The following is a 144,179-nucleotide window of genomic DNA, read 5'->3' on the forward strand; positions in this document are numbered from 1 at the left end:
CATCACCCTCCCCACACCCTAACCCCAGCACCATCACCAACCCCACACCCTAACCTAAGCCCCATCACCCTTCCCACACCCTAACCCCAGCACCATCACCCACCCCACACCCTCACCCCAACACCATCACCCTCCCCACACCCTAACCCCAGCACCATCACCCACCCCATACCCTAACCCCAGCACCATCACCCACCCCACACCCCAGCCCCATCATCCTCCCCACACCCTCGCCCCAGCACCATCACCCTTCCCACACCCTAACCACAGCACCATCACCCACCCCACACCCCAGCCCCATCACCCTCCCTACACTTTAATCCCAGCACCATCACCCACCCCACACCCTAACCCCAGCACCATCACCCACCAAACACCCTAACCCCAGCACCATCACCCACCCCACACCCCAGCCCCATCATCCTCCCCACACCCTCACCCCAGCACCATCACCCTTCCCACACCCTAACCCCAGCCCCATCACCGTCCCCACACCCTCGCCCAAGCACCATCACCCTCCCCACACCCTAACCCTGCACCATCATCATCCCCACACCCTAACCACAGCCCCATCACCCTCCCCACACCCTAACCCCGGCACCATCACCCTCCCCACACCCTAACCCCAGCCCCATCACCCACCCCACACCCTAACCCCAGCACCATCACCCACCCCACACCCTAACCACAGCCCCATCACCCAAACCACACCCTCGCCCCAGCCCCCTCACCCACCCCACACCCTAACCATAGCCCCATCACCCACCCCACACCCTAACCCCAGCCCCATCACCCACCCCACACCCTTGCCACAGCAGCAACAACCACCCCACACCCTAACCCCAGACCCATCACCCTAACCCCAGCCCCATCACCCTCCCCACACCCTAACCCCAGCACCATCACCCTCCCCACACCCTAACCCCAGCCCCACACCCTAACCCCAGCCCCATCACCCACCCCACACCCTCACCACAGCAGCAACACCCACCCCACACCCTAACCCCAGCACCATCACCCTCCCCACACCCTAACCCCAGCCCCATCACCCACACCACACCCTAACCCCAGCACCATCACCCACCCCACACCCTTGCCACAGCAGCAACACCCACCCCACACCCCAAGCCAAGCACCACCACCCTACCCACACCCTAACCCCAGCCCCATCACCCTCCCCACACCCGAACCCCAGCACCATCACCCTCCCCACACCCTAACCTCAGCACCATCACCCTCCCCACATCCTAACCCCAGCCCCATCACCCACATCACACCCTATCCCCAGCCCCATCACCCTCCCCGCACCCTAACCCCAGCACCATCACCCATCCCACACCCCCACCCCCGCACCATCACCCACCAAACACCCTAACCCCAGCACCATCACCCTCCCCACACCCTATCCCCAGGACCATCACCCACCCCACACCCTAACCTCAGCCCCATCACCCTCCCCACACCCTACCCCCAGCCCCATCACCCTCCCCACACCCTAACCCCAGCCCCATCACCCTCCCCACACCCTAACCCCGGCACCATCACCCTCCCCACACCCTAACCCCAGCCCCATCACCCACCCCACACCCTCGCTGCAGCCCCATCACCCACCCCACACCCTAACCCCAGCACCATCACCCACACCCTCGCCCCAACACCATCACCCTCCCCACACCCTAACCCCAGCACCATCACCCACCCAATACCCTAACCCCAGCACCATCACCCACCCCACACCCCAGCCCCTTCACCCTCCCCACACCCTCGTCCCAGCACCATCACCCTTCCCACAGCCTAACCCCAGCACCATCACCCACCCCACACCCAGCCCCATCACTCTCCCTGCACTCTAATCCCAGCACCATCACCCACCCCACACCCTAACCCCAGCACCATCACCGACCAAACACCCTAACCCCAGCACCATCACCGTCCCCACACACTCACCCAAGCACCATCACCCTCCCCACACCCTATTCCTGCACCATCACCCACCCCACACCCTAACCTCAGCCCCATCACCCTCCCCACACCCTAACCCCAGCCCCATCACCCTCCCCACACCCTAACCCCAGCACCCTCCCCACACCCTAACCCCGGCACCATCACCATCCCCACACCCTAACCCCACCCCATCATCCAGCCCACACCCTCGCCGCAGCCCCATCACCCACCCCACACCCTAACCCCAGCACCATCACCCACCCCACACCCTCGACCCAAAACCATCACCCTCCCCTCACCCTAACCCCAGCACCATCACCCACCCCATACCCTAACCTCAGCACCATCACCCACCCCACACCCCAGCCCCATCACTCTCCCCACACCCTCGCCCCAGCACCATTACCCTTCCCACACCCTAACCCCAGCACCATAACCCACCCCACACCCCAGCCCCATCACCCTCCCCACACTCTAATCCCAGCCCCATCACCCTCCCCACACCTTAACCCCAGCCCCATCACCCACCCCACACCCTAACCCCAGCACCATCACCCTCCCCACACCCTAACCCCAGCACCATCACCCACCCCACACCCTAACCATAGCCCCATCACCCTCCCCACACCCTAACCCCAGCACCATCACCCACCCCACACCCTAACCCCCGCACCATCACCCTCCTCACACCCTCGCCCCAGCCCCATCACCCTCCCCACACCCTAACCCCAGCCCCATCACCCTCCCCACACCCTAACCCCAGCCCCATCACACTCCCCACACACTAACCCCAGCAAAAATCACCCTCCCCACACCCTAACCCAAGCCCCATCAACCACCCTAACCCCAGCCCCATCACCCTCCCCACACCCTAACCCCATCTCCATCACCCACCCCACACCCTAACCCCATCACCATCACCCTCCCCACACCCTAACCCCAGCACCATCACCCTTCCCACACCCTAACCCCAGCACCATCACCCTCCCCACACCCTAACCCCAGCACCATCACCCTCCCCACACCCTAACCCCAGCCCCATCACCCACCCCACACCCTAACCCCAGCCCCATCACCCACCCCACACCCTCGCCCCAGCCCCATCACCCACCCCACACCCTAACCCCAGCACCATCACCCACCTCACACCCTAACCCCAGCACCATCACCCTCCCCACACCCTCGTCCCAACACCATCACGCTCCCCATACCCTAACACCAGCCCCATCAACCACCCCACACCCCAGCCCCATCACCCTCCCCACACCCTAACCCCAGCACCATCACCCTCCCACACCCTCGCCCCAGCCCCATCACCCTCCCCACACCCTAACCCCAGCCCCATCACCCACCTCACACCCCAGCCCCATCACCCTCCCCACACCCTAACCCCAGCACCATCACCCTCCCACACCCTCGCCCCAGCCCCATCACCCTCCCCACACCCTAACCCCAGCCCCATCACCCACCTCACACCCTAATCCCAGCACCATCACCACCCCATACCCTAAGCCCAGCCCCATCACCCACCCCACACCCCAGCCCCATCACCCTCCCCACACCCTAACCCCAGCACCATCACCCTCCCACACCCTCGCCCCAGCCCCATCACCCTCCCCACACCCTAACCCCAGCCCCATCACCCACCTCACACCCTAATCCCAGCACCATCACCCACCCCACACCCTAAACCCAGCCCCATCACCCTCCACACACCATAACCGCGGCAACATCACCCTCCCCACACCCTAACCCCAGCCCCATCACCCACCCCACACCCTAACCCCAGCCCCATCACCCACCCCACACCTCGCCCCAGCCCCATCACCCACGCCACACCCTAACCATAGCCCCATCACCCACCCCACACCCTAACCCCAGCCACATCACCCACCCCACACCCTAACCCCAGCCCCATAACCATCCCCACACCCTAACCCCAGCCCCATCACCCACCCCACACCCTCGCCACAGCAGCAACACCCACCCCACACCCTAACCCCAGCACCATCATCTCCCCACACCCTATCCCCAGCCCCATCACCCACCCCACACCCTAACCCCAGCAGCAACACCCACCCGACACCCTAACCCCAGCCCCATCACCCTCCCCACACCCTAACCCCGGCACCATCACCCACCCCACACCGTCGCCCCAGCCCCATCACCCACCCCACACCCTAACCCCAGCACCAACACCCACCCCACACCCTCGCCCCAACACCATCACCCTCCCCACACCCTAACCCCAGCACCATCACCCACCCCATACCCTAACCCCAGCACCATCACCCACCCCACACCACAGCCCCATCACCCTCCCCACACCCTCGCCCAGCACCATCACCCTCCCCACACCCTAACCCCAGCACCATCACCCACCCCACACCCCATCCGCATCACCCTCCCCACACCCTCGCCCAGCACCATCACCCACCCCACACCCTAACCCCAGCCCCATCACCCTCCCACACCCTAACCATAGCCCCATCACCCACCCCACACCCTAACCCCAGCCCCATCACCCACCCCACACCCTAACCCCAGCCCCATCACCATCCCCACACCCGAACCCCAGCCCCATCACCCAACCCACACCCTCGCCACAGCAGCAACACCCACCCCACACCGTAACCCCAGCACCATCACCCTCCCCACACCCTAACCCCGGCCCCATCACCCACACCACACCCTAACCCCAGCACCATCACTCACACCACACCCTTGCCACAGCAGCAACACCCACCCCACACCCTAACCCCAGCACCATCACCCTCCCCACACCCTAACACCAGCCCCATCACCCTCCCCACACCCTAACCCCAGCACCATCACCCTCCCCACACCCTAACCCCAGCACCAGCACCCTCCCCACACCCTAACCCCAGCCCCATCATCCACACCACACCCTAACCTCAGCCCCATCACCCTCCCCACACCCTAACCCCAGCACCATCACCCACCAAACACCCTCACCCCAGCACCATCACCCACCAAACACCCTAACCCCAGCACCATCACCCTCCCCACACCCTCGCCCCAGCACCATCACACTCCCCACACCCTAACCCCAGCACCATCACCCACCCCACACCCTTGCCCCAACACCATCACCCTCCCCACACCCTAACCCCAGCACCATCACCCTCCCCATACCCTAACCTCAGCACCATCACCCACCCCACACCCCAGCCCCATCACCCTCCCCACACCCTCGCCCCAGCACCATCACCCTTCCCACACCCTAACCCCAGCACCATCACCCACCCCACACCCCAGCCCCATCACCCTCCCTACACTCTAATCCCAGCACAATCACCCACCCCACACCCTAACCCCAGCACCATCACCCACCAAACACCCTAACCCCAGCACCATCACCGACCCCACACCCTCGCCCAAGCACCATCACCCTCCCCACACCCTAACCCTGCACCATCACCATCCCCACACCCTAACCACAGCCCCATCATCCTCCCCACACCCTAACCCCGGCACCATCACCCTCCCCACACCCTAATCCCAGCCCCATCACCCACCCCACACCCTAACCCCAGCACCATCACCCACCCCACACCCTAACCACAGCCCCATCACCCACCCCACACTCTAACCCAAGCACCTGCATCCTCCCCACACCCCAGCACCAACACCCTCCCCACACCCCGGCAACAACACCCTCCCCACATGTGAGTTTCTCTGGTGGCAAGTTTCCTCTGCTCCACTGGGGTCCATGTGCAGCTGGGTAGGGTTCTCGTCAAAGACCCCTCATTAGAGGTAACGGCCTGCAAACTCCCCTGCACGCTTCCCCAGAGATGGTCCATGCTGAATTGAATGGGTCCTGACCATGGCTTCATGGGAGGATTGTTCTGCCAGCTCCTTCACCCTATGGCTCATCAGACACTGGCTGGCATTGCTGTGCACTGTGCTCCTGCATAGATGATCTATTGTTCTGGGTCTGTTGACCTGGACAGCCTCCGTGATGCCCCCTGTACCCAATGTCTGGGAATGTCCCAATTGTTCTTGCTCTATAACGCACAGCTCAGCCTGACTCTGCTCTATCCTGTCTAGCTGGTCCCAGGTGACCTGCAATGTGGGGCCCAGCACTGGCTGTGGTGAATGTCCACTTCCATGGACATCATGGTCACTGGTGTAACAGGGTCCCCCGCAACCTCCATGGTGTGGGTGGCCCCATACTGCCCATGCCCAGTTGGGGGGGGGGCAGTGACAGGAGGGGGCTGTGCAGGGCTTGCAGGGAGGCCCCCACATTTTGTGTTATGCTACTGATCATTGTGTGTTGAAAGGCGAGCAGGCTCGGCCTGCTCATTGAAGGAGGGCTCCTGTTCATACTGTAGAGCACTGCTGGATGACTGATGGGAAGGAGGTGAGTGCAGTGGGGAGAGGCTGCACAGGAGGGAGTATTCCGGGGGAAAATGGCAGATGGGGGATTGTGACTGGCTCGATGTGGGGGATGCAGACTCAGATACCACATCTGCAGTGCTTGCAGTGGCCTGCTACAGAGGCATTGCTAGAGGGGGGCTGAGGGGTCTAGAGCCCCAGGTCTCTTGTTTGTAGCCCCAGATAGAAGCTCAGGAGCTACAACCAAAAGGCTAGCTAGCCCTAAAACCCGACAGTCGGGACATTAGCGTAGCACTGGATCTTTTCCAGACCTAGCAACACCCCTGGCCTGCTGGCATTGTAGGCTCTCGTCCCCACTCTGGCTCACGTGTGAATCTACAGTTGCCCCAGCTGCTGTGGTGTTTGGTCCTGTTGATTGTGGAACAGCTTCCACGATTGGGTCCTGTGGAGGACTTGTGTCTGTGTCTTTCTCGACAGTGGTTGTGCCATAGACGGCACGCTTACATGGTGCCTTTTCTTCAGTGGCACACTCCTGCTCCCCAAACCTCTTTGGCCTGTCTGCTTGCTGACACTGGCTGATGCCACACAACATGACATTTGTTTCCTGGGTGTTTTGAGTTCCTGTTGAGAGACATTGAAATCTGCATTAGTATTTTCATGCTGAGGTGCATGGCGATTGAGCATTCACTGTCACGTGTACTATGTCATCATAGTATGTTGGTCCTCGTGGCGGGGCATGCATCATGTGTCAGGCAGTGTGTAAGCAGCATGCATTGAATCTGGGCAGCCATGTGCCAGATTTGGTGTGCCATGCTTGGTTTGGACTTGGGTGTCCTGTCCACATATGCATCGGGACTGTTGATGCTTGGCTTCTGGTTGTGCAGTCACGTGATTGCAGTGCATTTAGTTGTGTGTGAGTCAGGAGTGTTAGGTTGAAACCTGTGCAGTTCCCTCTGCGACCACTGCAAAAAGTTTAAGACTACAGGAGTTAGCAGTAACCCCAATTGGTAGCAGTCTGTACCACCCAGATTTACCTGGTAGCTGTGGCTGAGAAGTCAGACTTCTCTCGAGACGAGGTAGGCAGTATTTAGAGTATACAAAATAGGGCAATTTACACAGTAGAACAAGCAGACACTGATCAGAGCTTGGGTGTAAAGATATATAGGTATTTATTTATAACAACACATCTGTGAAAAACACTCTGGCACTAATACGGCAAACAACTTCAATTACAATTACTATAAGTATCTCAATCCTCTAACAATATGTAGACAAATCTAGGTTCAACGGCACCACTTGCAGACAGAGGTGAGTGCTTTAACCTAGATGGCACTCTAGTATTCGTTAGAAAGGGAGAGAAAAAGGCAGGGTATGAAACCAACTCAGTACGAACACTTTTACGAAGCAAATGCAAGGCAAGCAAGGCAGGGTCTACTGTAAATCACAAAGTTCAGAGGCCAGGCCCACTCGGAGAGAGGCAAGGCTGTATTTCCCAAAAGTACCACAGTGGAAATGCACTTCAAGACTTTGTAGCAAAATGTCACAGAAAGGTTGGACCAGTTTTAGAACAAAAGTTAAGAAGGTCTGGAGGCGACCCAATGGAAATTTAAGGATTTAAGACACCTCATGCTAACCGTTTCAAGGGAAGCCAGGCGGACACAGTACCTTGAAAGTGAAGAGACAGCTGTTGTTCCTGGTGGTGGATGCAAGTCGGGGCTTTGCCAGAAGATGAGATGATCTCGTCGTAGCGGAAAGTTGAAGATCGTTGCACCACCAGGGAAGAGACCAGCTGCGGAGTGCTCAGTCACAAGGCACCACCTTTTGGTTGCGGTACAGTGGTTAGTGGCTATCCGGTTGCCGGGATACTCAGCACGGGCAATTCGACCACTAGACGTCCTGGAAGCGAAGAAAAAGCAAGGGACTGGTTGTTCCCACCAGCAGGGAGATCTCCTCTGTCGTTGGGAAGTGGTGAGTTGGTTCAGCAGGGCTCCACCTGAGGTGTCGTCGTTGCAGGTCGGCTCAGCTTTACCCTCGTCGGATTCTTAGGTCCTGTGGCGACTTCTGAAGTTCCAGTCCCAAAAGCCCTGCTTTTATGCAGAAAACCCCCATTCATTCAGCCTAGCTGTCAATCAAACATGCTAAGTGGTGAGCGGGGCGGCTCACCACTTGGGCCAATCATACCAGAATGCGACTTGAGTTGGCAAGGCAACTCAGTCCAGGGTACCTAAACCCCCTCCCACACCCCCTGTGGTACCCAGACAGAATGGCACCACTCTGGAGGGCTTCTGTGCAGAAGCCCGCCTAAAGTGGAACTAAGGGTCAACCTTTGGTTTGGAGTTACAGAGGTGAACACATACGCCATTTTAAAAACTGAGTTCTGGTAGAAAATACCAACCGGTGAATTTATTTTAAGTCAATAAACCAGCGGTATGACCGAGGCTACATAGAAAAAGTATTAGCCTCGAATAATGGGAAAAATCCCAAAGGAATATATTTGCAGTCAAATATAAGAAATAGTATCCACTGCCACCAGCCAAAACTCGATGAGGGGGGACGGGACAGTGCCCCCTCGAACAACAGACCCAGGGGTAATCGAATTACCCCTACCAGTACATCCACCAGTACATCCACAGTACTCACTAGGTTAGGAAATTCAGCCTTATAAGAGAATTTTCCCTAACACTCGCCCCCCCTTGACTAAGGGACAGGAGGATTTAATCCACTCCTGGATGAATCTCATACCTCTAGTCGATGACATACATCCTAGAGAGACCATCAGCATTTTGGTGGTGACATCCTGACCTGTGCTCAATGGTGAAATCAAACCCTTGCAGGCAGATCGACCATCTCAATAGTTTTGGGTTTTCCCCTTTCATTTGCATTAACCATCTCAAGGGTTGGTGGTCAGTCTGAATGACAAAAGTAGAAACATACAAGTATGGCCTAAACTTCTTCAGAGCCCACACGATAGCAAAGCACTCTCTTTCGATTGTTGCCCACCTTGTTTCAGGATCCTTCAGCTTGCGGCTGATGAAGCAAACGGGGTACTCCCTACCTTTCCCATCCAGTTGACTGAGTACTGCACCTATTCCTACATTTGAAGCATCTGTCTGCACAATGAACGTTTGGCGGTAATCAGGAGCTCTGAGTACTGGGGCTTGGCAGGTTTTCAAAAGCCTCATTGCACTCCTCATTCCATCTAACCTTTTTACTAACAACAGGCATAAAGTTCAGAAAATCGACCTGGAAGGAAAAACACAGTGCAGCAAAATCACACATGGAGAAATTGCATTTGCTTAGTTTCACGGGTTAAAAATAGCAAAACGGCTCGGGAAATGGGTTCAACAGACAAAATCGGAATGTGGTTTTGATGCTAAGGTACAAAGTCACATTACAGGTATAATATGAAAGTGAAATGGTAACTCTGGGTGGATAACAGTATGAGATTCTTAAAGCGAAAGGAAACTCGGTTTTTAAAAGGGAACAATAACACGGGACAACTTGGTTTTGTTAGTAAAGTGATTTCTTTTACTGAAACTATGTTTTAGTGACTAAATTGTTTAAAAAAAGACATGGTATGTGAGGAGGTTACTTGTAATGGCAACCTATCCACGCCGCGTTCAGCTCTATATGGGAATTAAAGAAATTATTCAAAATAGTACTAAGGTCTTACACAAGGACTGAAATGAGTTGGAAAGAATGGCGCTAACGCTTGGAAATTAACTCAGATTTTCCTGCTGAGGACATGATACACAGGGGATTCTGATAGTTTTAAGGATTTACTGGGAGCCAGGGATTAAGTTTTTGGGTTACAGGAGAAGGTAATACTTACACCAAGCACTTGAATGGGGTAGTTGTCCAGTGAACTGGGATTCTGGACAGCGAAGCAAGATCTGGTCTCTGCGCAGCGGCGGGCTCTCCTAGAAGCAGACAGCTGGGCCTAGTCTCGTCACAGGGGACAGCGGGTGCATCAGCTGGGCAAGCATATAGCGGGCAAAGCTGATCTGGTCACAGGATAACCCCAAAAAGGGTATCACAGCCTTTCGCCTTCCTCCCTGAATTATAGGGATTTTAGTAGGGTTTTAATTCTGGATCAGTGGTTCTGCCTGGATAGGGTCAGCAAGCTCTGGCCTGGCTTCTGAATCTTGCAGGGTGAATGTGGTATGCCTGAATCTCTGGATGTTGATTTATGAATGCTGGATCTTCTTGAATGTCTGTCCTTCTGGAATCTGTCTGTCTCTGGAATCTGTCTCCACCATTATAGGCCCAATGACATTTTTACTTTGTAGGCTGAACTAAGCTAGACATACCTCTAAATCGGATAGGTCAGGCTGTAATGTTGCCTCCTCCTTGGAAGCAGATTTATTTTATTTAATTTATTTTTTTTACATTTATAAAGCGCTCACACAGCCCGCAGGCATCAAGGCGCTATTACAGGAATTGTTTGTTTTTTCTTAGTTGCGTAATTGTGTTGTTTTTATTTTTTTTTTGTCTTAGTTATGTATTTATAACGCGCTTAAACACCCAGAGGTTTCTAAGCGCGGACCCGGGGATCGAACCTGTTGTTGCTTCGTGTTGTCTTGCTTCCAAGACGCGCACGCAGCCGCTGAGCTATCCTCCCGGGACTGAAGGAGGTGACTCCGGTTTTAGGGTGGGTGTATTAGCATGTACATTTGTTTCACCAAGATACTTTTGCCAAAATAAGTTATGGACCAAAACACTTCTTTTTACACATGTCACCCTCAGGAAAATTAGATAGGCAGACTCCATATTTTACAAGAAGCATGCTGACCCAACTCCCAAGACGGTGCATCTTTCGCCATATCCCTGGAAAACATCCCACCTAAAATTCTACAATTGTGTACATATATACATATTATCACTGGGCATGTTATTAGAAGTGACATTTTCCTGATGTTTGCCTCCCCAACATGCTAGAAAAATCTACAATGGGCCTCATTACGAGTCCAGCGGTAGCCGTGCCAGAAAAACTGGCAGGCTGCCGCCGGACCCGTATTACCATTCCACCTCCGTGATTGCCGGAATCACCGGGGCATTACAACCCCGATGACCCGGATAATTCTGGAGGCATAATTTTATAAATCCCCATTCCCACAGAGTCCCATAGCCGGTGTTTCCATGTCTGCCTGCAGGCGGATGAGCGAAGAGATCAAGAAGGAAGATATTTAGGAAGAGAGAGTTGACAGTATTGATGGCCCAGGCCCCAGAAGGCCTTGTGGACAATGCAGAGGGTTTTCAATGGAATCCTCGCAGCCACTGGGAGCCAGTGCAGAGATTTCAGTTCTGGAGAGATACGATCCCAGGGCTTGAGGCCAAGAACAAGTCTCGCAGTCCTGTTCTGGATAAGGTGCAGAGGGCACAGAGTAGAAGCAGGCAGATTTAGAAAGAGGCTGATGCAATAGTCCAGCCTAGAGAGAACGAGAGCTCTAGAGACAGTGAGCTTCTGGGGGAAGGAGAGGAAAGGAAGAATACCTCTGAGGAGGTGCAGCTGGTGGTGTGCCTTCTTAGAGACATCAGGGATGTGAGGAAAGAAGGAGAGTGTGGAGTTGAAGATGACCCTGATGTTTTTAGCGACACAGGTGGGAGCAGGAAGATGGCCAAGAGAGGCCGGCTAGAGCGTGACAGGAAAGGAGGGAGCGGGAGAGCCGATGAGGAGAATTTCGGTCTTACTGGAATTAAGTCATAGATCATTGGCGGCACACCACTCCTGGATAGCAGACAAACAGTCAGAGATGATCAAAGTTGAAGAGGGGGTGGAAGGGAGCTTGAAAATGAGCTTGGTGTTATCCGCATAGCACTGAAAGTTGGAACAGAATGCAGCAATGCGAAGGGCAAGAAGTGAAAGGTATTGGTTGAACAACCAGGGAGAGAGGTTAGACCCCTAGGGAACACCACAGGTAGAGATAGAGCTAGAGGAGAGGAAGGACTAAAGTTGGACCTGGGAGGGTCGATCAGAGAGGAAAGAGGTCAGCCAAGCAAGGGCCTGATCGGTGATACCCAAGTTATCACAGAGACAGGATGGCATGGCATGGTTGACAGTGTCAAAGGTAGAAGGCTTAAGGTGGGGGGGACTAGTAGCAAAGCTGTTGACTGCCGAACCAGGAGATGGTAGTTCAAATCTTTGCTGAAAATGGGCACGCCTGGGAAAAATTCCCTCTACCTATATATCAAATGCAGGCCACAATCATGGAGCCGGATGCCACGTATGGATACAAGTGGATTCATAATGTAGTCATGATTCTGTGTGCTCACACCCATTGACCGTATAGTTCACATAGATTGCTTCCAGAGACTGTTTTTCTATGGAGTATGGAGTATTGAGTGGTATTATTTTCCATTTATTGTTTCTCATCCATTATTGTTGAATATTGTTGTAGGAAGGACTATGATAAACAAAAATAAAAGAGTTATTTTGAGTGTAATGTTAACCATAATTTTGGTGTTATATGCAAAATAATGTCAGAGTGAGCATCCAATGGATACAGGTAAAGGAAGCAATACCTTAAGAAGTATTCCAAAGGAATGCCACTAGAGGTAAAGTCCTGAGGAGGAAATTAGTTAAAGTTTGCCTATAAATAGCTCAACTCCAGAGCTGGAGATGCCCACTTTTTTGCATGAACATTCCTTAAATACAGTCAAAGAATAAGGTGCGTGAGTCCATTGAAAGGCAGTGACCTGATGACCGTTTGCATGTGTAAGGAAGGCGTGGTATCAACAGTAAGACAGACACAAGTGACCACAGTTCAAGGGTGTTTATCAAACTTGAAAAAGGGTATGATACTTGCCTATCTAATCGTAAATCGACAGATGGGAGCAAGTTACAGCCAACAAATCATAATATTGCAGTTCTAGTCCAAATAAAAGGGCCTATACTAATAAACCTATTGCCAATCGTTATCGTTATAATCCTTATTGTATAATTTTTCGCACAAACCCATATTGAATAAACGTTTCACTATTAACGTTTGTTGACAAACAGTAACATCATGTTCCTTTCCCAAGATGCGTGTCTCCTAATGTAGTGACTTCAAATGTCGAAGTGCAGCCTAGTGCCATCCTAGTTAAGAAAAACTAATATAGGACAGCAACTTAAACTCTTGCCCATATGCTTAGGAGCATATTATCTGATACACATTTCTTTTGATTAAAGCATTATTTGAGAGTCTATGGGCCTCATTACGACCCTGGCGGTACGGAGTGAACGGCACCGTAAAAGGTGCCGGCGCCATTCACTCCGTACCGCCGCATTACGAGTTCCCCTCGCGGGACACGGTAAGCACGCCTGGGAAAACCATGCGTGCTTACCGGGTCCCGCGAGGGGAAGAGGGAGAAAACAACGGGCCATCTCGTAATGGCCCGTTATTTGCTCCCTCTCCCATTCCCATTCAGCCCTATTCTGCCAATTCCTACAAATCGTATTGCGTCAAAACTTGCTTCTCCATGTTCCTTCTCCCAGTGGATTGCCAGTGGGTACTTGTCATCTCTGTTTGAAATTGCTCATATATGTTCCCCAATCCAGATTTTGAGTTTTCTCTTGGTGCTTTGAATATATGCATATGATAACATATACTGCATAGCAGTTTAGACAAGTCATGAATTGCTTTATCTTGATCCTATGGTTGTCGATGTCTAAATCCAAGATCTTATCTTTAGCATAGGCACGCAGTGTGCAGGATCCACCTTTATGAAAGATCTGTGTTTGTTGGTTGAGCTATGCCTTGGGTCTAGTACAGCTAACGTTTACGTGATTTGGTCTCACTCTGTTGTGTATTGTTGGTTCTTTCTTAAAAATCAATGTCACCCTAATATCTGTGTTTTGACTAGTCAATGGGGTTTTAGAAGAATTCAATATTTACTTAACTTTATCCTTATTGTGTAGTTATTGGAACATAATTGTGTCTGGCTTATTCTCAGCAGTAATGTTTTTCCCTGAATTTAGGTCCTGTTCCTTCAAGCTACTTTACTCACTGCGTGGGTAACCTCTTTGCCTGAATCCATTGATGGTGACATGCGTGGCTTTGTTGTAGTCTAAGGGGTTAGTACATACACGTTTGGCTCTGGTGAATTCTCCAGTTGGTGTATTGTTAACCACACATGTTTTTATTGCAGTTAGTGGCGTGTAAGATCGAGTTGACTTCTATTGGTTCCTTATAGAGATTTGTGTTTATATCGTTATTCTCTATTTAAATGTGTACACCAAGGAACACTATTTCATCTCTGTTGCTACATGTCAATTTTAGTCCAAAACTATTTGTGTTTAGATAAGATACAAAGTTGAGCAGTTATTTGTCTTCACCTCACCCACGATGTTATCTTTGTAGTGTCTATTAACTGACTGTTCATGGTGGTATTTTGCACCACTGCCACTCCACTATTGTGGTTATGCAATTGCCCATTAAACAAGAAGTAGTTGCTATTCAAAGTGAAGTCCAGCATTTCTAGTATCTCTCTAGTCTGCTGCAGATCTACTGCTTACTAGTTGTCTAAGAATTATTGAGCTTCTTCCAGTGCTAAGGAGTGTTGTATTGATGTATTTGATGCTCTTACATCTAAAGTTTCTGTCCAGGTTATGTTACTCAGTTTCTCCAGTGTATGGGTGGAGAATCTAATGCAATATTCTAATTAGATGGCTATTTGTTGTAGGTTCTGTTGAACAGCCATTTTCCAGTAACAATGGGGCAAACCTCTGGTATGATATCCAGTGCCTTGTGTAGTTTCAGTCGGAAATAAATGGTGGCAGTTCTGGGGTAGTTAACGTTAAGAAACATCCTTTCATCATCGTCAAAGATGTCTTCATGGTGTCACTTATTTATTAGGCTTTTGCCTTTGCCTCTGGCTTCATAGAGTTTTGTGAGAAGTTTCATGTGGTTCTATTGGGGAATATATCACCAACTATAAACTATATAAAAGCACGCTAGAATTCACAGGTAGAACCATAGCCTGGAAGCCTTTCCACTCTTTCTCATCAAATGTCAGACTTAAAAGAAAGAAATGCATGTTAAGAGATTGTAACTTTTCAGTTATGCAATTTCTGTTATATGTTGGTTGTCATTGCATGATTGTTGCCTTTTATCTATTATGATTTTGTTTATTATTTTTTTACCTCTTTTTCCATGCTTAAAACATGCCGGGGTTCTAATTTTGTGAATGACTACTGACGATTACATTACTTTCTTTGTTTTTTGGCTTCATGTTGTTTGCTGATTTTGTAACTACTCATCTTTCTTTAAAGATCTGTACAATAGAGAAGACTAATAGGTCCTGAGGAAGCTGTATGAGTGAAACACATGTAGGCCTATAATAATATGTTTCATGTATCCGGGTTTCATCTACTATAGCTGTACAAAAGAAGGAAATACATATTTTTCAAATATAATATCTTGATCAATCTATCCATAATACTTGCTCATAGGGAAACAACACATTTTCTAACAGGATTAATAATTAGGCAGTATGACAAGGAAAAGGGATGTGGGGGTAATATTAGGGATTACTATTGCAGTATTCTGACAAGGAAGAGTGAGGTGTGTACAGTGGGGGAGTGTGAGACGGTAGACTTAGATGGGATAGTGGGAGACTATGTCAAGGAAGAGTGAAGTGAGGTCGTTTTGGAATGTGATGAGGAAGAGTGACATGGGGGCGTAGAATATTGTAATGAGAATGAGTCATGTGGGTCTAAATGTAAGAATACTACTGATACTGTGATGGATAGGGAGACGTGTGTTAAAGGCAAGATATTCTTGAGTACTGGGTTGAGGACGAGGGATGTGATAATAATGGTAGGATTAATAATTAGGTACTGTGAAGAGGAAAGGGATGTGGGGGTAATACTAGTGATTACTCTTGTAGTATCACTAGTATTACTAGCAGATGGGGAGCAGGTGCAAGTGGATCTAGGTCACCTGGCCTAAGCCCCGCCCACCTGGTGCCTTCCTGCTTGCCACTCTTTTTCACCACTTAGCACCCCCGCCCACCTGGTGCCTTCCTGCTTGCCGCTCTTTTCCACCACTTAGCAAGCCACGCCCACCTGCTGCCTTCCTGCTTGCCGCTCTGTTTCCCTAATTAAGGAGCCCTCCAGCCTCTTTTCCTTTGCAGATGGGGAGCAGGTGCAAGTGGATCTAGGTCACCTGGCCTAAGCCCCGCCCACCTGGTGCCTTCCTGCTTCCCGCTTTTTCACCACTTAGCAAGCCACGGCCACCTGGTGCCTTCCTGCTTGACGCTCTGTTTCCCTACTTAAGGAGCCCTCCAGCCTCTTTTCCTTTGCAGATGGGGAGCAGGTGCAAGTGGATCTATGTCACCTGGCCTAAGCCCCGCCCACCTGGTGCCTTCCTGCCTGCCGCTCTTTTTCACCACTTAGCAAGCCCCGCCCACCTGGTGCCTTCCTGCTTCCCGCTCTTTTTCACCACTTAGCAAGCCACGCCCACCTGGTGCCTTCCTGCTTGCCGCTCTGTTTCCCTACTTAAGGAGCCCTCCAGCTTCTTTTCCTTTGCAGATGGGGAGCCGGTGCAAGTGGATCTAGGACACCTGGCCTAAGCCCCGCTCACCTGGTGCCTTGCTGTCTGCTGCTCTTTTTCACCACTTAGCAAGCCCCGCCCACCTGGTGCCTTCCTTCACCATCACCGTCTTGTGGCCAATGCTGAATTTGACTTTTATGGACTTCATTCATTCACGGTGCCTCACTCTTTCTCAACTCTCATGCTGGACTTCCTTTGCATCTTGTACACATGGTGGCCCTGAATCATGCTGTTCCCTTCTTCATCTTGTATCCTGGCTTGCAACATTATGTGTTACTACTGACTTCTGCAATTGTATTCGCTCTCCACTCTTGCTTCTCCACTCTTTTTGACTGCTTTGTTAGGGAGAATGCTCTGTTTAGGCTGAATTTCCTAACCTAGTGAGTCCCCCAGCAGCTTTGCTGGATTTCTGGAGTTTGTTTTTTTCCATCCTACCAAGAGTGAGACTCTTTTTCTCCCACTCTTGGACATGAATGTGGGTACTTCCTTTGAATGTCAATGTGTTCTATGGGCTATGGGGTCTTTTACTACATAGGGTCTCATATGTTTTGCTATGTGTGTTACACCGCACCCTCCGTGCCGTAACACAGGGGCGTCCTAGCGGACCTCCATCATAGACTCCATACTGTCTACTGACTGACTACTGTCTCCCCGGGCATGTAAAGTCACCATTGACTTTACTAGACCTAAATTTACTAACAGAACTAGTACAAACCATCCTATTGTGGACGTACTAGTAGTGGTAATTCGATTACTCCTAGGTCTGTTATTCGAGGGGGCACTGTCCCGTCCCCCCTCGCCGAGTTTTGGCTGGTGGCAGTGGAAACTACTTGTTATGTTCGACCCCAAATATAACCCTATGGGATTCTTCCCATTGTTGGAGATTGATACTGTTTCTCGTTAACCTCTAACATACCTCCGGTCTACTTATCTTAAATAAGTCTATCGGATGGTATTTTCGGCCAGGACTCAGCTTTTTAAAATGGCGTTTGTGTTCGTCTCTGTGACTCCTAAACCAAAGGTTGAGCCCTTTGTTCCACTTTTGGCAGGCTTCTGCACAGAAGCCCTCCAAAGTGGTGCCATTCTGTCTGGGTTACCATAGGGGTGCGGGAGGGGGTTTAGGCACCCTGGACTGAGTTGCCTTGCCAACTCCGGTCGCACTCTGGTGTGATTGGCCCAAGTGGTGAGCCTCCCCGCTCACCACTTAGCGTGTTTTGAGTGACAGCTAGGCTGAATGAATGAGGGTTTTCTGCATAAAAGCAGGGCTTTTGAGACTGGATCTTCAGAAGTCGCAACAGGACCTAAGAATCCGACGAGGGTAAAGCTGAGCCGACCTGCAACGACGACACCTCCGGTGGAGCCCTGCTGAACCGACTCACCACTTCCCGACGACAGAGGAGATCTCCCTGCCGGAGAGTCTCTTCCCCTGACTGGTGGGAACAACCAGTCCCCTTTTCTTTTTCCTCGCCTCAGGACGCAGTGGTTGAATTGCCCGTGCAGAGCACCTCGGCAACCGGATAGCCACTACCCCTGTACTGTGACCAAAAGGTGGTGCCTTGTGACAGAGCACTCCGCGGCTGGTCTCTTCCCTGGTGGTGCAACGATCTTCAACTTTCCTTCGACGGCGAGATCATCTCTTCTCTTGGCAAAGACCGGACGTGCATCCACCACCAGGAACAACTGCCCCCGCCGGAGCTGTCTCTCCACAATCAAGGTACTGTGTCCGCCTGGCTTCCCTTGTTGCCGGATAGAGTGAGGTGTCTTAATCCTCGCCTCTCAATAGGGTCGCCTCCAAGCTTTCTCTAGCGTGTTGTTCTGAACTGGTCCAATCTGCCGATAACAATTTGCTACAAAGACTCGAACGCATTTCCACTAAGATACTTTTTGGGACATATCGCCTTGCCTCTCTCCGAGTGGGCCTGGCCTCTGAACTTTATAATCTATTGTGGTTCTTGTCTTCTTGCCTTGCATTTGTCCGCAAAGTATTGGAACCGTGTTGATTTTGTAACCTGCTTATTTTTCTCTCCCGTCCTAACAAATACTAGAGTGCCATCCAGATTGAAGCATACACCTCTGTCTGCAAATAAGTGATGCTGGTAAACCTAGACTTGTCGAACTATTGTTAGGGGGATTGATCTTTTTCTTCGTAGAGTAATTGTAATTGAAGTGTTTGCCGTAATAGTGCCAGAGTGTTTTCTATAGATGTGTCGTTATAAATAAATACCTTTATATCTTTACACTGAAGCCTTGTTGCGTGTTTGCTTGTCTTACGGTGTAGAATTGCCCTATGTTGTATACTCCACATAGTGCCTAACTCTTCTTGAGGGAAGTCTGACTGCTCAGCCACAGCTACCAAGTGAATCTGTGTGGTACAGACTGCTACCAAGTGGGTTTACTGCGAAACACCTGTAGTCCTAAATCTTTTGCAGTGGTCCCAGAGGGAACTGCACAGGTTTCCGCCTAACATGCTTACTCTTATTTCCCTTCTCCCTTTTTCTATCTCCGCCCCTTACTTTCTTCTATGCACTTACTATCAGAATTGTCCCTGGACCTAATATGATAACAACCTCGTCTGTTTCCTCCACCATCCCATTACTGTTTTTTTCCTCCCCACAACCCCTCCAGCACTATCTGAAATGTCGTCAGGCCTAGTATGAAAGTCGCTTGTTTTGTTCCACCCCTCCCTTTCTGCACTCCTCTCCCTCACCTTTTGTTTTTCTCCGGCTCTACCAGAAATGTCGTCAGGCCTAGTACGGTAGCCGCCTGTCTGTTTCCATTTCCTTCCCACTCTCCCCCTCCCTTCCTTATCTATGTCTTAGCTCTTGCACTATCTGAAATGTCGTCAGGCCGAGTACGATAATTAATTTCACATCCTTACTGTTCATGGCCTGTAGGACTGTGGTTGTATTTTCCCTTGTTCCCTCCCTTGCCTTGAAGCGCTTTGAAACAAATTGTGTATAGGCGCTATATAAATAAACGATCATATCATATTCCGACAAGGAAGAGTTAGGTGTGTGCAGTAGGGGACTGTGATGAGGAAGAGTGAAGAGTGTACAGTGGGGGACTGTGATGAGGAAGAGCGAGGTGTGTACAGTGGGGGACTGTGATGAGGAAGAATGAGGTGTGTGCAGTAGGGGACTGTGATGAGGAAGAGTGAAGAGTGTACAGTGGGGGACTGTGATGAGGAAGGGTGAGGTTTGTACAGTGTGGGACTGTGTGAAGGAAGAGTGAGGTTTGTACAGTGGGGGACTATGATTGGGAAGAGTGAGTTGTGTACAGTGGGTGACTGTGATGAGGAAGAATGAGGTGTGTACAGTGGGGGACTGTGATGAGGAAGAATGAGGTGTTGTAGTAGGAGGCTGTGATGAGGAAGAGTGAGGTGTGTACAGTGGGGGGCTGTGGTGAGGAAGAGTGAGATGTGTACAGTTGGGGACTGTGATGAGGAACAGTGAGTGTGTACAGTGGGGGACTGTAATGAGGAAGAATGATGATTGATAAGTGGGGGACTGTGATGAGGAAGAGTGAGGTGTGTATAATGGGGGACTGTGATGAGGAAGAGTGAGGTGTGTACAGTGGGGGACTGTGATGAGGAAGAATGAGGTGTGTACAGTGGGGGACTGTGATGAGGAAGAGTGAGGTGTGTACAGTGGGGGACTGTGATGAGGAAGAATGAGGTGTGTACAGTGGGGGACTGTGATGAGGAAGAGTTAGGTGTGTGCAGTAGGGGACTGTGATGAGGAAGAGTGAAGAGTGTACAGTGGGGGACTGTGGTGAGGAAAAGTGAGGTGTCTACAGTGGGGGACTGTGATGAGGAAGGGTGAGGTTTGTACAGTGGGGGACTGTGTGAAGGAAGAGTGAGCTGTGTACAGTGGGGGACTATGATGGGGAAGAGTGAGTTGTGTACAGTGGGGGACTGTGATGAGGAAGAGTGAGGTGTGTACAGTGGGGGACTGTGATGAGGAAGAGTGAGGTGTGTACAGTGGGGGACTGTGATGAGGAAGAGTGAAGTGTGTACAGTGGGGGTCTGTGATGAGGAAGAATGAGGTGTGTACAGTGGGGGACTGTGATGAGGAAGAGTGAGGTGTGTACAGTGGGGGACTGTGATGAGGAAGAGTGAGGTGTGTACAGTGGGGGACTGTGATGAGGAAGAGTGAGGTGTCTACAGTGGGGGACTGTGATGAGGAAGGGTGAGGTTTGTACAGTGGGGGACTGTGTGAAGGAAGGGCGAGGTGTGTACAGTGGGGGACTGTGATGAGGAAGAATGAGGTGTGTACAGTGGGGGACTGTGATGAGGAAGAATGATGATTGATAAGTGGGGGACTGTGATGAGGAAGAGTGAGGTGTGTATAGTGGGGGACTGTGATGAGGAAGAGTGAGGTGTGTACAGTGGGGTTCTGTGATGAGGAAGAATGAGGTGTGTACAGTGGGGGACTGTGATGAGGAAGAGTGAAGTGTGTACAGTGGGGGACTGTGATGAGGAAGAGTGAGGTGTCTACAGTGGGGGACTGTGATGAGGAAGGGTGAGGTTTGTACAGTGGGGGACTGTGTGAAGGAAGAGCGAGGTGTGTACAGTGGGGGACTGTGATGAGGAAGAATGAGGTGTGTACAGTGGGGGACTGTGATGAGGAAGAGTGAAGAGTGTACAGTGGGGGACTGTGATGAGGAAGGGTGAGGTTTGTACAGTGTGGGACTGTGTGAAGGAAGAGTGAGGTTTGTACAGTGGGGGACTATGATTGGGAAGAGTGAGTTGTGTACAGTGGGTGACTGTGATGAGGAAGAATGAGGTGTGTACAGTGGGGGACTGTGATGAGGAAGAATGAGGTGTTGTAGTAGGAGGCTGTGATGAGGAAGAGTGAGGTGTGTACAGTGGGGGGCTGTGGTGAGGAAGAGTGAGATGTGTACAGTGGGGGACTGTGATGAGGAACAGTGAGTGTGTACAGTGGGGGACTGTAATGAGGAAGAATGATGATTGATAAGTGGGGGACTGTGATGAGGAAGAGTGAGGTGTGTATAGTGGGGGACTGTGATGAGGAAGAGTGAGGTGTGTACAGTGGGGGACTGTGATGAGGAAGAATGAGGTGTGTACAGTGGGGGACTGTGATGAGGAAGAGTGAGGTGTGTACAGTGGGGGACTGTGATGAGGAAGAATGAGGTGTGTACAGTGGGGGACTGTGATGAGGAAGAGTTAGGTGTGTGCAGTAGGGGACTGTGATGAGGAAGAGTGAAGAGTGTACAGTGGGGGACTGTGGTGAGGAAGAGTGAGGTGTCTACAGTGGGGGACTGTGATGAGGAAGGGTGAGGTTTGTACAGTGGGGGACTGTGTGAAGGAAGAGTGAGCTGTGTACAGTGGGGGACTATGATGGGGAAGAGTGAGTTGTGTACAGTGGGGGACTGTGATGAGGAAGAGTGAGGTGTGTACAGTGGGGGACTGTGATGAGGAAGAGTGAGGTGTGTACAGTGGGGGACTGTGATGAGGAAGAGTGAAGTGTGTACAGTGGGGGTCTGTGATGAGGAAGAATGAGGTGTGTACAGTGGGGGACTGTGATGAGGAAGAGTGAGGTGTGTACAGTGGGGGACTGTGATGAGGAAGAGTGAGGTGTGTACAGTGGGGGACTGTGATGAGGAAGAGTGAGGTGTCTACAGTGGGGGACTGTGATGAGGAAGGGTGAGGTTTGTACAGTGGGGGACTGTGTGAAGGAAGAGCGAGGTGTGTACAGTGGGGGACTGTGATGAGGAAGAATGAGGTGTGTACAGTGGGGGACTGTGATGAGGAAGAATGATGATTGATAAGTGGGGGACTGTGATGAGGAAGAGTGAGGTGTGTATAGTGGGGGACTGTGATGAGGAAGAGTGAGGTGTGTACAGTGGGGTTCTGTGATGAGGAAGAATGAGGTGTGTACAGTGGGGGACTGTGATGAGGAAGAGTGAAGTGTGTACAGTGGGGGACTGTGATGAGGAAGAGTGAGGTGTCTACAGTGGGGGACTGTGATGAGGAAGGGTGAGGTTTGTACAGTGGGGGACTGTGTGAAGGAAGAGCGAGGTGTGTACAGTGGGGGACTGTGATGAGGAAGAATGAGGTGTGTACAGTGGGGGACTGTGATGAGGAAGAATGATGATTGATAAGTGGGGGACTGTGATGAGGAAGAGTGAGGTGTGTATAGTGGGGGACTGTGATGAGGAAGAGTGAGGTGTGTACAGTGGGGTTCTGTGATGAGGAAGAATGAGGTGTGTACAGTGGGGGACTGTGATGAGGAAGAGTGAGGTGTGTACAGTGGGGGACTGTGATGAGGAAGAATGAGGTGTTGTAGTGGGAGGCTGTGATGAGGAAGAGTGAGGTGTGTACAGTGGGGGCTGTGGTGAGGAAGAGTGAGATTTGTACAGTGGGGGACTGTGATGAGGAAGAGTGAGGTTTGTACAGTGGGGGACTGTGATGAGGAAGAGTGAGGTGTGTACAGTGGGGGACTCTGATGAGGAAGAGTGAGGTTTGTACAGTGGGGGACTGTGATGAGGAAGAGTGAGGTGTGTACAGTGGGGGTCTGTGATGAGGAAGAATGAGGTGTGTACAGTGGGGGACTTTGATGAGGAAGAGTGAGCTGTGTGCAATGGGGGATTGTGATGAGGACGAATGAAGTGTTGTAGTGGGAGACTGTGATGAGGAAGAGTGAGGCAGTACAGTGGGGGACTGTGATGAGGAAGAGTGAAGTGTGTACAGTGGGGACTGTGATGAGGAAGAATGAGGTGTTGTAGTGGGAGACTGTGATGAGGAAGAGTGAGGTGTGTACAGTGGAGGACTGTGATGAGGAAGAGTGAGCTGTGTGCAATGGTGGACTGTGATGAGGACGAATGAAGTGTTGTAGTGGGAGACTGTGATGAGGAAGAGTGAGGCAGTACAGTGGGGGACTGTGATGAGGAAGAGTGAGGTGTGTACAGTGGGGGACTGTGATGAAGAAGAGTGAGTTGTGTACAGTGGGGGAATGTGATGAGGAATAATGAGGTGTTGTAGTGGGAGACTGTGACCAGGTAGAGTCAGATGGGGTTCGTGGGGGACTATGTCAAGGAATAATGAAGTGAGGAAGCTGTGGAAAGTGATGAGGAAGAGTGACATGGGGCGTAAGGTATTGTAATGTGAATGAGCGATCTGGGGTAAATGTCAGAATACTGCTGGGTACTGTGATGGGAAGGGGAATGTGGGTTAAAGGCAAGATATTATTGGGTACTGGGATGAGGACGAGGGAGGTGATGGTAAAGGTAGGATTAATAATTAGGTACCAAGACATGGAAGAGGGATGTGGGGGTAATGCTAGTGATTACAGTTGTGGTACTGTGAGGAGGAAGAGTGAGGTGTATCTAGAGGGAAACTGTGAGGAATAACAATGAGATGGAGAAGTGGGGGACTTTAATGGGGAAGAGTGAGGTCGGGGTAGTGGGTAACTGTGACAAAGAAGAGTTAGGTGGGGTTGTGGGGGACTGTGACATGGAAAATTGAGGTGGGGTAATGGGGGGCTGTTATGAGGAAGAATGAGATGAGGTTAATGAGGGACTGATATGAGAAAGAGTGAGGTGGGGTAGTTGGGCACTGTGACAAAGAAGTGTGAGCTAAGGAAATTGGGGGACTGCGATGAGGAAGATGGAGGCGAGGGTAACGGGATGGTGATGAGAAAGCATTAGGCGAGGTAGAGGGGACTGTGATGGGGAAGAGGGAGGCTGGAGTAGTGGGGCAGGTTCCTAGTGACTGTTTCGACAGTCAATCGAATGCCAAAAGTTCTGACACAAAAGTGTCGAAAGAAAGTTTCATATTTTTATTTATTTATTATTTTTTTCTTGGGAGGTCCCTCTGCCCCCAAAACCCTGTTTTTTGTCTTTTTTAAACACTTACTTAACTATACTAAATTAAAATAAACCCTTTAATATTAAATAAATAAATTTGAAACTTTTTTTCCGACACTTTTGTGTCAGAACTTTTGACATTCAAAACTAATGTTTCAAAACCTTGACTGGACACCAGTGGGGCACTATGATGAGGAAGAATGAGGTAGGGTAGTGGGGGACTGTGATGAGGAAGACTGAGGTGGGGTGCTGTGACGAGGATGAGTGAGGTGTGGTAGTGGGGGACAGTGAAAAAGAAAAGCAGGTGGGGTAGTGAGGGTCTGGATGTGAGTGTGGTTGGGTTACTCGGGGACTGTGACAAGGAAGCATGAGGTGGCGGTAGCAGACAGTGTGAGAAGAGAGAATGAGTTGGGGTAGTTGGGGGCTGTAAAGAGTGAGATGAGGATAGTGGGGGAATAAAAACAAAATAACTGGATGTATTTACACCGAAGAACCAACAGAGGATTTCGTTTTGAGCACTTTGTGTCCGACTTAATTTGTGGCAATCCCTCCAGGCGTGTGAGCAACAATGGCACAGTTTCCCTTTGGGAAAATGAATGGACAAGTCAAAAGCACACTTTTTTGACCCTTTTTATCTTTTGAACCCTGTCCGTTTTGTGAGGGCCAGACCGGAAATTACGTTTGTAAACATTCGTGCTCTGGATCCTATGGATGACAGGTTTCTCCCGGTGACTTGTCTGCACATGGATGCAGGTGTGGTGTGCAATTCATTTGTGTACTTTTAGGGGTCAAGTCCTAAAAACTAAAGTGGGGGGACTCCTAAACAAACGCAATGGGATGCGGCGTCGCCAGAAATTAGCATATGAAGGTGAAATATGCACATTTCATTAAACTGGCTTTGCATAACTACCCAGATTGCACAGGACGAATTGCATTTAACTTGCATAAAATCAACACACACACAAAACGAAAAGAGGATATTTTCTTCTAATAATGTCTTTGAAAACGTTTTTTTCCCTGGGACTTGCAGTACCGAAATAGGACATTTGACATTTACTTGTTTTTCATTTGTCATCGGGTTATATAGTGTAGTGGTGAAGTGTCCGGCCTGCATACCCGAGAACTGTGGCTCCACCCCCGAGGTCGCTGGCCTTCATTTATACATTCAAAGAGGGCATTCAATGTTTCTCATTTTAGCTGTGGGGGGGACTGAGTCCACCCTCTGAATAAAGCTGGGGACTGCGTCCCCCGCGTGTACCCTCGACTTGAGCCCTGTGTACTTTACCTGGACACACTCAAGGCAGAAGAGCAACAGGTACACAACTTTCCGGAACCAGGTTTTGGATTATAAATCACGTATAGTTTCGCTAGTGTTTGACCACACTGATTGCTCTGTGGTCTTTGTTTGTAAATATTGTCTAAATCAGTATAATTCTAAGATTTGGAAATCCTAGTCTTGGGTAGTTTAGGCGTCTTGGGTATTCAGTGGCCATTGGAGCAGATGACGGGAACATTGTCCATGTGTGTGCAGTGGGTTGGGATTACACGGAACACTGCCCTATAGCAACATATCATGGATGCAGTGCTTCCTCTTATCTGCGAAGCATTGCCAGTGATTGCCCCCAGGCTGAGTTTAATAGGACGAGGAACTACAGGTGTTTAGTTGTCCAACCAGGTAATTACTGTTCCCATCACCGCTATTTCAATGTGTGTTGATCCTGGCTGCCTGCCTGCAACTGAATGCTTCTTAGATCAATTATCTTCAGAACAATTGCCTATTCTTTTCCCAAGGTATTGGCATTGCCGTTAGCATGTTGTGCTGATGTGTGCGTAAAACATGTTAAGGAATGCAAGAGTATGACAGGGGGCGTTGGTGATTGAAACGTACATGTCCCTGTGCAGAGGCCTCGAGATTTAGGTAGACACAAAGGTGAGTGCACTGGCAGTCACACTGGGAGCAGCTTGGTGAATCGCTCCCTCATAGTCTTGGAAACGCTGACTTTGAAAGGAATAGATTCGAAGGTTCTGTCATCAAAGCAGAACATGTATTGGGGTGATGATGCATACTGTGTGTTATGTGAACACCTGAGGAGTTTGCCAACTCTCCCCAAGGGGGAGCCACCCACTTTAGGATTAGGGAGGTGAGCCACCTGCGCTTAAACACCGCCTAATGGACAGGGTAAGCCGGATTTCCCTGAAGGTGACTTCCCCTTAGGGGGCAGGGAAACCCCAGAGAGAGGCTTAAGTGACCAAACCTCCCCTTCTTAAACTAACACCTGTTTGCCTTATGTAGGAACTGAGATGTGCAAGAAGCATTTAAACATGGCTGGCTCGGCTTCAGAGCCAAACTTAATTGTATCCCCTTAGCAGAGTGACCAAAAAGCCAGCCTCCTGAAGTCACATCAGACAAGAAACCAATCACATAGGAGTATCCATGCAACACACAGAGCTTAATTACATTGCAGAGTACATTGAGGAAAGAGACGCTGGGAGAGAGACAGCCAGACATGGCTTCACCCCTGGATGTTCGCAATAGGAGAATGCAATGCAGGGGGTCAGGTATGGCATCCCAAGTGAGAAGTGAGTACCTCAGCGGTTCAGGCAAAGTCTGGAGGAGGAACCGCCAACAAGCTCCTGCACTGACTAAGCGGGAACCAGGAGGAGACCCCCGCCGCTACAGAGACCACTTGGCAGTCGTGTAAGTGGCTCTGCTGTGACACAAGTGGAATTTGGCCTACATAGCCATTCCAGAGAGCTACGATCATCAGATACAGGCAGGCTGTATCTTCTGAGTGGCAGGAGGTGGGCAGCAAGGCTACAAGGAGCCCAAAGGTGGAGAGGAGGAAGCAGAAAAAACCCAGACTGGAGAGAAACCAGTCAAGGAACCCAGGGTGGAGAAAGAGGAAGCATAACCCAGAGAATGGGAGTGAGAAGGGGGAAAAAACCTGCGGCCAGAGGCACGGAGACCACCCCAGAGTGGGGAGTAAGCAGGAGATACCCCACAGGGTGTAGATAAGCTGAAAGAAGCCCCAGTGTGGGAAGGAACATAGAAGCCCCAGAGTGGGAGAGAGAAACCCAGCCGTATGGAGAGAAACCAAGAGAAGCCCACAGACTGTAATTACATTGCAGCGCACATTGAGGAAAGGGACGCTCAGGGAAACAGAATGCCTGACATGGCCTTGCAGCTAGAAGCAGGCACTAGTAGAAAGCAACACAGCCTGACAGGCAAGGAACCAGAGCCATGGGGATGGGCAGCCCAAGCAAGAATGCAGTTTCTCATGGGCCAAGGCAGAGCACAGAAGAGGACACAAGCTTCCTCACCGAGTAAGCGGGAACCCGGAGGAGTGCCCATTGTGGTGGAGTCCAATTGAGGAGTTGCTTAAGCGGCTCTGCGGTGACGCACACAGCAGTCCGCATACATAGCCCTCCCAGGGAGCTCCGCTAGTCAGATACAGGTATGTTGTGGCATCTACGGAATGGGAGATGGGCAGCAAGGCCAGAGGAAGGTGCCCCACAGTGGGGAAAGAGGAAGCATACCCCAGAGAAGGGGAGTTAGAAGGGGGAAAAGCCACAGAGCCCAGAGAGACTGAGAACATCCCATAGTGGGGAGCAAGCAAAAGAAAGCCCAGAGGGGGAGAGAAACCGAAAGGGGAGAAGTTGAAAGAAGCACCAGAGTGAGGATAGAAACCAATAGAAGCCCCAGTGTGGGGAAGAAACAGAGATGCCCCAGAGTGGGGAGAGAAACTGAGAGACAGCCGAGTTTGGGGAAAAAACCAAGAGGCTCTGTATTGAAGACATTAAACAGAGAAGCCTGGTGTGGGTGAAGGAACCAAGGAGCCCAGATTGGGAGCAGAGCAAGAACAAACTCAAGAGTGGGAGAGGAAGAGACTGAAATAAACCCAGGCTGCAGGAAGTGTAATAGCAGGAGTGCCCCTGGAGGAAGAATAACTGTGAGACACACAGGTTTCAAGGAGAACCTGCAAGATCTAGCTGGAACATTGTGACGGCACTCTATCTGTACACAAATTATACATTTTGGAATGTGAACATAGGCAGTGCATAAGGTAAAGAGATGCAAAGGTGGGGGTCATAGAGAAGCAGCCAACCCTTCCCCTTGGGCAAGGCCCAAAAGTATGCCTTGGTGGTTTGATATATTCATTTGAACAGTTGGGAGAGAAAGTAGGTTAGCATAGGATTTCTGGACAGAGGTCTTCATTTATGTCTGACCATCTTCACACCCTGACGAGTACCCCTTTTCACTTCCTTTGGATATAGTAGGATTTAGTGTCACAGAGTGGGGAAAGGTAAGGTCTTTTGAATCAGAAGAGAAAATAAACCTTTTGAAAATCATGTTTGCTTAAGTATCTCCTGATTCTGACCTGACACAATCAAAATGTTCTTCCTTTTCTTTCTCTCTCCTGTTTGTTTCAATAATAATGTGAATATTAACAGATTTTTATTGTTGGATTAACTAACTATATACAGGATTATATTGATGCAGTATAGCAGAACTTGTGTGGGTGTAGCGAGTCAGATGTACATGTCATTTATAGAGCCCTCCCCCTCGTCTCCGTAATATAGGAAGAATAGCAAGAGAACACTCTGCATGACACCTGGTATCATCCGAATACCACACAGAAGGTATGAGAGATGATATGCGTTGAGACGACCATATTGAATATACCCTCAAACTGAGGCGGTAGACATGAGCCTCCAAACACCACTGGACATAGGACAATTATAAGAAAAGTCTGACAGATGTAAAGTGACACCACTAGAAAGAGAAGATATGTGAATGCATTAAATTCGACGTACGGATATCTAAAGAATGAAGATGTGATTGAAGTAACATTAGTTGTGGGGTGGAGGGCTGCAGCCAAACAGATTCTGCAGAATGGGGGATGACATCTCTGATCTCAGCCCACATTCTACAGGAAACCGCAGGCTGCCTTGCCGCCGCAGGTCACAATTTTTTTAAAATACGTCCCAAATCCCCGCTCCTTTGTTTACCTTATGGTTGCCGCTCACAGCTGCTCCCCACCATCCTGAGTGCTCCAGTTAGCTGTCATGGAAAGGGAAGACAGGCTCCGTACTGAGCCTTGCTTTCCCTTTCCGTGGTGGCCATCTTGGGAAAGGATTGTCTTATGTTCAATGGGATGCGCACTGTGTCCCATCGGACGAAGGAACATTTTTTTTTTTAACACCCCATGTAGCCGCTTTGGTAACCCGGAGTGCTAATGGCCTTAACACCCGATCTGGCCCACCGGATCGGGTGTTAACGCCACAAAGTAAACATATGTGAACATAAAGAAAATCATAGACACTGAGAAGATTAGTGACAAGAGATGTAATCAATGTATATAAGCAGAAACACACGGTAGATAAGACAACGTTAACAGCTGCTACAGTAGTAAATAGAACATGAGTAAAGATGCCATGAGAAAATGTACATCAGCATTGAATAAAAGCAAGCGAGACGCCTCAAATAGGGAAACCAAAACTGCAGAGCTCACAAGCACAGGAATACACATTTGCTTGCATCAGAATCAAGGATGACACAGCAAGAAGCAACTGCAAGGCTTGAAAGGAGTCAAAGAGGATAAGCTACATACGCAGGACATATTGGGCCTCATTAGGACCCAGGCGGTAAGTTACCGCCTGGGTCGTACCTTTACCGCCATGGCGTAAACTACGTTTACGCCATGGTGGTTGGCGGATTTACCGCCCCATTCCAAGGTGAGTGGGGCGGTAAATCCCCATTTCCCATTTTACCCTTCCCCATTCCCATTTTTGCCCCATAGGGCATAATGGGAGTGGGGCAGGCGCTAATTACGCCACCGTAAATTACGGTGGCGTAATTAGCACCATGATCCCTTAGCGCCATGGATTTTAACGCCTGCAAAAAGCAGGCGTTAAAATCACCATGGCGCTAAGGGACCTTGTAATCAGGCGTTAAGGGTCGGCGCCGTTTACGGCGCCGTTAACCCCTTAACGCCTGACTCAGAATGAGGCCCATTCTCTTAGACTAATTAAGGGAGTGAGCAGTTGAGAGTGCCAAGGATTATTCAATTAAAGATGCAGAAAGCGCATGCGGAATCGAGCAACCAAGGTTCCAGGGGCCATGAAGAGTAATAGCAGCCAAAAAAATGGAATCAAATAGCGATAAATAAAAGGAAAGAATGGACAAAATCATGGTCTCCTCGCATGTGATTCAGGACTGGGAAAAAAGTCCTATTCATACATCTCCTGATGAAGATCGCAAAGTACCTTCACTCCCTTTAAAGTTCTGAGGAAGAGAACAGTCAGCAAGATCAACTACAGAGAAGACGCCTTGGTTTAGGGCCTAACTGATGAGAGATGGTCGGCTAAATAGATACAAGAAAGGCAGTTCGATGTTCTCTTGCACCTGGTTACATTGCTTACATGCTGCTAATGAGATGAATGTCCACGGTTGGTAAGAGAGTGCCAACCAATCATGAGGGCCTATGTAATAGTGGACCATACCATACCCTGCTGCACGAGCTATCCGCTGCTGGTATTATGTAAGTATCTGTATTTTGCATAGAGGTAGTTCAAGGCGTGTCTACCAAATAAGGGGCAACCAATGATGATAGCTCGGGAGGATATCTCAGGGGCAACAAGCTCTTCTTGGAATCAAGATGACACAGAGCAACCCAGTTTAGATCCCCGGGTCCACACTTAGAAACATATGGGTATTAAGCATGTTATACATAACTCATTACAATTGCAATTACTAATACTTATATAAAGTATAGATATATACATTTCCCTTAACCAATCTCTCCAGCCGGTAGGTTTTTACTGTTAGCCACGTAGAATGACGTCATAGATGACGTATGTTGAAGTACAAAACCTTTGTGTAACCGAAATTCATTGAGAGTGTCTGAACTGCAATCTGTTTGTTTGCCAAGTTTCCCTCCTTTATTGAACAGATAATAAAGTAGCATGTTGACATATGTGTTCAGTCTATCTGGTTACATGGGCCTGAGATCATTTATTTTGGTAATCCTATTCGGCAACAGGCGCTATTGCACAAAGGCATCATATGTCGAGAGACTGGTGTCATGGACAAATGACGACATACCTTTATGCAAATACTGTCAATTTAAAATGTACCGCAGTGATTAAACGTGTGAACATCAATGCACTGATGCCAAATTAAAAATGTAATGTGATATATATATTTGTGAGCAGTTATAAAATACACATAATGGCTATATATTCGTTTTTATAAGTCTTTCAATATACATGTAATAACTAACCTTTGAAAGGAATACATCATGTCATAATTATTAGATTACAGTCATAAATTAACATCTGTGAGTTTTTGGGGTTATTTACTCATCCCAAAGTTGCAAACCGATGAAACTTTATGCACACAAATGCATGGCTTTTAATCAAGACATTTTAAGTTCCACATATAGTGAATGGAAATTCTAGAAATCATGTTCATAAGCTTCAAATGTATGACTGACATATAATTGTTAGGCCAACACAGTTTCGCAATTCCTGGAAACTGTATTCCCCTGTGCATGCTTCTTCAGGACCTACATAAACAAGCAATGTCTCTATGTCCTGTCAGAGTGCATGCTCTCATGAGTCATGTCAATGTAGATAACATTACAGTTTTTTCTTGACCTTATGTTTTATTGATAGTTTGTTTGTTTTGTTTTATTCGTATTTATATAGCGCACAACAGTCCGAAGACATCGTGGCACTTGTTACAGTACAAGGCTTAGTTAGATAGTCATTAGCAATATACATACAGGGTACAAAATAGTTATATAATCATTGGTAATATATTTACAGGTTACAATAAAGATATACATTTGTATTATATTACAATCAGAATGCCAGGGCAAGGCTAGTTGAGGAATGTGGCCTTGAGGTTGTTGCGGGAGACATGGATGGAGGTTTCAGCTCTAAGAGTGGCCGGGGGCGAGTTCCAAAGTTTTGGTGCAATGTAGGAGAAGCCTAAACCTCCAGCTGTAGCTCTCTTTATGTGTGGTGGTTGTAGCTGGTTGGTGTACTGGGCTCTGGTGGGGCGAGTGGATGTGGTCCTGGATAATGCTTCAGATAGGTAAGTTGGGGCGGTTTTGTAGATACATCTGTGTGTGATGGTGAGGATTTTCAGAGTGATACGGTCTTTGACCTGGAGACAACGTGCTTCACGTCTGGCTTGGGATATATGGTCTCTTTTAGGGATGCTCAGGGCGGCTCTGAGTGTATTGTTTTGTGTGGTTTGCAGTCTTTGAATGTTCTTGGCAGAGGTGCCAGCTAGGAGGGTTTTGCAGTAGACGAGTTTGGCGCCTATAGTTGCTCAAGCTATGGCCAGGTGTTTGGGGTGGATAGGTATGGTTTAATGGCATTGATGAGTTTGGTGCTGAATGCAGATGCAGAGGCTATGGAGCTGACTTGTTTGTTCATCGATAGATTTGCGTCAATGTGAACACCTAGAGTCTTGACGGTGGATGATACAGGGATGGAAGTGTTGTCTATATTGATGTTGGTGTTTTGGGGGCTTAGTTTCGTTATTGTGTTTGTTAGGCCAAGGATGAGGATTTCAGTCTTCTCCCCGTTAAGACAGAGGCCATTGATTGCCATCCAGTCTTATATAGTGGCATAGATGTTGTGAAGGGTTGTGGTGTCTTGGTGATAGAGTCCAGAAAGGTGAATAAGTACTTGGGTATCGTCTGCATAGTTGGTATATGCTATACCTATAGAGTCCAGTAGGTCAAAGAGGGGTTTTGTAAAGAGGTTATAGAGTGTGGGGACTGTGCAAGATCCTTGGGGGACACCGCAGTTGATTGTGGTAGGGTCTGCATTTGCTGTGTCCGAGTAGACCTTCATGGCTCTACCTTCAAGGAAGGATGTGATCCAGGATGCTGCTTGTTTGGAGAAATGAGCTGCATGGTTGAGGTGAGTGGTAAGTGTTTGGTGGTCTACCAAGTCAAATGCAGCTGATAGATCGAGTAGGAGGAACAGTGCAGGCTTGCCTTTGTCCATGATCTGTGAGATTTGATTTTTTTGGTCCAATAAGGTGGATTCTGACCCGTGCCCAACACGGAATCCGGATTGTCTTTTGCCTAGTATGGAGTTTGCTTCTATGTATGATTGTATCTGGTTGTGAGCTGCTTTGTCTAGGATTTTTAAGAGGAATGGGACTGTCGTTATCGGTCTGTAGTTGTTGGGATTTGTTGGGTCAAGCGTGGCCTTTTTTAGAAGTGGCCAAACCCAGGCTTCCTTGAGATTGTCTGGGACGGTTCCTGTTTGGAAGGATGCGTTGATGAAGGCAGTAATCAGGGGTGCTAGGTCATTAGCGCATTCCTTGATGAGTTTGGGTGGGCAGATGTTTGCTTTGCAGAGAGATGGTTTGAGGTTTTTGATGAGATTGAGGACCTCCAGTTCAGTGACATCTCTGAAAGAGAATTGAGCGTGATTGAAATTACTACAATTGTCTTGAGAGGGGCGGTTGTTTTTTTGATTAGGGAGGTCTTTGCAATGGTTTTGGATTTTGTTCTGGAGGAGTTTTATTTTGTTGAGCATGGCAGACTGAATACTAGCACACCTGGCTTTGTCTTTGGTTATCTCTTCGGTGCTGGCTGGGGGAGTAACTAGTTTGTTAAATATTGCAAATAATTCTTTAGCTTGGCAGTTTGCCTTTGACATCCTGTCATTGAAGGAGTTGGATTTGGCTGCTAAGATGGCTTTTTTATATTGGAGGGCTATTTGTTTGAAAAAGCTCTTATTTATGTCACTGGGGTCCATTTGCCAGTTTTTTAGCGCTTGACGCTTTTGAGTTCGGAGGGTTTGGAGTTAATCCGAGAACCATGAGTTGCAGTGGAATGATTTTTTTTCTTTCTTATTTTCAAGAGGGGCTATAGAGTTTATGGCGTTGATTAGAGTCTTGTTAAAGATAGCTGAGAGTATGTTTGGGTCCTGAGAGAAATAGTTTTAATGTGTAATAAAACTTCATGGGCAATTACGTGATGTGATTTGCTACATACCTAAAGCACAACATGAACACCTTGCTTGGTTGCACATTGCATGAAGATTGTTATAAGAAATAAAAATTAAGGATGGGAAACATGCTCGCCTTGGAAGCACGACGACGCAGAGCAACACAGGTTCGATCCCCGGGTCCCCGCTTAGAAACCTCTGGGTATTAAGGAGGTTATAAATAACCTATCATATCATTAAACATATTTGAAAAGAGCCTTTGCTAGATACACAAGGAATAGGTTTCCATAAATGTGGTACGTGCAACAAATGTAAATATGGCCTCATCAATATGAAGGGATGTTGAGGTCTTATATCAGACTTGGAGGGGGCATTACGACCCTGGCGGTAGGGGTTTAATGGGCCGGTAGAGCTGCCGGCACCGTTAAACCTCTACCGCCTCATTTGAGGTCCACTCGCGGGACCCGCTAAGGACGCCTGGTACAACTATTCAAGGGACCCGGACCCGGTAACCGGTGTGGGGGTAGCCACGCTCTCTATACTCATAATGACCTCCTTGGAATTGATATCTCTGGGGGCCATCCTGCTAAACCTTCATGTCTCATCTTTGGAGTCACTTACTTTGGTGTTCTGGTCAGCACTTACAAGCAGATAAACCACTTTAGTAGTCTGTGGGTGAAGGTGGCATGGAGGAGAGTGGGGAATCTGGGAGGGGAGAACATGGAAGAGGAAAACATCATTCAAAGCAAGCCCAGAGCTCATGGTCCCAGAGGATCTCACGCCAGAAAATGAAATTCACATTGGAGCAGGTGGGCGAGACCGTGACGGCTACTGTCATCTAATGGTTGATGTAGAGCAGTGGTGCACAACATGCAGCCCTTCATGACATAATGTATGGCCCGGCAAGTGGCAATGCCATTAAAAGGCAATGGGCCTCATTAGGACCCAGGCGGTAAGGGGTTTACGGCGGCGTAAACAGCGCCGACCCTTACCGCCTGATTCCGAGGTCCCTTAGCGCCATGGAGGATTTAACACCTGCTTTTAGCAGGTGTTAAAATCCATGGCGCTAAGGGACCTTGTCATTAATTACGCCACCGTAATTTACGGTGGCGTAATTAACGCCTTCCCCACTCCCATTATGCCCTATGGGGCAAAAATGGGAATGGGGAAGGGTAAATGGGTTAATGGGGACTTACCGCCCCGCCAACCTCGGAATGGGGCGGTAAGTCCGCCAACCACCATGGCGTAAACGTAGTTTACGCCATGGCGGTAAAGGTACGACCCAGGCGGTAACTTACTGCCTGGGTCGTAATGAAGCCCAATGTAATAAGCACAAAGTACACCTTAAAAACCAATGTCCACACCAATGCCCCTGACACCCACACATTCCCATGACGTGTTCGACTTGTTGTATGAGACTTGTGTGGTACATCCGGCCCTTCGGCAAAACAAGTTGTGCGCTCCTGGTAGAGGATCAGGTTCCAGTGGGAGCCGAGGCGTCCATTTCTGCTAACTGGGGGTGGACATCCAGGAAACTTGGGTTGTGTTTCTTGAGTAGAAGAATACGTTATTATATTTTCATATTTAAGGCATGAACACAACAAGGAGGCTCTTTGGGCAAGAGACCTGAGGGAGCAGAGAGGAGATACATGTAAACATGGAACCTAAGAGGTGCCCAAACAGCAAGTGATTCCTTATCAGTGAAGATGACAGGAAGATGGTTCCAATCAATGGTAGATTTAACAGAAAGACCCTCTCACTGCAAACAAACTGTGGCCAAAATGAGAGTGCATCTGGACCCTAAGAGAAAAGCCAAGACTGCATGAACGAAGGGAGGGGACTGAGTAATGGGCATAGATTGTAGGGACGCCCGTCCAGTGTGTAATGTGAGAAGGCTTCCTAGAGGTATACATCCACCTGGCACCGGAATGTTGCATGAGCTGCAACAGGTGAAGGCTATATTCAAGGTGTTCAAAGTAGGCATGTTGATCTTGTCCAAGGGAGAGGAAACACATGGAAGGATCTGTTTGAGAATAGAAAGGTAAATAAAACAAGAAGAAGTCAAGAACGTTATCTGAGGTAGCAAAGCCAACATGCTGTCAATGGTCAAACCTAAACCCAGGTTCTGACACTACCGCTTGGTGGAGGGACAGGCATAGGATCAGAAACACAGAGGGAGCAGCCCAAAAGGTGGATGGACCACCTGTCACTATAATGTCTGATATATTGGAATTAAGTTTGAAAGGTTTTATCTCATCCGATTAGCAGCTGCTGACATGCAAGATTGGAAACGAGTAGCAGCACGATGCAGTCTCCACCCATGTAATGTAGTGTAAAAGTGTTTATAGAGTGCAACAAAGACCTGGTGGAGTCAAGGCGCTAAAACGAAACCGGAGAGGAGAGGGAGGCATCCCACATTAAAACAACAATGTTTTGAGCTGTTTGCGAAATATTGATACAACATGATTGCTCCTAACATGGAAAGGGAGGGCATTCCACAAAGATGGAGCCAGTACAGTAAAAGCTCTGCCTCCTGCCCGGGCACATCGGAAGTGTTGGAAGTGGGGGACAGACAACAAATCTTGGTTGGTTGAGCAGAGGGATCTCTTGGGCTGATAGAGCGAGAGCTTAGATTGGAGAAATTCTGCTCCAGCAGCGTGGACAGCACGGTGAACTTCACCCTGGTTCTAACAGGTAGCCAGTGAAGGCGCTGAAGAAGGTTGTGGGAGTGGGACAGTCTGGGAGCATTAAGGGCGAGCCTAGCTGCTGCATTCAGGAGAACCTGAAGGCGCTGAAGTAGGGCCTCAGGCTGACCAAGATAAATGCTATTGCAATAATCTATTGTCCCCATAATAGAGGCAGTCACAATGGTGGTCCTTGCCTCAGTAGGAAGGAAAGGAAGAACCTTCTTCAAATGTTCAGTTTAGCAAAGCCAGTCTGGCAAACCACAGAGATGTGTGCTTTTCTGGAGCCAGAGGCCATGACCTTACTACCAAGGCTCTTGACTACAATGGAAAGTTTCAGGCAAGGCCCAAGGCATGCTGGGCAATAATCTGAGGTCCAACAGAGGCTGGCGGAGGCCTGGCCTACCACCAGTACCTCAGTCTTCTCCCCATTTAACATAAGCCAGTTTTCAGTCATCCACATCCCAACCGCTGACAGTATTCCATCGGGCAGATTAGAGAGTTTGAAATACTAAGAGAAGTAGGTCTTTCTGCACATATCTTCTCACGTATAATACAGATAACTTCTTGAATAAAAAAGAAGCAATGATATCACAATGTGATTGAGTGCGGACATTCATAGACGGAGATAGAGCAGGAGTGGAAAGTTCTTGCGCTACCGGAAAAAGCTCTTTGAAAGACCAGGGAGCATCGGGAATGCGGTTAGCATAATGCTGTGCCTTGCCTGTTTTTATAGAACACTGATAAAGGTTCCATATTTGTTTGTAAGCCAACTTGGTAGCAGGGTCAGGGGAAAGGCACCATTGCCTCTGTGCCATTGTCTCAGGAGGATAGCTCAGGGGCAACATGCTCGCCTTGGACGCAAGACAACATGAAGCACCGCAGGTTTGATCCCCCGGTTCCTGCTTAGAAACCTCTGGGTATTAAGCGCATTATGAATAACCTTTCATATCATATTGCAAGAGGAGCAGGCTAGCATACATGTAAGTGACTCATATATGCTGGGTTGGGCTTCAGGGAAATGACTGACTCTTGAGGAAAAGCTTAACGCCTCTGTTGTTTCAGAAGGGCTGATGCTGTTATCCTATTTCCTATAGAACATTCCCAAAGTGTCTGGGGGAAGAGTCAGTCATTTCCCAGAAGCCACCTGTTCAGTGGTAGATTAGTCCAAGGTGAAGCTTTGTAAACCCAGCATGATGCCCCCCCTGTTTTGGCATTTATATGCATGTATGCTGAGTAGTCCTGCGTTGACTGACCAATGACTTAACAATTGAGATTCCTTTCATCTTTTCAATGAGGACCCTAGGACTGGTACGCCACATCACCTGGTGAACTGTACAAAGAAGTTTCACTTTGACCTTTTGTATTATAGGGTGCCTTCAGAGACTTTGAAAGCCTGAGAAGAATTGGCCATTCATTTCAAAGCCCAGGCCATTAGTGGCTGCTCTGATCCGGGCTAGATGTAAATGCATGAAATAACCTTTAGGAACACCCAGGCATAAGATATTACAAGAATCCAATCTTGACACTAAGCATGCCTAGATAACCTAAACGCTGTGTTGGACCTCAGAGGAGGTTGTTGCTTCTTGATCTGTAGATAAGGAAGTGATTGCTTTTCACTAGTGCACTTATATTCCACTGCGATTCGCACGTTTTTGCCCACTTGCGCCGCGCTAATTATTCCATGAATCGGCTCCTATATGTGTTGTCAGGATTGTTTGCTGCATTTCTGTGAAGTACTAACATTTGCAAACACAATGGGTCTGTAATGTGAGTAAATGTTGTCAACAATTGGTGGTAATTGAAATAGAATATTCATTGCTACATTTGCATAGCAACTTACACCAACTATTTTTGAGAATTTAAATGGTCCAGGTAGTTCTGTATCTAACTGCTTTTTTTGGAGTTTGTCTTCCTTCTTTAAAGAAGTACCTGGTTTACTTTCTCTAATTGATTCTTTTTTGTTTGTGGTACTTGATGAAGTATTAGTTTCTTTTACTCTCTTTGGAGGATTTGCAATGACGTCCTGTTGCATTTCTGTTTGATTTAGTTTTCTTTTACAACGTTTTAGTTTTTGTGGAACAGAATATGTGTTTAGATGGGGAGTGTATAGTGAGCGAAGTCTATTATATTCTAAAATGCAAGGAATATCAGCGTTTACTTTACTTGCATCAAAGTTGATTAGAAATAGACCGTCAAGTGTACGTAGGCGTGACAGTGCTACGTAGCTCATGCCTTCTTTAAAGACTGTGTTACCAATGTCTATCATTGCTTTGTCTAGAGTAAGACGTTGTGATTTATGTATTGTGACTGCGTATGCAAGAGTTAAAGAAAATTGTTCTCTGCGTACATACATATCTTTGAAGAGAAGGAATCTAGCTGTTGAGCGTCCTATCCGTTTTACTTCTGAAAGTTTGTCAAAGAGTATATTGACAAACTGAATTTTGTTGTCACGTGGGTATGTTTGAAAGCCAACAACTGTACCCAGTGCTCCATTAACTAGTCCTTGGTCCACGTCAAGGTTACGTTTAAGCATTACTCTGCAATTTAAGGATAATTTTAACATCTTTTCTAAGCCTGCTGTGTTTGAGATTGATTTTTCTAAATTATTTAGTCTTGTTGTGGCTTGGTCACACATGGGTAGTGTCATACCATGTACATCTAGTTTGTCTGTGGCGCTAATTTCCATTATTGGTTGCATTTCTTTACTTAGCATGATTTCATTGAATTTGAAACAGCTTGCAAGAGTTGGCATTAAGGCCATACAATTGACATTTTTGTGGGCTAATTGTTCCATAACATCTGTAGCACATGCATTATCGCCATAAAGTGCATTAATGTGCCGGGTTTTCAATGTTGCTTCTGCTTCTTTAGAAAGTATACCAACTCTCAAACTTTTTAAAATGTTGGCATAAGTTAGATCTGCAGATTGGCGCATGTTTTCTGTTAATTCTCTGTATTGGAAATGTTGCCAAAGGTTGACATTTCCAATGCTGCCAACAGTTTTACGGCAGAGTTTGTGCCCTAATGTTTTAAAAATAGGTTCACCTTTTACTGGTGTTAATTGAAGCAGATCTCCAAAAACAATAATGTGTTTTCCTGCAAATAGCTCTTCATAGTCTGTTTTGAGTACTTCTTGTAATCTGAGGTGAATCAAAGCTAACATCAGGTTGGAGACCATGCTCACTTCATCTATTAGTAGCATTTTCATTTGTTTCAATACTCTGCGTAATTCCATTGCAGCTTCTGCAGAAAGTTTGTAATAGTCTAATTTGTTCTGGTGTTCTACTGGTAATAGTAGTAATCGGTGTAATGTAACACCACCTATGTTGTAGGCAGCTAAACCTGTGGGGGCAGTGACAACAGCTGACAGTTTGTTGTTTGTCAATTGTTGAAGGAACTTACTAATGATTTTGATTAGGAATGTTTTGCCAGAACCAGCTTCAACACTGACGTACAGTAGTATAGGTTTATAATTATGGCAGGAACATTCTTTATTTTCTTGTTTTACACCATGTGCAATTTGTTTTGTTACTTCTTGAAAAATGCTACTTTGCTCATTGTTTAGTTTTGATTGTAGTATAGTTAAGTCTTCCTTATCTTCATACTGACACATGGTGTTTTCTACTTCTATCATAGCTAATTCTGCCTCATTTGTTATTAGTGGTTCTCCCAGTGGTTCTTGGCTTCCTGTTACAGAAGGTTGACTAGTGTCAGGAGTATCCTTATCTAGTTGGGCTTGGAGTTCTTCTTCATGTTGAAGTTCATTGTGCAACATTGTTTTGTACTGTGTAAAGTTTACATCAGTTATAGTGCTTTCATTTGCTTTGAAAGCATCCTCATATGAGTCATAGTTATCTAGTAATTGTTCTTCTTTTCTCCATGGTTTGAAGAGTTGTAGCAGGGACATGTAACATACTTCTTTATGTTGAGGAGTCTTCAATGACAATTTGATATGATTAATTAAATTTGGTTTAGTGAGTTTAACTAAGCTGCCTTCACAGTCTGTCACTCTATATTTACCTTTTTTTTTTATCGGGTTTCATATTATTTTTGTATGTGTAGTTTTGGGCTATTTGGTATAGACACATGTTTTCCAAAGTATTACTTCTGTTTGGGTGGTATGTGTCCAATAAATTGTTTTTTAAAATGTCTTGGCTGTTGGGATCATGTTTGGCTATTGTTTCTATATCTTCATATGATTTTAGAACTCTTTTTCTAGATTTAGCTGGACCAGGACTTAGCCATACTATATTTTCAGATTTACCATACAATGAAGTACCAGTTAAACGATCAGCTGCTTCATGTGATCCACATTCTCTATGGGTAAGCATTTTTATGCCCAAGCTGTATAATTTCTGAGATACTGTTTTATCTGATGGTAGGTCATTCCAGAGGTCTTGGAGCTCTGTCCTTTCTGCTTTAGTTAAGTATGCTGTGACATATCGTGCAACTGCAGTAGAATTGTCTGCAATGTACTGCACATCTATGTTTGCATTCCATAAGAGGGCAATTATTGCATTGAAATCATTAATATATTTTGATTCTTCTGTTCTTTTTATGTAATACGTGTTCTTAGGTGATTTACCTTTAACACTATGTCTAACTGAAGACATGAGGTTGTTTATTTGACCTGTATTTGTAACTGGTCTAGGGAAACCAAATCAGCATTTGGTGTAGTATTTCCCTTTGTTTTTGTATTTGCGACGACAATATTTTCCACATTTGTGTATTTGAAATCGTGAAATTTGTGCATGAAGGTCACTATTTGTTGCTTCGAATGGAATTTCACAAGTGACATATTTTTCAATAAACTTTAAAACAGTGGCATTACTGTCTTGACCAAATTTAGGAGCATCTTTAATCCATAAAAGCATGTGGATATGTGGTGCTCCTCTGGCTTGGTATTCTTTTCTCCAAAAGAAGTGTTGCACTTCTCCAAGGGGAGGAACAGTTTTATTACAAATAAAATGTAGCATAGCAATGAAGCGATGGTGAAAATATCTTGAAACATTAACAGGATCCAAAGAACAAAGTTCTCCAGGTGTTAGTATATCTATGTTTCTTTTGTTTTTGTTTGATATGCGTAGGAAATCATGTAAATCTTCCCATGCATGTTCTGCACAACTTAATGTAACAAACCAAGTGGGTGGGCCAAGGTTTCTGATCATACAATGTACATCTCCATGACGTTGAAACCAGTACTCTTTAATACCATGCATATTTGCTAATAGATTTGTAATATTTGATTGTAAAACCTCATCCTTTTGTTGCACTTTTTGTAATAATTGTGTAGCTGTCATAATTTGGCAGTGTGATCCTGATTTTAATATGTGTGCAACTCCGTAACATAAAGTTGCTAGTTCACTTTCAAAGAGTAGGTGGAATATGTATTCCACATTTTGTCTAAATCTGGGATCTTCAGTATACATCCGTAATGAGCGGTATTCTGATGCTGATATTTGAATAGGTCTATCATCGTATCTTCCTCCTTTGCCAGTAGGAAAGAGTAGAGGAAAAGCACGTGCTTCTATACTTTTTTCCCATATGCTGATTGGTGATCCTTTTGTTTGACGCATTTGGTAAGTTTCTAGTACATCTTGTACGGTGTCATTAGAGTGCAAAGGATGAATTGTATGGTCTAAAGTATTTGATATTGTAGCAGGATCTAGGAGCTCAAATTGACCAGCTTCTTGTGTTTCTTGAAATATTTCAGTTGTATCCTTCAGGTTTTCTTCAATATTAATTTCTTTGTAATATTCATTATTCTCTTTAAGATATTGCAAGTCTTGTCTAACTTTATGTAAATCTACCAGCTGTTGCCATATTCTTTAGTCTTTTGTAGGTACTCCATTTACTAAGATAATTAAAGATTGCTACATTGGACGTTGCACTCCTAGAGTATGCACATTTTCTTTTAGATCTAATGGTAAATAAACTACTTTTCCATGAATGCCTTTTACCAATTCAGAGGGAGGTAATTATGCTGTTTTTGGTGAAGGCGTATTATTGCTTGAAATGGGTGCATTGTTTGAATTATGATGCGCTCATATAAATTAAGTTGTTGTAGGGGTTTTGGTAGTGGGTATAATTCCAAATTATTTGTGATAGCACGTGAAGGAGTTTGGTTGTTGTGAAGTTTTGTAGTGCAGTAACTGCAAAGTATTAAGGGGTCAGTTATTTCGTATTTGTTTCTGCTACAAGGTAGAGAGCTAATTCAAACCATTCAAAATCTTCATTGTCTTCTATTTGTATGATAGGTCTACAGTTTTTGTGTTACTTTTATAAAAAGTTCTGCGGCAACATACACACACATGGTTTGGTACTTCAGCTGATGTACTTTTAAATTTTAGTATTTCTTTTTCGTATGTGTTTAGTAAAAGGTTGCCATGTGTAGAATTGTTGCTAATTTGGTTTAAAGCTATTTAATTCTGTAAGTGGCTCTCACTTCCAACATTTGTTTTGGGATATAGTCAACTTCTTCAAGTAGGGCTTTTGCTGTACCATGTAGAAGAATGTTATTTAAATTTGCTGGTGCTCAAGCAGGACCTTTAGCATAAACTAGTATAGTTTATAGACTAGATTTCTTATAGTTGAATGATGTGTTGATATCCTTTTGATATCATGGAAGGTGGTTTTACAAGTAGGTCCTGTAATGCAGGCCAATGAATGTCCTTGTAGTCCTGTGTACTTGCGCACTGGACAGGTATCCATATTTTGCAGTAGTTTAATTTTGATTTTGTCTTTGCTTTTTACATATTGATTGGGGAATTGGCGTAAAGACTTGAAAAATTGTTTGGGAATGTTACACATTGATGTGCATGGCCATTTGTACACTAGATGTTCTGATTCAGTTGAATGGAGGGCTATTTCTAAGTTTTCAGGTCATATTCTTGTAAGGAGTACTTCTTGTTCCATTATGATATTATTCACTTTTTCATAACCTCGACCACTGGTATGTATGGCAATTATATTTGTTTGCTTTTGTTTGTACGCTTCTTCATTAAAGTATGGTTCTGTGCTCGTAGTATGATTCTATTCACCTCCACAGATACTTAAGAAGTTCTTTCTGTTGACATTTCTTTTATTGAGAAGTCTTTTTTGTAATTAAGTTATTCATTTTGTTAGTGGTTTCATTCTGTTTAACACTAAAATAAATAACATTCTTTTGAGAAGAATTGCACTGTCTATCAACACTTCTAAGATTAATTTCCTATGATAGGTTTTAAGCATTGAACCTGATTTCTCTCCTGTTTTTATAAGATTTTGAAGGACTTTGTGACAGTACATTTTGGCTAAAATACTTTTCTTGGTATGCTTACTTTGCACTATATCAAATTTTAAAGAAGCAGTTTTATCTGTAGTGATAGCTGATTTTCTGTTAATTGTTTTTTGGTTTGTTTTACATTTTGATAGAGGAGGCAAAGTGTTTTTGCTTGAAACATCTTGTGTTTCACTAAATGACTGTATTAGCTGTTTTGTTTCAACTTTTTTTTACAAATTCAGCTAGAGATGGATGCGTATGTCGGACACTTTTATTTTCATTTGCTCTACTTCTGCGTTGCTTTCTACGGACTTGACTTTTGGTAGGCTTTCTTTAGGGTCTGTTGAAAAAAAAAAGAAGGTATGGGTTGGTTGTTATGCAATGTATGTGTGCTGTGTGCATGAGTGTTTGAGTAAGATGATAAAGATGTGTGTAATGGTGTGTGATTGTGCATTGGGAACTACAACTAGTAGGGATGGGTATTTTTGAATTTATGTGCTACTAAACTGGGGTTCAGATGACAGAAAAAAGTAAGCTAGTGGTGTGGAGAAGTACAAATAGTAAATCTAATGTATACAATTAAAACAGTTGTTTGTTCTATAATATCAAAATTCTAGCGGTTGAGTTGGGTAATTTGTGTGTCCAAAAATAGGAATTTGTGGGCCATTCTGGCTGTAAATCGCTCTTTCAGACATGGGGATTTTTGGACAGTATGGTGCACAATCTCTTTTTTTAGGCACAGAAATAGCATGAATTACCTTTACAGTGTGTTTGAGTAATAATACAAATATTATGGTGATATTCTACTTACTTTTTTTCTAATATGAACAGGTTATTTCTTAGTTCTTCTTTGTTCTTGAAATTCGGCTGCTTCTTTTCAGGAGAATGGTCTTCACTGCAATTGTAAAAGAAACAAATTAGTAATCTTGTTTGTATATAGCACTGTTTTTAATTTAGACAATGATTTTTTTAATTGAAATCCTCAGTGCCTTCCTGAAAACCATTAAAACTATCTTATTTACAAAAGATACGTCGCACCAGTTCAATACATATGATATTTTCTTAATGAACAAATTGTATTGCAATGACTAACTGTAGCAAACAAAATATCTTTACTTTGTCTTGTGAAATTCATAATGTACCACTGAATATCACTATTTCTGTAACTAAGCTGTTCTAGGTAATATTGCCTTAATGTCATGCTTAAATTAAAGTAATTAAATAAATAAATAAAAAATAGTAATTGTATAAGTATTATTTTTTGAGATTGGAACATAGAGTGTTCATGCATGCAATTTTGTTTGAATATATGTAGTCTATACATTTCATTTAAAAAATGTTAGTTTAACATGATTTGAGTGTGTGTGTATAAAGAAAGTAAAAAGTATAAAGGTTTATAAGTGATAGTTGATTTTAGGAAATTGAAAAAAGTACAGTAAATTCATTTTACAGATTACACAAGCTAAAATGTGTTCATGTACTGTACAGAAAATATGCATACCTGAAGTTTGTGTTCATGCATATGGATATGCATGGAGCTGCAAGTAGAAATCTTGAAGACTTGTACAGTATTTCTGGTAGATGGTGCCTGCCAATGATGTGACACTTGTACTCAGAGAGATTCACAGTACATTTGAAGTGCTGATCTATGATGATGCAGTTAGATGTAGAGGTCTTGAATGTGATTGGTGGATGGTCATGTGACTTCTTAGCTACATCCAATGAGGGAATGGCACAGAGAGTGAAGTGGAAATGGTAGAAGGGCTGTTCATGTTAAGATATGTCCGCGGACATGGCGGTAGTTCGCGGACATCTGGTGTTACATCCGGTGATTTTTGGGTTCAGAAGTCATGCAAATGAGAATGAGCACTGAAAGGGATTGGTCAGGACATTTTAGTGGGTGTGTTGTGCCAGGAGAGAGTTTCTCAGATACTCTTTTTGCTGAGAGAACAACAGATAGCTATGGCTGTGTGTTTCAGAAAACAGATTGTTTGGATTTTGGGAGGTTTGTGGATACTTTAAAGACTGGTAGGGGGTGGTCTGTACTTCTGCTCTCTATATGGTAGAGGGGAGGCACAGAGGACCCCAGCCTAGATTCTCTATTCGGTAGCTATGGTCGAGCAATCAAGGCCTAGCTTCTCAGGAGGTGATGCAGGCTGGTTCTTAAGTACAGTGTAGTCCCCAAGCCCCCACAAAGGAATGTCCACACACTGTATTGGTTAGAACACAGTCTTTATATAATCAATATTCAAGGTTATGTACACTTATCATAATAACTCACTTTGTACTTAGGAAAATCAACAATGGCAAATATATACAATTCTAAAGTGGTACCACCCTTTGTATTAGATCTCATTAAAGTGCATCAACAATACTGTAACAATGTCACATAGATCAATAGAGTGAAACCAGCAATAGAGAGAGGAGAGAAAATAAGATGGTTGAGCAATAGGCAGAATACTGGCCCCTACCACTAGACACAGTTCTGTGTGGAGATCCCCCCACCTGGGCAACCTGTAAAATAAAGATATAGCACAAGCCCAGTCCATATATTGTTCTGCAAGTCTTATTCCCTCCTATAATGTTTTTACCCCCCCAATGTACCTGGTGGAGTCGAGTTCTTCAAAGAGGCATCGACAGATCCTTCTTGAGCGATCCCCTTTCAAGCGGGAGTCACGGATCGTCGAGAGGCATCGAGAAGCGTCGAGGAACTCAGCGTTCGGCGGCGGGGAATCGACGGCCCTTCTTGAATGTCTTCCCTTTCAAGCGGGAGACACAGGGCGTCGAACGTCCGTCGAGGAACTCGGCGTTTGGCGTCGGGAAATCGACGGCCCTTCTTGAATGCCTTCCCTTTCAAGCGGGAGACACGGGGCGTCGAACGTCCGACAACAAACAGGGTAGAACGGCGTCGATGAGGCGGCAGCTTCGATCCAAGCGGTGCTCGTCGACGACGGAGCGTTGGCGTCCTGCAAGGCAGAGGCGTGCGGGACACCTCGATGACAATTGATCTGGACCGCAAAGATTGTGGAGACGGGGGCCCAGCAAGGGCATCGAGTCGTTCGATTCTTTGTGGTCTTCGGGTGGCGAGAAACCCACCGGTGGATTCTCCTCGGCGCGTTGGTCGTCCTCGACTTTCTCCGGCAGGACAAAGCGGTCGACGATGCGGGCGAGGGAGTCCTTCGATTCGAATGTTCTTAGGCAAAGGAGCGGGCGGCTCTGGTCGTCGGCGGCACGGCGTCAAGTGGTCCCCACGGCTGGGCAACACAACTTCGACGGGCCTCCAGCGGTTACACAAACCTGCGAACCCTGGTCGACGGCAATGGACTTCGACAGCGGCGATGTCCGGGTGCTTCACTTCGATCTCCTCGGCGGTCCCGTCTCGGGTCGGCAGCCTTTCGAGGGTCTGACTTCCAGGGCGCTTCGGCGAAGATGGAGCGGTGCTCGATGGTCCCTCGGAGCACGGGAAGAGGGCGCCTTACCAGGTCCTCTCTCGGGTCAGTCTTCGACGATTTCGGCAGCCTTCGGATCGGTCGAAGCAAATGCAGCAGCAAGTCTTCTTCTTCCAGCTGGACGTCGAGGATCAGCAGTTCCAGTTATTCTTAGAGTGGAGACTCAGCTCCAGAACACTTCTGAACGCTTCTGAACAACTACCAGTGGTGAGAGGTCCCCAGATATACTATTCTGTCTCTCATCCACACTGCTGGCACAAACTCAGCAGCCAATCATACAGAAGGGCATTCATGCAGTCAGTCAGCCAATCAGGCACACAGTGCATTCAGGCCACACTCCTCCCTTTCAGACACTCACAACAAGGAATGTGGATCTTTCAGACACTCACAACAAGGAATGTGGATTGGGACAAGTACCCAGCCATTCAACACTACACACTGCATTCAGGCCAGTTTCAGGCAGGGCTGTCTCAGTCTTGGTCTCTCATGCCAGAAACCAGACAACCACAACAAGGAGTGTATATTGGTCACACACTCCATTCACCCAGGTCCCACCCACAGGAGGTACCCACAACATACAGTCACTGGGAAGGCTCCAGTCAGTCTAGCTCGGCCTTCACAACAACACCATATATGGAACTTCCACCCAACAGCCAGTCAGGGGGAAGGGACAGAGTCAGGGCTTCCCAGGACTTTGGGAAAACAAGGTAACAGGCAATAGAAAGCAAGAGGCCAAAAGGGCCATCTTGTTTCCTATCAGGAATCAACTGATCCCAATGGCAGGGCCTGGGTATCCCAAAATGGAGGACACCCAGAGCACCTGTCAAATTCAGCATGGAGCTGCCACCAGCCCATACCCTGCTCTGTGGGCCACCCACAGGTGCCCAAAAACATACACTAGGGGCACAGGGTTGTACCCCTACCCATGGGTGCCATAAGGGTATCCCATGGGTCTGTTCACCAAACCAAAAGAGAGAGCTGCACTGCCAGGAGTCCCACATGGACTCCTGGGCAGAAAACACGATAGAACACATGATAAAAACAGTAAAGGACAAGGATTCAGAGGCCCTGTCCCTCTGATGCATTTCCAGCATCACAGTCGCCCCCCCCAGACTGAGGTGGAGGGTGTCTAATCTCCCACGGGATAGACACCCTCATCCAGACGGTCAACATACCTTCTGGAAAGACCATCTGCATTATCGTGACTCTTCCCTGGTCTGTGCTCTATGGTGAAGTCTAGCCCTTGCAGGCTAATGGACCACCTGAGCAATTTCGGATTCTCACCCTTCATTTGCATAAGCCACTTCAGGGGCTTATGATCTGTTTGGACCTTGAAGGTAGACCCCGTAAGGTAGGGCCTAAAACGCCTAAGGCTCCAAACTATGCTAAAACACTCCTTTTCAACAGTAGCCCACCTAAGTTTTCTACCCTTGAGTTGTCTACTGATGAATATGATAGGATGTTCTCTCCCTTTGTCATCTAACTGGGACAAGACAGCTCCAATTCCGGTGTCGCAGGCATCCGTCTAGACGATAAAGGGTCGGCTGTAGTCAGGCGCACACAACACAGGTGCCCTACACAGACTTTCTTTCAAGCCATCAAAGGCCCTCTGACAGTCTTCGGTCCAATTAACCTTCCTATGCTGTTTGGGTGAAGTTAGAGCTGTCAGGGGTGCAGCTATGGTTCCATAGTCTGCCATGAAATTGCGATAGTACCCAGTGAGGCCCAAAAAGGCTCTCACCTGGGTTTGAGTAGTGGGAGTCTCCCAGTTCTGTACATCCTGTACTTTACTGGAGAGAGGTTGGATTTGACCCCCTCCTACCTCATGACCAAGATAGGTAACTTTCCCCTGAGCTATCTGGCACTTGGTGGCCTTGATAATGAGGTTAGCCCTTTTCAAGGCCTGCAACACCTTATCCAGATGTGTCAAATGCTCTTCCCAGGTGGAACTGTAGACGGCAATGTCGTCTAAGTAAGCCACACAAAAGGCTTCCAGCCCACTGAGCGCATGGTTGACCAATCTCTGGAAGGTGGCAGGGGCATTCTTCAACCCAAAAGGCATGACCCTAAACTGGTAGAGTCCCTCAGGTGTTGAGAAGGCCGTCTTTTCCTTGGCATGGTCCGTCAGAGCTATTTGCCAATAGCCTGAGGTAAGGTCAAAGGTGCTCATAAATTTGGCAGCACCTATGGTGTCCACGAGCTCATCAGCCCTGGGCAATGGGTGCGTGTCAGTTTTGGTGACGGCATTGACTCCTCGGTAGTCCACACAGAACCTCCAACCCGCCTGGGAACTTGCCTTGGGGACAAGGACCACTGGACTGGACCAGGGACTGGTTGAGGGTTCAATAACACCCAGATCCAACATCTTGGCAACCTCAGCCTGGATGTGGTTCTTGACGGTATCTGACATACGGTAGCACCTGCTTTTGACAGGCACACTGTCACCAGTGTCAATTTCATGCCTACACCACGGTGTAAGGCCTGGCGTCAGTGAAAACAGAGAGGCATACTGTTGGAGAAAAGCCCTGCAGGCCCTCTGTTGCTCTGTTGTCAAATCCGGAGAGAGATGTACTCCCTCCACTGAGCCATCCTGAGGGTTGCTATGCAGCAAATCAGGAAGGGGCTCACTCTCATCCTCTTCTTTCCCTGAAGCTAGCAAGAGACATGAGACTTCTGCTCACCGGTGGAAAGGCTTGAGCCTGTTGACCTGTAATACCTGAGGGGCTACCCCAGAGGCTCCCATGTCAACCAGATAATTGACTTGGCCCATCTTGGAGATGATCCTGAAGGGTCCAGTCCACTTGTCTGCCAAAGCTCTAGGCTTGGTAGGCTCCATCACAAGGATTTCCTGTCCCGGAATCCAATCCACTTGCGAGGCTTTAAGGTCATGCCAGTACTTATTCAATTCCTGGCTGGCCTTGAGATTTGCTGTTGCCTGACCCATCATCTGTGTCATCCTCCGTCTGAGGCCTAACACATAGTCCCCTACTTGCTTGACGGGACCTTGAAGGGGGGCTTCCAAGCCTTCTCTGATCAAGGCGAGGGGCCCCCTCACGGGATGTCCAAAGAGTAACTCAAAGGGGCTGAAACCAACACCCTCTTGAGGTACCTCTCTGTAAGCAAACAGCAGGCATGGCAGGAGGAGATCCCATTTCCTCCTTAGGGGTTCTTCCAAAGCCCCTAGCATGCCCTTGAGAGTTTTATTAAATCTCTCAACCAGACCATTGGTCTGGGGGTGGTAAGAGGTGGAGAACTTGTAGGTTACCCCGCACTCTTTCCACATGGTTTTCATGTAACTAGACATGAAGTTGGATCCTCTGTCAGAGACAACCTCCTTGGGGAATCCAACACGGGTGAAAATGCCCAGGAGAGCCCTGGCAACCACCTTGGCAGTAACAGTCCGAAGGGGTATTGCCTCAGGGTACCTGGTGGCATGATCTACCAAGACCAGGATGAACCGATGTCCACCTGAAGTGGGAGGGTCAAGGGGACCGACGATTTCGATGCCCACCCTCTCAAATGGTGTGCCAACCACTGGCAATGGCTGCAGTGGGGCAATGACACTGCCTCCAGTCTTGCCAGACAACTGACAAGTTGGGCAGGTCCTGCAGTGTGACTCCACCTCTACTCCCATCCGTGGCCAGTAGAAATGGGCACAGAGCCTCTGCTTAGTCTTCTTGGTCCCAAGATGACCAGCCAAGGGCACCCAATGCTCCAACTGCAGTAGGAAGGGCCTGTAAACCTGGGGTACCACCAACCTCTTGAGGGCACCAGGTTCAGGCTTAGTGGGCTCACTAACAAGGAGCTCACCCTCCCAATAAATCCGGAATGTCCTAGGCACTTCTCTTTGTGCCTGGGACAGGGGCTGTTTCCTCAGTCCCTCGAGAGAGTGGCACTCTCTCTGTCCCTTACAGAAGTCTGCCCGGGAGGGTCCCCCTTCAGCTAACAAGCATTGAAGGTCGGGATGATCCTCCGGGTTGAGAACCTCTCCCACAGGAGAGTCTTCTGTCTCTTCTCCCACAGGAGTTGAGTTTGGGTTTTCCACTGGACCCAGCCCGTCCGGAGCATGGATCCCAATGGGTGCTGTCGGAACAGCAGGAAGAGAAGGTGTTCCCTCCACAGAGGTGGCCTTCTTGGTCTTCCTTCTTCTTGCCTTAGGCCTCGCCTTTGGCTCGGGTACCTGACTCACAGCCAGACCCGGTGTCACCTGTGACCTAGTGACTGCAGCAGCAGTCATGGGAAGACCATCCGAGATCAACCCCAACTCTACTAGATCATTTCCTAACAGAATGTTAGCAGGGACATTGTCCTGAACCAGGACAGGAAGCTTTGCTGTCTTGTCTCCAATCATGAGTGTGACTAAGGCTACAGGTGATAATTTGGGAGGCCCACCAGCTAACCTGGTGGTTCTCAGAGGAGCACCTACATAGTCCTCTGGCTTGAGCAGGGTCCTGTCCACCACTGTCATGCTTGCCCCAGTGTCTATCAAACCAGTAGAAGGCTGGCTATTCAAGAGGACACTTCTCAAAAACCTATGGGTGTTCTGTGGGATAGTCGCCAGTACTTCTGCATACTGGTCCCAGGCCCCAAGGGACACTAAGAAAATCTCTACCGGAGCACCAAATGTGATCCCGGTAGAGGAGGGGAGGACAGTGGCCTCCAGCTCAGACACGGGGTAAGGGTAGGTCAGGCTGACAGCCTGTACTCCAAGTGCCTTACCTTTACACTTGGAGTCACCCCTTCTGTGATCCAGAGCCCCACAGTCCCAACAAGTGCCAGGAGTGCGGGGTACGGTACTGGAACCACTGGGAGCCTGCTTTGCAGCAGGTGGACCACTACTCTTATTCCCACCCACAGATGACTTATCCCCACTAGATTTTTGGGTCTTGGGAGAGGAAGGTTTAGGTTTACCCGACTGTGACTGCTTGTGGGACTCCTCAGCTTTCTGAGAGGCCCCCTTTTCTTTGTCCTTGTCCTTCCCACTGGAGTCCTTAGGGGACACCCGGTGGGAGACCCACTTGTCAGCCAACCTAGCCAGCTTCAAGGGGTCCAAAATGTTCTGGTCAGCCACATACTGACGCAGCTCTGGTGAACAGGCTTCAGAAAAATGCTCAAAAAACAAGAGGTGGGACAATTCAACAAAAGTCTTAACCTTGTATCCATCAATCCACCCCATCATGTTCATGTGCGCAGCACTCACCCAGTCAACCCAAGACACATTCTCTCTTTTCTTAAAATCCCTGAACCTTCTAAGGTATTGGGTAGGTGTCCTGCCAAACTTGGCAATCAAAGCAGACTTCATACACTCATACTGACCCCTTTCTTCCACACTCAGCTTCAGAATACAGTCATATCCAGTTTGAGGCACTCTGCTTAACAAACACTTAGCCCAATCTCTTTTATCAACATCATGAATCGCACAAGCCATTTCAAACGCTTCAATCCATTGGAGGATATCTGAACCCTCCACAAATGCACCAACCAAATCTTTCATAAACTTGGTGGCTGGGGACCTGACACTCTCACTGGTTTTAGCTGAAGTCTCCACTCTAGCTTTCTCTGGCTGGATTCTCTGACATTCAGTGTCCTGGCTCTTGAGTTCAAGGTCCTTATTTCTGAGTTCAAGATCCCTGTTCTTGAGCTCCACTTGTTGAGCCAACTCCTCTTTCTTAAGTTCAGCATCTATTTCCAACTATTTCCGGTATTCAGCTCCAAGGAATTGCTGGGGTTTGGAACAGAGGCAGCAGGAATGGCGGCATTCCCAGAAACAGATTCAGCAGAAACGCCAGGGGCAGAGTCCTCATTGGTTGCATTCCCCCCCTCATCAAGAGTTTCACCATCAGTCTGGTAGTCCGCCAGGGCAGCTCTCCGCTCAGCCCTAGACTTATCCACAAAGTCTAACTCCCTGGCTTCACAAGCACTCTGGAGAGCCTCCAAGCTCATCCGAGTCAATTTGCCATTTGCAATAGACTCCATTGTTTGTAATGCAGTTATCTTGTACACAACTAAACCTTAATTTAATAAAGTGCAGATATTTTGTAAGTGGCACGGTTATACACTGATTCTTAAAACCATAAGCATCCCACCGCTGCCACCAGTGTAAAGACTGGTAGGGGGTGGTCTGTACTTCTGCTCTCTATATGGTAGAGGGGAGGCACAGAGGACCCCAGCCTAGATTCTCTATTCGGTAGCTATGGTCGAGCAATCAAGGCCTAGCTTCTCAGGAGGTGATGCAGGCTGGTTCTTAAGTACAGTGTAGTCCCCAAGCCCCCACAAATGAATGTCCACACACTGTATTGGTTAGAACACAGTCTTTATATAATCAATATTCAAGGTTATGTACACTTATCATAATAACTCACTTTGTACTTAGGAAAATCAACAATGGCAAATATATACAATTCTAAAGTGGTACCACCCTTTGTATTAGATCTCATTAAAGTGCATCAACAATACTGTAACAATGTCACACAGATCAATAGAGTGAAACCAGCAATAGAGAGAGGAGAGAAAATAAGATGGTTGAGCAATAGGCAGAATACTGGCCCCTACCACTAGACACAGTTCTGTGTGGAGATCACCCCACCTGGGCAATCTGTAAAATAAAGATATAGCACAAGCCCAGTCCATATATTGTTCTGCAAGTCTTATTCCCTCCTATAATGTTTTTACCCCCCCAATGTACCTGGTGGAGTCGAGTTCTTCGAAGAGGCGTCGACAGATCTTTCTTGAGCGACCCCCTTTCAAGCGGGAGTCACGGATTGTCGAGAGGCGTCGAGAAGCGTCGAGGAACTCGGCGTTCGGCGGCGGGGAATCGACGGCCCTTCTTGAATGCCTTCCCTTTCAAGCATGAGACACGGGACGTCGAACGTCCATCGAGGAACTCGGCGTTCTGGGTCGGGGAATCGACAGCCCTTCTTGAATGCCTTCCCTTTCAAGCGGGAGACACGGGGCGTCGAACGTCCGACAACAAACAGGGTAGAACGGCGTCGATGAGGCGGCAGCTTCGATCCAAGCGGTGCTCGTCGACGACGGAGCGTTGGCGTCCTGCAAGGCAGAGGCGTGCGGGGCACCTCGATGACAATTGTTCTGGACCGCAAAGATTGTGGAGACGGGGGCCCAGCAAGGGCGTCGAGTCGTTCGAGTCTTTGTGGTCTTCGGGTGGCGGGAAACCCACCTGTGGATTCTCCTCGGCGCGTTGGTCGTCCTCGACTTTCTCCGGCAGGACAAAGCGGTCGACGATGCTGGCGAGGGTGTCCTTCGATTCGAATGTTCTTAGGCAAAGGAGCGGGCGGCTCCGGTCATCGGCGGCACGGCGTCAAGTGGTCCCCACGGCTGGGAAACACAACTTCGACGGGCCTCCAGCGGTTACACAAACCTGCGAACCCTGGTCGACGGCAATGGACTTCGACAGCGGCGATGTCCGGGTGCTTCACTTCGATCTCCTCGGCGGTCCCGTCTCGGGTCGGCAGCCTTTCGAGGGTCTGACTTCCAGGGCGCTTCGGCGAAGATGGAGCGGTGCTCGATGGTTCCTCGGAGCACGGGAAGAGGGCGCCTTACCAGGTCCTCTCTCGGGTCAGTCTTCGACGATTTCGGCAGCCTTCGGATCGGTCGAAGCAAATGCAGCAGCAAGTCTTCTTCTTCCAGCTGGACATCGAGGATCAGCAGTTCCAGTTACTCTTAGAGTGGAGACTCAGCTCCAGAACGCTTCTGAATGCTTCTGAACAACTACCAGTGGTGAGAAGTCCCCAGATATACTATTCTGTCTCTCATCCACACTGCTGGCACACACTCAGCAGCCAATCATACAGAAGGGCATTCATGCAGTCAGTCAGCCAATCAGGCACACAGTGCATTCAGGCCACACTCCTCCCTTTCAGACACTCACAACAAGGAATGTGGATCTTTCAGACACTCACAACAAGGAATGTGGATTGGGACAAGTACCCAGCCATTCAACACTACACACTGCATTCAGGCCAGTTTCGGGCAGGGCTGTCTCAGTCTTTGTCTCTCATGCCAGAAACCAGACAACCACAACAAGGAGTGTATATTGGTCACACACTCCATTCACCCAGGTCCCACCCACAGGAGGTACCCACAACATACAGTCACTGGGAAGGCTCCAGTCAGTCTAGCTGGGCCTTCACAACAACAACTTCCACCCAACAGCCAGTCAGGGGGAAGGGACAGAGTCAGGGCTTCCCAGGACTTTGGGAAAACAAGGTAACAGGCAATAGAAAGCAAGAGGCCACAGGGGCCATCTTGTTTCCTATCAGGAATCAACTGATCCCAATGGCAGGGCCTAGGTATCCTAAAATGGAGGACACCCAGAGCACCTGTCAAATTCAGCATGGAGCTTCCACCAGCCCATACCCTGCTCTGTGGGCCACCCACAGGTGCCCAAAAACATACACTAGGGGCACAGGGTTGTACCCCTACCCATGGGTGCCATAAGGGTATCCCATGGGTCTGTTCACCAAACCAAAAGAGAGAGCTGCACTGCCAGGAGTCCCACATGGACCCTGGGCAGAAAACACGACAGAACACATGATAAAAACAGTAAAGGACAAGGATTCAGAGGCCCTGTCCCTCTGATGCATTTCCAGCATCACAGATACATTGGTTGAAGGTCCATTCAGAAAGCTGTGGAGTAGCTGTAGATCTTGGATTTCCACATCTGGAAGTACACTGGCATGGAGTACGTGAAATGAAGTGGTTGGTCTTGCTACCTCTTTGTGCTACTTTGGAGACAGAGCAACATCCAGACATAATTGTAATTCATTGTGGAGGGAACAGTTTAGGACATGTGTCTGGAATTTCTTTGCAATTTGCTATGAAAGAAGGACTTGGGAAGGTCATGGACATGTTTCCTAATTCTGAAGTAATATTTTCACGGATTGCGCAGAGACAAATGTGGCTTTGTTCTTCTTCATATGGTCTACAAATGGAAAAAGCAAGGCGCAATGTTAATAAGGCTGTTTGTGCCTTTTTTAAGAGATTTTGGCATGTCCTCTTTTCACAATGAAAATATTATGTTTCGTTGTACATACATTTTTCGCAGAGATGGAGTCCATCTTATTTATGCTGACAATCAGATTTTTCTGAGAAATGTAGAAAATGCATTGCAACCTTTTTTAGAATTACAGCATCCATTTTGAAGTAGGTGTTGAGTATTTATAATTTTTGACATACAAACGCCTCCCAAAGGCTCTTTTAAGAGCCACCACTTCCTCCCAGAGAAAATTGCAGTGGTTATGATAGGGTAGCGCCCCAAATTTTTAGCTGTCCGCGGACTGTCCGCAGACTTCTAAAAAATACAAAGGGCCCTGCTTCATTTATTTTCACTTCTATTTTTTAACTGTGAAAGGCGGCTCTGAAAAGAGCCTTATTTATTTTTTGATTTTTGTTATTTTGTATTGTTTTTGGTTCTTTATACACGACACAATAGGAGAGGAGGGGAAAGGAGGGTAAAGGGGGGGGACACCAACCACAGGGATAAGAAAGGGCGAGCTGAGAGAGGAAGATGTAGAGTGGGTTTTATTTGGGTAGTGAGCAGGTCTTCTTGTGCTCTGAGACGATAGTCTCAAAAGCACTGCGAAGTCGCTCCCCCCTGCAGAGTACTGTGTCACAGTACATACATACAATTGTGACCCTCAAAAGGTAAGGGTCATCAGAATTCTGTATGGCCTGTGAGGCAGCTTGAGGAAGACGCTGTCCCACAGAGGTTGTCCTTGTGGTGACAGGAGTAGAAACGGAGGATGAAGTAGAGGAAATCAACCTACTACGCTCCTCGCAAGGTACAACATTGCGAATGGCCCCAGAGTGAAATGACCTTAGGTGTCGCTTCATGGTAGTGGTCCCAAAGCTGTACGAACCATGCCTCCTGCAACTGAGTGCCATTTTGCAATCATTGCAGGTGACACGGTTCGCACGAGCCTTAGGACCATTCCCATGACTGGTAACCAACCGCCACACCCAAGACTCACGCCTAGTGCGGGTAGTAGGGATTTCCTCTACCTCATTCTCGTCATCCTCTTCTTACTCCTCTGTATCCTCACTCCTGTTCCCCTCTTCAGGCCCTTGGGAAGGTGGTGGTGGTGGAGGGGGTGGGGGTGGTGCTGAGCCAGATACAGCACCAGGTTGCAGCAGTGGAGCCATGGTTGCCATCAGGTTCTTGATGGATATCTGCAAGTGGCAGGAAAAATCACAGTACTCTGAAGAATAGTCAGAAACACAATGAGAATAAGCTCTAGGGCGTGGTCTTTTATAGGGGTGCTTGTACGCGGTCCGCGGACATGCACGCTGATTGCGGACAGATCGAACACAAAAAAGGGTGAAGTACACATACTATTTCAGGTAAGATATGTTCTAAGTACTCTGTAGGTGTGGTCTTGCTCTTAGTTCTGTAGTGTCTCTGAGGTAATTATGTTGGAAGCTAATTTATCTTCTTTTGGTATATTCCATTTTAGAACATATTGTATTTAAATGAATGGTTAGTGTGTTACATATACGGGTTACATTTCTTATGTATTACTACATATAATATGTATGTGTGCTGCTTTTTGAATTTGTTAAATGTTCCTATGTTATGATATAACAATCAAACATACCCCCCAGAGTTTTTAGGTAGTGGTACTGTTCTCCGAACATGTCCACGGACATTAAAAGAGTTCGCGGACATAAAGTTCAGTAGAAGGGGTTCAATATGTTCCATATGAAAAGTTTTTTCACTGAATTTCATAGGTTTTTAGTAGCACAACTTAACCTTAACGTCCCTTTAACAAAGTTTTTTTACTGAATATATATATATATATAAATATCCACAAAATCTCTGCACCGACTTAACGGCGCAGTCCTGAGCTGCCCTCCCGGAGTGGAATGCCACTTTTGAGTTGCACACAATCGTACTCCACAAATCTTGCCTCAGCCAAAGTAGATTTAAAATTTCTTCTTTATTTCACAAATATTAAAAAATCCATGCGGACACTTTTATCTCTCGCCCAGCCAAAAGGAAAGTCCCACGACGATGACGCGTTTCGCTACTACTCGTAGCTTGGTCACATGATTTCCTCTTACAACCAATTGCCCCATTTAAACCTTTTCTCGCAGTTATTTCACTCCGAATGGTGATAGTAATAGAAATAGGACTGGGACCACTTTCACAATGGTCATACTTTCCATCTGCATACTGCCCGCCATTTTGGAGTGGTTTCCTTATTTGACCTGGTTAATGCTATTGATAATGAAAAAACCTTTATGGCTCTCCAATTTGGATAGGTGTATACGTCCTGTGCACCCTTTTGGAATTGGTAGGTACGTGGATTAAATGTACCGTGCCTCAATGGCATTGCAGTGCTGAATAATATTAGTCGAGACATATGCACATCGTACCAGGTAATTCATTCTGTCTTTTAACTGAAATCAAACCCCATAAAGTGCGTAGTGCTAGCGTTCTAAGTACTAGCATCGGTCCTTGATAATACTCCTTGCCTCATAAAGTGCATAATGCAAAATATATATATATATTTTTATTTATTTATTTATTTATTCACATTTTTAGAGCACCCTACAGCCCGGAGGCATTGTGGCGCAGTTACAGACATCGTGCTTAGTCACATAGTACAAAGGCACATTTTTACAAAATACAGACACCAATTTAGAAGCCTAAGTACAAGAGGAGGGGATGGGGGAGCACAGGTCAGGATGTTATAAGTTGAAGAGAGTGGTTTTTAGCATTTTCCAGAAGGCAGGCAGGGAAGTCTTGGCTCTGAGAGCGTTGGGTAGGGTATGCCATTGCTTGGGCGCTATGTATGGGAAACTAATCCCACCTGCTTTGGCCCTGTTGATGGAGGGGGTGTGTATTTGGTTTGAGTAGCAGGCTCTTATAGGACGTGTGGAGATAATTCTCGAGATGGTCTCAGATAGGTAGGGCAGGACTGTGAGAGTTATACACTTGTGCGTGCATGTGAGGGTCTTGAAGGTTATACCTTCCCTTATGGGAAGCCAGTGAGCTTCTCGTCTGGCTTGAGCAAGGTGATCTCTTTTTGGGATGCTTAATGCTGCTCTAAGCACATTATTTTGTATAATTTGGAGCCTGTTTATGTTTTTTGCAGAAGTGCCTGCTAGGAGGGCATTATAATAGCCTAACTTGGCCCCTGGCTATTGCAAGACAGTTTGGTATAGACAGGAAAGGTTTTACCACATGTATAAGTTTGGTGGTGTGAGCGGAGGCAGAGGCAATAGCGCTGACCTGTCTTATCATAGATAGGGTGGAGCCTATGTAGACCCCTAGGGTTTTTACTGATGAAGATACCAGGATGATGGAATAGTTTATGGATAGTTTAGCAGATGTAATGTCTGAATTGCCATCCCACAGGTGATTAGTCAGTCTTGGAGATTAGGGCTATTCCTCCTCCTCTCAGAAGTGGCCTGTCTTGTGCATCCTGGGGATAAGGATAGTGCGATGGCCGGGCTAGGCGCCTCGTGCAGCCAGGTTTCCATAATGACCAGTAGGTCAGGGTCATGAATAGTTAAGAGGTCATGGATTTCGAAGTCGTGAGCGGTGAGGGATCAAATATTTAGCAGTGCACCTTTGAGAGGGGGAGGTGGTGTACTTTTCCTTGCAGGGAGAGTACAGGAAGTAGCTTGTGTGAGTGGGTGGGAGGTACCAGGATATGGGGGTGCTGTGGCATGTGTGCAAGTGATTTTTCTTATCGTGGGGTGGATTCGATAGCTGAGGTTGTAGGCAGAAGAGAAGCTCATGATACCAATAGGGAGAACGTGTGTGGCATAGGTGTGGTGAGAGGTGTATCTGTGGTGGTAGGGTGTGAGCCCTGAGTATTGCGAGCCTGGTGGCTAGGTAGACCGGAAGGCTGGCCGGGAGAGTGTGGCACATAAGGTGGGCCATGTGTGTATGGAGGGCGAGTGGCAGGTAGAAATCAGCGGAAGTGCAACCCTGCAGGGGTGGTGCGCAGGAGGGGACAGCTGGGATAGCGTTCAGAGGTGTAGGTAGAGTTAGGTAGAAATGGATGAGAAGGGCAGACACTATGGCTAAGGTCAGGTGCCAAGTTAGAGTAGTGAGGCGTATGTTCAGATGTGTGGGCAGATGGGAGGCCTGTATGTGTTTGTTAGGATATCTATGAGCCAGGGACGGCATGGGGGGTGGACAATATACAGGCAATGGGCAGTTGCAAGAGCAATAGCAGTCACAGTGACAGTTGGCAAATTCACTGTCAGGGCAATGATGATAGCAATAGGCAGTTGCAGTAGGAGTGGTAGTCACACTAACAGTAGGCAGGTGCCCTAGCACAGCTAATACAGCAATATTGGGCAATGCACTAGCAGAGCAGTGATGATAGCAGTAGGGTCAGACTGGGAAAAGAAATAGGCCTGGACACCCAAAAAAAAGTGGCCCACCCCTCGCTACCCCTCACCTCAAAAAAAGTGACCCACTCCTCGCCTCACGACCCTTGACCTCTGATGACATCAATGGAAGTGAAGCCATTTGACCTCACCCCAAAGTGACATCCTGGGAAGTGATGAAACACAACCTTTCATCCCTTGACAAAACAGTAAGTGGCATCAAATAACATTGTTCCTAAGTACACTACGAAAAATATGGTTTTACATTTCTTTTCAAAACCGGCCCAGGCATGGGCCGAAAGGCCGAGGGGCCAATCCGATCCTGGATAGCAGTAGGCAGTAACAAATAGCAATGGCAGTCACAACAACAGTGGGCAAGTGCACTAGCAGACAGTCACAGTACTATGGGCACTAGCACGACTAGTCACAGTCACATTTGGCAAATGTTTAGCAGGGCAGTTACAAAAGCGGTAGGCAGTAGCACTAGCAGGCAGTCACAATACTATGGGCACTAGCACGACTAGTCACAGTCACATTGGGAAAATGTTTAGCAGGGCAGTGACAAAAGCGGTAGGCAGTAGCACTAGCAGGCAGTCACAATACTATGAGCACTAGCACGACTAGTCACAGTCACATTGGGAAAATGTTTAGCAGGGGAGTGACAAAAGCAGTAGGCAGTAGCACTAGCAGGCAGTCACAATACTATGAGCACTAGCACGATTAGTCACAGTCACATTGGGCAAATGTTTAGCAGGGCAGTTACAAAAGCGGTAGGCAGTAGCACTAGCAAGCAGTCACAATACTATGGGCACTAGCACGACTAGTCACAGTCACATTGGGAAAATGTTTAGCAGGGCAGTTACAAAAGCGGTAGGCAGTAGCACTAGCAGGCAGTCACAGTACTATGGGCACTAGCACGACTAGTCACAGTCACATTGGGCAAATGTTTAGCAGGGCGTTACAAAAGCGGTAGCCAATAGCACTAACAGGCAGTCACAGTACTATGGGCACTAGCACGACTAGTCACAGTCACATTGGGCAAATGTTTAGCAGGGCAGTTACAAAAGCGGTAGGCAGTAGCACTAGCAAGCAGTCACAATACTATGGGCACTAGCACGACTAGTCACAGTCACATTGGGCAAATGTTTAGCAGGGCAGTTACAAAAGCGGTAGGCAGTAGCACTAGAAAGCAGTCACAATACTATGGTCACTAGCACGATTAGTCACAGTCACATTGGGAAAATGTTTAGCAGGGCACTTACAAAAGCGGTAGGCAGTAGCACTAGCAAGCAGTCACAATACTATGGGCACTAGCACGATTAGTCACAGTCACATTGGGAAAATGTTTAGCAGGGCAGTTACAAAAGTGGTAGGCAGTAGCACTAGCAGGCAGTCACAGTACTATGGGCACTAGCACGACTAGTCACAGTCACATTGGGAAAATGTTTAGCAGGGCAGTTACAAAAGCGGTAGGCAGTAGCAATAGCAGGCAGTCACAATACTATGGTCACTAGCACGACTAGTCACAGTCACATTGGGAAAATGTTTAGCAGGGCAGTTACAAAAGCGGTAGGCAGTAGCACTAGCAGGCAGTCACAATACTATGGGCACTAGCACGACTAATCACAGTCACATTGGGCAAATGTTTAGCAGGGCAGTTACAAAAGCGGTAGGCAGTAGCACTAGCAGGCAGTCACAATACTATGGTCACTAGCACGACTAGTCACAGTCACATTGGGAAAATGTTTAGCAGGGCAGTTACAAAAGCGGTAAGCAGTAGCACTAGCAGGCAGTCACAATACTATGGGCACTAGCACGACTAGTCACAGTCACATTGGGCAAATGTTTAGCAGGGCAGTTACAAAAGCGGTAGGCAGTAGCATTAGCAGGCAGTCACAATACTATGGGCACTAGCACGACTAGTCACAGTCACATTGGGCAAATGTTTAGCAGGGCAGTTACAAAAGCGGTAGGCAGTAGCACTAGCAGGCAGTCACAATACTACGGGCACTAGCACGACTAGTCACAGTCACATTGGGCAAATGTTTAGCAGGGCAGTTACAAAAGCGGTAGGCAGTAGCACTAGCAGGCAGTCACAATACTACGGGCACTAGCACGACTAGTCACAGTCACATTGGGCACATGTTTAGCAGGGCAGTTACAAAAGCGGTAGTAAGTAGCACTAGCAGGCAGTCACAGTACTACGGGCACTAGCACGACTAGTCACAGTCACTTTGGGAAAATGTTTAGCAGGGCAGTTACAAAAGCGGTAGGCAGTAGCACTAGCAGGCAGTCACAGTACTATGGGCACTAGCACGACTAGTCATAGTCACATTGGGCAAATGTTTAGCAGGGCAGTTACAAAAGCGGTAGGCAGTAGCACTAGCAGGCAGTCACAATACTATGGGCACTAGCACGACTAGTCACAGTCACATTAGGAACATGTTTAGCAGGGCAGTTACAAAAGCGGTAGGCAGTAGCACTAGGAGGCAGTCACAATACTATGGGCACTAGCACGACTAGTCACAGTCACATTGGGAAAATGTTTAGCAGGGAAGTTAAAAAAGCGGAAGGCAGTAGCACTACCAGGCAGTCACAATACTACAGCAACTAGCACGACTAGTCACAGTCACATTGGGAAAATGTTTAGCAGGGCAGTGACAAAAGCGGTAGGCAGTAGCACTAGCAGGCAGTCACAATACTATGAGCACTAGAACGACTAGTCACAGTCACATTGGGAAAATGTTTAGCGGGGCAGTTACAAAAGCGGTAGGCAGTAGCACTAGCAGGCAGTCGCAATACTATGAGCACTAGCACGATTAGTCACAGTCACATTGGGAAAATGTTTATCAGGGCAGTTACAAAAGCGGTAGGCAGTAGCACTAGCAAGCAGTCACAATACTATGGGCACTAGCACGATTAGTCACAGTCACTTTGGGAAAATGTTTAGCAGGGCAGTTACAAAAGCGGTAGGCAGTAGCACTAGAAAGCAGTCACAATACTATGGGCACTAGCACGATTAGTCACAGTCACATTGGGAAAATGTTTAGCAGGGCAGTTACAAAAGCGGTAGGCAGTAGCACTAGCAGGCAGTCACAATACTATGGGCACTAGCACGACTAGTCACAGTCACATTGGGAAAATGTCTAGCAGGGCAGTAACAAAAGCGGTAGGCAGTAGCACTAGAAGGCAGTCACAGTACTATGGTCACTAGCACGACTAGTCACAGTCACATTGGGAAAATGTTTAGCGGGGCAGTTACAAAAGCGGTAGGCAGTAGCACTAGCAGGCAGTCACAATACTATGGTCACTAGCACGACTATTCACAGTCACATTGGGCAAATGTTTAGCGGGGCAGTTACAAAAGCGGTAGGCAGTAGCACTAGCAGGCAGTCACAATACTATGGTCACTAGCACGACTATTCACAGTCACATTGGGCACATGTTTAGCAGGGCAGTTACAAAAGCGGTAGGCAGTAGCACTAGCAGGCAGTCACAATACTATGGGCACCAGCACGACTAATCACAGTCACATTGGGCAAATGTTTAGCAGGGCAGTTACAAAAGCGGTAGGCAGTAGCACTAGCAGGCAGTCACAATACTATGGTCACTAGCACGACTAGACACAGTCACATTGGGAAAATGTTTAGAATGGCAGTTACAAAAGCGGTAAGCAGTAGCACTAGCAGGCAGTCACAATACTATGGGCACTAGCACGACTAGTCACAGTCACATTGGGAAAATGTTTAGCAGGGCATTTACAAAAGCGGTAGCCAATAGCACTAACAGGCAGTCACAATACTATGGGCACTAGCACGACTAGTCACAGTCACATTGGGAAAATGTTTAGCAGGGCAATTACAAACGCGGTAGGCAGTAGCACTAGCAGGCAGTCACAATACTATGGGCACTAGCACGACTAGTCACAGTCACATTGGGCAAATGTTTAGCAGGGCAGTTACAAAAGCGGTAGGCAGTAGCACTAGCAGGCAGTCACAATACTATAGGCGCTAGCACGACTAGTCACAGTCACATTGGGCAAATGTTTAGCAGGGCAGTTACAAAAGCGGTAGGCAGTCGCACTAGCAGGCAGTCACAATACTACGGGCACTAGCACGACTAGTCACAGTCACATTGGGCAAATGTTTAGCAGGGCAGTTACAAAAGCGGTAGGCAGTAGCACTAGCAGGCAGTCACAATACTACGGGCACTAGCACGACTAGTCACAGTCACATTGGGCACATGTTTAGCAGGGCAGTTACAAAAGCGGTAGTAAGTAGCACTAGCAGGCAGTCACAGTACTACGGGCACTAGCACGACTAGTCACAGTCACATTGGGAAAATGTTTAGCAGGGCAGTTACAAAAGCGGTAGGCAGTAGCACTAGCAGGCAGTCACAGTACTACGGGCAATAGCACGACTAGTCACAGTCACATTGGGCAAATGTTTAGCAGGGCAGTTACAAAAGCGGTAGGCAGTAGCACTAGCAGGCAGTCACAGTACTATGGGCACTAGCACAACTAGTCACAGTCACATTGGGCAAATGTTTAGCAGGGCAGTTACAAAAGTGGTAGGCAGTCGCAATAGCAGGCAGTCACAGTACTATGGGCACTAGCACGACTAGTCACAGTCACATTGGGAAAATGTTTAGCAGGGCAGTTACAAAAGCGGTAGGCAGTAGCACTAGCAGGCAGTCACAATACTATGGGTACTAGCACGACTAGTCACAGTCACATTGGGAAAATGTTTAGCCGGGCAGTTACAAAAGCGGTAGGCAGTAGCACTAGGAGGCAGTCACAATACTATTAGCACTAGCACGACTAGTCACAGTCACATTGGGCAAATGTTTAGCAGGGCAGTTACAAAAGCGGTAGGCAGTAGCACTACCAGGCAGTCACAATACTATGGGCACTAGCACGACTAGTCACAGTCACATTGGGCAAATGTTTAGCAGGGCAGTTACAAAAGCGGTAGGCAGTAGCACTAGCAGGGAGTCACAATACTATGGTCACTAGCACGACTAGTCACAGTCACATTGGGAAAATGTTTAGCAGGGCAGTTACAAAAGCGGTAGGCAGTAGCACTAGCAGGCAGTCACAGTACTACGGGCACTAGCACGACTAGTCACAGTCACATTGGGAAAATGTTTAGCAGGGCAGTTACAAAAGCGGTAGGCAGTAGCACTAGCAGGCAGTCACAGTACTACGGGCAATAGCACGACTAGTCACAGTCACATTGGGCAAATGTTTAGCAGGGCAGTTACAAAAGCGGTCGGCAGTAGCACTAGCAGGCAGTCACAGTACTATGGGCACTAGCACGACTAGTCACAGTCAAATTGGGCAAAGGTTTAGCAGGGCAGTTACAAAAGTGGTAGGCAGTCGCAATAGCAGGCAGTCACAGTACTATGGGCACTAGCACGACTAGTCACAGTCACATTGGGAAAATGTTTAGCAGGGCAGTTACAAAAGCGGTAGGCAGTAGCACTAGCAGGCAGTCACAATACTATGGGCAATAGCACGACTAGTCACAGTCACATTGGGAAAATGTTTAGCCGGGCAGTTACAAAAGCGGTAGGCAGTAGCACTAGGAGGCAGTCACAATACTATTAGCACTAGCACGACTAGTCACAGTCACATTGGGCAAATGTTGAGCAGGGCAGTTACAAAAGCGGTAGGCAGTAGCACTAGCAGGGAGTCACAATACTATGGTCACTAGCACGACTAGTCACAGTCACATTGGGCAAATGTTTAGCAGGGCAGTTACAAAAGCGGTAGTAAGTAGCACTAGCAGGCAGTCACAATACTATGGGCACTAGCACGACTAGTCACAGTCACATTGGGCAAATGTTTAGCAGGGCAGTTACAAAAGCGGTAGGCAGTAGCACTAGCAGGCAGTCACAATACTATGGGCACTAGCACGACTAGTCACAGTCACATTGGGAAAATGTTTAGCAGGGCAGTTACAAAAGCGGTAGGCAGTATCACTAGCAGGCAGTCACAGTACTATGGGCACTAGCACGACTAGTCACAGTCACATTGGGCAAATGTTTAGCAGGGCGTTACAAAAGCGGTAGGCAGTAGCACTAGCAGGCAGTCACAATACTATGGGCACTAGCACGACTAGTCACAGTCACATTGGGAACATGTTTAGCAGGGCAGTTACAAAAGCGGTAGGCAGTAGCACTAGCAGGCAGTCACAGTACTATGGGCACTAGCACGACTAGTCACAGTCACATTGGGAAAATGTTTAGCAGGGCAGTTACAAAAGCGGTAGGCAGTAGCACTAGCAGGCAGTCACAATACTATGGGCACTAGCACGACTAGTCACAGTCACATTGGGAAAATGTTTAGCAGGGCAGTTACAAAAGCGGTAGGCAGTTGCACTAGCAGGCAGTCACAATACTATGGGCACTAGCACGACTAGTGACAGTCACATTGGGAAAATGTTGAGCAGGGCAGTTACAAAAGCGGTAGGCAGTAGCACTAGCAGGCAGTGACAATACTATGTCACTAGCACGACTAATCACAGTCACATTGGGCACATGTTTAGCAGGGCAGTTACAAAAGCGGTAGGCAGTAGCACTAGCAGGCAATCACAATATTATGGTCACTAGCACGATTAGTCACAGTCACATTGGGCACATGTTTAGCAGGGCAGTTACAAAAGCGGTAGGCAGTAGCACTAGCAGGCAGTCACAGTACTATGGTCACTAGCACGACTAGTCACAGTCACATTGGGCACATGTTTAGCAGGGCAGTTACAAAAGAGGTAGGCAGTAGCAATAGCAGGCAGTCACAGTACTATGGGCACTAGCACGAATAGTCACAGTCACATTGGGAAAATGTTTAGCAGGGCAGTTACAAAAGCGGTAGGCAGTAGCACTAGGAGGCAGTCACAATACTATGGGCACTAGCACGACTGGTCACAGTCACATTGGGCAAATGTTTAGCAGGGCAGTTACAAAAGCGGTAGGCAGTAGCACTACCAGGCAGTCACAATACTATGGGCACTAGCACGACTGGTCACAGTCACATTGGGCAAATGTTTAGCAGGGCAGTTACAAAAGAGGTAGGCAGTAGCACTAGCAGGGAGTCACAATACTATGGGCACTAGCAGGACTAGTCACAGTCACATTGTGCAAATGTTTAGCAGGGCAGTTACAAAAGCGGTAGGCAGCAGCACTAGCAGGCAGTCACAGTACTATGGGCACTAGCACGACTAGTCACAGTCACATTGGGCAAATGTTTAGCGGGGCATTTACAAAAGCGGTAGGCAGCAGCACTAGCAGGCAGTCACAGTACTATGGGCACTAGCACGACTAGTCACAGTCACATTGGGCAAATGTTTAGCTGGGCAGATACAAAAGCGGTAGGCAGTAGCACTAGCAGGCAGTCACAATACTATGGGCACTAGCACGACTAGTCACAGTCACATTGGGAAAATGTTTAGCGGGGCAGTTACAAAAAGCGGTAGGCAGTAGCACTAGCAGGCAGTCACAATACTATGGTCTCTAGCACGACTAGTCACAGTCACATTGGGCATATGTTTAGCAGGGCAGTTACAAAAGCGGTAGGCAGTAGCACTAGCAGGCAGTCACAATACTATGGTCACTAGCACGACTCGTCACAGTCACATTGGGCACATGTTTAGCAGGGCAGTTACAGAAGGGCAGTTACAGAAGCGGTAGTAAGTAGCACTAGCAGGCAGTCACAGTAGTATGGGCACTAGCACGACTAGTCACAGTCACATTGGGAAAATGTTTAGCAGGGCAGTTACAAAAGCGGTAGGCAGTAGCACTAGCAGGCAGTCACAATACTATGGGCACTAGCAAGACTAGTCACAGTCACATTGGGCAAATGTTTAGCAGGGCAGATACAAAAGCAGTAGGCAGTAGCACTATCAGGCAGTCACAATACTATGGGCACTAGCACGACTAGTCACAGTCACATTGGGCAAATGTTTAGCAGGGCAGTTACAAAAGCGGTAGTAAGTAGCACTAGCAGGCAGTCACAATACTATGGGCACTAGCACGACTAGTCACAGTCACATTTGGAAAATGTTTAGCAGGGCAGTTACAAAAGCGATAGGCAGTAGCACTAGCAGGCAGTCACAATACTATGGGCACTAGCACAACTAGTCACATTGGGAAAATATTTAGCAGGGCAGTTACAAAAGAGGTAGGCAGTAGCACTAGCAGGCAATCACAATACTATGGGCACTAGCACGACTAGTCACATTGGGAAAATGTTTAGCAGGGCAGTTACAATAGCGGTAGGCAGTAGCACTAGCAGGCAGTCACAGTACTATTGGCACTGGCACGACTAGTCACAGTCACATTGGGCAAATGTTTAGCAGGGCAGTTACAAAAGCGGTAGCCAGTAGCACTAGCAGGCAGTCACAATACTATGGGCACTAGCACGACTAGTCACAGTCACATTGGGAAAATGTTTAGCAGGGCAGTTACAAAAGCGGTAGGCAGTAGCACTAGCAGGCAGTCACAGTACTATGGGCACTAGCACGACTAGTCACAGTCACATTGGGAAAATGTTTAGCAGGGCAGTTACAAAAGCGGTAGGCAGTAGCACTAGCAGGCAGTCACAGTACTATGGGCACTAGCATGACTAGTCACAGTCACATTGGGCAAATGTTTAGCAGGGCAGTTACAAAAGCGGTAGGCAGTAGCACTAGCAGGCAGTCACAGTACTATGGGCACTAGCACGACTAGTCACAGTCACATTGGGCAAATGTTTAGCAGGGCAGTTACAAAAGCGGTAGGCAGTAGCACTAGCAGGCAGTCACAATACTATGGTCACTAGCACGACTCGTCACAGTCACATTGGGCACATGTTTAGCAGGGCAGTTACAAAAGCGGTAGGCAGTAGCACTACCAGGCAGTCACAATACTATGGTCACTAGCACGACTCGACACAGTCACATTGGCACATGTTTAGCAGGGCAGTTACAAAAGCGGTAGGCAGTAGCACTAGCAGGCAGTCACAATACTATGGTCACTAACACGACTCGTCACAGTCACATTGGGCACATGTTTAGCAGGGCAGTTACAAAAGCGGTAGGCAGTAGCACTAGCAGGCAGTCACAATACTATGGTCACTAGCACGACTCGACACAGTCACATTGGCACATATTTAGCAGGGCAGTTACAAAAGCGGTAGGCAGTAGCACTAGCAGGCAGTCACAGTACTATGGGCACTAGCACGACTAGTCACAGTCACATTGGGAAAATGTTTAGCAGGGCAGTTACAAAAGCAGTAGGCAGTAGCACTAGCAGGCAGTCACAGTACTATGGGCACTAGCACGACTAGTCACAGTCACATTGGGAAAATGTTTATCAGGGCAGTTACAAAAGCGGTAGGCAGTAGCACTAGCAGGCAGTCACAATACTATGGTCACTAGCACGACTAGTCACAGTCACATTGGGCACATGTTTAGCAGGGCAGTTACAGAAGCGGTAGTAAGTAGCATTAGCAGGCAGTCACAGTAGTATGGGCACTAGCACGACTAGTCACAGTCACATTGGGAAAATGTTTAGCAGGGCAGTTACAAAAGCGGTAGGCAGTAGCACTAGCAGGCAGTGACAATACTATGTTCACCAGCACGACTAGTCACAGTCACATTGGGCAACTGTTTAGCAGGGCAGTTACAAAAGCGGTAGGCAGTAGCACTAGCAGGCCGTGACAATACTATGTTCACCAGCACGACTATTCACAGTCACATTGGGCAAATGTTTAGCAGGGCAGTTACAAAAGCGGTAGGCAGTAGCACTAGCAGGCAGTCACAATACTATGGTCACTAGCATGACTAGTCACAGTCACATTGGGAAAATGTTTAGCAGGGCAGTTACAAAAGCGGTAGGCATTAGCACTAGTAGGCAGTCACAATACTATGGGCAATAGCACGACTAGTCACAGTCACATTGGGAAAATGTTTAGCAGGGCAGTTACAAAAGCGGTTGGCAGTAGCACTAGCAGGCAGTCACAATACTATGGTCACTAGCACGACTAGTCACAGTCACATTGGGCACATGTTTAGCGGGGCAGTTACAAAAGCGGTAGGCATAGCACTAGCAGGCAGTCACAATACTATGGGCACTAGCACGACTAGTCACAGTCACATTGGGCAAATGTTTAGCAGGGCAGTTACAAAAGCGGTAGGCAGTTGCACTAGCAGGCAGTCACAATACTATGGGCACTAGCACGACTAGTCACAGTCACATTGGGAAAATGTTGAGCAGGGCAGTTACAAAAGCGGTAGGCAGTAGCACTAGCAGGCAGTCACAGTACTATGGGCACTAGCACGACTAGTCACAGTCACATTGGGAAAATGTTTAGCACGGCAGTTACAAAAGCGGTAGGCAGTAGCACTAGCAGGCAGTCACAATACTATGGGCACTAGCACGACTAGTCACAGTCACATTGGGAAAATGTTTACCACGGCAGTTACAAAAGCGGTAGGCAGTTGCACTAGCAGGCAGTCACAGTACTATGGGCACTAGCACGACTAGTCACAGTCACATTGGGAAAATGTTGAGCAGGGCAGTTACAAAAGCGGTAGGCAGTAGTACTAGCAGGCAGTCACAGTACTATGGGCACTAGCACGACTAGTCACAGTCACATTGGGAAAATGTTTATCAGGGCAGTTACAAAACGGTAGTCAGTAGCACTAGCAGGCAGTCACAATACTATGGGCACTAGCACGACTAGTCACAGTCACATTGGGAAAATGTTTATCAGGGCAGTTACAGAAGCGGTAGTAAGTAGCACTAGCAGGCAGTCACAATACTATGAGCACTAGCACGACTAGTCACAGTCACATTGGGCAAATGTTTAGCAGGGCAGTTACAAAAGCGGTAGGCAGTAGCACTAGCAGGCAGTGACAATACTATGGTCACTAGCACGACTATTCACAGTCACATTGGGCAAATGTTTAGCTGGGCGTTACAAAAGCGGTAGGCAGTAGCACTAGCAGGCAGTCACAATACTATGGTCACTAGCACGACTAGTCACAGTCACATTGGGCACATGTTTAGCAGGGCAGTTACAAAAGCGGTAGGCAGTCGCAATAGCAGGCAGTCACAGTACTATGGGCACTAGCACGACTAGTCACAGTCACATTGGGCACATGTTTAGCAGGGCAGTTACAAAAGCGGTAGGCAGTAGCAATAGCAGGCAGTCACAATACTATGGGCACTAGCACGACTAGTCACAGTCACATTGGGCAAATGTTTAGCAGGGCAGTTACAAAAGCGGTAGGCAGTAGCACTAGCAGGCAGTCACAATACTATGGGCACTAGCACGACTAGTCACAGTCACATTGGGAAAATGTTTAGCAGGGCAGTTACAAAAGCGGTAGGCAGTAGCAATAGCAGGCAGTCACAATACTATGGGCACTAGCACGACTAGTCACAGTCACATTGGGCAAATGTTTAGCAGGGCAGTTACAAAAGAGGTAGGCAGTAGCACTAGCAGGCAGTCACAATACTATGGGCACTAGCACGACTAGTCACAGTCACATTGGGCAAATGTTTAGCAGGGCAGTTACAAAAGTGGTAGTAAGTAGCACTAGCAGGCAGTCACAGTACTATGGGCACTAGCACGACTTTTCACAGTCACATTGGGCAAATGTTTAGCAGGGCAGTTACAAAAGCGATAGGCGGTAGCACTAGCAGGCAGTCACAATACTATGGGCACTAGCACGACTAGTCACAGTCACATTGGGCAAATGTTTAGCAGGGCAGTTACAAAAGCGGTAGGCTGTAGCACTAGCAGGCAGTCACAATACTATGGGCACTAGCCGACTAGTCACAGTCACATTGGGAAAATGTTGAGCAGGGCAGTTACAAAAGCGGTAGGCAGTAGCACTAGCAGGCAGTCACAGTACTATGGGCACTAGCACGACTAGTCACAGTCACATTGGGAAAATGTTTAGCAGGGCAGTTGCAAAAGCGGTAGGCAGTAGCACTAGAAGGCAGTCACAGTACTATGGGCACTAGCACGACTAGTCACAGTCACATTGGGAAAATGTTTAGCAGGGCAGTTGCAAAAGCGGTAGGCAGTAGCACTAGCAGGCAGTCACAATACTATGGGCACTAGCATGACTAGTCACAGTCACATTGGGAAAATGTTTATCAGGGCAGTTACAAAATGGTAGTCAGTAGTACTAGCAGGCAGTCACAATACTATGGGCACTAGCACGACTAGTCACAGTCACATTGGGAACATGTTTATCAGGGCAGTTACAGAAGCGTTAGTAAGTAGCACTAGCAGGCAGTCACAATACTATGAGCACTAGCACGACTAGTCACAGTCACATTGGGAAAATGTTTAGCAGGGCAGTTACAAAAGCGGTAGGCATAGCACTAGCAGGCAGTCACAATACTATGGGCACTAGCACGACTAATCACAGTCACATTGGGAAAATGTTTAGCAGGGCAGTTACAAAAGCGGTTGGCAGTAGCACTAGCAGGCAGTCACAATACTATGGTCACTAGCACGACTAGTCACAGTCACATTGGGCACATGTTTAGCGGGGCAGTTACAAAAGCGGTAGGCAGTAGCACTTGCAAGCAGTCAGAATAGTAGGGTCACTAGCAGGACTAGTCACAGTCACATTGGGAACTTGTTTAGCAGGGCAGTTACAAAAGCGGTAATCAGTAGCACTTGCAGGCAGTCACAATACTATGGGCACTAGCACGACTAGTCACAGTCACATTGGGAAAATGTTGAGCAGGGCAGTTACAAAAGCGGTAGTAAGTAGCACTAGCAGGCAGTCACAATACTATGGGCACTAGCACGACTAGTCACAGTCACATTGGGAAAATGTTTAGCAGGGCATTTACAAAAGCGGTAGCCAATAGCACTAACAGGCAGTCACAATACTATGGGCACTAGCACGACTAGTCACAGTCACATTGGGCAAATGTTTAGCAGGGCAGTTACAAAAGCGGTAGGCAGTAGCACTAGCAGGCAGTCACAATACTATGGGCACTAGCACGACTAGTCACAGTCACATTGGGAACTTGTTTAGCAGGGCAGTTACAAAAGCGTTAGGCAGTAGCACTAGCAGGCAGTCACAATACTATGGGCACTAGCACGACTAGTCACAGTCACATTGGGAAAATGTTGAGCAGGGCAGTTACAAAAGCGGTAGTAAGTAGCACTAGCAGGCAGTCACAATACTATGGGCACTAGCACGACTAGTCACAGTCACATTGGGAAAATGTTTAGCAGGGCATTTACAAAAGCGGTAGCCAATAGCACTAACAGGCAGTCACAATACTATGGGCACTAGCACGACTAGTCACAGTCACATTGGGAAAATGTTTAGCAGGGCAATTACAAACGCGGTAGGCAGTAGCACTAGCAGGCAGTCACAATACTATGGGCACTAGCACGACTAGTCACAGTCACATTGGGAACTTGTTTAGCAGGGCAGTTACAAAAGCGGTAGGCAGTAGCACTAGCAGGCAGTCACAATACTATGGGCACTAGCACGACTAGTCACAGTCACATTGGGCAAATGTTTAGCAGGGCAGTTACAAAAGCGGTAGGCAGTTGCACTAGCAGACAGTGACAATACTATGGGCACTAGCACGACTAGTCACAGTCACATTGGGAAAATGTTGAGCAGGGCAGTTACAAAAGCGGTAGGCAGTAGCACTAGCAGGCAGTCACAGTACTATGGGCACTAGCACGACTAGTCACAGTCACATTGGGAAAATGTTTAGCACGGCAGTTACAAAAGCGGTAGGCAGTAGCACTAGCAGGCAGTCACAATACTATGGGCACTAGCACGACTAGTCACAGTCACATTGGGAAAATGTTTAGCACGGCAGTTACAAAAGCGGTAGGCAGTAGCACTAGCAGGCAGTCACAATACTATGGGCACTAGCACGATTAGTCACAGTCACATTGGGAAAATGTTTAGCTGTGCAGTTACAAAAGCGGTAGGCAGTAGCACTAGCAGGCAGTCACAATACTATGGGCACTAGCACGACTAGTCACAGTCACATTGGGAAAATGTCTAGCAGGGCAGTTACAAAAGCGGTAGGCAGTAGCACTAGCAGGCAGTCACAATACTATGAGCACTAGCACGATTAGTCACAGTCACATTGGGAAAATGTTTAGCAGGGCAGTTACAAAAGCGGTAGGCAGTAGCACTAGCAAGCAGTCACAATACTATGGTCACTAGCACGATTAGTCACAGTCACATTGGGAAAATGTTTAGCAGGGCAGTTACAAAAGTGGTAGGCAGTAGCACTAGCAGGCAGTCACAGTACTATGGGCACTAGCACGACTAGTCACAGTCACATTGGGAAAATGTTTAGCAGGGCAGTTACAAAAGCGGTAGGCAGTAGCAATAACAGGCAGTCACAATACTATGGTCACTAGCACGACTAGTCACAGTCACATTGGGAAAATGTTTAGCAGGGCAGTTACAAAAGCGGTAGGCAGTAGCACTAGCAGGCAGTCACAATACTATGGGCACTAGCACGACTAATCACAGTCACATTGGGCAAATGTTTAGCAGGGCAGTTACAAAAGCGGTAGGCAGTAGCACTAGCAGGCAGTCACAATACTATGGTCACTAGCACGACTAGTCACAGTCACATTGGGAAAATGTTTAGCAGGGCAGTTACAAAAGCGGTAGGCAGTAGCACTAGCAGGCAGTCACAATACTATGGGCACTAGCACGACTAGTGACAGTCACATTGGGAAAATGTTTAGCAGGGCAGTTACAAAAGAGGTAGGCAGTAGCAATAGCAGGCAGTCACAATACTATGGTCACTAGCACGACTCGACACAGTAACATTGGCACATATTTAGCAGGGCAGTTACAAAAGCGGTAGGCAGTAGCACTAGCAGGCAGTCACAATACTATGGGCACTAGCACGACTAGTCACAGTCACATTGGGAAAATGTTGAGCAGGGCAGTTACAAAAGCGGTAGGCAGTAGCACTAGCAGGCAGTCACAGTACTATGGGCACTAGCACGACTAGTCACAGTCACATTGGGAAAATGTTTAGCACGGCAGTTACAAAAGCGGTAGGCAGTAGCACTAGCAGGCAGTCACAATACTATGGGCACTAGCACGACTAGTCACAGTCACATTGGGAAAATGTTGAGCAGGGCAGTTACAAAAGCGGTAGTAAGTAGCACTAGCAGGCAGTCACAATACTATGGGCACTAGCACGACTAGTCATAGTCACATTGGGAAAATGTTTAGCAGGGCATTTACAAAAGCGGTAGCCAATAGCACTAACAGGCAGTCACAATACTATGGGCACTAGCACGACTAGTCACAGTCACATTGGGCAAATGTTTAGCAGGGCAGTTACAAAAGCGGTAGGCAGTAGCACTAGCAGGCAGTCACAATACTATGGGCACTAGCACGACTAGTCACAGTCACATTGGGAACTTGTTTAGCAGGGCAGTTACAAAAGCGGTAGGCAGTAGCACTAGCAGGCAGTCACAATACTATGGGCACTAGCACGACTAGTCACAGTCACATTGGGAAAATGTTGAGCAGGGCAGTTACAAAAGCGGTAGTAAGTAGCACTAGCAGGCAGTCACAATACTATGGGCACTAGCACGACTAGTCACAGTCACATTGGGAAAATGTTTAGCAGGGCATTTACAAAAGCGGTAGCCAATAGCACTAACAGGCAGTCACAATACTATGGGCACTAGCACGACTAGTCACAGTCACATTGGGAAAATGTTTAGCAGGGCAATTACAAACGCGGTAGGCAGTAGCACTAGCAGGCAGTCACAATACTATGGCCACTAGCACGACTAGTCACAGTCACATTGGGAACTTGTTTAGCAGGGCAGTTACAAAAGCGGTAGGCAGTAGCACTAGCAGGCAGTCACAATACTATGGGCACTAGCACGACTAGTCACAGTCACATTGGGAAAATGTTTAGCAGGGCATTTACAAAAGCGGTAGCCAATAGCACTAACAGGCAGTCACAATACTATGGGCACTAGCACGACTAGTCACAGTCACATTGGGAAAATGTTGAGCAGGGCAGTTACAAAAGCGGTAGTAAGTAGCACTAGCAGGCAGTCACAATACTATGGGCACTAGCACGACTAGTCACAGTCACATTGGGAAAATGTTTAGCAGGGCATTTACAAAAGCGGTAGCCAATAGCACTAACAGGCAGTCACAATACTATGGGCACTAGCACGACTAGTCACAGTCACATTGGGAAAATGTTTAGCAGGGCAATTACAAACGCGGTAGGCAGTAGCACTAGCAGGCAGTCACAATACTATGGGCACTAGCACGACTAGTCACAGTCACATTGGGCAAATGTTTAGCTGGGCGTTACAAAAGCGGTAGGCAGTAGCACTAGCAGGCAGTCACAATAGTATGGGCAAGTGCACTGGCACAAGTATTCACAGTAACATTGCGCAAATGTTTATTTGTATTTGTATTTTGTATTTTATTGTTTTTTATATTGTTTTAATCCAAGGCGATTTATAGCTAACAATAAGAAACACATAAAACATGGAACAGTAGAAGCAAAACAGTATACATGAATCAAACCATAACATTGGCTTTTAGAACAATTTGCAAGTAAGAAAGGAGAGGAGGGAGGTAGGGAAGGAAAGATAATTAGAGAGTAATGTGTGAAGTAAGCAACAAAAGAGGAGATCACAGGAGAGACCGGAGAAGATAATGATATGGCGAGCAGTGAGATGATATTAGAAGGAGGGGGGGGGTGGAGGGAGGGGAAATGCATCAGGGAGGGGAGTGAAGAAGAAGTTCTTTCAATGAGGAGGGGAAAGAGGAATAAGTGGGGAGGAGTGGATAGAGAGAGGTAGGGAGTTCCAGTGTAAGTGGTCAAGAAGCTGAAAGGAGGAGAAACAAGAAGAGGCACATGGTGGTGGGGAACAGAAAGTAAGAAGAGATCAGCAGAACGAAGGGAGCGAGGGGGTATAGAATGAGAGGAGAGACGAGAGGTAAGGAGGAGCAAGGTCATGAAGAGATTATAAAACAAGACAAAGGAAGTGAAATTCAAACTGGGAGTGGAAATAAAGCCATCCTAGGTAAGAAAGTGAGTTGGAAATAGAGTCATGAGAATAGAGTAGACAGAGAGTACGTATGGCAGTGTGATAAAGAGATTTGAGGGGGGCAAGATGGGAAGCGGGAAGACCGAAGAAGAGAGAAGAACAAAAGAAAAGGCGAGAAAAGATGAGGGAGTAGATTAAGAGTTTGGTAGCATGGGTAGCAAAGGTGAGAGAGGGACAGACTTTACGGATGTTGAAGAGATGATAGCGACATGCCCGGGCAGTGAGGGAGATATGATGAGAGAAGGAGAGGGAAGAGTCAAAGTATATGCCTAGATTACGAGCATGGTTGGAGATTGGAAGATTAGAAGGGGGAAAATAGATGGATGGAGGGGGAGATGGAGAGGGTAGGGATTTGGAAGGAAAGAACATGAGTTCAGTCTTGTCAGTGTTAAGAGAGAGATAGTGAGATGCCATGCAGTCTTTAATGGCAGTAAGACATGAAGAGAGGTTGAGATGTGAGTCAGAGATGAAGGAGTAAAAGGAGAGGAACAGCTGGGTGTCATCGGTGTAGAAATGGTGAGTAATCCCGAAAGAGGAGATGATAGGGGCAAGGAGTGAGGTGTAAAGAGAGAATAAGAAGGGTCCGAGGACAAATCCTTGAGGGGAGCCGTATTTGAGAGGGACAGTATTAGAGGTTTGTCCACCCCAAGAGACGGCGAAAGAGCAGTGAGAGAGGTAAGAGGAGTGCCAGTTAAGGACAGCACCTTTGAATCCAAGGGAGGAAAGAGCGTTGAGAAGTAAGGGGTGATCGATAGTGTCGAAGGTAGCAGAGAGGTCAAGGAGGATGAGGATTGGGGAATGTTTAGAATAGCAAGCGGTAAAGAGGGAGTTAAGCACATAGGTAAGAGCAGACTCAGTGGAGTGTTTGGGGCGGAAGCCAGATTGAGCGGGGGGAAGGAGAGAGTCGGTAGTGTCAAAAGTTGAGAGCTGAGAATAAGATAAGCATTCGAGTAATTTAGAGAGAAAAGGTTGAAGTGAGATTGGACGAAAGTTGGAGGCGAGGAACTGGAGGGGAGAGGAGACAAGAAAGGATTTGAAAGATACAACGAGGATGAGAGGCTTGGGAGTGAAGGAGGTTAGAAAAGTATGCACGTTTGGCGGAGTTAAGGCAGGAGTCATATAAGGAGTGATAAGAAAAGTAGGAGGTTTGGTTAGGAAGAGTGGGGGATTTCACCCAGCAGCGCTCAAGGCGACGAAGGAGACGATGCATGGACGAGAGGTGGGGAGAGAGCCAGGGTTGGGAAGGTTTATGAGAAGGGTGGAAAGAGGAGGGGGGGGTAGAGTTTAGATAGAAGAGGATAGAGAGGATAAGGCAAGGTCAGCAGAGAGAGATGAGAAATCAGAGAGAGGAGGAAGAGAAGAAGTGCAGGTATCAAGGAAGAGTGAAGGGCAAAAGTTCCAGAGGTCGCGTCGAGTAAAAGATGAGGAGGAGGTTAACGGAGAGGGAGGTGGAGTGCTGGGGGTAAGGGAGAAAGAGAGCAGAGCATGATGAGATAGATAGCTGGGTAAGGAGGAGACAGGAGAGGAAGAGTAGGTGGAAATAAAGATGAGATCAAGAGTGGAGCCAGAGGAGTGAGTCGGAGAAGATGGAAGCGGAGAGAGAAGGTAGGAGTCAAGGATCGAGAGAAGAGGTGAGGGTTGAGGGGAAGTAGGAAGGTGGAGGTTGAAATCACCAAGTACAGTGAGGGGAGAAGGGGAGGGGGAGATAAGATAGAGGAGGTGGTCAAGGTCATCATAAAAAGATGAAATGGGGCCAGGAGGTCTGTATATGATGAGGAAGGAGATGGGATGAGGGTGAGTAAAAGATTTGTAAAAGTATTCAAAAGAAGAGAAAGTAGGACGGGACAGTGAAGAAGTAGATGAAAGGTATATAGGATGGAAGACGAAGCCCACTCCACCGCCACAACCAGTGAGACGAGAGATGTGAGAAAAGGATTAAGATGGAGTAGTGAGAGAGGCAGGGACAGTTGAGTTGTGAGGTGTGATCCAAGTTTCAGTTGGACAGAGGAATTGAAGATTGAGATGAGAGAACATATCCAGACGGCTGCGGTCTTATTACAGAGGGATCTGACATTCCAAAGAGCAATATTAATTTAGTTGGAAGGTTGGATTAGGAGGTAGATGAGGTTAAGACGATGAGGAAGGGGGCAATGGAAGGGGCTGAACGGGGGAGGGGGTTGAGCAAGGGGATGGAAATAAGGAAGAGGGGAAAACTAGGAGGATAAGAAGGGGAAGAGGAAGGGGCGGGAAGGAGAAGGTGAGGAGAGAGGTTGAAAAGAAGGGAGGAATCTAGCGATGCGCATGACAGGGAGGTAAGAGATTGCAAAAGGTAAGAGAGTGGAGAGGGAAGAGTTTGATAGGGCGAGGTGGAGATGGTGGGGGAGAGGGAGGAGAACCAGTGAAATAAAGTCAATGGTGGTGAGTCCAGAAGGAAGCCGCTTGCAGGCAGTGGAGGACTGAAGGGCTGGAGCACTGAAGACACTCAGCCAGAGGAGGGGCAGCAGTCATTGGCAGTAAGGCTGGAGGAACTTAGGCCAGAGCAGCCGCGGTACCTTTGGTGTTGTGGGGTGAGGTGTAGGAGTCCAGGAGGGAGCTGCCCGCAAGCAGAGGAGAACTGGAGAGCAGGAGCACCAAGGAAGTCAGCCGCGGCACCTCTATGGTGTGGGAGGCAGCCCTGATGGTGTAGGAGGAGAAGCAGTAGTCCAGGAGGGAGCCACCTGCAGGGAGAGAAGGACTGAAGGGCAACAATAAAAAAGTGGCCACAGATCCTTGATGGTGTGTGATGAGGAGCAGGAGTCCAGGAGGAAGCCGTCTGAAGGCAGAGGATGAGTGAAGGGCTGGGGGAAGAAAGAAGTCAAGCGCAGCACATTAGACGGTGTAGGAGGAGGTGTACGAGACCAGGAAGGAGCGGCTTGCAGGCAGAGGAGGCCTGAAGGGCAGCAACAAGAAAGCGGCTGCAGCACCTAGATGACATGGGAGGAGATGCAGGAGTCAGGAGGGAGCCGCCTAAAGGCAGAGGAGGACTGAAGGGCAGCAACAAGAAAGCGGCAGCAGAGCCTTGATGGTGTGGGAGGAGGAGCAGGAGTCCATGGGAGAGGCGTCTGAAGGCAAAGGAGGAGTGAAGGGCAGGGGGAACAAAGAAAGCAAGTGCAGCACCTTAGACGGTGTAGGAGGAGGTGCAGGAGTCCAGGAGAAAACCGCCCGCAGGAAGAGGAGGCCTGAAGGGCAGCAACAAGAAGGCGGCCGCGCCACCTTGATGGTGTGGGAGGAGGTGCAGGAGTCCAGGAGGGAGCCGCCTGTAAGCAGAGGAGGATTGAAGGGCAGGAGCAGCAAGAAGGCAGCTGCAGCACCCCGATGATGTGGGAGGAGGTGCGGGAGTCCAGGAGGAGCCACCTTTAGTAGGGCAGTTACAATTGCAGTAGACATCTGCAATGATACGGGAATACACAGTGAACAGTAACAGTTATGGTGAGTGGATGCAGTCAAATTTCAGGGCAACCAGATGTCAATGTCAACACCACAGTTAATAGGGTGGCATCGAGGCTTGGATAATTTGCGGCGGCTGGCAGTAGGCCGAGACGGCACAGAATGCAGGTCAAATGCAGAAGAAGCGTGCTAGTTTGGGAGGAGCGCGCGCAAAGGGTGATCATAGGATACCGCTGTGTATCAAATCAGGTGGTGGAGTGGAAACATTACATCTGCGCGCTACAATAGCATAGCGCTGATAATACAGTGGGTGACATCCTTCAAGAGCAGAGGGGAGGTGGGGAGGGGACGCAGTGTGAGCGGGAGCTAGCAGGGAGGGCGTGGATAGGGAGATTACTTACCCCAGGGTCATGCAGGCAGATGATGAACATGCAGGAGGGCAGAGGGTAGGGCCTCACGGCCCCTGAATGGCACCAACAGGCAGAGACTGGCAAGGGCCTTTTGTGTCAGGCCGGCTTGCGCCTTCCGGTCGAGCCAGATGCTGTATCAGTGGTGTAGCAGCTAGTCAGATGGTGCGGAATAACATGCTTTGTTGCTAGGATACAGGTAAACAACTGCAGGCGGCGGCCATCTTATTTCGGTAGCACGTGTAAAGACACAATGTGCCTGTAGAGAGGAAAAGGCAATACCTTACAAAGCCAGGAATTGATTCAGGCCGAAGAGAGGCCGAGTATAGTAGGCTGTGGCAGCTCACTACTCCTTACCCGGATCTTTAATGTCGAAGCAGCAGAGATGACCGCGCTTCTCCTGAAGCCGGCAATTGGAGAGAGAAGGGCTCCTGCCCTCCCTATCGGGAGCTTGAATTCGCAGGATTGCTGCCACTTACCTTGTAAATAAGCATCTCAATAACCATATTCTCTTTTTTGACCACTCTAGCAAATGCCATGTATTGCAACATTCTGCACCTGCTCACATTAGTTGCTAGTTATTTACATGTACTACCAACATATTGGACTTCTCGCAAGTAACGAGTGAGAGTGGGCTCTGCTGAGTAAATTCAATTTTGATTATTGATTGTGGTTCTGATTATCAGTTAGTATAAACTTGGGGTCTATACCCTATGGAACTTGCCTCCACACTGGGCATTGCAAATAGTGGTAGAGCTGTGGACCTTGACTGAAACAGCCAGCAGTGAGAGCTGCACACCCTTGGCCTAGCAGATTTGCTAGAATAATATTACTTTAATGTGTTTCTTTTATGATTATGGGATTCCTATCATTCTTGAGAAAGAAAGACCCCAGTTACTACATCCAAGCATCGGCTCCACACATCATCTCCACAAGCTATTCGACATTCTCAAATCCTTAGATAAACCTAAGGCGTTGGCCCCTGAATTTATACCATCACAATTTGAATGCGAAAACACCCAGGTAGCATTTGCGAACAAGATATCTAAAGCCAGAGAACGTATTGCTCTAGCAGAAGCCAACAAACCCCAACGTAGCCTCCCGGCAGAAAAACCAACAACAATTGGAAAGGAGAAGTTTCAATTTCAATCCATCTCTCCAGAAACCATGTTAAAAACGTTAGCATCTATGAAAACATCCTCTTGTGCCGAAAACATACTCCCTCCCAAGATCATCCTACAATATCCCAAAATGTTTGCGCCACTCTTTACTAAAATTGTCAACTCCTCATTTCGGGACTAAGTAGTGCCCAACAACATAAAAAAGGTTACCATCACACCCATAGTAAAAAAACCTACCCTGGACCCTCGCGACCCCAACAACTTAAGACCCATTACAAACTGTAATTTTACACTTAAAGTACTGGACAAAATAGCAACAGCCCAATTTCAAGAATATGTGGAAAGCCATGAGATCTTACATCCTCAACAATCTGGCTTTAGAGACGCTCATAGCACCGAGACCGCCATGCTGGATTTACAGTACAGAATGTTGGAAATTATGGACAAGGGAAAGGCTGTCTTACTGATCTTGTTAGATCTGAGCGCCGCCTTCGACCTGCTTGACCACCAGCTCCTGCAGCAAGCACTTGAGAAGGTTGCTAATTGTTCCAAGGAATCAATAGGTTGGTTATCATCCTTCTTAGAAAACAGAATATCCAGAGTATACTGGGGTGACAAATTCTCCTCTGAATTTAACATCTTTTGCAGGGTACCACAGGGAGCTAGTCTGTCCCCTTTGCTCTTCAATCTGTACATCCGATTCCTATGTGAGCTACTACAACAACTCCAGATATTTCTTACCAACTATGCTGACGATACTCAGCTGGTCCTGGAACTGAGTGGGGATTACGCTAAGGATAGTACGATACTAAATATACTCTACGGAAACATCGAAGATTGGATGGACAATAACTGGATGTGCCTGAACGGCAATAAAACCGAATTAATGGTATTTGGCTCCATCCAGGCTCGTGCCAAACTCCCCGCGGAATATCAGGTCTTCCAAATTAAAGAAACCCTTATTCCAGTGACAGATAAGGTTAAAACATTAGGCATGACGTTGGAAGCATCCCTCAACTCTGATGCCCAGGCTAGATATGTTAGTAAAAACTGCAACTATTACATCCGGCTACTTAAAGCCATCACACCACTATTGAGTGAGAAAAACTGCATACATTTCTACAGGGGTATTACCCCACACATATCTGGTATTCACCCCTCCTACTAAGTGGGGATATAATCGAATTATTTTACAAACAAAGGAGGAGTCTAATCCCTAGTAAACATTAACAATGTCCAAAATGCACACAATGGTAATACCATGACATCATCTTGTACATTCGTCAATCATCAGTATATGTCCTCAAAAGATGTTCCAAATCACATATTTTAATATTCAGAAAGAACTCAAAAACACAAGACCCTGACAAAAAGATCTAAAACACTTAAAAAGCATATGCACATGTTACAATACAATATATACAAAGCAATCAAAAACCAATTTTAACCAATTAAAAGACACAGGAAACAAAAGTTGGAACCTGAAAACCGAGAACAGTGCCAAATTAATTGTTATTATTCCACACTGTGCTCGTCATAGCCCGACTTATATAAGTTTCTGTCCTTAGTGTTTTTAACTGGACATTCCTCAGGGGCAATCATATCTCTTGTGCTCTGAAATGGCAGTCCTTTTCCGCTCATAATTCTATTCTTAGTTTTCAAAAAAGATATTCCAAAATCTGTGGGTGCAACAAAGACAATATAAACATATCAATATGTGGGCGTCACAGGTTTGCATTACTACACCTAGCCCTAGCCCTCAATACCAAAAAGGGAAGAAAAAGGTAGGAAAATGTGACTATATCTCTTCCTGAAAACTGGCGTCCCAAGAGAATAATTTTCTTAGGCCAAATAAGGTTACAACTCCTTAGTTCTGTAGACACTGGTCGTCTAGTCCAACAACAGACCCCACGGTTAAACTGTACCAAAACAAAATACCGGGGCGAAAAGCCCCCAGAACAGACTGTTAACAAGCATCTAAACAGATCTGTTATACAGATACACACAGAATCTCAAAGCAATCTAATGGGACACCCCGTGTCTCCAACACCTCTGGTCCCTCACTTTAATAGAGCCGTAGAGAAACGTGACATTTCCAATGGATAAAGTGTCTCAAAAGGCTTCAAACGTCCTCCAATGGATCAGGTAACAACCTGATGTTTCGCCTCCAAAGTAGGTCCTAAACACAGAATAGGCAAGTATCCATTACAACCCAATATAACCAGGCAAGGCCTTATTCAAACAATAGGCTCCAATATGGGGTTATACTCACCTTCCTCAACACGCGCTCGTAGCGTGTCTCAGTATCCACTCCCTTCGCTGTGAGGAGCAAGCGACTTCGTTGACTCGCATCGTAGGGAAAAACAAGTTTGAGTGCAGGTACGTCCCGTGAATATGACGTATACTAGTCTCGCGACCGTCGGTTGCCAAGCAACCATACGTATCACGATCACGTGATATTATCACGTGATAGCTTGTATACAAACAGACAACGCCTTAATTCACTGCAGTTCAAGGTAATTAAAGCCCCTGCTGTCTGAACGTAAACGCTTATCGCACATGAGTCGCTAAGCAGCCACCTCACACCATTTATTTCCGATCACGTGAACCCGTCACATCTCAAAAAACCGTATCATAGCCATCCCAACCAGGGTAAAGGCTACTTCCTGTATACTCCAGTGTACATGTCCAGCCAAAGGGACCCAACAACTTCACAACTACTGATCCACATAACTACATATGGATCAGAAACGGGGATTGCAAGATCTCACTAGGGTACGGGCTGCATCAAGGATAACACATGGAAAGTAAGCCTCTTGATCAAACCGGGAGCCAGGACATATGAATAAGCCCCATCCTTGGAATGGACAAAATGGTCATAAATATGAGTGCACACAATGCATGTATCAGAAAAAAGTCCCAAGAAATGACACACATATTACATTATGCCTGTCCCAAAATCAGTGTCAAAGAGGGCATGGAATATAGCCACCAGGAAAATAGATAGAACCAGGATAGGATTAGGCTAGGGAAATGTTCATCTCACATTATGCCATTCAATACTTTCATTAAGTCCCATCAGATGACTTTTGCTCATAAAAATCAGTTTCTGCTCTAAATTGACCAATTTCCTGTTAATCAAATCTTGACATTTCCGTGTTACTTTCTGCAAAATACACCACTCAAAATCATTTTCTGAGTGACCCAACCTTCTAAAATGGGACACCAAAGGTGCCGTATCAATATTGTTCCTAATACAGCTCCTGTGTTCAATCATCCGTGTTTTACATTTCCTGTTGGTCTTCCCAATATATATCAAAGAACACGGACACTTAATCATATAAATGACATTGTTGGTATTGCAATTAGTATGTTCTTTTAATACCCATTCATGTTTAAGACCCAAATTGACTTTCAAAACTTTCTTAGTCAAGGGACACATTACACAATTCCCACACGGATAGTGGCCCAACACTTGTGGAAGATTCCAAAGAGTGCCTTGTGTGCGTGGATAGACTGTAGTACGCTGGACATAATTTTTCATTGCAAGGTTCCTAATGTTAGTACTTTTCTTAAAGGCCACAATAGGTGTAGGAAAAGTCATACATTTTTTCCAGTTTTTGCAAATAATACCCTTGATTTTATATGACAGGTTACTGAAAGTGTTAACCAAAACCAAAGGAGGATTAGAAGTGTCTTTGATCTTTTTCTCAAACAGAGAGCCACGATCATTATTAAAGGCTCGTTTTGCTGCTTGTTTCACCGCTCTCAGAGGATAACCCCTATTGTTCAATTTCTCAATTAGTATGTTTGCCCCTTCTTCATAGTTCTCTTTGGTACTGCTATTTCTTTTGAAATAGGGGTTATCCTCTGAGAGCGGTGAAACAAGCAGCAAAACGAGCCTTTAATAATGATCGTGGCTCTCTGTTTGAGAAAAAGATCAAAGACACTTCTAATCCTCCTTTGGTTTTGGTTAACACTTTCAGTAACCTGTCATATAAAATCAAGGGTATTATTTGCAAAAACTGGAAAACATTTATGACTTTTCTTACACCTATTGTGGCCTTTAAGTAAAGTACTAACATTAGGAACCTTGCAATGAAAAATGATGTCCAGCGTAATACAGTCTATCCACGCACACAAGGCACTCTTTGGAATCTTCCACAAGTGTTGGGCCACTATCCGTGTGGGAATTGTGTAATGTGTCCCTTGACTAAGAAACTTTTGAAAGTCAATTTGGGTCTTAAACATGAATGGGGATTAAAAGAACATACTAATTGCAATACCAACAATGTAATTTATATGATTAAGTGTCCGTGTTCTTTGATATATATTGGGAAGACCAACAGGAAATGTAAAACACAGATGATTGAACACAGGAGCTGTATTAGGAACAATATTGATACCACACCTTTGGTGTCCCATTTTAGAAGGTTGGGTCACTCAGAAAATGATTTTGAGTGGTGTATTGTGCAGAAAGTAACAGGGAAATGTCAAGATTTGATTAACAGGAAATTGGTCAATTTAGAGCAGAAACTGATTTTTATGACCAAAAGTCATCTGGTGGGACTTAATGAAAGTATTGAATGGCATAATGTGAGATGAACATTTCCCTAGCCTAATCCTATCCTGGTTCTATCTATTTTCCTGGTGGCTATATTCCATGCCCTCTTTGACCCTGATTTTGGGACAGGCATAATGTAATATGTGTGTCATTTCTTGGGACTTTTTTCTGATACATGCATTGTGTGCACTCATATTTATGACCATTTTGTCCATTCCAAGGATGGGGCTTATTCATATGTCCTGGCCCCCGGTTTGATCAAGAGGCTCACTTTCCATGTGTTATCCTTGATGCATCCCGTACCCTAGTGAGATCTTGCAATCCCCGTTTCTGATCCATATGTAGTTATGTGGATCAGTAGTTGTGAAGTTGTTGGTTCCCTTTGGATGGACATGTACACTGGAGTATACAGGGAGTAGCCTTTACCCTGGTTGGGATGGCTATGATACGGTTTTTTGAGACGTGACGGGTTCACGTGATCGGAAATAAATGGTGTGAGGTGGCTGCTTAGCGACTAATGTGCGATAAGCGTTTACGTTCAGACAGCAGGGGCTTTAATTACCTTGAACTGCAGCGAATTAAGGCGTTGTCTGTTTGTATACAAGCCATCACGTGATAATATCACGTGATCGCGATACGTATGGTTGCTTGGCAACCGACGGTCGCGAGACTAGTATACGTCATATTCACGGGACGTACCTGCACTCAAACTTGTTTTTCCCTACGATGCGAGTCAACGAAGTCGCTTGCTCCTCACAGCGAAGGGAGTGGATACTGAGACACGCTACGAGCGTGTGTTGAGGGAGGTGAGTATAACCCCATATTGGAGCCTATTGTTTGAATAAGGCCTTGCCTGGTTATATTGGGTTGTAATGGATACTTGCCTATTCTGTGTTTAGGACCTACTTTGGAGGCGAAACATCAGGTTGTTACCTGATCCATTGGAGGACGTTTGAAGCCTTTTGAGACACTTTATCCATTGGAAATGTTACGTTTCTCTACGGCTCTATTAAGGTGAGGGACCAGAGGTGTTGGAGACACGGGGTGTCCCATTAGATTGCTTTGAGATTCTGTGTGTATCTGTATAACAGATTTGTGTAGATGCTTGTTAACAGTCTGTTCTGGGGGCTTTTCGCCCCGGTATTTTGTTTTGGTACAGTTTAACCGTGGGGTCTGTTGTTGGACTAGACGACCAGTGTCTACAGAACTAAGGAGTTGGAACCTTATTTGGCCTAAGAAAATTATTCTCTTGGGACGCCAGTTTTCAGGAAGAGATATAGTCACATTTTCCTACCTTTTTCTTCCCCTATTTGGTATTGAGGGCTAGGGCTAGGGGTAGTAATGCAAACCTGTGACGCCCACATATTGATATGTTTATATTGTCTTTGTTGCACCCACAGATTTTGGAATATCTTTTTTGAAAACTAAGAATAGAATTTTGAGCGGAAAAGGACTGCCATTTCAGAGCACAAGAGATATGATTGCCCCTGAGGAATGTCCAGTTAACACACAACACTAAGGACAGAAACTTATATAAGTCGGGCTATGACGAGCACAGTGTGGAATAATAACAATTAATTTGGCACTGTTCTCGGTTTTCAGGTTCCAACTTTTGTTTCCTGTGTCTTTTAATTGGTTAAAATTGGTTTTTGATTGCTTTGTATATATTGTATTGTAACATGTGCATATGCTTTTTAAGTGTTTTAGATCTTTTTGTCAACGTCTTGTGTTTTTGAGTTCTTTCTGAATATTAAAATATGTGATTTGGAACATCTTTTGAGGACATATACTGATGATTGACGAATGTACAAGGTGATGTCATGGTATTAGCATTGTGTGCATTTTGGACATTGTTAATGTTTACTAGGGATTAGACTCCTCCTTTGTTTGTAAAATAAAGTGAGAAAAACTGCGCCACTATAGCAAGAGCGACCGTCATGTCACGTCTGGACTATGGTAATGCCCCCCTGGCAGGAGCTAGTAAACAAAGCATCCAAAAATTCCAACTGGTCCAAAATAACCCGATCAGAATGGTCAAAAAGAAAGCAAGAAGTGAACACATCAGTGAAGCTAGACGGGACCTTCATTGGCTGAGAATAGAGGACGCATACAATTTAAGTCTATGTGCCTAACTCACAAGTGCCTATATGGCAAGGCACCAGCCTATTTGAAGTCCAAACTCACTTTTTACCACCCGCCCAGGGCATTAAGATCAGAAGCAAATGGGCTCATCACGCCCCTGAAACACAGGAAAGAACTCAGCACGGGCAGAGCCTTCCCTAACTGAGCGGCCTCTAATTGGAACAAATTGCCGAAGCACCTTAGATTGGAGTCCAATCTTTTGGTCTTCCGCAAAAAACTCAAAACAGAGCTTTTCAAGTAACCTCCCGCCTAGGCCCCAATGAACCAGTTAATTGGTTTTTGTATGTCCTTGTCCCGTCGCCTCATTCTGGCTCCATCTTGAGCTATGTACATGTCTACACGTAAGCGCCCCGATGCCTGCGGGCGGTCGGCGCTATATAAATAAATAAAATAACTAAAATCTTGGTAAGTAAGCCGGGCTTTAAGTACTCGGGGACGTCTCCCTGTTGTTATGTAAACAATTTGTTGACTCTTACTTTATTATAATTTTCTACAGAAGATTTGCTGGGCTCATTCTCAACAAATTATTGTTTGACATTACATGTGTGTAATGTACAGGTATGCTCTATTGACTCATTGAACACATTCCAATCAGGCATTCTATGAATAATCCATCAATGTCCCTTGATGCACAACACCTGTTCAGTTATTACAGCAATTAACATGGACTGGGTGAGTTACAAGACAGTCAGGTAGGATATGCATATATGTGATTGCTTTTCAAGAAACATTGAAACACATGTGATCTTGCTACTGATTACAGCAGTACTCTTTTTTTGTTTTTGTTTACTTTCCCTTAGTTTATTATCCCTTAAGAAGGACTCCATTCGGAAATGCATCGGACCTCCAAATGTGCTTTTGTCTCGCTAATCATTTATTTTTTATAAAAATACAGACGGACAACGTGCATTTTTTGGAAGACCTTTTCCTTGCAGAGATTTAAGTACACGGTTGAGAGCCAATTCTGTAGAAATGACATATATTGTTTGTGCATTTGCACAAGAGTATTTCCAACTCCCTTGATCACCTTGACAAGGATCCTATAGTTCCCTCGTTTTGGCCCTCAGTGGAAGAGCGGCCTCTCTTGGCAACAGGCCACATGCAACGTTTTACGCACACAACCAATTAAGTAACTTCCATTGTATAACAGTGGTGCCCAATTCCCAGTACTTCTCCCCGTTACACCTTGCCAGTGGAGTTATTGGAAAGAATGAGCATGATAGAAATTGCACCATTATTAAACTATAATTTTGAACTTTTCCTTTGAGCGGAGTTCAAGTCCAGCGCCGCCCCCTCTGAACTCTGACTCCTCCGAACTCCGCTCCTCCTCCAAACCACACCCCCACCCTGGCCATTGTGGGATCCCCCTTTAAAGTTTTTCCAACTCCACCACTGCCTAGATGCTTGTTTGGGAGCCAAGACTCTTTCTGTGGGGACTTGATGACTCTGTCCCAGACATACCTTGAAAGTCCAGTCGCAGGAATTAGAGATTTTAGTCAATAAAGCCATCCACCCCCGCGAGACCGAATGGATAGGGTCATGGATCTCAACGTTTTGAGGCTCCAGGGCCGATGAAAACACATAATTTTATTTTTGGCTGGTGAGTGAGCTGCTTGCAGGTGGGGGGACACCTGCCAAAAGCTTGTGAACTGTGACATATGAAGTGTGTACATGTATCCGGCTTCTCGGCAGGGTGTTTGGCTTAGCTCTTCTCAAAAGCAGAGGAAGCTCTCCCCTTATAGAGAAGGTAACCCTGACAGCTGAAGTCTCCATGATTCGTGAACTGGTCACTTGTGACGTGCCACACACTGCCAGGCTCGGACTGGCCTATAGGGCAAAAGTGCAGTCACAGAACCGAAAATGCAAAATGCTGGTGTGGGCCAGTTTTTTGGCCAATGTGGGCCAGTTTGATTAATCACTTCCCTTCGCGGCTAGAAGTTTTGCACATTGTTGCTGAGTAATATTCTTCATATTGCACAATTTGCATTACATTTGCTGGCTGACACGATTTGAACTGGGGGTGTGCCTCTCCCACCAGCCCTAAAGCCACTCCTATTGGCTAGCCTGTGGCCAAAACCAACCAATCACAGAGCTGGCAGGCTGTGCCGGCCCCATTCCCTAAGGCCCACTGCTAGGCCCTCCTTGACTGTGCCCCTCCATTCCAACCGGCCGAAAGGGAGCTGTATCAACATCAGTGTGCTTCCAGGCACAGAGGTACAGAGGCACAGAGGCGACATCCATAAACCTCCAGAAGGGACTGCTGAAGCATCTTGCCAGTAGCACCACTGCCTGGGGTGCCTGCAGATCAAGGAGCTTTTTTTGAAGGAAAAAAAGAAAGAAAAGAAAATTATTTTATTTTTATTTTGAAAAATGTGCCGCAATTGCACTGGTGGCATGTTAAACCTGCCGGGGACCTCTACATGCTGTGCGTGAGGCTTGCAATCTTCTTCAGCACCCTGTCAGCCCTTGTTTCAGCCATGCTCCGGGGGGGGGGCTGGCCAGCACTCCAAGATGGCTGACACCACTTGAACTGGAGCTGTGTCTCCCCACCAGCCCAAAAGCTACTCCTATTGGCTAACTAGTGGCCAAAGCCAGCCAATCACATAGCCGGCAGGCTTTGCCGGCCCTCTTCCTCAAGGCCTACTCCTGGCCCTGTCTGTGCCTATCCGGGCCTAGGAGAGCTAGGACGACCACCACCCTCCTGAACTTGAAAACTATGAAGCAGCCACATGATGCAGCTGGCTATTACATTAGAACTTGGGCCCCTCCTGCACCTCGGCCAGTGAGTGATGTTTAAACTTTATCCAACTGCCTCCACCACTCACAGTCTGAACCATAACTGTTCCTTCTTCAATCTTCCTTCCTTCTCTGCTTTCTGTGCCCTATTTTTGAATTTCGAATTTGGGTGTGTGTGTGTAACCTCTTGCACCCCACTGTTGCATTCTTTTTGTGTCCCCCTGTAACTACTAAGCCTTTTAGCAACTTGGGCTAGGGCTGTGCAGTGCAACTACTCCTCCTTCCTTAAACTATCCTCTTCCAACCTAGTGGCACTCACCATCTCTCCTATCTTTACTAACTGCTACCCTATCACTGATCCTCCTTCTCTCATGAAGTCTGGAAGAAGAAAGCAAAGAAAAGACATCCTGAGTGCCAACCCTGACCTACCCATCGCAGACACCTATGTCAGTGAAACTTCCAGAGATGACTTCACCAAAATTCTCTTCTCGTGGACTCCTCATCTCATCTCCACTCTCTCCCCATTCACTTCCACTCCCATTAATGGTGACCCTATTTCCAGTGACTGGGACTGTGCCTGTAAGCAGATTTCCAAGAGGCACCTTAAATCCTTGAGACCTAGGAGGCTGGGGAAAGCGCAGCGAAAGTGCTGCACGTGTTTGGCAGTGATTGAGAAGGAGCTGGAAATGTACTATTTTGTGGAGCGCTACTGCCGGTGACTGGCACTGCGGCTGTGCCTTTCTGCTGATTTCGCAGAGGCACCTCCTGCAATCCTTAAAAGCTAGGAGGCTGGAGAAAGCGCAGCGAAAGTTCTACAAGTGTTTGGCAGTGATTGAGAAGGAGTTGGAAATGTATTTTCTTCGGAGCGCTATTGCCAGCCACTGTGACTGTGCCTTTAAGCAGATTTCCCAGAGGCACCTGCACTCCAAGAGCCTGGCGAAAGTGCACCAAAAGTGATGCAATTGTTTGTCAGCGATTGAGAAGGAGCTGGAAATGTACTGTATTGTGGAGCGTTATTTCCGGTGACTGCAACTGCGACTGCACCTTTAAGCCGATTTCCCAGAGGCACCTGTAATCCTTAAAACCTAGGAGTCTGAAAAAGCGCAGCGTGAGTGCTGAAAGTGTTTGGAAGTGATTGAGAAGGAGCTGGAAACTTATTTTCTTGTGCAGCGCTATTGATAGTGACTGTGACTGCAACTGTGCCTTTAAGCAGATTTCCCAGAGGCACCTAAAATCCTTAAAACCTAGGAGTCTGCGAAAACGCAGCGTGAGTGCTGCAAATGTTTGGCGGTGACTGAGAAGGAACTGGAAATGTACTTTCTTGCAGAGCGCTATTGCCCGTGACTGTGCCTTTAAGCAGATGTCCCAGAAGCACCTGCAAACCTTAAAACCTAGGAGGCTGACAAAAGCGCAGCGAGAGTGCTGCAAGTGTTTGAAAGTGATTGAGAGGGAGCTGGAAATGTACTTTCTTTGGAGCGCTATTGCCAGCCACTATGACTGTGCCTTTAAGCAGATTTCCCAGAGGCACCTGCAATCCAAGAGCCTGGCGAAAGTGCAGTGAAAGTGCTGCAATTGTTTGGCAGTGATTGAGAAGGAGCTGGAAATGTACTGTATTGTGGTGCGTTATTTCCGGTGACTGCAACTGTGACTGCACCTTTAAGTAGATTACCCAGAGGCACCTGTAATCCTTAAAACCTAGGTTCCTGCAAAAGCGCAGCGCGAGTGCTGCAAGTGTTTGGAAGTGATTGAGAAGAGCTGGAAACTTACTTTCTTGCTTAGCGCTATTTCTGGTGACTGCGACTGTGCCTTTAAGCAGATTTCCCAGAGGCACCAGTAATCCTTAAAACCTAGGAATCTGCGAAAGTGCAGCGTGCGTGCTGCAAATGTTTGGCGGTGACTGAGAAGGAACTGGAAATGTACTTTCTTGTGGAGCGCTATTGCCGGTGACTGTGACTGTGCCTTTAAGCAGATTTCCCAGAAGCACCTGCAAACCTTAAAACCTAGGAGGCTGACAAAAGCGCAGCGAGAGTGCTGCAAGTGTTTGGAAGTGATTGAGAAGGAGCTGGAAATGTACTTTCTTGCAGAACACTATTGCTGGTGACTACGACTGTGAGTGTGCCTTTAAGCAGATTTCCCAGAGGCACCTGCAATCCTTAAAACCTAGGAATCTGCGAAAGTGCAGCGTGAGTGCTGCAAATGTTTGGCGGTGACTGAGAAGGAACTGGAAATGTACTTTCTTGCAGAGCGCTATTTCTGGTGACTGCGACTGTGCCTTTAAGCAGATTTCCCAGAGGCACCAGTAATCCTTAAAACCTAGGAATCTGCGAAAGTGCAGCGTGAGTGCTGCAAATGTTTGGCGGTGACTGAGAAGGAACTGTAAATGTACTTTCTTGCAGAGCGCTATTGCCCGTGACTGTGCCTTTAAGCAGATGTCCCAGAAGCACCTGCAAACCTTAAAACCTAGGAGGCTGACAAAAAGCGCAGCGAGAGTGCTGCAAGTGTTTGAAAGTGATTGAGAGGGAGCTGGAAATGTACTTTCTTTGGAGCGCTATTGCCAGCCACTGTAACTGTGCCTTTAAGCAGATTTCCCAGAGGCACCTGCAATCCAAGAGCCTGGAGAAAGTGCAGTGAAAGTGCTGCAATTCTATGGCAAGACAGGAGGCTCCTATTATGCATTAGCTTTCTTTACTCTGACACAGCAGCAAAGAAAATAACATTTTTATAAAGCTTTTCTGAAAATAACATTTTATAAAACTTTTCTAAAAATGTATAACAACATTTCAACCAATCACATTTAAAATGACCCATTCCAAGATGGCGGACAGGTCATGCCCCCCTGGGAGCCAATGGGCATACAGCCAAGTCCATAAATGTCCCTGTGTCCAATAGCAAATCCTCTTTCTTTGCTGCTCATTGACACAGCTAAGTTACTCTCTCTAGCTCGTGCCTTATTGTGCATTTATATCGAGTTTATGGTGTTATTTCAATTCACATGAGTGTTTTTGTAAACCATTAGCATAAGAAATTGTCATTTTATTTGCTTTAAAGGTTGCGTGTTTGTTCGAACGTTTTTCCTCCAGTCAGGAGGAATTTCCTTGTGAAGTTGTTACTTTGTAACGCCGCTCCACACCTGCTATTTAAACTGTTCTTTGTTCCTAATTGCTTTACAAGGGCGTTCGCGCGCCTTTCATTTTGTTGCAATTTCTTGCATTTGTGAAACTCTCCCTCATGTGAGAGTGTTTCATTCACTAGCCGGGCCTTTCACAGAGTTCGCACTCTTTCTGGCAGCCGGGCCCGGGCCCGTGACTCATACTGTTTGTTTGCAGAAGCTTGGCCTCTTCCTGACACGGTTCACTGCATTCTGGCTTTTTGTTTCACACTCAGTGCGTGTTTGTTTATATAGCTGCTCGCATATCATAGACGGCTCTCAGGCTAGGCCTGCCTGTTTGTGCCTGGGTTGTGTCACGGTGGAAGCATTTCATTAATTCATTGCACCGTAAAAGGAGTGGTTTAGATTTCATATTTATTTTTTCTGTTTCCCTTATTTTATTCTGTGATCCTTTTGTGCTCAGCCTGCTCGGCTGCTCCCACTCCTTTTTTCACCCTGCTCGGGTGTGTATTAGCCTGCTCGGCTGTCACCAGTTTTCACCCAGTTGTGGTGTTTCTTTCCTTTGTTTAAGCCTGCTCGGCTAATTTGGTGCTTTTAGCACACAGCCTGCTCGGCTGCATTGATTGGAAGTTTTTACACTTCTGTGGTGACCAATGATGGATAAGTCTGGACTGGGAAATAATAATGTTGTCCCTGCTTCAGCGGAGGCCTGTACTCAGGTGCGCCCTTCCAAGAAAACAGATAATGGGCGGGGCCAGGCGAATAGACAGCCTACAGTGGAGCAGGCTATCCAGTCATCCATTGATTCAGCCTTGTCTGGCCTTAATAATACATTGGCTTCGGCATTTGACAGGCGAATAAACCGCATAGCGGATTTTCACCCTTCCCAGAGTGCTGGCCCCTCTGTACAGCCCCAAGCCCCAAAAAAGTGTACGGGAAAAACAAAGCATATTTCGGGACAACTCAGTCCTCGCCCAGTCTCTTCCCCTGACTCTTCCCCTGGTAGAGCCCAAAAGCGCAAGAGGGATGAGTCTCAACCACTTTCCTCAACCCCTTGGCCTTCTTATGCCCAGCTCCCTGCGCAAATATCCCCTATACCTGTTTCATCCTCAGACTCTTCTGAGGACTCTGATTCGCCCCCTAAGAGGCGTAAGAGGAAGGTGGCTCCCGTTCCCACACAGGAGGGTCCTGTATTAGACATTAATGGGGTCCCCTTTTTTGACCCGGCCCTCATTTTGCATCCCAGGTCAGCAGAGTGGCAACCCTCTCAAGAGATTGCCTTGTTCTTAGAGTATTGGGTTAGGCGCCCGCTACCTAAAGGGGACAGGAGCAAGCTACGATCAGAATGCCCTAGGCCAGTCCTGCAGGACAAGGTGTCGTGTACTCCGGATATTGATCAACCCATGGCTGTGTTCTTGACTCAGAAGGGCAAAGACCCCAGGAAGGGGGTGGAGAAGGCCTGGCGCAATGTCAGGACAAGCTCTTAGATGTTCTGGGTCCTGTCACTCAGATTTTTGAGATGGCAGAGGAGGTGGCGGCCTCCAACTCCCCTGTTGATGTAAACATGTTAAGGGGTTGGATACAAAGGACTGTTTGCCTGCTCGGCAACGCCAATGAGGCTATATCAAAGGAAAGGCGCAAGTCTCTTCTAATGAGACTGGGCTCAAAGCTGGCGGATATGTCAGAGAGGGAAGCGGGTTCTTCCGCTCAGGGGAATTTGTTTGGTGAGAGTTTTCTTAAGGATCTGTCTGCGTATGTCCATACATTCACTGCCTTGGATAAGGCCCAGACCAATATAAAGAAGGTCTTCACGCAAAAGGTTTTCCCCAGGGCCGGACGAGGTAGAGCCCGCTTTTCCGGCCGCTTTTCCCAGGGCTATTCCCGCCCCCGTCAGTTTGCCTCACGAGGCGCCCAGAATCCATCCTCTGCTCGAGGTGCATACACCCAATTCTTCCCGCAACAGAATTCGGGTTGGAGAGGACGTGGTGGCAGAGGTACCAGGAGGTCCAGAGGAGCATCAGGTATTTTCCCGAGTGTTAAATGTTTTTTCCCTCAAAGGTATGGGAGGCAGGTTGGCCAGGTTTCTCCCACAGTGGGAATCCCTCACATCGGACCCCTGGGTGTTGCAGACAGTCCAAGGTTATTGCATAGAGTTTTACTCCCCTCTTTGCCAGTTGTCAGTTCCCGCCCCTTTGGTTCTGGACAGAATAAAGCAGTCGCTGATAGATGTGGAGGTCAAGGACCTCATCTCCAAGGGAGCGGTGGTACCAGCCTCTTACAGGGCATCCCAGTTTCTGAGTACCATATTTCTAGTCCCAAAACCGGAGCAGGGGCTCCGCCCAGTGATAAATTTAAAAGCTCTCAATTCCTTTGTAGTTTACCACCACTTCAAGATGGAGGGAATTCACCTCCTCAGGGACACCCTCCTTCCAGCGGATTGGATGGTCAAGTTGGACCTCAAGGATGCTTACTTAGTGGTTCCAGTGTTCCCTCCACACCAGGAGTTCCTCCAGTTTCAGTTGGGGGGTCGGGTTTGGCAATTTGCATCCCTCCCGTTCGGTCTGTCCTCGGCCCCATGGTGCTTCACCAAGTTGATGAGGCCTGTGATGGCTCTTCTCAGGTCCAAGGGGATAAGGATAATTATTTATCTAGACGACATGCTCCTGTTAACCCAGGACGCTCAGGTTTTGCTCTTTCATCTGAAGTTCACAGTAACTCTTCTTCAGAGCCTGGGGTTTGTGATAAATGCCAAAAAATCCATATTGCAGCCTACGCAATGTATCCAGTTTCTAGGCTTCGATATAGATTCAAAAGGTTGCATCCTTCTCCTCCCAGACAGCAGACTGTCCAAGATAAAGAAGGAGATCCGAAGTATCCTCAAGAGGGAAAATATCTCTCTCAGGTTATTAGCCAGGATAGTGGGGATGTTGTCTGCGTCTATCCAAGCAATTTTCCCGGCCCCTCTTCATTACAGAGCACTGCAGCGTCTGAAGGCCCGACATCTACGCAGATGTCTCTCTTACTCTCAAATGGTGGAGCTCTCCCCGGAGGCCAGGTTGGATCTCCTTTGGTGGCTCAAACACATGGAGGCATGAAATGGGAAAGCAATTTTTGGTCCCTCCCCGGATGTAGTTCTGGAATCAGATGCCAGCAGAGCAGGTTGGGGAGCCAGGTTAGGCCAGGTCTCCACGGGAGGAAAATGGTCAGAGGTAGAGAGGGATCTCCATATCAATTGTCTGGAATTGTTGGCGGGGTCCTTTGCAGTCCGCAGTTTCCTCAAAGATCAGGGGAATTGTTGTGTGCTCCTACGCATGGACAATGTCTCAGCAGTGAGATATGTCAATCGTCTGGGGGGAACCAGGTCCAAGGTCCTAGCAGATCTGGCGAGGCAGTTTTGGCATTTCTGTCTGGACCGCAATATTGTATTAAAAGCGGAGTACCTTCCGGGCGTCAGCAACGAAGTAGCAGATTGGAACTCCAGACACCTCCAAGACAGGAGCGATTGGATAATACACAGGGACCTCTTTGCCAAGATACAATGCCTTTGGGGTCCGTTTTCAGTAGATCTGTTTGCCTCGAGGCTAAACTGTCAGGTGCACATGTTCTTCAGTTGGAGACCAGATCCTGGCGCTCTAGCTACCGATGCCTTTCTTCAGGATTGGTCAGGTCAGAGGCTTTACGCCTTCCCTCCCTTTGCGATGATAGCCAGAGAATTGGTTCAAGTACGCAGGCAAGAGGTCACGTTAGTGATTCTAACCCCCTTTTGGCCTTCCCAGATTTGGTTTCCGGCTCTCCTAGAGCTATCAGTAGACATTCCTCGTCTTCTTCCCTTTCATCCCCAGTTACTAACGAACCCGGGAGGTTTTCCTCACGAGTTGGTCCTTCAGGGGCACCTCTCCCTTATGGCGTGGAAGATTTCAGTGCTTACTGGTGCTTCCGAGGCCTTTCGCAGGACTCTATGTCAGTCATCAGAGACTCCTGGACCCCCTCTACTAAATTGGGATACTCTTCAGCGTGGAACCGCTGGTCTAGCTGGTGTGTGGTTGGGCACCTCAATCCCATTTCTGCCCCTCCTGTAGAGGTGGTTAATTTCCTAGTGGGTTTGTTTAAAGAGGGAAAAGCTTACAGAACCATTAATGGTTTCAGGTCGGCTATCTCAGCAGGTCACCTGTTGGTAAAAGGGGAACCAGTGGGTAGACACTTCCTGGTGCGTAGAGCTCTCAAGTCTATTCGTATTAAAATCCCTCCAAAGCCTAAGTATTCCGTTCTTTGGGATGTTAACTTAGTATTGGACCTCTTTGGAGCCTGGCCTCCTAATGAAGATCTGTCTTTGCAACAACTTTTTTCCAAGCTAGCAATGTTGTTATGCCTAGTGTCTATTAAGAGAGTGTCCGATATCAGAGCTTTGGATGTGGATAATAAAATGTTTACCCCTCAGGGAGTTACCTTTTTTGTTTCACGAAGAACAAAGTGCATGACTTCCTCCATATCTTATCCAGCCTTCCCTTAAAACAATAAATTGTGGGTTGTAGCATGTTTAAAATGTTTTGAGTTAAAAACAGAGAGTCTGCGACCTCCTAATACCTCTCCGCTGTTGATTTCCTATAGGAAGCCCTATAAACCGGTATCCCCTTCCACTTTGGCCAGATGGGTTAAATGGGTCATGCGGGAGGCGGGAGTTGACACTTCCTCTTTTGGTCCCCATTCTGTCAGGGGTGCTATGGCCTCTAAAGCCGCCTTTTTGGGGGGCAGCCTAGAACAGATCCTTAAAGCAGCTGATTGGTCAAGAGAGTCAACTTTCAAAACGTTTTATCATAAACGCATTGCTCATGTAGCGGTTAATGTTCTGCAAGGGCTTTGAACTTGCATAATAGGAGCCTCCTGTCTTGCCATAGAATACCTAATCCCCCACACTAGCGTGAGATGGGGGTTTAGATTCTATTAAAGACATGCAGGCGAATATTATATCTCCCACCCACCCTAATTGTGTTCTGGTTGTTTCAGATTTTGGGTGAGAGGTCCTGCTTTAAGGAGATCAGTGCTGGTTCTGTTGAGGAGTTTCAAGTTCTTCTGTTACATGGATTCATCGTTCGTGGAAGTGTGTGAAGGATGGCTACAGTAACATATCTTAAGGACAGCGTCAGAAAGAGGATTTGCTATTGGACACAGGGACATTTATGGACTTGGCTGTATGCCCATTGGCTCCCAGGGGGGCATGACCTGTCCGCCATCTTGGAATGGGACATTTTAAATGTGATTGGTTGAAATGTTGTTATACATTTTTAGAAAAGTATTATAAAATGTTATTTTCAGAAAAGCTTTATAAAAATGTTATTTTCTTTGCTGCTGTGTCAGAGTAAAGAAAGCTAATGCATAATATTCGCCTCCGTGTCTTTAATAGAATCTAAACCCCCATCTCACGCTAGTGTGGGGGATTAGGTATTGTTTGGCAGTGATTGAGAAGGAGCTGGAAATGTACTGTATTGTGGAGCGTTATTTCCGGTGACTGCAACTGCGACTGCACCTTTAAGTAGATTTCCCAGAGGCACCTGAAATCCTTAAAACCTAGGTTTCTGCAAAAGCGCAGCGCGAGTGCTGCAAGTGTTTGGAAGTGATTGAGAAGAGCTGGAAACTTACTTTCTTGCATAGCGCTATTTCTGGTGACTGCGACTGTGCCTTTAAGCAGATTTCCCAGAGGCACCAGTAATCCTTAAAACCTAGGAATCTGCGAAAGTGCAGCGTGAGTGCTGCGAATGTTTGGCGGTGACTGAGAAGGAACTGGAAATGTACTTTCTTGTGGAGCGCTATTGCCGGTGACTGTGACTGTGCCTTTAAGCAGATTTCCCAGAAGCACCTGCAAACCTTAAAACCTAAGAGGCTGACAAAAGCGCAGCAAGAGTGCTGCAAGTGTTTGGAAGTGATTGAGAAGGAGCTGGAAATGTACTTTCTTTGGAGCGCTATTGCCGGTGACTGTGACTGTGCCTTTAAGCAGATTTCCCAGAGGCACCTGCAATCCTTAAAATCTAGGAGGCCGGTGAAAGTGCAGCAAAAGTGCTACAAGTGTTTTTCGGGGATTGAGAAGGAGCTGGAAATGTACTTTATTGTGGAGCGCTATTGCTGGTGACTGCAACTGTGCCTTTAAGCAGGTTTCCCAGAGGCACCTGCTATCCTTAAAGCCTAGGAGGCTGGCGAAAGCGCAGTGAAAGCGCAGCGTAAGTGCTGCAAGTGTTTGCCAGTATTCGGAAGGGAGAGGCTGAAATATTCCCTATAGTCCTAACACTGAAACCATGACCCGCCGCCGCCCGGTCTAAACTGACTGAAGCAACACGGTAAGCCCCATAATTACAGTGAATTTTTTTTCCCCGCATTGCGCCCTTAACAATCTCAACACCAGAAGGGTTACACGCCTAACCTCTTTGGGAAAAAGCCCTGTTTGTGGGAGTCCAGAGAGCACAAAAAATAAAAATATGTTTTTTTTCAACGGCCCATTAACCAAGGAGCTTATTGCCCCCACCAGGCGATTTTTCAACAACCTCGTCCTGTTTTACACAATGTCAACTTAAGAGGAGTTCTTGGTATAAGACAGAAGTCCCTAATTACATACAGCATGAAACGTAGAAGTCAAGCTAGAGGAGGTGCTTCTGGTATAGAGTCCCTAACAAACTCCTGGCCTGGCGCTTCGAAGCGGAACACATGTGCACCCCTTTAGACATCCCACAACACAGGGGGGAAATATGCTGGCCGAAATCAGCAATCACTGGGCTTCTTTGCACAAACGCAAGCCCGGACGGTAGGAACAGCCTATTTGGACTTCACCACTAACAGCCACTCAATACAGAGAAAAATAGGGGAGTGCTTCTCATCTAACCCTGCAGAACTGCCCAAAACCGGACTTCCACAGTCTGGAGACGAAAGGCTGGACAAGGAAGGCAGGTCGGGAGGCAAGGGAGTTCAGGATGAAATATTCAGCTTCCGGGCCCGGCTGAAACATCTGATGAATTTCTACGACGAGTCTCTCTGTCGAAAACTCCGGAGCTCTTTAACGCCCCTCTGGAAGACCAATCATCTTCTGATCTTGACTCCCCTGACCCTAGAAAATGGAAACCCAAAGGACACAGGTATGGGCTTTCCGACCTTGGCATCGCTGAATTGGGTATTAACCTCCCTGGTAAAGGTGTTTGACACTCTGAAGGAAGAAGCGAGGAAAAACACTGTCCAAATAAATAATGTGGCTGGCCTGATAGAAACACTGCCCAAAAGGGATATAGTCAAATGTTTTTTTCAAGAATTAAGTGCAGGGCATCAAACACCACTTAGAGGATATACAGAAGGAATTTACTCTGCTACCCTTTCATGGAAAGTGCTTGAATCTGCTACTAACATTGAAGACATTAAAGAAAAATTGCCTTAATGACAACTAATAAACTTTTTCCGCTAGAAGACTCCGAAGTGAATGGAGAAGAATTAAGTGTCTTATTAATTTCTGGAATAGCGCCAGAAACCACTCCTGCTCTGGCAAGGAGGAACCCCTCCTCATTTATGGGAACTCCGCCGGGCGAGGAGATGCGGGAAGAGCTGTTACGACTCAGTGCAATGGAAGTGGATTTGGACCTGCCCAAGACAACAAGTGAGCCATCGGGCACACAAGAAAGCTTGAGTAAGCAGCCAAACATGACCAAGCAATCCAACAAACAGGCAGACTAAAGAACCAAGATGCACTTATTGAACATGGAGAGAAAAAAAAACAATCTGAACAAGTCCTCAAAACATTCATACGCAATGTCAAATTGTGTGAACGGAGCTACATGGGTGGAACACTTCTCTAGGGTATTTGACGACCACAATTGCATTGATGTTCCAAATTTGATCTTGAATACATCGAGGTGGAATGTGGCCGACTCTGAAGAGGATATTGAAAGGGCAATCCAAAGACTGAAGTCATCATGAGCAGTTGGTCCTGATGGCGTCTCTAATGTGATATTAAAAACCCACAGTGCCTTGTGGGAAAATTTCATGACCATCCTTTTTGAACGAATTGCAGGCAAGAAAGTGCTGCCTGAGTCTTGGCTGAAAGTGGTTGTGGTACCCATTTTTAAAAAGGGCAATCGGGACGATCCTAACAACTATCGCCCGATTGCCCTTTTGGACACAATCGGAAAAGTATTTTCATCTTTCCTTCAGAAACGGCTTGCGGCATGGGCCGATGATGTGGGAGCGGTTGACGTACGTCAAACAGGATTCACGAGAGGAGTGGGTGTAGAGCTCAATTTGGCCCTCTTGAACAGTCTGAAGCTTGACTCCTTGAAGCGAAAAAGAAGTTTGCTCATCGCCTGCATAGATCTGAGACAGGCGTTTGACAGCATAAACCGTAATCTACTATGGAGGAAATTATACGACTGGAAATGCCCTAGTGAGTTGTTGTCTCCGCTGATTGCGCTCCACACAAAGACTTCTATTAGAGTACGGCTAAATGAGCAAGGTGACTTATCTGATGAAATCTTTACTAAAAGAGGAGTGAAACAAGGTTGTCCCCTGGCGGCCCAACTATTCAAGTTATTCATCTCTGACCTGTCGTTGTCCTTAAATGGCCAAAGTGTGTTTCCACCGTTAGTAAATGGGCATCAATTAAGTTGGGCCATTTACGCAGATGACATTGTGCTAATAGACTCTACCCCAATTGGACTTCAGCGTTTGCTTAATGCATTTCAAGAATATTGTATACAAAATGATTTACGGATCAACACAAAAAAGTCAAAGATCATTGTGATGGGTAATTGTAGCTCAAAGAAATCTAATAATTTCTCTTGGAGAATATCAGATGAACTTCTTGAGGTGTCAAATAATATTCGGTATCTAGGGGTACTATTCTACACTTTGATACGTGAATGGGATTGGACCCAAGATCTGTTGGCCTGTATGCAGATGTTTGTGTTGCAGGGAGCAAAATTGCACGTAGAGTTTGGAAAATTTACCCTTGGGCCAGTGTTATCATTTTACCTTCAAAAAGTGATGCCAGCAATAACATTTGGTAGTGAATCATGTTGGAACATCACTCATGAACTGGGAGACAGGTTAGAAGGTAAATTCTAGCGCAAGGTTTAAGATTACCAAAAAACGTGTCAATTTCTGCAATATGGTATGAGCTATGTATTGAATCACTTTATGGGGTTGTTCAGTTGCAATCTGTTTCCACCCTAAGAAAAATGCGTTTGAATCCAGTTGCTAAACCTTATGAAATCTTGCATACAGTTTCATCGCACCCCTCGGCTTGTCTGTTGAATGAGTGGAAGGCAAGACTGATGTATGCTTTGGATAAAGTGGACGTCACCATGGAATCAGTGTTGTTAAGACCGCAAGAAGCAAAAAGGAAACTGCGATTGGGAAACTGGATACCAAACAAAGAAAAGCAGATGAAGCTCGCAACATCTCTTGATTTGGGTAGTGTCTTGAACCAACTTGATGTGCTCCCGAAATATTTGAAGCAATTTCCATCTAGGTATCATCGAGATATGTTCCTTCGGTTACGTCTTAACCTCTATTACACCAAAGATATCCAAATGTTGAAACGATTCCTCAAAGGGAACGAACAAGCAGGGACGGGGAAGTCAAACTCTAATTCCCTCCCAGACCAAATAAACCTGTTAAAAAAGGAAGGCCTGAAACTAGCCCCCCTCTTTGTAAGACAAGAGACCTTAATTGGGCCTAAAAATTGCAGAGAATTTGCTTCCCAGTACTTATTAATTGGCATCGATGGGGCTGAGCATTGCCAAAAAGACAAAGAGCTACCCTCTGCAAGCTCGGCGAAGACTTGTGCTGCGGAAAGCGCTTCAAATTACTTCCCAGAAGAAGCTCAATAAGGACACCAGCGAACTCCGAGGGGAGAGAAACAGGGGGGAGCCCTGAAGGATTGGCTCTACAAAACAGGGGGGAGCCCTGAAGGATTGGCTCTACAAAACAGGGGAAGAGCCCTGAAGGATTGGCTCTACAAAACAGGGGGAGAGCCCTGAATGATTGGCTCTACAAAACATGGGGTAACCCTGAAGGATTGGCTCTACAAAACAGGAGGCAGCCCTGAAGGATTGGCTCTACAAAAAAGGGGGAGCCCTGAAGGATTGGCTCTACAAAACAGGGGCAAACCCTGAAGGATTGGATCTACAAAACAGGGGCGAACCATGAAGGATTGGCTCTACAAAACAGGGGGGAATTTTGCACTCCGTGACAGAAGGAGAAACGCAAATAATCCCCCGATAAACCCTTCAAGATGTCGATAATAATGAAATACTGTCTGGAAAAGAGAAACAAGGAGGCGTAATCTCACATTGGTCTGACAATGAGATACGTCCGCAGGGACGCAAAATCACGAGCCAAGGGCATGATACTCTGATTGCTCCCAATTTAGCAGACTTGATGGCTGCCCTCCCTCCTGAGACAAATAGCGAGGAGGCTACAGCTTTTGGGAACCCGTCTGTTGCCAAGAGAAACAGAGTCTTGTAGAAGGAGAAAGCTGCTGGCCCATGGAAGAGCACGCATTGGAAGAACACCACAGAAACACACCCTTCGGAGTCTGCAGTTTCACACGAATTACAGGAAAGCTTTGTAATGGAAACAATCTTCAAAGACAATAGGGCCTCATTACGAGGTTGGAGGTAGCCTTATTGGTAAAACCGGCAAGGCTACCTCCAAACTCGCATCCGGGTCTGGCACCCGCGAATGGGCAATTACCGGGCTATTCAGGCCCTGCCGGACCCGGTAATTGCCCTTTCGCGGCAATTCGTCAGAGAGGTTTTGACATTTGTAACATCATAGAGCACCCAGTATCCGCCTCGTGGGAGAGCTATAAGGAAAATGGGTGATCTATGTATAATCAAGAAAGGCAGGCATTCTTAGAAGCAAAAACAAATAAAAACCCAGGGAGTAAGTGGAGTGAAGGGAGGTGGGAGGGTTAAACAAGGAAATAGCCTCAATAAACCAGAGGTGGATCACCCAACCGCCAACTGTTCACAACCAAAATTGTGGGGAGTCAGAAATCTGGTTGGTACCTTTAGCCTTACTTCCTGGAATACAGGTGGGCCAGGGAGGTTCCAGTGGAGAGCTGTCTAAAGATGACTTTGTAATTTTGCAGGAAACCTTCCTGTCGGAAAAAGTGATTCTTGATGGCTACTCAATTTTCCAATAGATGGCAGTCTGTGGGTCTTCAGGGTGTCCTAAAGGAGGACTGCTCATTGGAGCAGAGAATGTTTACATGGCCAACTGGGTTACCCTGGATGATGAGCTGCAAGGTGTATTGTCTTTTTGTGTTATCATGAGAGAGAGTTCTCTACTCTTCTTGTTGATGTGGATTGTAACTATGGTGATCATAATCAAGTAGTACTGGTGGAAAGAGATGAAACAGGAAGTTTGGCCATCATTGCAGTTGACTTCTATGCAAACTTTGTTAAGTCTAAGAGTTATGATGATTTTCTGCATAGCTGTAAAGAAAAGCCCTTGAAAGACTTTAGAGGCTGAGATGGAGTGATTATTTTGAGGGCTGGAACTTAAGCAACCTGAATGAAAAGAGGTACAGGGGGGGGCTTTTGCAAAAACATGGAGTAGTGGTCAGAAGTACTCCTTGATTGATTTTGTCTATGCCTCCAAAGAAATACACAAACGTGAATATAAATTCAAGGTTGAAATGGTTTTCCTAGCGATCATGAGTGATTGACAGTGTCTCTTCTCCCTCAGGTTTGAGGAGGATTGAAGTATCAAGTGGGAAAAACAGGCTAATCTGGGCATCCGACGACATTAGGGAATTTAATAACGAATTGGAGGAAATGTCTGGGGGTCGCTTTGGGAAAATTGATAGCAACATATGCTCAATTTATCAAGTCCCGATCTTTATTAAGAACCCCCTGAAACCAAGAAAACCTGGAATGTCACTGAAGAGACTAAACTATAATCCGGGAATTCAACTTATCAAAAAGGAATACAGGAAAGAGCTCAGGAGGATGGTCCTGAATGAGGGGGCGAATGTAAAATTAAAAGATTGTTGCAAAAAATTGAAGCAGAATTATAGGAACAGATTGAAAGGAATCAAAGCTAAGGCTGATCAAAGAGATAGTGAAAACATGCTGACCTCCCTCCTAACTAAAAATGATGGAAAATACTGGAAACTAATTAAACAGAAAGAGAATTTCCAAAATGAAGTTCAATCTAACCCCATCTCCGAACAGATTTGGACCTTACATTTCTCAAAATTACACAAGCCAGTAGATCCTTCAATTAGCTCAGAGAAGCTGAAATCAGAAAACTGGTCACTGGTACCTTCTGTTGAACAAATGAAGAGCATTATACATAACAGAAGTAACTCAAGAGCACCAGGGCCAAATGGCAATTGCAATAAGGTCATGAAAGCAAACCCGGACCTATGGTCCTTGACTCTTGACAGACACTTCATCTCAATCATCCAAGCAAGGGCTACCCCTGGAACTTGGAACATAGTGCCAATTTTTTAAAAGAAAGACCAGAGTGAGCTGCCTGAAAACTATAGGCCAGTGGCTCTCTGAGGTGCTGACTCAAACAAATTTGGGCAATCCTGTTGTCAGCATTGGAAGAATGGGACAGAGCAAATAAAATCCTCAAGACTAATCAGCTCAGATTCCTAGCAGGCTGGATGCTGAACTATGCTCAGCGCCTGGCCTGGGAGGGCCAATACAAACAAATGTACTTGGCATCAGTCGATCTATCTTTAGCCTTTGACCGGGTGGGTAGAAACAAGTTGTGGAAGAAACTAGAAGACTGGGGTCTTCCAACTGGCTTGCTGGCCTCGCTTGTCCATCTACATGAGCACTCAGTAGTCAGGACTCGTCTGAAGCAAGAGGGGCTATTTTCAGATAAATACAAAACAAATTCTGGCCTCTGACAGGGTTGCGTTCTAGCGCCTTTTATTTTTAATTCCTACATGTCAGACCTTTGCGAACAATTGGAACAGGCTAACTTCATTGCACATAACATTTTGGGTGCCAGAGTCTTTGGGATAACCTACGCAGATGATATCATATTATTAGACTGCACCGGAGGGGGCATCCAAAGGCTTCTGAAAAGCCTTTCTTCATATTGTACAGATCATGATCTAGATATAAACATCCGCAAAACCTTCCTGATAGAATTGACAGCAGGCAAACAAGTGAGAAAAAGACTGGTATGGCTCAAAGGAACAGTGGTGACAGAGATTGATAGCAAGAAATGCCTAGGCTTTGAAATTTCGAACACCCAATGTAAAACAATAAAATAATGGAAGGTTTCTATACAAAGGCTACAAAAGCAATAGCGTAAATGAGGAATTTCAACCTTAATTTTTGTAAATTCTTCATAATTCCTCTCCTAAAATTCTATAAATCCAGAATCATGCCCATGGTGACTTATGGGGCTGAGCTTCACCGCAGCCTACTCCAGGAAGACTTCAGCCACCTTGAAGGACTTATGTGGAAGAAAGTTTTAAGGCTGCCACTGGCGAAACCCGTTAGTGTCATTCAATAGGAACGGGGTCTTTTATCACAAGAGGCCCACATAGTTTTTAGAATTTTACTATATTTCAAATGAAAATCCATGCCAGAAAAAAACATGTTTGCAGAATCATCAGAAAAAGAAGTTCCCTTTAGCAATAGCTTCACTGAAACAACTAATCAGAAACTGGAAGATTGGGGCTTGGAGGGGTATCTAATAAATTAATTCCCGGGTAGGTACAAAAGAAGGATGTGGTGGGTGGATTGGTGTAGGACATGAGACAAGGTGGGAGGCTATGACAAATACCATAATATTTCTATGGACTTTAAAATACTGGGGACTTGTGTGCAACACCTTTCCAAATATCCCTCCTGGAAGGTAGGATATACTCTGATGAGATTCAGGCGAAATATCCTACCAACCAGAGTAAACATGGTCACATGGAAAAAGGGCGACTTGGACAGTCGTAGATATTGTTCAAAACCAAGTGAGTCATTACAACACCTACTCCTACATTTTGAAGCACTAAGGGACCAACACATGCCCTGTTTAAAAAAATGTATAGACCGACCCTTATTGTTCGCACTAGTAATAGAACCTCTAGCTGACCTACTAAGGTCCAAATACAGCAAGCTTGGGCTTCAGCTGGCAGGAAGGGCTGAGATCAGCACACTGTACACGGACGATATATTGCTGTACGTGAGAAGCCTAGACCGCAACCTGGGCAAAGTTCTTGATGCGCTCAGAACTTTTGTGAGATTGTCAGGACTTAAGCTAAACTCAGCTAAGTCAGAAATATTCCCCCTGATCGATGCAACTGTCAGTCCACAGGCTCTCCAAGGGCTTATTTGGAATGTGGTCCATGTTAAATACCTCGGGGTGCATGTAGCCAGAAAAGCGCAGCTGTCTCGAGTGTTGACCTACGAGATGCTAGCGGAAAACCTCTACGTTAAAATGGAACGGTGGAGATCCCTCCCTATATCAATGATGGGCAAACTTGCACTAGTTAAAATGATAATTCTTGCAAAATTGTTTTATATATTCAGCACAGTCCCAGACTGGCCGGACAGGGCTTTCTTTACGAAAATAAAGAGTGCATATACTTCATCGATGTGGAATGGACATCCTAAAACGTGCTGGAGACAGTCCCGGATCAATATCTCCTGGGGGTCTGGCCTCCCCCGACGTTGAGATCTATTATCTAGCAGCACAAGCACACTATGCCTCACAATGGGCGACCGCTCATCTTACTCCACAACACCCTGCAAAGGAAGCATTGACACGCAATCCCACTGACCTCTTGCATAGCGCAGTTGTTACTTGACCCAAACGTCATAATACTTCAAACCCGGTGCAGGTGACATGCACAGCCTGGGCCAATATCGCCGAAATACAGGGGACAGAAGCATTGTACAACCCAAATATGCCAATATGGGGAGCCCATTATGTTCCGCCAACACGAGATTCGGAGATAGCCACCCACTGGGCGCTAAGGGTATTAACCAGTTTGGGGACTTTTTCCCTGACAAGAAATGTATAACAGAAGATGCATTATCTTTGCATGAGATTGACTATCGCCCGGGTATGGGCGGCGTTTCCAGCAGAACCACTGATACACATTGGTACAGGTTACATGCTCATGACAGGGACGAATAAAACAACGGCTTCTACACTGTATACGTTTATGCTTTTGACTCAACCACCAATAGCTCACAGAGCTAGAATGTCACATAACTGATAAGCAATGGATGCTAATATGCGGTCTGATGAAGCACATATCATGCAATACACGCTATAAAGTAGCAGACGAGGGCTCACACCCGAGGAAGTCAAAGGAAGCTCTACTGAGACATCACCCATGGACCTGCCACTGACAGTTCAATGTACAGTTCCTCATTATCCTTGTCCCAGTCAGCTTTAGTGGGAGGGTTATTGCTTTTCCACAACAGTGGGACCTTTCGTAGTTATTAACAAAGGCATGGCACTGAAACCTGTATTATATCTCAGAACATGGGAACTGTACCATTCAAAACATTAGCCAGCTACCCTTTGGAATGGTAACCACATTCAAACCTTCCAGTGAAAGCATTCAGGATGTGAATTCAGCAGTTAAATCCCGGATCATTTATATGGTCATGAGGATCCATCTGAAACCTGCCTCTAAGCACCTTATCTAGTACGACTCTGAAATTGCAGCCTTGAAACGCAAGTGCAGAGCTGCTGAAATGAAAGTGGGAAACCTCAGGCACACCCTCTTAGAAATCAGCCTGCCGCCTGCTCCAACAACAATACAGACTCTCCACCCGTGCCAAGAAAAGGACCTACATCCAGGCTCGATTATTGGGGGCCTCCAGCAACACGGATGACCTCTTTAAAATCTGCAGGGAACTAGCCAACCCTTCCTCATTCTCCTCCTCCCGCTTGCGTCCCAGGCCCTCCACAATGCACTGGCAACACATTGCACCACACATCCTGGGCACCCTTGCTACGCACTCCCTCACCCCCTCTACAGCCCCTTTGCCTCCTTCAGCCCCTTCCTCTCTCTTCTCCTTCTCCTGTGTAACACCTGATGAGGTCCCCAGAGTTGTCCGCTCAATGAAAGTTTCCTCTAAACAGGTGTCCCCTTGCTCCTCGCTGAACCATCAAAGACAACATTGGCATGTTGTTGTTTTTCTGCTCTGCTGTTCTGTTATTAATAATTGAGACCAGTAACGCTAAAATCAGTATACGTCCTAAAGAAAGCAGGAAGTAATTAGATACCGCTGAAACCGGTAGCCAACAGATCCAGGAGTGATGACCTAGATCCTGTGTTCCATACAAACGGAAGTGGTAGACACGGCACAGACATAGTAGCACCTTTTTAAGATAAGCAGCCTCAACAAGATTGGTAGCTGTTTTTGGTTTTAGAAATTCCTTCATTAGGAGATGACAAGAAAGTAAACATTTTGACCTTGTTGATGTGTGCGACATTTTAGCAGACAGGAAAGTAGTGAGCAAGGATAGGGATAGAGTTCACCTCCTTTTGTGTACCCTTGACAGGTGTAATATTAGTAACCACCGAGGGCGAGCCCCTTACCTGGAGAGAGGGCCAATTAGCGAATATAGGGACATTTAGTTAGACATAGGGACTCAGACCATAGGATTAAGTAATCGAATAAATTGTTTCTGTCTCAATGGTGTTAAAAAGCAGTCAGGCGAAGACAGGATAAGGAAGCCTCTTACTCTGAGTCATTTGTATATACAGAGTTAGTAAGCCATAGCACTCTATACCAAATCTAGGCCTCCAACGAGGGCAGATAATCCAACACTAATATAGTATAGATATCAGAACCATATAGTATTTTTGGCACAATTTTACATTCGTAAAACCTTAGGACTGGCTTCAGAGTAAATCTACCAGATTCCTTATCTACCCTTACCCATTGATTGGTCATAGTATGGGCCCGCTTCTTCAACTGTTCAAACAGGCTAACATGACTTGGCTTTGAGGACAGGAAAAAGCCCAAGTAACTATGTGAGTCAGCCTTTCGGATTACTTTCTCATCAATTTTCCACTGACAGGAGGTTTATTTCCGGCACTTGGTATATTGCAGATTTGTCAATTTAGTTGGATTTACACTCAAAGTATGCTTACTCATATAAATTGTGAACGCATTCAGCAGTCTCTGCAGACCGATCGCCATACATTCATAGAGTAAAAAGTCATCTGCATATGATAGATAAAATGGTTTGAATTGTTGGATTGTGTGCGAAATAAAAGTGGCTAGTTCTAAGTGCTCCCCAATATCTGAAGGATACAAGTTAAACAGGCATGCGGCCAACACACACCCCTGCCTAACGCTGCGAAAAGTGTGAATTTGCCATGACAGTGCTCCAAGATGGTTAAGACGTACATGAATTTTAGAGGTGGAATGGAGGTCAATTATTAAGCGTAGCAAACCGGAATTGGCCGATTTGACTGAAAATATTTAACCGTATGGCCTAGTTAACCGAATTTAGACTGTACGAAATGATCGTACAGCCAAAAATTCGGTCAACTAGGCCATACGGTTCCATTATAGCGATCAAGGGGAACAGGGGTTGCTGGGGTGTCCCCCACTGCCCTTGCTTGCTATAATGGGAACGGGTTTGCAGGGGTGTCTCATGCTTCCGGGACAGTGGAGGCAGGGGATTTTATTCATTTTTTAAAAAATAGAGAAAGGGACCCTGAAGCGTCAGTTCTGACCCGCTTTGCAAGGACGGAACTGACGCCGCAGGGTCTGAATGAAGGCAGACCCTGAAAGGTAAGTAGGGGAGGGTGGGGATGTATTGGGGTGTGGGAGGCATGGATTAGTTGATTTTGGCCATGGCAAAATTGGGTTTGCATCAGAATTACTACAGTCTATTCCTCCATGAGCAATAATGCCACCGACAAATAATGCGAATCCTAGCAAACCATCAGGCACACCCCACAGCTTCAGTTCAGACCACTATAGTGTCTGATCATCTGCATTGAACGCGAAGGACAAATCAGTCGAGGTGATATATGGATTTGTATAATTCCCCTCCCAGGCGGACTGTTGAACAATGTTAATGACTGCACCATTAAGAGATGTGCCAAGATTGCGATGGAAACCCGTCGGCCACTTCTGAAGCCTACCAACCTCACCGACCCGTGTTTCTAGATGGGACAGCAAGATACATGAGAACTACCCGCTGTCCGCATCAAGAATGGCAATTGGTCTATAATTGAGTGGTGAGGTGCGATCTCCCCTCTTATAGGTAGGAACAACATGGACGAGCGACCAAGTCTAAGGAAAAGATCCCTAAGGAACTATGTCACAAAGAGGGTCGACAGAATCGTAGCCCAGGACTCAGGATTCCCTTTGAATAAAATGTCGGAAGGCTTGTTTGCTCCTGGAGCCGGGAGGAACTCATTTTTTTAATGGTATCTAGAACAATGTCGCGACTAAACAAACTTGGTGTCATTCTCTCCCAGCCATCCAGTTCCACCAGGGATTACCTCGTGGTGAATATGTGGTTAGACATATATCTTTTCATTTTCTTTTTTTTTTTTTTTAGTTGTGCAAACCTTTATTATGTAAAAAAGAAAAAGAATGTTTTTCCAGTGCAAATTGCCCGAATAAATACAGGCACACTATGGGCATCAGCAATGCAATTTCAGTCCACAATTAATATTATAAGTATGGGTTTGTTGTGCCTACTCTTTGCCCGAGTGTTTTTCTGTTTTTAATTTTGTAAAATAAGGAGAATTAAAAAAATTGTCACTGACAAAAATGTATATATCTTTGTAGTGGCAGCAATTGCTTCTGTTTTCTATATTTAAAATATATCTTTTCAAAATGGGACACCCATACACATTCAACAACAGCATTAATTTGAATACCTACTTAGGGCGACTTAATGTTATTTATTAATCTCCAAAAAGATTAAGCTGATTTGATTGAAAGAATCTTAAACATGTCTGTTGTAATAATACTAATAAACTAGATATGAATGGACAGTCCCTTTTATCATTGGGAAATAATTGTATTTTCGCTGTGTTGCAACTAACCAACAATCCGCGACCTTGCGGATATAAGACTGCTGTTTCGCCCACGTTACCAAAGTTGGACAAGGAGGTTTATAATTGACTTGTGGTTCTTATCTGTTCAAATCCCTTCTGGTTTACTAGAGGTGTGGGGCTGATTGATGATTTAGAAACTGATATTCATCCCTGGACCTCTGGTGCCCCGGAAGTTGATTCGTCACACCTCCCACACCCAATCGCCTCAGCTTCTGCTTACACACAGCACTTGCCTTGGCTCCCACTGGTCTACTAAGCCTTTGTAGGCCTGCACTTACCCACTTTGCAGCTCAACGCTCACTCGCACTTCATATTCTTGGCACTTACATCAACCACGAGCACGGACACTCCAGCACTTACCCCAATCTCCCCCCTTCCCTCTCTGCACTTGCACGTTCTGAATACCCACAAGGCATAGTAAGTTTGTCTTTTTTCCTTCAGTGTATAAATTGTTTTTCAGTCCCATGTTCCCTCCCTGTTGCCATGTGGCGCTTTGAAACACAATGTTTGTGTTGTATGCGCGCCAAACTAATGCACAATACATAAATAAATAAATAAATAAATAAATAAATAAATAACTCCCCTGTGGGTACTATACAAACAGTGTCACGAAAAGGAATTCATCGGCATTTGGAACTGTGGGACACTTTTTCATCGATGCGCGAGAGAATATTATACCCCAGTCCGACACTGCGCACTGCCATAAGGCCACTGCAGCGGGGCCGGGGGTGGGGGCGGACGCAACCGGACACCCGAGTGTGGGCTCATTCCCGCCAGGAAATTCGCCGCTTCCTGTAAAATGTCCTCTCTTTTCCAAGATGAACTTTGCCAATATTTCCACAAGGTGGCGGTGCAGGGCTACTAGACCTTGTCCCTGTGAACCAAAATACTAAAAGAAAATACTAGGGCACGCCTGGAGGAATTTCCTCAATAGTAATGAGGGAAATATCCCATTGGAATTATCTGACACTAAAGACCTAGGAATGGAGGATAAACACTAACTCGAAATTGGGAGCATTTACCCATGTCTGATGGTGGCAACAGAATAGCGCTTCCTTTTCTGACAAACTCGCAGTTTTACCAAGAGCAGCTCCATGTTGATTGCACGGGGTCTGCAGACCAGCGTGGGTGGGCTGCCCTGGCAGCCACTGTAGAGTGTGTGCAGGGACAGGCGCCATCGCATTAATTATAATTAATATTAGGGTATATATTAGGCGCGGACCTAGCTACGAAGTGGGGGGACTCATCAACAAACGCAATGTGATGTGACGTCGGCAGAAATTAGCATACCAAGGTGAAATATGCACATTTCATTAAATGGGCTTTGCATAACCACACAGATTGCACAGGACGAATGGCATTTGCCGTTCATAAAATCAACACAGCACACACAAAACCAAAAGAGGATATTTTCTTCTAATAATGTCTTTGAAAACGTTTTTTTCCCTGGGACTTGCAGTACCGAAATAGGACATTTCACATTTACTTGTTTTTTATTTGTCATCGGGTTATATAGGGTAGTGGTGAAGTGTCCGGCCTGCATACCCGAGGACTGTGACTCCACCCCCGAGGTCGCTGGCCTTCATTCATACATTCAAAGAGGACATTCAATGTTTCTCATTTTAGCTGTGGGGGGGGACTGAGTCCACCCTCTGGAAAAAGTGGGTGGACTCGTCCCCCCGCATGTATACTAAACTTGAGTCCTGGGGGTATGCAGCAGTACAGATACACAATGGAGCACTTTACAGGGGTGTGCAGCAATACAGATACACAATGGAGCACTTTACAGGGGTGTGCAGCAGTACAGATACACAATGGAGCACTTTACAGGGGTGTGCAGCAATACAGATACACAATGGAGCACTTTACAGGCGTGTGCAGCAATACAGATACACAATGGAGCACTTTACAGGGGTGTGCAGCAATACAGATACACAGGGGTGTGCAGCAGTACAGATACACAATGGAGCACTTTGCAGGGGTGTGCAGCAATGGAGCACTTTGCAGGGGTGTGCAGCAATACAGATACACAATGGAGCACTTTGCAGGGGTGTGCAGCAGTACAGATACACAATGGAGCACTTTGCAGGGGTGTGCAGCAATACAGATACACAATGGAGCACTTTGCAGGGGTGTGCAGCAATACAGATACACAATGGAGCACTTTGCAGGGGTGTGCAGCAGTACAGATACACAATGGAGCACTTTGCAGGGGTGTGCAGCAGTACAGATACACAATGGAGCACTTTGCAGGGGTGTGCAGCAGTACAGATACACAATGGAGCACTTTGCAGGGGTGTGCAGCAATACAGATACACAATGGAGCACTTTACAGGCGTGTGCAGCAGTACAGATACACAATGGAGCACTTTACAGGCGTGTGCAGCAGTACAGATACACAATGGAGCACTTGACAGGGGTGTGCAGCAGTACAGATACACAATGGAGCACTTTGCAGGGGTGTGCAGCAGTACAGATACACAATGGAGCACTTTACAGGGGTGTGCAGCAGTACAGATACACAATGGAGCACTTTACAGGGGTGTGCAGCAGTACAGATACACAATGGAGCACTTTACAGGGGTGTGCAGCAGTACAGATACACAATGGAGCACTTTACAGGGGTGTGCAGCAGTACAGATACACAATGGAGCACTTTACAGGGGTGTGCAGCAGTACAGATACACAATGGAGCACTTTACAGGCGTGTGCAGCAGTACAGATACACAATGGTGCACTTTACAGGGGTGTGCAGCAGTACAGATACACAATGGAGCACTTTACACAATGGAGCACTTTACAGGGGTGTGTAGCAGTACAGTTGCACAACCTAGTGCTTTTCAAAGGTAACAACAGAGCAGGTATAGAGCGGAGGGATAGGAGACAGGGGAGGAGTAGAGCTGTACAGGGTGGGAGGAGGGGGACGGACGGCGTCTAGCGAGTCAGGTGGCATGAGGGGCGACCTGATGGCCTACGTGTTGATGAGGAAAGACTCCTTGAAGAGGCAGGGCTTGAGTTCATTTCTGAATTGTATGAGCGTGGGGGAAGAGTCCGATGCCAAGGGGATGAGGTTCCATAGTTTTCGGGTGTATCCGGAGAAGGCTTGTTTTCTGGTCTTTTCTTTTTGCAGCGGTGGATTTCAAGTCTGCCCGTGTCCTGGCTTCTGGTGGTGCACTGTCTGCCAGAGATGCTGAGTTTCTCGGCGAGGTAGCTGGGTGTCTTGAGGGCGACTGCCTTATAGATGATGGAGCAAGAATTTAAGGTGATTTTTTGCATGCAGCTGGAGCCAGTGAAGGTCAATGATGGAAGGGTGATGTAGTTGCTTCTGCGTACACACCAGATGAGGCGTGCGGCCGCGTGCAGGACACTTCACAGGGGCACAAGGGAAGACGACAGGGCGTTGCCAACCTACCTGCACGAAGGGACACACCTCCACCTTTAAAGTGTGTGTATTTCTTTTTTAGGATGCACCAGCAACTTCAAACTTTGTGTTTGAGGCGGGTGCATGAGGCCAATGCCTACTCGAACCATTGAAAGTGCTAATAATGACGCCTGAGCGGCTGCACCACTACTAGGCATTTATAAAGTGACTGTAACTTTGAAGATTAAAAAATGGTGTGCCATAGTGGGATTGGCACTTTGCCCACACATGCCGCAGCAGCAGTTGCCAGCTAAAGTGATTTTGCATTTATTCAACCCCTCATGGCAACCATGACAGAAATATAGTGCTTATATGTTATAGCGCTACGGCTGCCACGTACAAGGTGGAGAAAGTAGAGCAAAGGAAGCCGCCCTGCAGCTGCTCTCCTCTAGCAAGTAGTGTAATAATGTAATCAGTACTATATGGTCACTTGAAGTAGCCATAATCCCTTATGCTTTTACTCATGCATTCAACATAGCCTCCATTCTCCTATTCTTAAAAAGCCCACTCTCGGTCCTTCTCTCCTTTCTAATTTCCACCCAATTTCACGTCTTCCTTTTCTCTCTAAATCACTTGAGCGGTTCGTCTATTCACAGGTTTCTCGATCTGTCCCTCTGAACTCATTTCCTCATCTTTGTTACGCTGGTTTCAGGGCTTGTGGCGTTGCCCGATGACGGGCGAACGCGGCAGCGTGACGTGTCACGCTTCCGCGTGGTGTTTAAATAAAGGGGGCGTTCCCGGCCGCGTCAGAGCGACCGGGAAGCCCGAACCAGCAACACTGTGTCTCCGTGTGGTCTGTGTTACGGGGCTTGCAGGACCGCACCGGGGGCACAGATACTGCCCCACAACAGTGGCGACGAGGTGTAGAGGAGACCCGGGCCCGGCGGTGAATGAATTCATCTAAATTTTCTTACCGGAGCGGATCGAAGATTCGCTCCGATCAAGGCCGGGTCGCGAGGACGCACACGCGGCCGGCGGCCATTTTGTCTCGAGGCCATAAATCTTTCTCAGGCTCCGGTTTGGAGCAGAAACTTTGTATGAGCCTAATTTTTGGACACATTAAGAGCGGATAGCTCAATCTGCACGCCCATATCCGTGTTATGGATTTTTGAGTTTTTCTGGGACTCCTACGTCGTGTGGAACCTCGGAGAAGGATTGTTTTGACTGGGCTTGCCTGAGACCAATCCATGCTCCAGGCTTAGTTTTTGGAACTTCATAAATTGGAATGGACATTCAATAGTGGTTGCTTGACAGCTTCTTGATCACCTTCATCATCAGTGTGCTGTGCATCCCCTTCTTCATCTCTCTCATCATCAGGTACACCTGGCGTTTTGGGTCTTGCCGGATCTACCCCATTGTGACTGTTGGTGTGCTGGGGTGACCAGATTGAGGCTGCTGCACGAACGCCGAAATGGTCGTGGGTTGAGTCGCGGCCCCCAACGCAGTAGGTGGGGGTGCCTGTGCGCTCAAGTCCATGGACGGATCTGATGGTTCAGACGGCGACACTCCATCAACGTCGCGACCCCGGGATCGTGGCCAGGTGGCTGCCCCGCGGACCGCCCAACAGCCGGCTACTGCAACCCCAGTGACTCAGGCTCCTCCAGGTCTACTGCTGGGTCAACCTGCACCCCCCATCATGGCTCAACTACCAGTGCCCACCGCACACGCAGCTCTGCAGCCCATTCCAGAGTTCGATGCGTCAGATCCACCCTCAAGCATGGGGCCCCGATGGAGGAGATGGGTGAGTCGTCTTGATATGTACTTCAGGGCGGCACACGTGACGGATGATGACAGTAGAATCGCCACTATGCTGTATTCGGCTGGATCCGCAGTCCAAGACATTTTTGAGTCCCTTACGCCTGCCAACAACACGTATGATGCGGCCAAGGCGGCACTCCTTACTCATTTTCTCCCTCTTGCTAACGCGGACTATGAGAGGTTTGTCATGCTCTCGGCCAAACAAAAGGAGGAGGAGACACTGGACACTTTCTATGGTCGCCTACGCCGTCTCTCTCTGGGATGTGCATGGGGGGATGCGGACGACATGATGCGCACCATGCTCATTCAAGCATGTTCGTCGGGGAAACTCAGGAGACAAGTCCTCAGGGAGCCTGGTATCACGCTGCCACGCATATTGGAGCTAGGCCGGTGCCATGAGGTAGCTGAAGCCCGGGCTGTCAAGATGGAGTCTGGATCTCGATCAGTGAGGTCGGAGGAGGTGTGCGTCGTGTGGCGAGGTGGCCGAGGAGCGAGGCGTCCGGGCGGAGGGCCCCGAGACAGGGCAGGAAGAGCCGGTGAGTCATGCCAAAAGTGCGGCTATGACCTCCCTCACGCAGCGGAGTGCCCGGCGGCTGGAAAGGTCTGTGGGAGGTGTGGACTGGCAGATCACTTCTCGAGGGTGTGCCGTGCAGCCCTGCCCGTGATGGTGCCGAGAGGTCAGGCTCGGATATGGGCCCCTCGCCAATACCAGCAGCCCAGCGTAGCCCAGGTGGAACAGGGTGAGGTTGATCCTCAGGCAGAGGTGGCTGATGAAGATGACGAGGAAAACATATTTTTTGTCTCGAGTGTGGGGATGCTCAAAGGGAAGAGCAGAAGGCAGCCACGGTGTATCGTAGAGATCAACAACGCCCCGGTCCCAGTCCTGGTGGACACAGGTGCCTCTGTCAATGTGATGGCCAGGGAACATTATGACTCTCTTAAACCCCCCCCAGGTTTGGTAACGCCGAGGGCCCGTATATTTGCGTTCGGTGGTCAAGATCCCATACCACTGGATGGGGCGTTTGTAGCGAGGGTGGAGCATGATGGATCGCACATCAAGGCTCGATTTTACGTAACCCCAGTCAGTAGCAATACCTTGCTCAGTTGTGCGGCTGCGGAAGCTTTGGGGATCGTAAGATTTGCATACGCCGTGCACCGAGAGGACATCAATGACCTCCTGGACCGTTACGCTAAACTCTTCAATGGGATCGGCAAGATGGCTGGAGAACCGATCCGATTGCATATTGATGAGTCCGTGCAACCTGTTGCGCTGAAACACCGCAGAGTGCCCTTCCATCTCAGAGAACTGGTGGACAAAGAACTGGACAATTTGGTGCACCTCGATATCATCGAGAAAGTGGAGGGCCCGACACCCTGGGTGTCCCCGATTGTGGTTGCCAGAAAACCTAAGCAACCCGACTCAGTACGCATCTGTGTGGACATGAGGCTCCCCAATAAAGCCATCCGGAGGGAGCGGCACCTCACACCGACCATCGATGACATTATTGCTGAGGTCCAAGGGGCTCGTGTGTTCTCCAAGCTGGACCTCCGAGCTGGCTATCATCAGGTCGTACTCCACCCTGAGTCCCGGTACATTACGACCTTTACTACTCATCGGGGGTTGTATCGGTACAAGCGGCTGAGCTTTGGAGTGTCGTCGGCCGCCGAGGTATTTCAGAATATCATCAGGGGCGCCCTGGCAGATCTGGAAGGCGTCCTTAATATCAGCGATGATATTCTGGTGTTTGCCAAGACCGAGGTGGACCATATGCAGAGACTGGGAAAGACTCTAGAACGCCTTCTGTCGCTGGGCCTCACCCTTCACAGGGAGAAATGTGAGTTCCTGCGCTCGTCTATCGAGTTCTTTGGGTTCATATTCAAGGAGGGTGGGGTGTCGCCAGATCCGAAGAAAGTCCAAGACATTAAGGTGGCGAAAGCACCTGAGTCAGTAACGGAGGTGAGGAGTTTTCTAGGGATGGTCACGTACTGTGGGCGTTTCATCCAGAATCTGGCCTCAAGATCGGAACCTCTTCGGGCGCTCACCAAGAAGGACACGCTGTGGCACTGGGGCCCCCTGGAACAAGCTGCCTTCGAAGACATCAAAGGTGCTCTCACCATGGAGGACACTATGGCATTCTTCGACCCAGCGCTGGAGTCGGAAATTGTGGTCGATGCGAGCCCTTTCGGGCTGGGTGCTGTGTTGACCCAAATAGACATCACTGGGACCATTCGACCTGTGGCGTATGCCAGCAAGGCTCTCACAGACACGGAACAGAGATACTCCCAAATTGAACGGGAGGCTTTGGCGGTGTTATGGGGCTGCCGCCATTTCCGGCTCTACGTGCTGGGGCGCCCGGTGACTGTGGTAACAGACCATAAACCACTGATTCCAATACTGGCAGGGTCCTCATCTAAACCCCCGGCAAGAATCGAGAGATGGATGCTTGCCCTGCTCGAATACTCCGTCACCCTTGTTTACAGACCAGGAGCCAACAATGCGGCGGACTACTTATCCCGCCATCCTGGAGCGAGTGGGGGAGAGGGGTATGATACCTGTGAAGAGGAAGCGGACAGTCATATATGCATGGTCGTGGAGGCGGCAACACCAAATGCGATGTCCATAGAGGAACTGGAGGTGGCAGCAGCAGGAGATGAGTGTTTTCAAATACTGAAACAATCGATGCACAACGGATCCTGGAAGTCCATTCTGGAGGCAGTGGCCGGACGCACACCAGAAGCTAGAGCATCGCTGGAACAGTTGTGGAAGGTCAAGGAAGAGTTATCGTTCTCTAACTCCGGGCTGCTGCTCCGGGGGGACCGCATTGTTGTTCCTCAATCAAAGGTCCTCGAGGTGATCAGTCTCGCCCACCATGGACATCAAGGGGTCGCCAAGACCAAGGCGCGACTCCGCTCGAAGGTTTGGTTTCCCGAGCTGGAGAGAAAGGTCGACGAGTTCGTGGCAGCATGTGTGTGGTGTCAAGCGGCCTCCCCTCTCCAACGGGAGCCTGCCATTGAGGCCATGCCTAGGGGCACGAGGCCTTGGGAGATCGTTCATGCGGACTTTGGCTCGACGTCAGTGGGGACTCATTTCCTGGTGATAATAGATGAATACTCCAGATATCCAGAGGTTGAGTTTGTGGAGTCCGTGGCATTCGAGCATGTGGTGATCGCTGTTGAGAAGATCTTTGCGGCCCATGGTTTTCCACACACACTCTGTTCCGACAATGGTTCGCCGTTTCAAAGCGAGAGATTCTCTGAGCTGATGGAGAGCTGTGGAATACATCACAGGAAGGTGTCCCCACTGTGGCCCCGGGCAAATGGGGATGCCGAGAGACTGATGCGGACATTGAACAAAACATTCCGGATTGCTCAGGGACAAGGCCAATCCTTACAACGGGCCCTTTATCAGTTTCTCCGTGTGTACCGTACCACTCCCCATGCCGCCACCGGAGTGGCCCCGGCGGAGGTGCTGTTCCAGAGATGCCCCCGAGGACTGCTGCCGGAAGTGGGGGACAGGGAACCAGGGGTCATTGATCATCAGCGAGTTGAGGTTGAAAGACGGCTTCGGATTGAGCAGGAAAATCTACGACGGGGCCTTCAACCTCAGAGGCTCGAACCAGGGGATGAGGTTCTAATCCGGAATAGACATCCCCAGGGCAAACTCTCACTACCCTACGAACCTGAACCATTGGACGTTGTGGCGGTGAAAGGTTCTATGGTCACGGCCTCTGATGGCAGGTCGGCCGTCACCCGGAACGTCAGCTTCTTCAAGAAGTTGGGTGATTCGCGAACTGAAACCCCTCCTGAACCTGATCCTCCCTACACATCGTTCAACGACAGCTTCCAGGACGAGTTGCCGGATTCTCCCCTCCGAGGTGAAGCAACCGAGGGACATCATGTGCCGGAGGTAGGCCGGAGGTACCCCCAGCGATCTGGGCGTGGGAAACCCGCCTTCCTCAGTGACTATGTTGTTGGACAGATGGCCAGTGAATTTGGGGATCCTAATGGGGGTGGCTGCAATTAAAGGGGTTCTGATCTTCTGGGTGTGCAGTGAAGTTTTCATAAGTGTGGTTATTGGGTTAATAAAGTTGAAGGTTTTATATTGTTTGTTGATCCTCCCGGAAAAGGAGGAGTGTGGCGTTGCCCGATGACGGGCGAACGCGGCGGCGTGACGTGTCACGCCGCCGCGTGGTGTTTAAATAAAGGGGGCGTTCCCGGCCGCGTCAGAGCGACCGGGAAGCCCGAACCAGCAACACCGTGTCTCCGTGTGGTCTGTGTTACGGGGCTTGCGGGACCGCACCGGGGGCACAGATACTGCCCCACAACAGGGCTCACCACTCCACCCACATTGCTGTCCTTGCCTTTCTCGAATCTCTCCTCTCGTCTCACTATTCTAATCTTTCTTCTCTCTCTATCGGTACATTTGATACGGTCGAACGCTCTACTTTGCTTTCCTCTCCCAGCCAGCTTGGGTTTTCGTGATTATATCCTCGTCTGATCTGGCTAAGCGTTCTTATTCTGTCTCCTGGGCTGAGCACTCTTCTTCTGCTTCCTCTCTTTCTCATGCTGTGCCCCAAGGCACTGTCTTGGGCCCTCTTCTGTTTTCTCTGGACACTGCCCCTCTTGCCTCTAGTATCACTTCTATGCAGACGATATGCATATCCTCTTCATTCTGTCACCTCTATCAGACTGTCTGCTTTCTATGCAATGGGCGCCATCAGACTATATGTATCTAACATGGAGGCACTCTTGTTTTCCTGCTTCTATCATTTCCCCACCCCTCTGTCCTGCCACTATTTTCTTTCCTTCTACCTCTCTTCCTAGTTCTATCTGTGCCCGCAATCTTGGCGGTCATTCTTGCTTCCAGAGGCGTTGCTAGGGGGGGGCTAAGGGGGCTATAGCCCCGGGTCATTTGGTTGTAGCCCCAGATAGAAGCTCAGGTACTACAACCAAAATGCTAGCTAGCCCCAAGTCCCGCCAGCCCCAACATTAGCTTAGCCCCTGATCTTTTCCAGACCTAGCAAACTTAGTTTTCGTTCTCACGTCACTTCTTCCGGATCTTGCCATCTCCGTTTCCAGCTCTGTATCATCCGCAGGGCGCATGAGTTTCTTACATTGGATGCCACTAAGCTACTCCTTTCTTCCTTCTTGTTTCCCACCCATTCTATTGTTCTAGTCTCCTTCTTGGCCTCTCTGCATTTGTATTTGTGTTTGTATTTTATTTATTTGTATAGCGTGCTAGGCCCGAGGGCAACCAGGCGCATGTCTTAAGGCACAGGTACAGAAAAGTGGCATGGCTACAGGTACAGGCAAACAATAGGTTCACAAGAATAAGTGCCAGTAGTGCATGAGTAGTGGAGCATGTGGCTTAGGCGGGTAGTGAGTGGGGTGTAGTGGAGAGCCATAGCTTGGCTTTATGTTTAAAAAGCGTAGCGGACGGTAGGGTTCTGATGGATAGTGGCACGGAGCTCCAGAGTTTGGATGCGAGGACTGGGAAGCTGACGCCACCGGCAGTCTGCAGGTTGTATTTCGGAATAGTAAGCGATTGTGCTTGGGCAGATCTTAGGGTGAAGTATTGCGAGAAGTGGGACGTTAGGTAGGTAGGGGCCTGGTTGTTGACACATTTGTGAGTGAGAGTCAGTGATTTGAGCGAGATTCTTTGGGCGGCAGAGAGCCAATGTAAGCTCTTCCTGGTGTCAGAGATGTGAGCCGACCTTGGAATGGTGAGGGCTGCTCTAATCGCATTATTTTGGGCGATCCGAAGTTTGTTGAGGTTACGTTGGTTAGTACCTTGATAAAGTGCGTTGCAGTAATCAAGTTTAGACATAACCAACGTCCTGGCGAGAGTAATGCAGTTCTGGGTAGAGAGGAATGGGCGGCAGGCTGTAATCAACTTACAAGTGCAGGCAGATGCAGCGGCAACTGCATTGGTTTGGTGGTTGAGGGACAGTGTGGAGTCAAGGTGGATACCAAGAGTTTTGGTCTCTTTAGCCACTTTGATGGCATTACCATCAATGTTGAAAGTTCTGAAGGACGGTCAAGCTTGCTAAGTCTTTGTTGGGTACCAAGGATGGGGAGCTCTGTCTTGTCATCGTTGTGGCAGAGCTCATGATGTTCTATCCATGCTTGGACGACTTGGTATACATTGTTCAAAGCTTTAGCGTCTGCGATGTAGTCACCAGTGATCGGGATGAGTATCTGGGTGTCATCCGCAGAGTTGGTGTAGGTGACACCCAGATAATCAAGCACATCGAACAATGGCTTGGCAAAAACATTGTAGAGCGTGCTGCCTATTAGCTTGCGCCTCTCCGCTCCATCTATCATTCTCCCGTCCGTGTTGTATGTGCTCTTGTGCATCTCTTCATCCCTGCAGTCTCTCCGCTGGCTCTCCACTGAGGCCCCTCTTCCCTTCAACCTCTTCTGTACTGCATTTATATGTCTCCATGGTCTTGCCCCTCCTTATCTTTCCTCTCTTGTTTCATTTTACACTCCTGCACGTCCTCTTCATGCACAGTTTCTCTTTCCTTTAGTGGTCCCCTCCCCCCATCCTCTTGCTTTCCAGCTTTCTCGCCACTTGCTATGGAAGAAGGATCCTTCGCCACTTGGGTCACTTTCCTCTTTTTAAATCCCGGCTCAAGGGCCACCTTCTTTCTTCAGAAATCTGCTGGTTGACATTTGATTTTTGGAGGAATTCCTTTAGTGTGCTTTGCTCTATGTTCAGCGTGTAAGCATTAAGAGACATACCAATATAACATACAGTGGTTGCACCCTCTGAGGCACTGTCCAATCCATTTTGATAAGCACTGACACACCCCCTCCTTCTCCCAATCATACATTTGCTGGATAGGTCCCTTCCCTTGCTCCCAGAGCAGTCTGCCCTCACCGCAGTACCTGTCAGAGGGTGAATCTGGTATTTCCACTCCTATAGCGTTAACCTTCTCCTTTCCCTCTCTCGTTCACTAGGCAGGCACTCTCCTTTCTCTCCCCTCCTTCACTAGTGCAGGGTTTAATGAGTAGGCGCTCTCTGTGCTCTCCCTTCTCTCCCCTCCTTCTCTAGTGCAGGCCTTAATGCATAGGCGCTCTCCCTTCTCTCCCCTCCTTCTCTAGTGCAGGCTTTAATGAGTAAGCGTGCTCCGTACTCTCCCTTCTCCCCCTTCCTTCTCTAGTGCAGGCTTATATGAGTAGGCACTATCCCTTCCCTGGCCTCCTTCACTAGTGCAGGGTTTAATGAGTAGGCGCTCTCTGTGCTCTCCCTTCTCTCCCCTCCTTCTCTAGTGCAGGCCTTAATGCATAGGCGCTCTCCCTTCTCTCCCCTCCTTCTCTAGTGCAGGCTTATATGAGTAGGCACTCTCCCTTCCCTGGCCACCTTCTCTAGTGCAGGCTTTAATGAGTAGGCGCTCTCCACGCTCTCCCTTTCTCCCTTCCTTCAACAGTGCAGCATTTAATGAGCAGGAGCTCTCTCTTCTCTTCCCTCATTCACTAATGCAGCCTTTTAATCAGCAGATGCTCTCATTTCTCTCCCTCTTTTACTGGTGCAAGGTGTAATGAGCAGAATCTCTCCCTTTTCTCCCTACTTCTCTAGCACCAGGCGTAGTGTGCAGACACTCTCTCTTCTCTCCCCTCCTTCTCTAGTACCAGGCATAATGTGCAGACGCTCTGCCTTCTCTCCCCTCCTTCTCTAGCATCAGGTGTAATGAGCAGAAGCTCTCCCTTCTCTCCCCTCCTTCACTAGCACCAGGCGTAATAAGCAGACACTCTCCCTTCTCTCTCCTCCTTCACTAGCGCCATGCGTAATGAGCAGACACTCTCCCTTCTCTCCCCTCCTTCTCTAGCACCAGGCGTGATGTGCAGACACTCTCCCTTCTCTCCCCTCCTTCACTAGCACCAGGCCTAATGTGCAAGCACTCTCCCTTCTCTCCCCTCCTTCTCTAGCACCAGGCGTAATGTGCAGACACTCTCCCTTCTCTCCGCTCCTTCTCTAGCAACAGGCGTAATGTGCAGACTCTCTCCCTTCTCTCCCCTCCTTCACTAGCACCAGGCCTAATGTGCAAGCACTCTCCCTTCTCCCCCCTCCTTCTCTAGCACCAGGCGTAATAAGCAGACACTCTCCCTTCTCTCCCCTCCTTCTCTAGCACCAGGTGTAATGTGCAGACACTCTCCCTTCTCTCCCCTCCTTCTCTAGCACCAGGCGTAATGTGCAGACACTCTCCCTTCTCTCCGCTCCTTCTCTAGCAACAGGCGTAATGTGCAGACTCTATCCCTTCTCTCCCCTCCTTCTCTAGCACCAGGCGTAATGATCTGACACTCTCCCTTCTCTCCCCTCCTTCTCTAGCACTAGTCATAATGTGCAGATGCTCTCCCTTCTCTCCCCTCCTTCTCTAGCACCAGGCCTAATGTGCAAGCACTCTCCCTTCTCTCCGCTCCTTGTCTAGCACTAGGCGTAATGTGCAGACACTCTCCCTTCTCTCCGCTCCTTCTCTAGCAACAGGCGTAATGTGCAGACTCTCTCCCTTCTCTCCCCTCCTTCTCTAGCACCAGGCGTAATGATCTGACACTCTCCCTTCTCCCCCCTCCTTCTCTAGCACCAGGCCTAATGTGCAGACACTCTCCCTTCTCTCCCCTCCTTCTCTAGCACCAGGCATAATGTGCAGACGCTCTCCCTTCTCTCCGCTCCTTCTCTTGCAACAGGCGTAATGTGCAGACTCTCTCCCTTCTCTCCCCTCCTTCTCTAGCACCAGGCGTAATGATCTGACACTCTCCCTTCTCCCCCCTCCTTCTCTAGCACCAGGCCTAATGTGCAGACACTCTCCCTTCTCTCCCCTCCTTCTCTAGCACCAGGCATAATGATCAGACACTCTCCCTTGTCTCCCCTCCTTCTCTATCACCAGGTGTAAGGTGCTAACACTATCCCTTCTCTCCCCTACTTCACTAGTGCCAGGTGTAATGTGCAGACACTTTCGCTTCTCTCCCCTTCTTCTCTAGCACCATGCCTAATGTGCAGACACTCTCCCTTCTCTCCCCTCCTTCTCTAGCACCAGGCATAATGTGCAGACGCTCTCCCTTCTCTCCCCTCCTTCTCTCACACCAGGCATAAGGTGCAGACGCTCTCCCTTCTCTCCCCTCTTTCTCTAGCACCAGGCGTAATGAGAAGATGCTCTCCCTTCTCTCCCCTCCTTCTCTAGCACCAGGCGTAATGGGCAGACGCTCTCCCTTCTCTCCCCTCCTTCTCTAGCACCAGGCATATTGAGCAGACGCTCTCCCTTCTCTACCCTCAGTCACTAGCAGAGGCGTAATGAGCAGACACTCTCCCTTCTCTCCCCTCCTTCTCTAGCACCTGGCATAATGTGCAGATGCTCTCCCTTCTCTCCCCTCATTTGCTATCACCAGGCGTAATGATCAGACACTCTCTCTTCTCTCACCTCCTTCTCTACCACCAGGCGTAATGATCAGACACTCTCTCTTCTCTCACCTCCTTCTCTAGCACCAGGCGTAACGTGCAGACACTCTCCCTTCTCTACCCTCCTTCTCTAGCACCAGGCGTAATGTGCAGACTCTCTCCCTTCTCTCCCCTCCTTCTCTAGTGCCAGGCATAATGATCAGACACTCTCCCTTCTCTCCCCTCCTTCTCTATCACCAGGTGTAAGGTGCTAACACTATCCCTTCTCTCCCCTACTTCACTAGTGCCAGGTGTAATGTGCAGACACTTTCCCTTCTCTCCCCTTCTTCTCTAGCACCATGCCTAATGTGCAGACACTCTCCCTTCTCTCCCCTCCTTCTCTAGCACCAGGCATAATGTGCAGACGCTCTCCCTTCTCTCCCCTCCTTCTCTCGCACCAGGTATAAGGTGCAGACGCTCTCCCTTCTCTCCCCTCTTTCTCTAGCACCAGGCGTAATGAGAAGATGCTCTCCCTTCTCTCCCCTCCTTCTCTAGCACCAGGCGTAATGGGCAGATGCTCTCCCTTCTCTCCCCTCTTTCTCTAGCACCAGGCGTAATGATCTGACACTCTCCCTTCTCCCCCCTCCTTCTCTAGCACCAGGCGTAATGGGCAGATGCCCTCCCTTCTCTCCCCTCCTTCTCTAGCACCAGGCCTAATGTGCAGACACTCTCCCTTCTCTCCCCTCCTTCTCTAGCACCAGGCATAATTTGCAGACGCTCTCCCTTCTCTCCCCTCCTTCACTAGCACCAGGCGTGTTAGCAGATGCTCTCAGTTCTCTCCCCTCCTTCTCGCACACCAGGAGTAATGATCAGACGCTCTCCCTTCTCTCCCCTCCTTCACTAGCACCAGGCGTAATGATCAGACGCTCTCCCTTCTCTCCCCTCTTTCTCTAGCACCAGGTGTAATGAGAAGATGCTCTCCCTTCTCTCCCCTACTTCTCTAGCACCAGGCGTAATGATCAGACGCTCTCCCTTCTCTCCCCTCCTTCACTAGCACCAGGCGTAATGAGCAGACACTCTCCCTTCTCTCTCCTCCTTCACTAGTGCCATGCGTAATAAGCAGACGCTCTCCCTTCTCTCCCCTCCTTCACTAGCGCCATGCGTAATAAGCAGACGCTCTCCCTTCTCTCCCCTCCTTCTCTAGCACCAGGCGTAATGTGCAGACACTCTCCCTTCTCTCCCCTCATTCTCTAGCACCAGGCGTAATGTGCAGACACTCTCCCTTCTCTCCCCTCCTTCACTAGCACCAGGCGTATTAGCAGATGCTCTCAGTTCTCTCCCCACCTTCTCGCGCACCAGGAGTAATGTGCAGATGCCCTCCCTTCTCTCCGCTCCTTCTCTAGCACCAGGTGTAATGTGCAGACACTCTCCCTTCTCTCCCCTCCTTCTCTAGCACCAGTTGTAATGATCAGACACTCTCTCTTCTCCCCCCTCCTTCTCTAGCACCAGGCGTAATGTGCAGACACTCTCCCTTCTCTCCCCTCATTCTCTAGCACCAGGTGTAAGGTGCTAACAATATCCCTTCTCTCCCCTACTTCACTAGTGCCAGGTGTAATGTGCAGACACTTTCCCTTCTCTCCCCTCCTTCTCTCACACCAGGCATAAGGTGCAGACGCTCTCCCTTCTCTCCCCTCCTTCACTAGCACCAGGCGTATTAGCAGATGCTCTCAGTTCTCTCCCCACATTCTCGCGCACCAGGAGTAATGTGCAGATGCCCTCCCTTCTCTCCGCTCCTTCTCTAGCACCAGGTGTAATGTGCAGACACTCTCCCTTCTCTCCCCTCCTTCTCTAGCACCAGTTGTAATGATCAGACACTCTCTCTTCTCCCCCCTCCTTCTCTAGCACCAGGCGTAATGTGCAGACACTCTCCCTTCTCTCCCCTCATTCTCTAGCACCAGGTGTAAGGTGCTAACAATATCCCTTCTCTCCCCTACTTCACTAGTGCCAGGTGTAATGTGCAGACACTTTCCCTTCTCTCCCCTCCTTCTCTCACACCAGGCATAAGGTGCAGACGCTCTCCCTTCTCTCCCCTCCTTCACTAGCACCAGGTGTATTAGCAGATGCTCTCAGTTCTCTCCCCACCTTCTCTAGCACCAGGCATAATGTGCAGACACTCTCCCTTCCCTCCGCTCCTTCTCTAGCACCAGGTGTAATGTGCAGACACTCTCCCTTCTCTCCCCTCCTTCTCTAGCACCAGTTGTAATGATCAGACACTCTCTCTTCTCTCTCCTCCTTCTCTAGCACCAGGCATAATGATCAGACACTCTCCCTTCTCTCCCCTCCTTCTCTATCACCAGGTGTAAGGTGCTAACAATATCCCTTCTCTCCCCTACTTCACTAGTGCCAGGTGTAATGTGCAGACACTTTCCCTTCTCTCCCCTTCTTCTCTAGCACCATGCCTAATGTGCAGACACTCTCCCTTCTCTCCCCTCCTTCTCTAGCACCAGGCATAATTTGCAGACGCTCTCCCTTCTCTCCCCTCCTTCACTAGCACCAGGCGTGTTAGCAGATGCTCTCAGTTCTCTCCCCTCCTTCTCGCACACCAGGAGTAATGATCAGACGCTCTCCCTTCTCTCCCCTCCTTCACTAGCACCAGGCGTAATGATCAGACGCTCTCCCTTCTCTCCCCTCTTTCTCTAGCACCAGGTGTAATGAGAAGATGCTCTCCCTTCTCTCCCCTACTTCTCTAGCACCAGGCGTAATGATCAGACGCTCTCCCTTCTCTCCCCTCCTTCACTAGCACCAGGCGTAATGAGCAGACACTCTCCCTTCTCTCTCCTCCTTCACTAGTGCCATGCGTAATAAGCAGACGCTCTCCCTTCTCTCCCCTCCTTCACTAGCGCCATGCGTAATAAGCAGACGCTCTCCCTTCTCTCCCCTCCTTCTCTAGCACCAGGCGTAATGTGCAGACACTCTCCCTTCTCTCCCCTCATTCTCTAGCACCAGGCGTAATGTGCAGACACTCTCCCTTCTCTCCCCTCCTTCACTAGCACCAGGCGTATTAGCAGATGCTCTCAGTTCTCTCCCCACCTTCTCGCGCACCAGGAGTAATGTGCAGATGCCCTCCCTTCTCTCCGCTCCTTCTCTAGCACCAGGTGTAATGTGCAGACACTCTCCCTTCTCTCCCCTCCTTCTCTAGCACCAGTTGTAATGATCAGACACTCTCTCTTCTCCCCCCTCCTTCTCTAGCACCAGGCGTAATGTGCAGACACTCTCCCTTCTCTCCCCTCATTCTCTAGCACCAGGTGTAAGGTGCTAACAATATCCCTTCTCTCCCCTACTTCACTAGTGCCAGGTGTAATGTGCAGACACTTTCCCTTCTCTCCCCTCCTTCTCTCACACCAGGCATAAGGTGCAGACGCTCTCCCTTCTCTCCCCTCCTTCACTAGCACCAGGCGTATTAGCAGATGCTCTCAGTTCTCTCCCCACATTCTCGCGCACCAGGAGTAATGTGCAGATGCCCTCCCTTCTCTCCGCTCCTTCTCTAGCACCAGGTGTAATGTGCAGACACTCTCCCTTCTCTCCCCTCCTTCTCTAGCACCAGTTGTAATGATCAGACACTCTCTCTTCTCCCCCCTCCTTCTCTAGCACCAGGCGTAATGTGCAGACACTCTCCCTTCTCTCCCCTCATTCTCTAGCACCAGGTGTAAGGTGCTAACAATATCCCTTCTCTCCCCTACTTCACTAGTGCCAGGTGTAATGTGCAGACACTTTCCCTTCTCTCCCCTCCTTCTCTCACACCAGGCATAAGGTGCAGACGCTCTCCCTTCTCTCCCCTCCTTCACTAGCACCAGGTGTATTAGCAGATGCTCTCAGTTCTCTCCCCACCTTCTCTAGCACCAGGCATAATGTGCAGACACTCTCCCTTCCCTCCGCTCCTTCTCTAGCACCAGGTGTAATGTGCAGACACTCTCCCTTCTCTCCCCTCCTTCTCTAGCACCAGTTGTAATGATCAGACACTCTCTCTTCTCTCTCCTCCTTCTCTAGCACCAGGCATAATGATCAGACACTCTCCCTTCTCTCCCCTCCTTCTCTATCACCAGGTGTAAGGTGCTAACAATATCCCTTCTCTCCCCTACTTCACTAGTGCCAGGTGTAATGTGCAGACACTTTCCCTTCTCTCCCCTTCTTCTCTAGCACCATGCCTAATGTGCAGACACTCTCCCTTCTCTCCCCTCCTTCTCTAGCACCAGGCATAATGTGCAGACGCTCTCCCTTCTCTCCCCTCCTTCTCTCGCACCAGGCATAAGGTGCAGACGCTCTCCCTTCTCTCCCCTCTTTCTCTAGCACCAGGCGTAATGAGAAGATGCTCTCCCTTCTCTCCCCTCCTTCTCTAGCACCAGGCGTAATGAGAAGATGCTCTCCCTTCTCTCCCCTCCTTCTCTAGCTCCAGGTGAAATGTGCAGACACTCTCCCTTCTCTCCCCCCCCCTTCAGTAGCACCAGGCGTAATATGCAGACTGCTCTCCCTTCTCTCCCCTCATTTGCTATCACCAGGCGTAATGATCAGACACTCTCTCTTCTCTCACCTCCTTCTCTACCGCCAGGCGTAATGATCAGACACTCTCTCTTCTCTCACCTCCTTTTCTAGCACCAGGCGTAACGTGCAGACACTCTCCCTTCTCTACCCTCCTTCTCTAGCACCTGGCATAATGTGCAGATGCTCTCCCTTCTCTCCCCTCATTTGCTATCACCAGGCGTAATGATCAGACACACTCTCTTCTCTCACCTCCTTCTCTACTGCCAGGCGTAATGATCAGACACTCTCTCTTCTCTCACCTCCTTTTCTAGCACCAGGCGTAACGTGCAGACACTCTCCCTTCTCTACCCTCCTTCTCTAGCACGAGGCGTAATGTGCAGACGCTCTCCCTTCTCTCCCCTCTTTCTCTAGCACCAGGCGTAATGAGAAGATGCTCTCCCTTCTCTCCCCTCCTTCTCTAGCACCAGGCGTAATGAGAAGATGCTCTCCCTTCTCTCCCCTCCTTCTCTAGCACCAGGTGTAATGGGCAGATGCTCTCCCTTCTCTCCCCTACTTCTCTATCTCCAGGCGAAATGTGCAGACACTCTCCCTTCTCTCCCCCTACACTAGCACCAGGCGTAATGTGCAGACTCTCTCCCTTCTCTCCCCTCCTTCTCTAGCACCAGGCGTAATGGGCAGACGCTCTCCCTTCTCTCCCCTCCTTCTCTAGCACCAGGCATAATGTGCAGACGCTCTCCCTTCTCTCCACTACTTCAATAGCTCCAGGCGAAATGTGCAGACACTCTCCCTTCTCTCCCCCCCCCCTTCACTAGCACCAGGCGTAATGTGCAGACTCTCTCCCTTCTTCCCCTCCTTCACTAGTGCCAGGCGTAATGTGCAGATGCTCTCCCTTCTCTCCCCTCCTTCTCTAGCACCAGGCGTATTGAGCAGACGCTCTCCCTTCTCTACTCTCAGTCACTAGCACAGGCGTAATGTGCAGACTCTCTCCCTTCTCTACCCTCCTTCTCTAGCACCTGGCATAATGTGCAGATGCTCTCCCTTCTCTCCCCTCCTTCTTTAGCACCTGGCATAATGTGCAGATGCTCTCCCTTCTCTCCCCTCATTTGCTATCACCAGGCGTAATGATCAGACACTCTCTCTTCTCTCACCTCCTTCTCTACCGCCAGGCGTAATGATCAGACACTCTCTCTTCTCTCACCTCCTTTTCTAGCACCAGGCGTAACGTGCAGACACTCTCCCTTCTCTACCCTCCTTCTCTAGCACCTGGCATAATGTGCAGATGCTCTCTCTTCTCTCCCCTCATTTGCTATCACCAGGCGTAATGATCAGACACACTCTCTTCTCTCACCTCCTTCTCTACTGCCAGGCGTAATGATCAGACACTCTCTCTTCTCTCACCTCCTTTTCTAGCACCAGACGTAACGTGCAGACACTCTCCCTTCTCTACCCTCCTGCTCTAGCACCAGGCGTAATGTGCAGACTCTCTCCCTTCTCTCCCCTCCTTCTCTAGCACCAGGCGTAATGTGCAGACGCTCTCCCTTCTCTCCCCTCCTTCTCTAGCACCAGGCGTAATGTGCAGACGCTCTCCCTTCTCTCCCCTCCTTCTCTAGCACAGGCGTAATGATCTGACACTCTCCCTTCTCTCCCCTCCTTCTCTAGCACCAGTCGTAATGTGCAGGCACTCTCCCTTCTCTCCCCTCCTTCACTAATGCCAGGTCTAATGTGCAGACGCTCACCCTTCTCTCCCCTCCTTCTCTAGTGAAAGGGGCCCCTAGGGGTCCCTCGCGTTATGGAAACAAGGCAAGTCACCACACACAATAGATACGCCATACACGAGGTTGTATTCCCAAAGCTAGGGTTTATTGCAAAGCAAATAGTCTCAGTTGGCCAACTCGGTCTCACGCCCTGCGACGTGTATCTCTAGACCTCGAGGGACGCAAGAGAGTGAATTAAGTACATCAGTTACATATATACAAAATGCATATCATACAATCAGCTGTGACATGTTTAACACCCCCCTTTATTGGGTTTCTTTGAACTCGGTTTGATGATGGACAATTTCGACGAATATGACACCTTCAAATATCTATTCTAGCAACAGTATGCAACCTTGCAAGTGTGGAGACATCTTTTCGTTGTTGAACAAAACACAGTGCTTCTGTTCTTGTAAGTGAGCTACATACGGGGGAAGAGTCACATTCCAGACCTTGCTATCTATGAGGTGCTATTCGTGTTCTGGGAGCCGACACACTCTACAGGGCTCGGAAAAGGGGGGCCGTAAGAAGAGCATAATTCAAGCCTTTAGCTGCTTTATTCTAACATATTCTACCATCGTACGAGACTGGCTGGCAGCTGTGAAATTATTAAATGCCCTGCGGCTCTTCTTCAAGGCTACATTCGGGAGGGAGCCAGGCATTCCTCTCCGGAGCTGCCTACATTGTGTTTCAACAAACTCTTATTAGCCTCGCGGCCTTGCGGCCTTGTCCTTTCACGTTCAGACAACAATGTTAACAGTCGAGCAGTGTAAGCAGAAATGTGCTGCGAAGCAATTTGAACAGAAAGCAATGAGCAATCATTAGAAAAAAAAATGGCCATCCTTGTTACATCAAAATGGCCGTTCATTGGTCAAACTCGGAAACCTGTATTTCTATCGTTACATACATGAGACGGTTGGCCTTTGGCCACCAAAATGCGTTTGCCGTCCATCGTGAGAGGTGTCCATTTTTCCTAGACCGACAAACCCTCCTTTTGGCCATATGCCAAACGTCTCATTTATTCATTGTATCCTCCTCTGATTACGATAAGTCTGAAGTACTTACGTCTGAATTTTGCATGCTATTATAAGCATCATCATCATCATTAATATCTATAGCCATTAATTCTTTCACTGTTTTCATTTCATTTGTGTCTCTGTCATCCCGGCCATAAGTTTGTTTTCTTATTGTTATCAAATGCATACATCCCTTAGTACATCCCTTAGTTACCTCAGTGGAAACTAACGGTAGGCAGTGTATGCAACAACAGCATGTTATGAATATTCCAAACACTACTACTAATATTGAGATCAACTTCCATCCCCAAGAACGCAGTATTCCCCAAAACCAGGACCCTATTCCCCAGCCCCCTTCTTCAGTAGGGAGTTTGGAGCTTAGGACATGCATTTTTTTTTTATTGCTTCAAAAATCGTAGGGGAGTAGTCATCTACGAATACACAGCACGCTGATCCCACAATCTTGCAAATTCCCCCACGATCAACCAGGATTACATCGAGAGCCATTTTATATTGCAGCGTCATTAACCTAATTCCTTTTTCTTCCAACGTCATGTTAAATAGTATATCTGTCGCTGTGTTTATGGTATCTTTTAGTATTCTGGACAGCTGCCTTATGCTATAGGAGTTCACTATCTGGGACAAGAATGGTATGAATGATTTTACTAGTCCTTCGCTATCAAAACACCGTCGCTACTCCTTTTGGTTCTAGATCTGGATAGCCTGGCTATGTCTGCTGTTTCTATAAGGAACACTCCCGGGAACAGTAGACATAGGTAACATGTACCTTCCCAGTTTCTGGGCAACCAAGGATATGCTTTTTCTCCACATATAAAATAGACAGGATCTCCCACCTATACTGGGTCTATTTCCGATTTTAGTACCGCTGTATTCATGCATCCAGTAAATGTTCCTACTGAATAGGAGCCTTTCTTTTTTAGACAAAAAGGGACAGTTCTCAGGTTGTAATTCACCGTGTAAGAAGGGGGAATTGCATCTTTGATCCCGTCTGTTCTTACAGGAAACATCAACACAAATGTTTTACCTGGCGGGGACAATCTATCTCGTCTATTTTGTCATGTTATTTTTCGCGCACTTCTAAACATAGGTTCTGGGGTCATCACTTGCGCTTTATGGAATATGGAACAACCCACAGGCTTCATAATTATTTCGTCAAACTCATTCATGTTTGTTCTGTCTAATTGACCCGTACTACTCTTATTCCACTTTCCATAGAACATTGCACTTAAAGATGCAATGCATGCAGAACTTAATGGTAATGGTTGTACATACCAGCCTATTCCTTTCCCCCGCATGCTGCGGTAAATGGGCGCATACCCAGCAATTATTTTTCTTTAGAATTGCATGCGTCATGTTCATGATGAGTAATAGCGTATTGTTCCCATACCCTTCTCTGTGTCTCGCTTCCATTGGGGACAAGGTATAAGTAATCACCTGAACCAGGCTTTCTGTAGTGGACATATTAACTATTGGTAAAAACACATTCCCAATGGGTGTATAGACTCCACATACCATAACACAAAGGCTGTCGTTATTGGTGCTACCACACTCATGAAGCCAGCGTACAATTTTTTTTTACCATGCGTTTTCCCTAAATTTACAGTCTTTATAACTCATTCTCAGCAGTGGTGCAGGAGGAGGCTGAAACCGGTCCTGACATTTTTCTCACCGTCTTTCTTCTTCCTGACAAAGTTCGTCATGGATATCTCTCTTCGTTGCACTTGTCCTGATGTCAATAAATTCAAATGAATTGTCACAGTTCAGTCTGCCAGTCCTTTATAGCCTGGATTTGCTTATTTGTTTTTAGGCAAGATCACTTGTCCTTTCTCATACTGCTCAGAGGACTTTTGATCAGTTATCTATTGCCTTAGTACCATGTGCGCCCAGCTTGTCCGCTCTGGTTCAGGACGCATGTACTTTTTATGAACGCACCGAGGAGCCGCGAGTCTTGAATTGTCCGACTTGCACAATTCTCACGCTTCTCTCCTCTACACCTCTAGTTCCTTCTCCGTCCATGAGCAGAACCAGAGGTTAACATAAGCACCAAAGAACTGTGGATCACTTTGTCTTTCGAGGCCGTAAATCATATCGCCTCACTCCTGGTATTGTGTGATCCGTGAACAGTGCCGGTGCACTTCCAGATCCAGGCTCAGAGTCAGCCTGTGGCGCAATAGCAGGTGCTGGTGTGCGCCGCAACAGTGATGCGGATTCGGTCTTTGGCTCTGGCGCAATGGCAAGTGCTGGTGGGCGCCAAAGGGGTACACGTTTAATGTCTGCCGGTATTTGCAATGCAGATTTCGTGTCGACCAACAGTGATGTAGGTTCTGCTGGGCAACGTTGGGGCACTCTTTGCCCTCCCCCTTTTTGGCAATCTTTTCAGGCTTTGTTTCAAGTTTCACTTCTCGCTCTGACAGATTTAGCGGCGGTGGACTGGCAGCAGTTTCTTTCATTTCTGGGACCGCTGTCTCTTTCCGGTCGTCTGGAAATGGGCAAGTCTTTCAGTGAAGATGGGATCTTTTTGGCATGGGTGGCATGGATCCACGACTTCCTCCCATCCACCCGTATTGCCGTCTGCGTTGCCAGAGGCACTCGACAGGGGCCGCGCCACCTGGGTGCTAACGACGATTTTCTCTCAAAGTTCTTAAGCAGCACCCAGTCTCCTGGCTCCAGCGTGTGCCCCGGACCAGTATATTTTACGGGTAGAGCCTCCTGCACCTGCTGATGACTCAAACGCAATTTCTGCATTAAAAGGCCACAATAAGTGCTAGGTATAGGATGTTCCACTTCACTCAGTCGTTGTGGCTGAGGTGCGCACCAAACATTCGCCGGCCTCCCCATCACAATCTCATACGGGGAGAGCCAAGTTCTAGCCTGTACAGATGTACGCATGCACAATAGCGCTATCGGTAATGCATCCACCCAACTCAACTTGCTTCCTGCTCATATCTTGCTAATTTTTGACTTGAGGATTCCGTTGTGCCTCTCAACAAGACTGGCCAAACTCGGATGCCTCGAACTATGAAATCTCTTATCAATCTGAAGACCTGCACATATCTGTAATACCACTGCGCCCACAAAATGGGGACCGTTATCTGACCATATGACACGGGGCAAGCCAAAATGGGAAAAGTATTCTTTAAGCATTACTTTGCCCGTATGTCAAGCCCTGAGGTCCACGTGGATTAGTATACCTCCGTCCCCAAGCACCAGTCAGAGAGGAGCAAGAATACTCGCTGACCGGTTATTGGAGCCACGGGTGGGGGGTAAACAGGAAACACCAGGTCCCGGGTGGCTGCAAAGAAAATACCAAATTAGCTAGTGGCCACACGGTATTCACAACAAGCATCAACAAGGAAAAAGATACCTACCCTTGGGATGAGTGATGAATGCTTTGAACCTAACTGTTTCCATCCTTGGGGTCAGATGGATGGTGCAGAAGAGAGGATGGGACCACGGGATCTGAAGGGAAAGGAGTGGGTCTGGATAGAAGGCAAGCAGTACTTGATACAGTTCCAGGAGTCTGGACCAATATAGCTGGAGGTTTACCATACGCCAAGTCCAAAGGTTAATTCATAAGCAATCCAAGAATCAGTCCAAAGTCCAGGTAAACAAGGTATACAGTCCAGTAAAAATCCAGGTGTCAAAATCGAGGGCAATCCAGAAGAGAAAACAAAGTCCAAAATCCAAGAGGTCGAAAACCATGAAGTTCAGAATGCAGAAATCGCTAAACGCCGTAAGATCAGCAGAGAAGCAATGTGTGTAAAGGCCAATCCCCTTTTATTGCAGTCTTCCTGGTTTGTTGGCCAATCGTGGACGATTTCCTGGTCACGTGATCATTCCCTTGATCACGTGACCAACTGGTTCATCTGGAGCCTGCTTCCTGGAGGCGTTTGCTTGTGTCACGTGACCCTCCTTCGTGACATGCCGTGTTGAGCGGAGGACCGCAGCATGGAATGGCACCCCCCTCCGTGCCTGCAATCTCCAAGGCAATCCCCAATGCAGGCGCGGAAAGCGGTGCCAGGGATGCCTCAGAGCACAGCGTCCCCCCAAAGGTCGAGCGGAGGTGGCCGCGGGAAAGGTCCGCATTTCGCTCCGCCGCCTGCACACCACACGATCGTGATCGGGTGAGTCTGAGGGCATGACACCGGAATCATTGCTGTGCAGTCTTTTAAGGGATATGCCTCCACCCACTTGCTGAATGCACAGATCACCACTAAGACATATTTCAAGTTTTGGCACCTCTCCATCTCTATGAAATCAAAATGGATTACCTCAAAAGGCATAGAGGGCGGGCCAAAACTGCCTATTGGAGTCACTGTTCCCTTTCCTACATTGTGTTGTAAACACGTAATGCAGCAACCTCTCTGCATTCTTCTTTATGTTTACATTCTGCCATACCGTAGATACTTGCTGTATTATTTTTTTTGCACAGATGTGGGTAGGGCTGTGAGCCATTGTGACCATTGCAGTTACATAAGAATTTGGCAACATCCAGTTTTTAGTTCCCTTGTCCACCCAACAACCCTCTAAATCTAACTCAGGAGAGCCTTCTGCCCACCCTTGTATCTCATCGGCCGTGGCTTCGGCCTGCATCTCTTTGACAGTGGCAATTTCATCTTCTATCATACAGGTTACTTCCTCAGTCTGGACTGTCATCATTTTATTATTCAAATCAGTGGCAGTTTGCTTCGCAATTCTGTCTGCAAATGCGTTTCCCTCTCCCACTTTGCATGTTACCCTTTTATGTGCCTCGCATTTCACTATTGCTAGGCGCTTTGGAAACGTGAGTGCAGACAGCAATCGTACAATCAAAGGGCCATGTTGAATTCTGGCCCCATGCGAAACCCCTCTCAGCCCAGAGTCGACCAAAGTTCTGAACCACCCCAAAAGCATACTGGCTATCAGTATATATATTCACGTTCAAATTTTCAGAAATCTCACAGGCTCTGGTCAATACTATTATTTCTGCGGCTTGTGCCGAGTTGTAGGGAATTCTTTTGCTTTCTACAACGTTCTCTAGGGTAGTGATGGCGTAAGCGGCAGTTGTCGTGCCATCTGGTAGTTTAAAACAAGAGCCGTCACAAAATAACTCTCCATCTGGCTCCTTTTGTGGGATGTCACTTAAATCAACTCTCCCCTTCGTTTCCTCCTCAGTGACCATTAAGCAATCATGGGGTGGTGATTCTTTGTCACCAATTTCTTTTATGGGTAGTGGCATTCATTCTGCAGGATTCAAAGCGCTACACCTCATAATTTGGATATGGGGCGCGAACAAGATGAGCTCATATCTTGTCAGTCTAGCAGAGGTGAGGTGTTGCGCCTGTGTCCTATTTAATAGAACGTCTATGGCATGTGGCACCATCAGAATTAAAGTGCCCCAATACCATCCCTTCCGTTTGTTTCACTGACGCAGCAGCCGCTGGGACAGATCGCAAACATCGTGGTAGTGCGCGCGCTACAGGGTCCAACGCGCAAGAAAAATAGCCGCACGGCCTATTTCTTCCACCTTGTTCCTGTGTCAAAACAGCCAATGCACATCCTTCATTCTCGCATACAAATAATCTAAAAACTTTTTCATAATTCGGCGTGCCCAAAATTGGAGCAGAACATAATGCAGTTTTCAATTGATCAAACACTCTCTGACATTCTTCATTCCACTGCAAAGGCATCACCGCATCCTTTTCAGTTAATAGCACCATTGGCTTCACAATTCACGCAAAATTACCGATCCACTGCCGGCAATAAGAAGCCATGGCTATTATGGCTCTGGCTCCTTTCTGTGTCTTTGGAAAAGGCATACAAGAAATACTTTCTATGCGTTCTGGCGCTCAGCCCAAATAAGCTACCTCCTTTTATATTGAAACTTCTTCAAACTAGCTTTATGGCCATGTGCCGCTAGGTGTGACAGTAGTAATACGGTGCTCTTTTTACAAATCTCTTCTGTATCAGCAGCGATCAACAGATCATCTATATATTGCAATAGTATACACCCCACTGGTAATTCTAGCATGTCTAGCTGCTCTTTTAACGCTCTACTGTAAATACTTGGACTTTCCGTATATCCTTGTGGAATGCGCGTGAAAGTAAATGATCGTCCCCCTAATGTGAACGTGAACAAATATCTACTGTCCTTGTCCACCGGAATGCTAATGAAAGCGTTTTTTAGATCAATTACGCTAAAGTATTCTGCTGAGGCAGGTATCATTGTCAATATTGTAGTGACATCTGGGACCAAAGGAAATTGAGGATCTACTACTTTGTTTAGCGCGTGCAAATCAGTTATGAAACTATATGGTACTTCATTGCCTCCTTTCTTAAATACTGGAAGAATCGGGCTGTTACATGTACTTCCTGTAATTTCTTCAATTACCCCGAATTTCACCAAATCTGAAACAATACTTTTCAATCCTTTCTCTCCGTTTGCCGAAATGTTATACTGGGGAATTCTTGGCAGTGTAACTCCTTCTTTCAAAATGATCCTTACTGGCTCTATCTTCAAGCATCCTACATCGTTGTCATGCATCGTCCATATACAGGTTGGCACTTTTCTTAATTCTCCTGGCAAGGTTTCAGACAAGAATTCTTACACAGGGGCATCTTGTGGCCAAATCGTCAGAAACACCCCCTCTGACGTACAATGTATAATCACACCTAGCTTTTTCAACAAGTTCAATCCTAACAAGTTCTCCCCACAATTTTCTGTTAGAAGAAAGGGACAATGTTCAGTGAATGGTCCTATAGTAACTGGGACTGGTTGGGACACTGGGTTTATGACTGGTGTACCTGTGAACCCTACGGAAACATTCTTTTGCCCTGACAGTGGTATATCTGGTACCAAGTGATGGTCTATTGAACACTTTTGCGCTCCTGTATCTACAAGGAAGCGGTGCTCCTCATTCCCGACTCCCATGTCTACATAGGGTCTTCTCTGATTCACGGGAATAGACACTGGTTCCGACCCCTGCCCTGGGCTGTCCTATTGGGGAAATAACACTTCATCCGATGTGTAGTCACTACTATTACTATAATAAGTATTTGGCTGCGTATTGGAAAATGTTCCCATTCTTTCCTCTATTCCCCCACTCTGATTCCCATACTGTTGGTTTTGCTGACCCTGACTCTGGTTAGGAGCACTTTGGTTTTGGGTTTCGTTTTGATTACCTTCATTATTGTGGTGCTGCTGCATACTATTCCTTTTTCGTCCATTCGCTCCTTGGTGCCCACTGTGCTGTCTT

Source organism: Ambystoma mexicanum, chromosome 7q, assembly GCF_040938575.1.
Source record: "Ambystoma mexicanum isolate Mex_15411 chromosome 7q, UKY_AmexF1_1, whole genome shotgun sequence".
Lineage (NCBI taxonomy): Eukaryota > Metazoa > Chordata > Amphibia > Caudata > Ambystomatidae > Ambystoma > Ambystoma mexicanum.